Source organism: Miniopterus natalensis, chromosome X (assembly GCF_054644295.1).
Source record: "Miniopterus natalensis isolate mMinNat1 chromosome X, mMinNat1.hap1, whole genome shotgun sequence".
In the NCBI taxonomy this organism is placed as follows: Eukaryota; Metazoa; Chordata; class Mammalia; order Chiroptera; family Miniopteridae; genus Miniopterus; species Miniopterus natalensis.
Window position 1 is genome coordinate 86,004,906 of NC_142103.1, and position 144,179 is coordinate 86,149,084.

Sequence of the window (144,179 nt, forward strand, 5' to 3'; positions counted from 1 at the left end):
ATTGTCAAGTTCCATTATTAGGCAGTAATTATAAGAGTGACATTTATATAGGTCTTACTATCTCATCTAATTTAAGGCTCAAAACAGTCCTTTGACATAGAAACTAACTATCTGAGAGAACACTGAGGCACAGAGATTTTAAGTAATGGAGCTACCAAGGTCTCAAATTAGGGAGTGTGGTTCTAGACTCCGTGCTCTTAACACCAACACCCTAAAGCAGGTGCACGGAGCAATGCGCAGAGGATGATGTATGTTTTCATTTAGACAAAGTGTCAAATGTTGCCATGTCTTTCATAGGTGCAGCAGGAGGGACTGGCAGAACTTCTGTCCTAATTTACTATTTCTTTATATAAAGTAATATAGTACTTATGCTATTCAACTCTTAATGTGAATATGTGAGTTCTAGCACAGTTTCCCAATTACTTTTGAGGATTTTGTTATGTACTGTTTTGGCTTTTCTCCCCTGGGTTTTCAGGTTATCAGCAGAATCTGTTGTCTGCTATTTGCAAAGTAGACTTTAAAGTCTTCTCTATTTTACTGATTATAATCTACACTTTACTTGTCTGGCAAACTTGAAAAAACTGTTTAACTCTCTGGGCTTCAGTCTCCTAATCTATAAAATCATAATAATGAGAGTTTTCTTGTGAACCATTTATGAATATCATTAATAAAAATGAGATATCATGAACACATTTTGAAATGCAAGATATTATTTGGCGAAATGTTTATGATAACCAAGCATAGTAATTGAGTGTTAAATACAATAGTTAATAATGTTGCCTACTATACAGAACTGAGTGAATTGCATGCATTTATATGTAAATACTTTGCCAAAGGAAGATGCAGAGGAAGATAAGAGTGCATGGTAACTAGAATTAAAATGGTTGAGGAACTTAAAATTTGCAAAAGAGAATTTTAATTTGGCATCACAAGAAACTATTTTAGCTACTTTTCCTTGTAATTTGAAATTGGGAAAGGCCAGATTTGAACCCTGGTAGCCCAGCTCTTGACCAACACATTATATTGCCATTCAGGGGAACACAGTTTCAATTTTCTCTTGGAATATTATGCAAATATTTTGGGTGCTCAAAATTACTTTACACTTAACTATTTTTGGGGGCCACTCTCAGAGTTTGTAGGTACAAAAATTTGATTTCTGAACAAATGGAGTATCACTTTAATTACACCGGGGCAACCTAATGAATGTGGAAACTGTCATGCTCAATTTCATATTGCTTATTTTAGAGAAAAAATAGTGTTAAAATACAAGTATTTGGAATCTATTTATGTCAAGTATTCATATTTGCAAGAAGGAAATATAGCTTTTTATCTACCATGGCCCTAAACACAATACCTTACATATAAGTAGGTGCTCAACATTTCTTGTATTCATAGGACACACACAAAGAATCACACACATGCACACACACAAATGCACACGTATCATTTTTTTAGTGTTTCAATCTGTGATACGAACAAAAGTTTTGCAAATCCAAATACCAAAATTCATGGTTTATGAGTTAAAAGAAAATGTGTATAGCATTGAAGGAATTAAAGATGCTTGCTTTCTGCTAAAAGAACTATCATATACTGATTTACGGATAAGGTGCATAACCTAATCCAACAGACTGCCTAATGCCATGGGAGGAACAAAGTGGAATGAATTTTAAAAGTTTGATTTAATCAGAGATAATACAACTGGATGTGAATGAGTGCCACAGTTGAAAACAATCTTATATTTGTTAAAATGAACAATCTTTAGTAAAGAGAATATACTCAAATTAGATGACTGGTAGATTTTGGATTATAATCAGCACTCTTTACAGTGGAATAAACTGGAAAACAATGATTGGAAATCTATATGTGAGATAACGGTCCAGGGCCAGGTATACTTCTTTATCCTTTGTTTTAATTAAAATACAAAGATTTTATTCCTCGTGGATAAAAATACAAATGGATACTTCCTATAATATTAGCACTTACGGTTGATTCAGTCTCAACCCAATAGGAAACAAGAATGTCTGCGGATTCAGTTATCTAGCTTATATCTGAAAGCACATATAATTTTAGTCCCTGCCAAAATCTAACCGATTTTGTCTGAATGAACATCCAATAGTGACTTATTCACACATCCAGTTAATCCTTTCGGCATTTATAGCATTAAAATTGTATTAAAATGAGGATAATAATTTTTATGTTTAATTTAGTGTAGTATCTAATGAGTTTTATCTCTAATCTTTGTAAAATACAAGAATCGAGTAAAATCTTAGAATTATGACACAGCTCTCCATGACATCAGTACTCTTATTGTACCTATGCTAATGGATGTCAGATGTTAATGAGTCCTTTTTGTATTGGATATATTGAACTGAAACCTAACCAACTAAATGATGTTGATTGGTAAAAAACCTTTTATTTTTCTCCACATAATGACATCTACTTATGGACTTCTATGGGATTTAGAAGTGTAAGATATGGTTATCCTAAGTACCAAAAGAAATTGGAGTTTTATTGATCACAATTTTTTAGTCAATAGACAAAATCTAAAGAAAAGTAGCTAAATTATTTTTCTATGTAGCCAATTTAAAGCTCTTCTTTGTAAGTTTTTATTTTCTCAACCATTTCAATTCTATTTACCAGGCATGGGCACCTTCACTGAATCCTAGCGCTTGGTCTTCATTCAGTCATGCCTAAATTACCCCAACTAATTCTTCACCACTGAACAAATATAGGAGGACCCCAGAGGCACGCATTGGATCATGGAGGTCCTGAGTCAAATCCACTGAACTTCTTGTTCCCTTGACTATATAATTGGTTCACATTAAAAACATTCAATAAATTATATAAAGCAAATAATAAATAGCAAATGGCAATAGTAAGTGTGCAGAAAAGGGTTTACTCATTAAGCCTGAACTGCTCAGATACTGCCCAGTCCCAAGGTCTTCAGCACTGGCCCTTGACTTGGCTCCTAGTAGATGATTTCTAAGCCCATAGAGTCAAGAGACCCAACAAGAACCGACAAGTATTTACTGTGTGTAAGGTGTTTTATACATTCTATCTTTTTAATCTTCAAAATAGCTTTAGTAGGAAAGCATTCTAAAATCAAGAAAATTCTAAAATAAATAAGTAAATAAATAAATAATTAAAAATAAAATAAAATAAAAGCAAGAAAATTCATGGTCAGAAAGGTTACAGCAAATTGGAAATGCAGAAGAAGGTTAAACCTGTTATTTTCGTGACTTCAAAATTCATGTTCTTTTTGATGCTGCCTTTTTCTGTTTTTTTAAATTAAATTTATTGGAGTCATAGTGGTTAATAAAAGTATATAGGTTTCAAGTGTACAATTCTATTATATATCATCTGTATATTGCATTGCGTGCCTACCATCCAGTGTCAGTGCTGCCTTAACTTCCTTTCTGTGGCTGGTTGTTTGTTTTCAATTTCAAAGAAATGTGAAATACAACCTGATGTTTAATTCTGGTAGAAAATATATTCTTCCAAATCTAAACTTGGGTGTTTGTAGAGTATTCTCATAGGATTATTTTGAGAATTCTTACAGTACCAAGTGCTATTTTGTACCTGGTACACACATAGAAAATAGGTTCTGATAGAGAGACTATAAAATTCACTGACCATAGCAGCACTATTTTAGAGAGCACAATGAAGTGTTAAAATAGTCAAATTTATGAAATTTTAGAAATAGTCATAATAGTCATAGTTATACTATCAGTGCCTAAAAATAGATCTATCTAAAACAAAGCTAATTTAAAATACAAAAATAATTTTTATATCTTAAGAATAATTATTGGTCATAACTTAGCTAATTTGGTCAAAATTGGTCAAAATTAGCTAATTTAATTTAAATTAGCCAATTTTCAAAGCTAATTTAAAATACAAAAATAATTTTTATATCTTAAGAATATTGGTCATAACTGCATAATTTAATCAGTTTCTTAGCTCTATTTGTTTGTAGTATCTTCATTGTTCTCTTTAATATAATCAGAGCTAAATGTAAAAGCTAACCATACAAGTACTGAAAGAAAATGTGGTTGAGTTGCTCTTTAACCTCAGTTTAGGGAAATGCTTTCTAACTACAACTCAAAATCCAGAGACAATTAAAGAAAAGGTTGAAAATTAGACTACAGAATTTTTTTGTACAGCAAAAAGTGCTACAAAAACGTCAAAATAGAACTGTCAAGCTAGAAGAAAATACCTGTGACATATACTGCAGACAAAGAGCTAATATCCCTAATACGTAAAAAGCCCTGAAAAATTAAGGAACACAGGGCCAGAAACATGATGGAAAACTGATAAAAAGACATGAACAGATAATTCACAAGAATGATGTGAAAATGGGCTTAGATTATGGAAAAATATTTAAATGCATAATTAGAAAAATGCAATTTAAAACAATTCTGAGATACCATTCTTACCATCAAATTGGGAAAAGCTAAAAGGTATGATGCATTCTGTTGTTGACAGCATAGGGAAACAAGCACTCTAATGCCTTGCTGCTGGGCATGCAAACTAACTCTTGTTGGGGATTTTGGTAACACCTAACCCCACTACATATGCATTTACCTTTTGAACCAGCAATCCCATTTCTAGGCATTTATTTTGAAGATACACCTACAAGAATATGAAAACACATATAGAAAAGGTTATTCGATGAACAGTTTTTGTAATTGCAAAATACTGGTAAAGACCTTAATGCCTATACAGAAATGTGGTTGAATGAACCATGGGACAGACACATAAATGAGTCCTATGAAACTGTAAAAAGAATTTTGGAGATTTCTATGAACTGATGGGGGTTAATTACCAGTATATATGGGTAAGTGAAAAAAATCAAAGTGCAAAAAATACATAGGTAGGCCATCATTTGTGTAACAGTAAGGACACACACACACACACACACACATACACACACTCTCAACAAGTCAACATAATTATGGAAATAACAAAGAAGAACCTGATGAGCTTGGTTACCTATAAGAGGTGGTGGCTGCAAGAATAAAGGAGAGAACTGGGGCAGTAAGGATGGAAGGGTCATGATACAACTTTTTATAGCTCTGCTTCTTTAAGCCAGGGTAATGTTTCACATACTACCAAAATGAATAAAAATATAAAATTAGGAAACAGTTAAAAGCAACCCAAAATGTGGGAACCACAAATAGATCGCAAACAGTAATAAATGAACCTAACTCTATTATAGGTGAAACTCATAGTCACACTAAAAGGAAAGAAGAAAAAACACTAATCCAAGCAACTTTGAAAAATAGTAAATGTATCTGGTAAGTCAAAACAAAATATAATCCAGTACACAACGACTCTAATAAGTTTGCACTCACAGGAATGTGAGTTAGAAATACTGAAGTGTTTTCTGTGTATACTAGAAATAAACAAGTGAATAAATATATTGTGGATGAGACTCAGGTTTCTCAATGTCAGAGAATGTTACAAGTAAGGAAAGAGAGAAGACTATAATGGACCCTAGGTGTTCTATTGGAATTGGACTCAACAGGATGAAGTAATGGATATCTGGATCAATAGATTATAAATACAAGAGTGGACAAAAGTAGGTTTACAGTTATAATACAAATAAAGAATACAATAATTAATAATAATAAAAGAATAAATTGTGTTTTGTGTACTCAAAACTGTAAACCTACTTTTGCCTACCCCCTATAGAGGGATGTGTGTGAATATGTATTTGTGTGTGTGCATGTGTGTGTGCATGTATATAAGCAATGACAACCCAGTAGCAATAAATGGTAAAGCTTAGTGCCACTATCTTAGTTTTTAAATAGCATTCTCCAATGAAAGGAACCAAGGATTTTTGAGGGCTAGGGTTGGGAAAAGACAAGATGAAACAAGACTATCTTGTGGTGCCAGAAAGTAAGAAACTACTCACAAGTAATGGGATACAATAGACTGATTATGTCCCCTCAAAATTCTTATGTTGAAGTTCTGACCCCCAAAGTGATGGTATTAGGAGGTGGGGCCTTAGGGTAGTAATTAGATCATGAGGGTGGAGCCCTCGTGAATTGGATTAATGCCATTTTAGCAGTTTGCAACCCAGAAGAGAGTCCTCACCAGAATTAGGCCATACTGGCACCCTGAAGTGGGACTTTTAGTCTCCATAGATGTGAGAAATAAATTTCTGTTATTTATAAGCCAAACAATCTGTGGTACTTTGTTGTAACAGGCTGAACAGGGTGTATGATGAAAGGTACACAGGGACCAACTTGTTGGAACTCCTAATGGCCAAATCTAGGAATAAACATTCATGATTCCAAACTGATATAAATAAATGATAATGTAAATAATAAATAAATAAATGGGGGAGGAGGGACAGATCTTCCTTGCAGTAGAATTGCAGTTTCTAAGTACAGAAAAAAATAATGGGAACAGAAAATCATAATTAGATAAATACCACAATAATAATTGTTGCAAGCAAGAATCATTGTTACAAAAATTAGTGGGTTGAAGTATGAGAAACAGGATATTAATATAGTCTTAAAGTATCTCCATAAAGTATACTCATTAATGACAAAAGGGGAAAACAGTAACTTGGTAGAGGAAAAAAAAAATTGGCCGACACAATCTAAACTAAGAGACTGAAATTAACATAACCAATAATAATATGAATTAACATCATGGAGCCCCAGAAATGATGCACTAGCAAGTGCAAAATGTTACTTCTGTTGTATTTATGCTCCAAATGCCTAATCTCAATCTAATCATTTTACAAAATGACTGGCTGATAATCTTCAAAAGTGTCAAGGTCATGAAAGACAAAGTAAGACTGAGGTACTATCACATATTAGAGGAGACTAAGGAGAAATGACAAACATGCATATGAAGCCCTGAATTAGAATCTAGACTAGAAAAGAGAAATAGTGGAAAACGGGGGGAAAAACCTAAAGTGTCTAAATTGGTTAATAGTATTATATCAGTGTTAACTTTCAGATGCTATAGTAAGGTTATGTAAGGTGTTACCATTTGGGTTAGTTGAGTGAAGGACATTTAAGTATATTCTGTACTATTTTTTTCAAACTTCCTATAAATTTTTAAATATGTAAAATATAAAAACCTAAAAATTTATACTGTGTTATAATGGAAAATGGGGTTTAGATGATAAACCAGATGAGCCTCAAGGACAGAAGTCATTATTTTCAGGGTAAACTGGGGATATGTTCTCTCTACATTGATGAGCCTTTAAATTGTTATTTTACAAACATAAGACATATTTTAGAAAATAAAAATCGCTATAACTAAAATTACATATATGATAAAATTATATTTGTAGCAATGTATTCATATTCAGCAAAGGTAAATTAGAAAAATATAATTCTTCAATGTACTGTTTTTCATATAATAATAAAATATCAGCATAGCTGTAAGTTATTATTGTAACAGCCAATTCCATAAAAATGCAGATTTAACATATGTGAAATAAATGTGTTATATTTAGAGAGAAAATAAGAGTTTATACTTTCATTTGAAATATATTTCAAATTTCACGTCATGTACATCACCCTGTGGGTTAGGGGAGGCACTGAGAATTGTATTCTCACAACTAGCACATTTTCAATTCAAAATTGTGCAGAGTGAGTCCTTAAAAGCTTAATTTGGAGTTTTGGATTTTATTTTCTCTGAGTAGTTGATTCGTCCAAAGTTTGATGTGAAATGCTAATATGACTTCCATATCCTATTCCAAAAAATCTCTGTTGCAGTAAAGGCATTTTTTAATGTAATATTCTGCCACATAACAAGATGTAAAATAAATCACACTTATATAACACCTTTCCTCTAGAGAGCTTTACGAAGTTCCACATTTATTTCACATTTCTGAAATTATACTTACGAAAATAACATCTGTCTGAATGTTCCCGCCTCCGATGTCTTTTTAACTAACCATTGCCTTCTCACCTGGCTTTGACTAGTGCCCCCCCCTACTTCTCTAATTTCTCCGCCTTCACCATGTCAGACCTCTTTCACCCTCTAATTTCTTCTCTCAGCCACATTCGGATCCACTCACCCCCGTACACAGCTTGCTCGAAATCATCTATTTTCCAAAACAGAAATCTCCTTCCTTCTCTTCAGATGTGACCCACTTATTGTGGTACTGGTATTGAAAATTGGAAAGGGACAGTAGTAACGATAAGACCCAGACCCTTTCAGTGCCACATAGCCATTGCATTTATAATTTTGGCGTTTTTTTTTAAAATGACATATAGGATACAAATTTATGAAGCAAAGCAATTTGGAAATTGATGTTTGCATTAGATCAAACTGTTGGCTATTATTTTTATTTATCTTTATTGTTGAAAGTATTACAGATGGCCCCTTTTGTCCCCCATTGATCGTCTCCACCCCGCATCCACCCGACCCCCAGGTCTTCCCCAGACCAATGTCTGTGTCCATGGGTTATGCTTATAAACATGTAACTTCTTTGATTAATCTCTCCCCACCCACTCCTCCAACCCCGCCTTCCCTGAGATCCGTCAGTCTGTTCCGTGCTTCTGTGTCTCTGGATCCATTTTGTTCATCAGGTTTTGTTCATTAGATTCCACATATGAGTGAGATCATGTGGTATTTGTCTTTTTCTGACTGGCTTATTTCACTTAACATAATACTCTCCAGGTCCCTCCATGCTATCCCAAAGGGTAGTAGATCTTTCTTCTTTACAACTGCATAGTATTCCATGGTGTGAATGTCCCACAGCTTTTTTATCCACTCATCTACTGATGGGCACTTGGGCTGTTTCCAGATCTTAGATATTGTAAACTGCGCTGCTATAAACATAGGGGAGCATATATTCTTTCTGATTAGTGTTTCAGGATTCTTAGGATATATTCCTAGAAGTGGGATCACTGGGTGAAAAAGCAGCTCCATTTTCAATCTTTTGAGGAACCTCCATACTGCTTTCCATAGTGGCTGCCCCAGTCTGCATCCCCACCAGCAGTGCACTAGGGTCCCCTTTCTCCACACCCTCGCCACCGCTTGTAGTTCGTTGACTTGTTGATGGAGCCATTCTGATGGGTGAAGTGATGCGGTTTTAATTTGCATCTCTCTGATGATTAGTGACCTTGAACATTTTTTCACATGTCTCTTGGCCATTTGTATACCTCTTTGGAGAAGTGTCTATTCAGGTCCTGTGCCCATTTTTTAACTGGATTGTTTGTCTTCCTTTTGTTAAGTTGTATGAGCTCCTTATATATTTTGAATATTAACCGTTTATCAGATGTGTCATCAGCAAATATGTTCTCCCATACGGTGGGCTCCCTTCTCGTTTTGTTGATGGTTTCCTTTGCTGTGCAGAAGTTTTTACTTTGATGTAGTCCCATTTGTTTATTTTCTCCTTTGTTTCTCTTCCCCTAGGATATGTATCAGCAAACATATTGCTATGAGAGATGTCTGAGATGTTGTTACCTACGTTTTCTTCTAGGATTTTTATGGTTTCATGTCTTACATTTTCTCCATTTTGAGTTTATTTTTGTGTATGCTGTAAGTTGGTGGCCTAGTTTCATTTTTTTGCATGTACCTGTCCAATTTTCCCAGCACCACTTATTGAAGAGACTGTCTTTACTCCATTGTATGCTCTGGTCTCCTTTGTCAAATATTAATTGAGTGCAATGCCTTGGGTCGATTTCTGGGTTCTCTGTTCTGTTCCACTGATCTATATGTCTGTTCTTGTGCCAATATCAGGCTGGTTTGAGTACAGTGGCTTTATAGTATAACTTGATATCTGGTATTGTGATCCCTCCAACTTGGTTCTTCCTTCTCAAGATTGCCATGGCTATTGGGGATCTTTTTTGGTTCCATATAAATTTTCAAAGTGTTTGTTCTAGATCTGTGAAAAAACTGTTGGTATTTAAATAGGGATTGCATTGAATTTATAGATTGCTTTGGGTAGTATGGACATTTTAATGATGTTAATTCTTCCAATCCATGAACACAGTATATTCTTCCACTTGTTTATATCTTCCTCTATCTATTTTTGCAATGTCCTATTGTTTTCCGAGTACATGTCTTTTACCTTCTTGGTTAAGTTTATTCTTAAGTATCTAAATTTTTTTGTTGCCTTGGTAAATGGGATTGTTTTATAGTTCACTTTCTGAGAGTACATTATTGGTATATAAAAATGCCATCCATTTCTGGGTGTTAATTTTGTATCCTGCTACCTTGCCTAATTCATTTATTAAATCTAGTACTTTTTTGGTGGAGTCTTTAGAATTTTCTATGTACAATATCATGTTCTCTGCAAATAATGACAGATTTACTTCCTCCTTTTCAATTTGGATGCCTTTTATGTTTTTTTCTTGTCTGATGACTGTTGCTAGGACTTTTAGGACAAAGTCGAATAAGAGTGGTGAAGGTGGACACCCCTATCTTGCTCCTGTTCTTAGGGGAAATGGTTTTAGTTTTTGCCTATTAAGTATGATGTTGGCTGTAGGTTTGTCACATATGGCCTTTATTATGTTGAGGTATGATCCCTCTATTCCCACTTTGCTGAGAGTTTTTATCAAAAATGGGTGTTGGATTTTATTGAATGCTTTTTCTGCATCTATTAATATGATCATGTGAATTTTGTCTTTCAGTTTGTTTATGTGATGTATCACATTTATTGATTTGCAAATTTTATACCAGCCTTGCATCCCTGGAATAAATCCCACTTGGTCACGGTGTATGATCTTTTTAATGTATTGCTAGATCTGATTTGCTAATATTTTGTTGAGGATTTTAGCCTCTATGTTCATTATGGATATTGGCCTGTAATTCTCTTTCTTTGTAGTGTCTTTATCTGTTTTGGAATTAGGCTAATGCTGGCCTCTTAAAAAGAGTTTGGAAGTGTTCCTTCCTCTTGCATTTTTTGCAATAGTTTGAGGACGATAGGTGTTAGTTCTTCTTTGAATGTTTGGTAAAACTCCCCTGTGAAGCCATCCGGGCCAGAGCTTTTGTGTGCTGGGAGCCCTTTCTTTGATTACTGCTTCCACTTCATCAGCAGTTATCGACCTATTTAGGTTTTCGTGTGAGTTAAGCTGTTAATATTTATAAAGCAAATGAAAACAAATTCTTGAAATGAAAGGAAAAGAAAGTATCTGACACATAATAAATGGCATGTAAATCTTTGTTTAAAAATGAACAAGATCTATTTCCAGCAAATGTAGAGTAACTTGCATCAATTAATCTCACGGATAGCACATACGTACCCTGGACAAAATAGTAATACAGACAGACCGAACCAAACCAAAGTGGAACAAACGACACACTAATTAAAGGTACTGGAGAACCATCAAAAGCAGGAAGAAACTCAGAAAGTTGAAGGGATCACACTTGAAACAAAAGGTTTATATTGGGCAGCATTTGTGTTTAAACAGCTTTGTATAAACAGTCATGGAGAAAATTAAGTCTCTAGAACTCAAAAGTAAAGTTGTAATCTTATTGGCATGAGCAGCCAGAGAACAGAGATCACGGCTGTAAGAGCATTTAGAATGTAATGAGGAAAGTCAGGGAATGAAGGGAACCAGAGAAGAGGAAGCACCCAAAGATTCATGGGGTCATAGAGGAAAGCATGAAATACAAGGATCAAGGAACTGAGCAGACATTTTAGCTACTGTCCACCACAACAAAGGCAAGTTAACAACCTTTTAAAACAGAAGTCAAGATCCACACTTTTCAGAGGAAGACAAAATCAGAGTATCTACAATGTAACATCCACAAGTCAAGCAAAGAAATGGGAAAATGTGACCCATAGTGAAGTCAAAGAGTACAAGCTGTTGATAGACACCATCTCTGGGGCTTTAAGTCAAAGGTTTTAATAAACTTTAATACAACTACTATAAATGTGCCTAGATATTTTAAGGAAAAATATATGTTTGTATCCTTTAAAGGAGAGAAGATAGAAAATGGAGTAGAGAAATACATGACTAATTACTAGCCGAAAACATAAATTTTGTGAAAGAAATAGACTGAGAAACCCAAGAGTCTCATTAATCCCTAAGAGGGATAAATAAAAAAAACAGAACTTGGTACAGCCTATCTGAACTTTCCTCAGAGGCCAGAAATCAAAGAAATCACATATTTAATGTGCTGAAAGTAAGAAAAAAATCAACCTAAGATTCTGTACCTAATGAAAATATCCTTCCAAATGTGTATTTTCACATAAATGAAAACAATTTGTTGCTAGCAGAACTGAAACAAAAAGTTTTTAAAAGAGGTTCTTTTGGCTAAAGGGAGTTTATACCAGGTGCAACTCAAATATACAGGAAGGATGAAAAACACTACACATGGTAAATATATAAAAACACACACTAGTATTTAGTGTTTTCTGAAATTAATTTAAAAAGCATACTCATTCTAGGGGAAAACACAATATTGTAAGATTTATAATGTATATAGGTGTAATACATATTGTAATAACAGCATATATAATGGGTGCGACTAAATCGTTCTTGAATTTTATGTGATATTGACTCAGAGATCTTTATAATTTAAGGATTAATATTTTAATTCATGGAATAATATAATTAAAAATAATAATGCAAAGGATAATTGCTAAGGGCCAGTAAATAAATTCTAATGTGATTAGAAAAACTTTCAAATAATCATAAGGAAGGCAGTTAAGGGGGAACAAAAAGCCAAGAACAGATGGAATAAATAGAAATATAAATAGGAAAACAGTAGATACAAAAAGAATAATACCAGAAATAATACAAGACATTTCATAATGATCAATCAGTTCTTCAGAAAAACATAAAAATGACAGATGTGTATATGGAAATTAAGAGAGCTTCAAAATACATTGTAATGAGTTGAATTGTACCCCTCAGCGGGCTCGATCCCCGGTAGGGAGCGTGCAGGAGGTGGCCAATAGATGTTTCTCTCTTGTCAATGATTCTCTCTCTCCCTCTCCCTTCCTCTCTCTGAAATCAATAAAAACATATTTTTAAAAATCATATTTCCATATGGCAGCAGTAATAGCGCAAAAGGCCTGCTACACTGAAAACTACAAAGCATTGCTGAAAATTATTAAACATGAGCAAATTACAAAGAAAGATACATCGTCTTCAGAGATTGGAAGATATTATTTTAAAGTATCAATTCCTTCCAAGTAGATATATAGAATCCATTTCAATGACAATAGTAACCCTATGAAACAGAACTCTCATGCCTTGTTAGTGGAAAGTAAAACAGTATTACTACTTTGGTATACTGTTTCACACTTTCTTATAAAATTGAACATACCTAGGCTCTAGCAGTTTTAATTTAGGTGTTTACCCAATAGTAAAGAAAATATGTGTTTACAAAAGACTTGTACAGAAAATACATTGCAGCTTTATTCCTAATTATTAAAAAAACTTTATAAACAATTTTCCATCAACACAAGAATGAATAAACCAGTTTTAATATATTGATAAAGGAAAATAAGATTCAGCAATAGAAGGAAACAAATTACTCATTTCTTCCGCCATAGGAATGAATCTCACAGACATCATGCTGCATAAAAGAAACCAGTTATAGGATAGTACATACTATATACCATTTTCGTGAAGTTCTAGTACAGACAAATATAATCTTTGTTGAAAATTATCAAAGTTATTGTTTTGTAGGAAGGAGAATTGACTGGGAACACATGAAGGAATCTTCTAGGATGATGAAAATATTATATATTTTAATATATTTGTGGGTTATGCAGTTACATGTATCTTTCAAAACTTACTAAATTATACAACGAAGATTTTTCCATTCGACTGTATTTAACAATAAATTAAACAAATATTGAACTGTAATTTGTAGGGTTACTTCCAGCAGTGACATGGGCTTACCAACTCTAAAATTACTTTTTGTGTGTTCTAGATGTGTAAATATACCGAAGATAATGGGATGCAGGTTTGCTATTGGATAACGGAGTGTTGATATGAAAAAAGGAAGGTTAGAATGTACTTTGTGGTATTGGACTGTAATTGGGAGTATCAACATAAACCATTTGCTAAGAGGGCCAAGAAGCAGTGAAATAAATACCAGCAGCGTTGAACATACATAGTACCTTGACCTTGGTTTCTAAGTATCATTCTTCACGAAAAGGAACCAGAGATCCTGGTAGAAATTACTAATTATTCTGGGGCTGAGGTAGAGAAAAGCCAAGATGAGCCTGGAACATCCTTTTGCACCAGGGACTAGTAAATACTCAAAGACCTATGGATATATGAAAAGAACACAAGAACCTAATCTGGGGAAATGTGAACATCAAAATAAATATTACTTAGAGGTTATAATTGATTAAAGAAAATAAAAATCCATCAGTCCAGGAAAGCAATCAAACATTAGGATTTATAACTTTCAATAATTAAACATGTACTATAGGCCAGGAATCATATGCATTACTTCATTTGATCTTTTCATAATCATGTTGCAAGTTAGGCATAATTATTTTGTTGTATATATGAAAAATAGCGACTGATGTATTCTATGTAAATTGTTTAATAATCCATATCTAATACTGGGCAATCCAGTGTTGACATCTTGCCCTATGTTGCTTTGAAACTCATGTCGCTCTCTTCTATACCTTCCTTTCTCTCCAGTAAAAAGCTAACGCATTGCTTTATTGAATTCACTTGATTTGAAAGGACTTTAATTTTATGAAAATCTGAATTTAAACAAACTTTTTTAAAATAAATGAGGTGAAATATAAAACACTTAGCTTTTCCATCTAAAGAAAACAATATTAACAATATAACAGTACTCTGTAGTTTGGGAACCTTTGAATAGCAAAAAATTTTGAGCACTTTGGAAGATTTTATTTTTTTGTATGATCTCCCAGTTATTAATATAACCAGAGTAACCAAAATCAAATACTCCCCGTGCGCATACATACATACCTCACATATACTTGCTTTACATTCTTGTTTTTTAAAGAAATAATTGTAGAAATCACTCATTTTGAGACCCAGGCAGTATGGATGGAACCTTTTTCTTTCAGAGAATCTTCCCTTTGTGTTTTCACGTGGCTTCTTCATTGGGCTGTAAGTGCCGACTGACTACCCTAAGTTTGTGTGCTTAGACCTAGAACCCACAAATTTTATTTTAGTTTAAATTTATTTTTCAGTTATAATTGGTATACATTATATGAGTTTCAGGTGTACAACATAGAGATTACACGTTTATACACCTTATGATGAGATCACCCCGATAAATCTACTACCCATCTGGCACCATATATAGTTACTACAATATTATTTACTGTATTCTCTATACTATATTTCACATCCCCATGACCATTTTTATATCTGGAAATTTATGCTTTTTAATACCTTTCACTTTTTTTTCACGTATTTCAAAACCATTCCCAGCCAATCTGATTCACCAGTGACCTTAACGGATCTAATTGGAATTGCTAAAGTAATACAATTTGTAGTGAATGTAGATTCTAAGAGAGATGACAACCTAGTCTGCAGAACTCTCAATATATTTAGAGGTCCAATAAAAACATTTTCTTATACAGTACAGATGTGGGCAAAAGTAGATTAAATTACCAGTTATCATTACCTAAAAGGTAAATAGTAAGTAAGGATATGAAATAATAACAATAGTAAGAAGAAGACAAACAATACCAATAAATAACACAGTAATTAATAAGTAAATGATACAAGATTAAACTCTGTTTTGCATACTCAGAACTGTAAACCTACCTTTGCCACTAGTAAATATTTTTGGTGCTAAGACAAAACCTCAAGCTCTGAGTTACATTTAAATAAAATTAACATAAACCAATTATAAGGAAGATCATTTGGCTAGTAAGTCTCTTTTTAGGTTAAATACATATGATAAAATACTTCAAATTTCTACTTTCTTATTGGTATAACATATGCAAAATTATTTTTGCATTCTAGATTTGTCACTTACCTATTTTAAGAAACCATCATTTTTGTGATTCCCCAGATCAAATAGACTTCTGCAAAAAAGTTGTTTTTTTTTACAGCCATCTTTATTTTTAAACAATATAAACATTCACCAAGGAAAAGCAGCTCTTTTTTTTTTTAAAAAGAAACAAAACTGAACAGGCAAACACAAAAACTGTAGATAGTTACCATTAAATATTTTGTTTATGTAATTAGGAAGAATATGAGCATATAAACACTTCACCTATAAAATTGGCCCTTACCATTTTGTACATCTTATGGGAACTCAACACAGCTCTAATCTACCATCTGCAGAGTTCCTAATTTGAACAATTTAACAAAATGTATTACAAAAAAACAAAAAAACAAAAAAAAGCCTCAGTAATTTTCCGATTATACATTTCTCAGCTATGTGCAACTAACCTTTCTAGTCAGAAACCTTAAAGTTTTTCACTAATTGTAATTTAGAAAAAATATGTATTCTGAATTTCTGCTGTTTTCAATATTAGAAATATAGTTTGTGAATTCAATTTAGTAAATATGAGCGAGGTTTACCTATTTGTTGTTAAGTTTTGAGCTTAATTTCTAGGTTAAAAAAATCTTTTTTTTTTAACAGTGGGTATGTTGGTTTTCTTGTTTTCTTGATCACCCAATCTTATTAATATTGAGATCCATGACAGGGGGGACACTTTGTATAGTATGTGATTGTCTAACCACTGTGCTGTACACCTGAAATTAATATAAAATTATATTAAATGTAAACTATAAATGGGAAAAAATATTTAGAGAAAAAAACATCGAGTTCAAAGAAACAACCTTGTGTGTGTGTGTGTGAGAGGTGTTCGGTATCTGTGTGCATACCCGAGTGTTCACCAGAAAGATGAATGTAATACAAAAAAAAAAAGTTTAGCGTGAATCTTTTTCTTTTCTGGAAAATTGTTAGTTTCTAAATTTTCAATGACAGGTCTAAGATGGCTCAATGCAGGCCTGAAACCACTCTAGAATTCCAATATTCATAAGATTTAAAAGGAAACATTTTACATTCATTGTAAACCAGGCCTGAAAACACTCTAGAATTCCAATATTCATAAGATTTAAAAGGAAACATTTTACATTCATTGAGATTTCAAGCTCTTGATAGTCTTTTTAAGTGCAGATCAGGCAGTGATCTCTAAAATGAAGAAAATTATCAGGACCAAAGTACTATCAAAGAATTCTATTTGGAAAGTAGAGCCATCTGCTTGTATATGTTACTCAGGACTCTTCTTTAAATGTATTTCCTTGCCTAACTAGAAATAATATAGGAGAAAAACAGATGTGGTTTCCCCCTAAAATGTGCTTTATCACATTTCATTGGCATACAGTAATGTAATATTTATATTTCTAAATACAATTTTGATGAAAATCACAAAACAAATATGGGTAAAATACCACTGATGTCCCTCTCAATTACTAGCATGCTGAAAGCTTTCACTCAAAGCACCTGCATCTATCTTTTTTCTTTTGGGTTTGAAGGGTTTTGCCAGCATTGTGGAGCTTGCTCAGCTGCAGGATGATCATATCAGGTGTTTAAGTCCAAGCGCCTCCCCCCATACAACTCTCAGCGAGGTATGAGATCAATGAATGAATGGCCTCCTCTGTCTCCGCTGGCCCAGCCGCCCCAGATACCAGAGAGAAGTCCCAGGTCCTGTTTTGCATGGTACCTCGGCAGGACCCCTTTTGAATTAAGCCCCAGATGCTCTCAGCAGAAAAGCACTGGTTACCATGCTCTTTTTTCCCCTTTTCTCATTTAAAAAAAATTTTTTTTTTCTGTATCTTACTCACTTTGGTTCCTTAGATCACCTCCCAAAGAAATCACCTATATTCAAATTTTGTTTTCAGCCTTTGCTTCTGAAAGAACACAAACTAACCAAATGTTTACCAAGTTTATTTAGCAAGCCAAGTTAATAATACCTATGATGTTTTCATCATAAAAGAGGAGGAAGTTATATCTTATTTGACTCCTATACAAGCCCTTTTCTCTTTGACTTGCGAGAGGAATGCATTGCTTATCTGTGAAGTCTGATCTAATGCTTCCAAACCTCTATGATATACTCTCCTGTCATGATGCTGGACTCATGCTGAGAACTTGAAACGTTTCTGTCTCTTATAGGGAAGGCTTTGTAGCAAACTTCCCAAAAGATTAATGGTTTGCAGCCCTGAGAGATTTGTGCAAAACTAAAAGGGCTTGCATTGATAAATAAAGAGAACAGTGAAGACCTACCTAATAGGGGATGCACACTGGAAGGCTCTAAATGACATCTATAACCACACAACTGAGCCTGGATTTACAGAATGTCATCAGATTTCTTCATGACTTGACACTTAGCGATTTCTAAAAAGCCAATCAACTTACCAGGGAAGTATATCTCAATAAATTTATCTAAAACCTTTTCAGTCTTCTCACTACACAGAAGGTCTTCCAAAATGAATCAAATCCTTGGTCAGTGGCCACTTCCTGTGGAATACAGGTCTCGGTCTCCTACCAACCAAGTGACTGGATCATCCCATTTTATGATAACAAGTTGGAATATAACCTTCAAGGCTTGCTTGGCTTTTGACAAATGCTGATTTGATAACCCCTTCAAATGAAGCAAGAAAATCTCTTGTCACTGCTATATTTTCTGTGGTTTTTTATCTCCACTTTTTAGTAATTATGTGTGTATTTGTCTGTGAAACCTACACAAGAACTTTTTTTTGAGCATCACTAGTACTCTGCTCTTCACGGCAACATCTTTAAGATCTAAGCCATCCAATAACTGATCCCAATCTCTGTTACTCTTATCTAGTCTGCTGCATGGAAGGAAACATACCTCCGTCAGATCTTGCCTGTCAGACACTGTAACACTGAATGTTTCGTTGTTCTATCAGACACTGAAGACTGCTACCCTAAGACTGAAGTAATGTTGTATAAACACTGTTAGTGTCAAATCTGTTTTGTATTAAACGTTATCCTCTGCATTTTCTGCATCCCAATCAATTATTTCTGGCCCACCGACAGTTTAAAACTCTCTTGGATTAAGCATCTTGCTAATCAGCCACACCAAGAAACTTCTACCAAAATGTGAGGCTCTCTACCGCAGGATGCCTCTAACATGTTTGATGCTAACTTGTTTTATTCACTTCTCTGAGGGATATGCAGGCATCCACAGAATATCTTCTCCCAATAACATCTTCCTGGTAGACTACCTCATTGTTTTTAATACTCCTAATTGATAGCATGTAATTTTACATTCTATGATATTTCTAGCCAGTGTTTATATGTGATTTTCTCCCTACAACTAAATGCATTTGAAAAATGATGATACAGTCTTGAATTGCAGTCCCAATTCAGTTGGTATAACATCAGAATCATGGAAAAATATTTTGAAATGCATGCTAAGTGTCAACAAGGGCAATGGCCTCTCTGTTTTGTTCAACATCCCAAGATCACTAGTTCCTAGCTTATAGTATATGTATGAAATGTTTTAAAATTAATTAATTTAAAATTGATTGTTGGGCTAAAGATCTTTTATGTCCTATTCACTCTGAAAAAGCTTATTCTTCTAATATTGCTTATAAATTAATTTGATAATTTTCACATTTCAACTTAAATTCTTCCTTCATTCTAACATGGCGTGGTTCATATTACTGCTGCATCATAGATCTCAAACTAATCTCTGAATTAGCTTGCTGGTATGTACAAGAGCAGTATCTATTAATAGTATTATAATATTCAAAATAAAATCTAAATTGAGGGAAGCTTTCAGAAAGGGCACTGAAAGTTTTCTGAATATGGTTCTCTGAAGTCAAGCACTTTATTCAGTACCAGTACCTAGCTGCTAGAAGCCATATCTTTTTTGTTTCTGTGGCTCTCTTGGAAATTGCCCAGCAATTCTTGGGATTCCCAGTATTCTGTTTTATGACCATTGCTCTTAATCTTTGATGTACCAGAACACAGACTAAAATAATAAAGATACAGACATTTAAAATAAACACTATATAACTTAAAATATGTTCCAAATTGTATTATTTACTTCCATGTTTGATGAAGTATGTTGCAATGTGAATATGCTGTAGTTACGCACAGCATGCCCTAGAACCCAACATAAAATCAGCAATACATTCCATGGTTCATTTTGTAGAAATGTGAGACCATTTCACTTTATTCTAGCTTTACCTTTTACCGCCATTTTGCTATCTAAATATCCCCCAAATTAGTTATCATAATTTGATCGTTGCTACTTGCCTGTTGTTAGCCCCTTTGGCTGATGACTGATTCAACTTTTCTTGCTTTCATTCTCAGTACTCTCTTGCACAGTGCCTGGATCTTCCTCCTTCCAGTCACTGATCCTGACAATTGCTACACTAAGGCAAGTCCCAGTCACTAAGGGAAAGTGAAAAGTCTCTCTCTCTCTCTCTCTCTCTCACATACACACACACAGAAACACACACACACACATACATACACACTCAATTTTTTTCTTTAACTACAAAATTATTTTTTCAACAAAGTATTATGTATAATTTTGACTCCTAAAAAAATAAATAGCAAACCCCAGATGGTAATCTCTGTCAGTGTAGTCCTCCCAGAAAGAGACACATGATAGACATAGAAATACAAGAGGATTGTTGGGGGAAATGCCTGTGAAAGAAGAAACGGCAAGGAAGCAGGATTGGGGGAGACGTAGACCAGGAATCAGGTATGACACTGATGAAGGGAGAAAGGAAAGGAAGGAAGATTAGGTAAAAGCCCCAGACTGAATTTCAGATCTTCATATTGCCCACTAAAGGAGCCATGCACTGGGAAGCAGTGGGCCTTCTCTAGTGTCCTTGCTATGCTCAGTCATTGGCTAGAAGCAGTCCCAAGGAGAGCTTGCCTTCAGTTTACACGTTATGGTAAATCTCCAAAATGTGGCATCTGGAGACTCTCAGGTAGCTTCACCCCTTACAGGTGCCGCATATTTTGATATTGAACAATTTCTTTATCAAATATTTTGTAAGCATCTAAAACGTAGTTCTAGGCACCAGGGAAACAGCACAGTAATGAATAGGTAGCAAACAAATAAAGAAGGGGATTTATAATCTAACATAATGACAAGTGATATAAAAATATGAAGCAGGTTAACAGGTATGGGGATAATTTACTATTTTATATATTAAATTTGATGATAATGGGTACTGAGGAAAGCGCTTTCCGATAAAGTTACGTTTGAGCGGAGGCATAAAAGGGTGTTTGGCCAGTCCCAGAGCTGTCTGGAAGACCATTCCTGGCAGAGGGAACAGCATTTGCAAAGGCTCTGAGGCAACAATACGCAGGGTGGATCCGGATCAGTAAGGAGATTTCTGTGTCTGGAGCCCAGCAACTGACTGAAGAAACAACCATGTGAGAGGGGCCTCAGGTGGGGGAAGGTGGAGACTCAAAATGTAGAGCTGTGTGGGTCTTGGTAAAGACTGGATTTTGCCCTGAGTGAGATGGGGAGACACTGAAAAATGCTGTGCAGGACAATTGTCAGGTCAGAGAATAGTTTTGAAAGATCCGTATCTGGGAGAATAGGTTGTGAGAAGGCAAGGGTGGAAGGGAATGGCAAGTGGCTTTTAGAATAATCCAAAAGAAGGAGATGTATAAGATACCTTCGGCTAGTGTTGGGTAGGATGGGCAGGGATAAGAATTGATTGGATTACTTTATTTTTTTATTGTTTGAGAGTTAAACAACAGAATTTGCTATTTGATATGAGTTACCAGGGAAGGGGGAGAATGAACATCATTTCAGTGCTTTGACCTGAGCAACTGGTAGTGTTGAAATGAAGGCTGGTGGAAGGCTAGGCTTTAGTCAAAATCAAGTTATGCTTTTGACATGTGAAATTGAAATATTTACCTACTTTATCACTTTAATGGATAATATCAATATATAGCCAAACATGATGGCAGTGATGCTATTCTCATAAAAACATGTTTTAAATAGAGCTCCTTAAAATTGTGTATCATATCCGCAGTATCGTCAAATTCATTTTTAAAATTTTTTCTACTTATACATAATGAAGAAATTCTTGAATCTCACAAATATGTAGTTTTGTTATTTTTTTTTTTTTTACTCCTACAAGTTTGAAGATGGAGCTTTATAGATGGCTACATTAAAAAAAGGAAATATCAGACACACTGATAGTTTATTGCAAAACATGTAATATTTAAAATTTCTTGAGATATTAATATTGTAGGGCATTAAGGCAGGGAGTATCCATTAAAATCTATACTTTATGTTGTTTATTTCTACTCCTGATGGTAATAGATTGGATTAAAGAATGGATTAAAAATAAAATCAACTAATGAATTAATTAATTTAATTAATATGGGTCCATTAATGTGGTCAGTCTTTAGTAAATAATGTAGGTCTTGATTTATAAAATCTGAAGTGGAATAGGGGACTCTAAGTCATTTCTAAGCATCTGGCTATAGTGCACTGGAATTTTAGTGTTTAGGACTCTAACCTGCTCACCACTAGATTATGATCTTCTTCAAGACGGGACATGCATTTTGTTCCCTTATTCTAGTATCTACCTCAGAACCCTGTCCCCCAAAAGTTTAATGAATAAATAAATTCTGTAAAAATTACCTAATTTTCTCATCTATGAGCTTGCATTTAGTTTTTATTAGCCATCCTTTCACTCCCTGCCAGTTTGGTTGCCTCTCTTAGTTTTTTTATATGCTTTCTGTCCTCAACAGCTTTCCACACAGTTTCTCAATTTCCTTTCACTTCAAAGTCTAATAAAGTGCTGGTATTCACTTTTCCAGTTTGTTAATGAAAATATTAAGTAATATCAGGTAGAACAGCATTTAGTCAGGACCCTAAAACAGACACTCCTGAGTGAGCAGCTGTGTGTTTATTTAGGGCATTCTGTTAGTTTCCTTTTCAGGCTACCTTCAATGTATTTGGAGTAGTCTTTTCATTTTAGACTGAGGTGTTGATCTAATTATCATGTTAACATATGTCTAAGCATTTAATTCATATCATAACCTGGCAAAGTTTAAGGATTATAACTAAGGACTGAAAATTAGCGTGACAATGTCAAGTTAGTTATCATCAATATTGGTAAAGTTCAGAGTAGGCAATAGATCCTGTAAGGGCTGATTAAAGAGAAATATGGTAAAATATATAAAATAGGCAAAATGTAAGCAGTATATAAACAGGTAATTTATGAAGAATAATGAACGTTTTATTGTCAAAGTGATAATTAGCAACAGAATACCTTGAACCTACAGCTGTAGGAATTCAGGTTGTATTTGTGATTTTTCTGCACGAGCATTGCTGAGGGTGCAGTGCTTTAGTTAGGGATGTTATGGTGAGCGGGGAGGAAGCAAGGATTGTGGAGAGAAGTATATTAAGTCACAGGAGTGTGAATGCAGAGAGGGGACATAAACTCCACAGAGACAGAGAGGGAAGAGCACTTTGAAGAAAACACATGGGTAATAAGAGAAACAATATGAGAGCTGAGTTACTAGATATATCTGAATTGATGGGTTGCTTAAAATCTCTTTACAAATATGGAAGAATCTGAGGAAAAATGAGTGCAGGAAATGTTTGGGAGTTATTTACTCAATAATAATTAGTTGTGTGCTATGCGTGTGGTTTGTTGTCTGTATGTCAACAATAGATGCTTGTATATTTATGAACTGGAATATAAAATATATTTTCTTTTTTTAATCCTTGCCTAAGGATATGTTTATTGCAGAGAGAGAGAGATCATGAGACCTTTCTGTGTAGGGATGGCGCTCCAACCAAGACACGCCAGCCAGGGATTTTTTTCCTCTTTTCAATTATCATTTACTTTCAGTATTATTTTGTATCAGTTTTAGGTGTGCAGCATAGTGATTGACAATCATATTCTTTACAAAGTGTTAACCTGATATTTCCAGTACCTGCCTGGCTCCATTCATAGTTATCACAACATTATTGACTGTGTTCCCTGTGCTGTACTTTACACCCTGGTGACTGTTTTGTACCTGCCAATATGTGCCACTCAATCCCTGTACCTCTTTCACCCAGTCCCCCAGCACCCCTCCCCTCTGGCAACTAGCAGTCCACTCTGTGTGTCAATGAGTTTGTTTTAATTTTGTTTGTTTTTTTAGTTCTTTAGATGGAATAGAAAATAATTTAAGTTAGAGAACTGGTGTTATATTTTTGCCCCAAAAATGTAATGGAATGAAAGAACAATATCATGAGTCTTTAATTATTAAATTAGATCACATAAAATAAATATAATTAATGTTACAACTTAGGAAGAACTCTCACAATTAATTTGTATTTATATAATCAAGTATTATCTTTTTTAAGATGGAAAGGGAGCAGAATTCAAAACCAATTTTAACCCAGGCATGATTATCTTAGTAGTTCTTTAAAAAGATCCATAATGAAAATATAAGGAGAACAAAACAAAAACAAAGAAAAACATGGCATGAAGCATTTCAGATATAGCGTGAAAACAAATTAACTAACTAACCAATCAACTAACCGGCAAGCCAACTAAAACCCTAAAATACCAAATGAATGGAGGTTTGTGATAAAATATTATAACAACAGAATAGTTATTTCAGTTATATTTAGAAAATATAAGAATGGTACTGTTTGGAGTGGGAAAAGATTTAATGTTACCAGATAACTGAGAGAATAAAAAAAGGAATATGAAACTACACAGCTCCTATTTCCTCTTATCTTCTCTGTCATAGGAAACAGAAGATACCAGTAAGATGACATTGATTTCCAATATAATCAAGGTGACATCAAGATAGCTAAAAGCTACCTAGGTGTGTGTGGTTTTTAATATAAGAAACTATAGTCTGGCAAGATCGATATTAACTTAAAATACAGTATGGGGCAAAAGTAGGTTTGCAGTTGTTCATATGGAAAATAATACAATAATTAATAAATAATGATACAGGAATAAACTCTGTGTTTCACGTACTCACAACTGTTGTCCCACCCTGTATAAGCCTATAGTAGATTATTAAACAGATTGTCAGTATTGAAAAATATAAGAAGTCATCCCTAAGATGTAAGATATATTCAATAGGAATAATTAAAATGAGGGTAAATATATTTGCTTCTTTAAAAATATTTTCTATATCAAGGGATATTGATGAACATATACAATTGATTAGAAAAGTATTTTAATACAGTGTTTAAAATTAAGATGGATTAGTTATGGAATAGTTAACTAGGTACATTTATAATTAATTGGAATACATTGTTGATACATGAGAATAACATTGTAATATCTTAATAGTGTAGAACAGGATTTCTAACTTATAAAAATAAGGGAGAAATAAAAGCAGCATGTAATGGTTAAGATGTTCTGTGTGTAGAAGCATTCCAATTTAGCTAATAATCTTTAAACTAATTATTCAGAGGATCAGTGTATTAGTGCTCTACTGTTGTGTAACAAATTACCTAAAAATTTAGGGCCTTAAAACAACAAACATTTATTATTTCTCAGTTTCTGTTGGTCAAGAATCTTGACATGGCTTAGCTTGATGTCTCTTCCTTAAAGTCTCTCAGAAGGCTATGGTTAAGGTGTTGGTGAGGGTGTGGTCTCAGGTGAACATATGATTCAAGGCAAAACTGCTTCAAAGCTCACTCACATAACCTTTGGCAGGCCTCAGTTTGGCCAGAGACATAAGTTCTTGTCGTGTGGGCCTCTCTGTAGGGTAACTCATAGCATGGGAGCTTACTTCCCCCAGAATAAGACAGAGAAAGAACAGGCATAAAAGCTAACGTTCTTTTGTAATTTAAACTTGGAAGTGATATCTGGTCATATCTGTCACATTATTTTAGCTAGAAGCAAGTCACTCATTCCAGCTCACACTCAAAAGGTAGGGGATTCATAAGGGCACAAGAACAAAAATACCAAGAGGTAGGCATCATTTGAGACCATCTTGGAGCTTGTCTAGTGGTCTTCAATTATTCACATCTCCCTCACATGCAAAGTACACTCATCCCCTCTGAAAGACTTATCCCATTATAGCATCATCTCAAAGACCAAAATCTCATTGTATAAATTAGGTTTGGGAATGGACAAGCCTTTGGGGTGTAGTTGCTAAGTATAGCTATTCCTGCACATTTCTCAATTTGTAGACCTGGGAAATTAAAGAAACAAGCCATCTGCTCCTCGCGTAGCCAACATATGTAATGGTGAGACAGGTATTGTTATTGGTAGGGAACTCTATGTGTCCCCAGTGGTTGCCGGGGAAAGTGGGTTTCTTGCAATGTCATGAGAAAAAGAATTTTCTGAGACTCACACAGAAGAATGAGTGGCATTTATTTGCATGGAATTAAATCCCTGAGCTTCCAAGGTCCCATTTCCCTTCCTCCTGCCAAGGAAGAAGTCCAGCTGTGCCTTTAACAGGGCTAGGATTAAAGCTGTTGCCCAGAGTTTCTGTTCCATGTTTGCGTAGTCCAAACCAGCACCAGGCTAGCTTAGTTTGTGTTCCCAGCTGCAGTCCATTAGCCCATTGCTTGTGGGGTCCACAGGGCCACCTTGTTATGGGGGGAACACAGGCAGGAGCGAAGACAAAGGAACAAGAGAGCCATGAGAGAGCTCCCTTGTCTGGAGGATTATGTATTCCCAAATTTCCACAGGCTTGCAGTGGCCCCACCCCTCTAGACAGTTATCTTTGTTTCCAGGTTAGACTGATGGGCACCTTCCCTGAGTCACCCAGACTTTACTGAGCATGCATCCATCTCCCTTTTGTTCAGTCCTTTCTCCCAGTGATCTGCAAGGAATGGACCGGTGGTTCCCTGGGGACTGCGAAATTGCAGCTTCCTGGTGAAGCTGCCCAGATGGGCATGCTTATGATGTCTGTCCTCCCCTTTGCTCCTTTCCTATTATTAACAACTAGCTAATTACAATGGAACAGTATGAGATAAGTGCTACAAAACTGTTAAAAAGGGGAAATTGGAAGCCACAAAAGATTCACTGTTCCATAGAAATTCTGAAATCCACCTGGCAAAAGTATTGGAAGTTCCTTGATAATTGACCATGGCTCTCATCTCTGCCCTCTGAACTCCATCTTATGCAGTTGTGGGAGCTGGTTAAGCAGTATCCGAGAGGTTGTCTTTGCATCTGATGCTGGCAGAAATAGAAATACACAGGGCAGGCTGTCAGGTGAAGAAGATGGGTGCAAAATGCAGAGAGCAGGAATAAACTGAAACCCACAAGCCCTGGGTACAGATGATGAGGGTGGACCAAAACCTGTGTAAGTTCTTGTTTCCTCTGGGCCTGGTGGTTTGAATATCCTGCTGAAGCTGGGGTACAATGTACTTGATTTTTTTCATTTTTCTTAGCTATATCAATATTCTGCGTCCCTGACATTTCAAGGATAAAATGAAAGAGAGAGTAGGAGGCTAATAGCAATATCTTCTTCTGACTCAAAGTTCTTATCTCTTTGTCATGGAGATCTGCATACACAAACCAGGACTTGTTTTTAGTCACCAATTGTGTGGTAATTTGTTGTAATAGCCTTTGGGAACTACTACATAGGCCAATCTTCCCTAATAGCCCCTTAGCAAATTATACCAGCATCTCTGTTGGTCTTAGTCTTGTCTTGTTCAGTATACTTTTCAGTGGCTTTAATGATGGTAAGAATTAAGTTTTTGAATAATGAAAGGTGAGAAAGTTTCTCAATAATTTTAGAAAATAGAAAGGAATCTCAACCTCATTCACCAGCACCATCAATTTTTTTGTGTGGACTAGAACTTCTGGCAGATGTACCACTAAGTTTATATCCAAATAACTTGATTGGCCTTGTCTGTTCTAGAAGAACTTTAGTCACAAATTGATGGTAATGTTCTGTCCTTATGTCCAAGATTCACATCAAAACTTCAATATGAAAAAAGACATGACCTAATGAAACGGGTAAAATTCTTCAATTTTTAAATGGACTCAAGCTAAGTATGAGTCATCACTGTGACTGAATTAAGTAGCATTGGTGGTGAGGCGTAGTATGGGGATGGGGCTTACATTTAAGTGACTGGAACACTTACGTTTTCTACCCACGGTATCTCCTTTCCAGTAATAGGGCCTTTCAGAATCAAGGGAATAATCAGAGAGTCTCTGGATGACCCCATCAGAAAAGGCAAAGGGTAACCCTGAGCGACAGTTCATCTAGGCCTTCCTGCACTGTTCCTGCACCCTGGGGCCAATGTCCTCAAAATTCCATATTCACTACTCCCCTAAATTTTTACTCTTTTAGGGTACAATATAATAGATTGTTTTCCTGTTTTTCTTAACTACAATGATATTCTTGTCCTGCTACCCTGAGATTTTGTGGATAAAATGTTAAAGAGAGAGTAGGAAGCTAATAGTATCTTCTTCTGACTCAAAGTTCTTGATAATTATATAGGCGTGATCCTAATTTTACTTAATATATTTGCTCCTTCCTAATTTTATCCGACTTTAGGGACTGGGGTTTGGGAGGGAGAGGTGACCATTTTCCCACTCTTATGTTTTTAGTCCATACAGTTAGGAAAGCAGACTCCCATTTGATAAATTAACATGTGTACTTACCTTTGTTTGCTATATTTTAAGAAGGACATTTTCAAATTAGAATACTCAGAGGAGAGTAACCAGAGATTTTAGGGACTGCAAAGTGAGGTTTTATGAAGATTGATTGAAGGTTTTGTGGATATTTGGCCTGAACAAGAGGAAACCTAAGAAAGCTATTATATTTATATGTTATGTTTAAAGGCTATCACGTAAAAAGATATTCTGTGTAGCTATATAATTCAGAGCTAAATGTCCCAGTGGATAGATTTTCAAAAGAATCAGACTTCAGTTACTAAAAGGCAGAATGCTTTTAAAAAAGTATTACAGTTATCTAACAAATCAAACATGTAAAGTGACTTTCCTGACACTAGAGGTATTCAAGAAAGATCAGATAATCATTTATGTATGTTTTAAAGCAGATTAATGCATTAATATGCACTGGCTACATCTAAGGCAAGGGTGTTTTAACCTAGAATATATTATCTCTAAGAGATCTTCAGATTTTCTTTAAACTACTCATAGTTAAGCAAAAACTTAAGTGTATTTTATTGTATATGTTTCTAAAGAGAGGCCTCATGGCATTAATCAGATGCTCAAAAGAGAGTCTTGACTCTTGAGAAAGTTGGAAATCCTTGCTATAAGTTTTCTTGCAATTCTAAAGTTCCAATATCCTATGCAAAGTAACAATGTGTCTTTAAGTATATAGCTCTGTGGTAGTTTGCTTGTTTTTGAGGTTATGAAGCATATATGTTGCATCGGAAATATGTATTGAATGTGTGCACGTAATATGCTCAATATCGCTGGAGCTTTGAAATTGTTAAATAAAAATGATTAATAGTCACAATGGGAAAAGTCAGGAGAAATAGATTTCTAAACTCTTAAATATAGCTGATAGGCTATTAAAATGGCAGTTGAAATGAATTCAAATAAATGGAAAGATCTTTTTATGAATTTATATATGGGAAAAAATGTGTCTCTGAGGGCAAAATTGTTCCCTACAGTACCCAATATTGAGAACTTTAGTGCAGTTTGTCCTTTGTAACTATTGCGGGGATTTGAAGGGCTCTGTTTTCTGTTAGCCACTGGGGAAATCAGAAGAAAATGACCTTTAAATAAATAATTATAAACTAGGTTTTATTGCAATCTTCAATCGCTTCTCTCTTTTTGAATACACTTTTAATATGTTTTTCTAATTCTGAAGAGTAGATTTTGAATAAATTTGGGCTTTGAAGTACTTTAGAAAGATTTCTATCTAAATTCTTCAAGTCTGTAAAAGAGAGCAGAATATAAACCGATGCAGCAGCTTAAGTACATCTGGAATAACTAAGAAAGAAACAAATTAAAGTTAATTAGGGCAAAAAAGGAGCTTTTATCTCATCCTCATATGGATGAAAAAAAATGATTCTAAATTATAACTTTTCTTCAGCTAAATTGGCCAAATGCATATCCAGGGAGATATAGTTTTTCATCCTGCAATTTCTAGACCACTCACCTAGATATCTTACTTCCATTAAGATAAGCAGGTATACTGGGACTTAGAGCTAACTGTAGGTTGTTGCCTCTTTCCCCTTTCATCAAAAATGAGAACATCTGTAATCATCACAGCAGGAGGATGACCTGTGCCTCTTGGATCATGTCCAGCCAATTCCTCTTTTGGGCTAAGCTCGGGCAGCCCCGCATGAGAACAGACAATTGCCGAGGAATAGCTGGGAGGAAGAAAATTCCCAGTTTGCAAAACAAAAATAGCCCACGCTGTAAAATCAACTAGGATGTGCAATATGAAATATGGCCCAGAAATTAGATATACATACGGATAAACACAAGGGTGTATTCTATAAGAAATTAATCTAAGAACTTCAGAAAGAAATCATCGTAATTTTTGTTATTACATAAAAATGTGCTAAGAATAATTCGTAGCTTTGTATCTAGACCCAGGGAAATGGGTTTGGGGAGGAGAAAGACAGACGTGGGGTGGGCTCAGTTCATATTTCACAATGAAGTTAATGTGATAAACGTTAAGTGACTTCGTCTGTAATTCAGAACAGAGAATAGAATTGTGCTCTTGGGAATAGAATGAAAGGCAGGCCCAGGAAAAGGGAGACAAAGAGAAAGCAAGTCATAGAAGAGAAAGATATTTTAGGAAAAATAAACTGATGAACAGAGTAGGTTCAATGACATGGAAGCATAGATGAGACTGACGAATGTTAGAGGGCAGGAGGAGGGCGGGTGGGTGGATGGGAAAGAGAGTAAGCAAAGAATTTATATGCATCTATGCACAACCCAAGGACATGGACAATGCGGGGGAGAGGGACTGGGGAGGGGGAAGGGACGAGGTGGAACGGGTCATTGGGTGGAAGGGACATCTGTAATATTTTAAACAAAAATAAACAAAAAACAAAAAAAGGGAAAAGATATTTTAAAACATGAAAAAGGAAGAGAGAGGAGAGAAATGAGGGAGGTAGAAGAAGAGTGAACATAAATGATGAAAAAAAGTAATTATTTTTATGCCTGGTTTACATCTTTCCTGACACATGTTCTCATATTCCATCAGCAGTTCTAATTTCCTTATTAGATTATCTGCAGTAGCATTCACTATTCCTTTGGGGAGAAAATAGACAACTATGGGTGTTTGTTTTCCAAGGATAATCCCAGCTAGGCTTCCACAATGATCTCCAATTATAACCATAAGCTGTAACTCATATGACATAAAACATATATTTAAAGTTCCAACAGAGAAAATCTGCACAAATAAAATTATATCTTGTTCAACAATAGTTGTGCTCCACAATTTCTAGAGATTTGACCATAATGTTCTCTGTCGGAAAGGGGTTAAAATGCATGAATGGATGACCCCTGAATTACTCCCCAGATCCTTTAAGTGATTTTTACCTAAGTCTTCAGTATGTCTACCTGGATTCCAAAATATGTATATCGAAGACATACAAATATGTATATCCTTCATTCGTTGTCCTATACTCCAGATTCTGAGCTTTTACTAAGCTGTACTTTGTTCATCACATACCACATGGGCAGTGGCCTGCAGCCTAGGAAAAGATCTGAAATGGGTTCCAGTTCTGCCTCTCATTAGCTTTATGAACTTAGAAATTTAATCTCCCTTTATTTTTTAATTTTTAATTTTTTAAAATATATTTTCATTGATTTCAGAGAGAGGAAGGGAAAGGGAGAGAGAGAAACATCAATGATGAGAGTCATTGATCAGCTGCCTCCTGCATGTGCCCTGACTGGGAATCGAACCACGATCTCTTGGATCCTAGGTTGATGCTCAACTGCTGGGCCACGCCTGGCTGGGCAGAAATTTAATCTCCCTTTAAAATGGCAATAGAAAGAGCTACCTCGATGTATTGCTTTGAAGATTAAAGGTTAAAGAACATAAAATTAGCACAATGACTGACCAATAAGTGTGCAATATCTATGAGCCATTGCTGCTGTCTTCTTCGCCTCACCTTAATAGATTGCTCCCTAAATTCTATGCTCTTGCCAGAGTCACCACATTTTCTCAAAGATAGTGATCTCTTTTCAATTCTTGTAGACTTGGTGGCAGAAGACAGGGTTCAGTCTGCTGTGTTCAGTATCTGAAAGAAATTGATGTGATATAAGGAAGCTTTCTAGATAATACTTTAATACTTCCAACAACAACAGTTTCAGTTTACCCCTAAATTACTGCAGTAGGCAATAATATGAACTCAAATAGAACTTGACCCTTAAAATTGCCCATTCATACTATTATTATTTTTCAATAATAAATAGATAGTTTCCTGAAGATAATTGTAATTCACATGTGATTGTAAGAAAATAGATAGTTTCCTGAAGATAATTGTAATTCACATGTGATTGTAAGAAATAATGAACAAGGATTCCATGTACCTTTTACCCAGTTTCCCCCAATGGTAATATTTTATAAAACAATAATATAGTGTCACGACCAGGATATTGGCATTGATACAATCTATCCATCTTATTTAAGTTTCCTGGATTTTACTTGTACTCACATGTATGTATGTTTGTGTGTGTATATTTGCTCACATGTTTGTTTATTGAGTTTGATACAGTTTTATCATATGTGTAGGTTTTTGTATCTGGCACTATAGTCAAGTTACTAAACAGTTAAGTAACCATGAGAATTATTCGTACTGAATTTCAGTAACCACAACCCACCTTCCCTCTGAGTATACTTCCTTGCCAGAAACAACTAATCAGTTCTTTATTTAGAAAATTTCTCATTGTTTCCTCATCATATATTAGTCAGATTTTTTTACAGCAAAGGAGAGACTGCGGACATATATAGATAAAGGAAGACTCTTCCTTTTTAGAAATCTAGCCAGAAGGATAGATTATGACACTCGTGCAGTAGTAATTTTTTCCAGCTTACCACAAATAATATTTGCCTCTACTTTTTATGTAAAATAATTACATGATCCCTGACACATGGTAAGCTCTTGCTAAATGCTCTTTACTCCTATTACCATCATCATCAATTATTATTATCAATATATATTAGATACAGTTTATACTTGTACTTTCTTGAGCACATTATTACCTTTCATGCCACTATGCCTTTGCTTTCTCTGGTGTATCTGTCTGTCATTTTTCAGTGCTATAACTGTCATCCTTAAGACCTACTTTTTAGAAGCCCTTTCGGAACCGTACGTACCCTTTCTCACTGTAGTGAATGACATCGGTCAGAGTCAGGCCCATTCCTCAGAATGGACTCACTTATCTCCCAGCTGCTGAGGTTGTTAGCTGCTGATGGTATTCAGTGCTGTCCTTTTCAAGGCTTTGCCCTCTTCTACGGTGTGCTGTTTTGCTGTAGGTCATACCCACACCCTTCCAGGGGCAAAACGTATCGAGTTCATGGTCAATGCAAGGGTGAGGGTAAAAAGTCCAGGTTCCCTCCCCCTGACCACAGCTAATTCTCAAGGACTTGAGAGCTCCGCAGCGCCAGAGCTCCCCGCGGGACCACCTGAAGCCTTTCTTGAGACTGTCTCACATCTCTTCCCTATGTTCTTTCATTCTCCCAGGGGTTACTCCCCAGTAAATTTACTGTGCTCAAATATCAATTTAAGAATTTACCTCCCAAGGACCCAACCTACACAATTCCATTCTCTGTCACCCTTGAGTGTTTTACTCTGTGTTTTCTAAATATTCCTGGGAAAACATTTATAGGATTTGAATTTAATCAAAACTAATATTTTCTCCAACAGTATTAAGCAAGACACATTTGCTTTGTCTTCAAATTTTTGCTCAGATAACGTTCATTCTATCACTCAACATACATTTATTGAGAAATTACTGCACAGCAAGCACCACCAAATTCTGAGGATACATGGTGAAGGAGACCCGTGCTGTCCGTATTTTCACAGAGCTTATTGCCCATTGGGAAACACAGACATTTTAAAACGTAAAAGGTACACATAACCTTGTATCCAAAAGTAGAAATCATCATTGCCCCAAGTAAAACAGGGCAGTGAAGACTCATCTTACCAGAAACTGATAAAGAAACTATACCATTAATTTGCAGGCTGTCAGCTTAATAGTTTTCTTACTGAATATTCTTGAATTCCTAACTGCATCTCTGTGTCTGATGTCTCCAAATATAAGGATGATTCACCTTCTCTTTACATGCGGATCTTCTGCATCTCTCTTCTGTCTCTCATATCCTTTTAGCATTAAAGAGATTGCTATTAAAAACTCCCTTAACTGTGATATTGCTCTGAAAAGTAGAAAAGCTCTCACAACTAAGCATGCTGTAGCTGTGGTGGTTACAGTGGATTATTCCGATCCAAGAATGGAACCAGATGTGAAAAGAGGAAACCAACAGGGCAATTAAAAGAGGTACCCATGTAGAAGGGGTGCCAGAGAGCAATATCCCTGGCAGTGTTACAAGATGGAAAACTGTGTATTTACCACTATTCTTCTCAGGGAGAGGGGTGTATATTGTTGAAAGGAAAATACTTAGAAAAGAAAAAAAATGCTTGAAAGAGGGAGCATGACACTCAGGGGACAGGCTCATATCACAGTGCATGGTCACTGATGTGCCTTCCTAGGAGTGCATTTATTTCATTGAGCAGAATCTGCAAATATGGAGCCAGAGTTAATTTCTTTTCTAGTTGGTCTCCTTGTCAATCCTTTCCCACATACCATTGAAGTTCTCTTATAACAAAATGATCAATAAATAATGAAGGGTAGTGGCTGGAAGGAACAACCCATCTTGGCCTGAATCTGCATGAGACATCTACAAGCAGCTGGTAGCAGCTTCTTTTACATCTAAAATATTTATACTGACCGGAGGGCTGGAGGTTAACTTATATCCCCGTTTGCCCTGGTATCCTTCAGGAAAAAAAAAAACTGTGACCGAGGTGAATATCATTACTTCCTTTATAACTTCCAGTTCAGTGAGAATGATAAGAGGAGAAGATACGGCGAAAACACACAGCCTCATACGTGCTGCATGTAATAGCCCCCTAGCTTCGTCACTCATACCAGTGACACTCAGAAACCAGTACGCAGTCTAATCACACACCCATCTCAGGGGGAAAGGCAGCAGGGCTTGTGTTAGAAACTACCTACCCTCAAATATTAAACGCATTTTTAAAAATCATGAAACACTTACACAAGATGCTTGCAAGTGTTTATTATCCGCCTAAAGCTGAACACTCAGTAAAATAATCAGTCCTCAATTTCTTAGTTGGCAGCGAAAAATCTGAATAGTTTTGGTCTTATTTCTCCCCTTTTTGTGCAATGTCCATGTGGTGAAAAATCGACTTGTGCACATTGAAAAATTGTTCAATTGTAATAAAGCTTTATAATAATTTCTGAAATTATTATGTCTTCAGCTGTGTCCTCTATTGAAATGTTTATGGTTATTATGATACAAAATGTAGAATCTACTAAACTATAAACTTTTCACTTGTGGGAGAGGGACTGTATCACAATACAAAACGTAACCTTTTGTAACCATCGATAACAGATGGCAGTAGTGGTTTTCTGCAGACAGTCTCTTTGGATTTACGAAACAGAGGACTTTTGAGCAGACTTTTGGAATATACGTCTCTCTGTTCTGCCACTCACTGTGATGGATCGCCCCCCTGTGCATTTTTGGTATTGTATTGTCAAAGTGGCGGTATTCAAGAGAAGAATACTAATTCCTATAATTAAAATAAATCTAGCTGGACAATAGTGTACGAGTTAATTTTAAACTATTCTCTGTATGACTGACTCAATTTTGAAAAGCTACATGAATGTTTTCTAAATTTTCTTCGCGTCCTGCGCGAACTTGATAAGAAACTGTTATTAAGGCTGGCAATGATAAAATAGAGTGTTCAGGCTGAAAGCCAGCAGAGCCAGAGTAATCAGGCTTGATTTCAGTGCTCTCAGAGACCTGAGACTTGGGTCAGGTAGAAAGTCCTCGTAATTCTCCTATCTATGGATGAGCTGTCTCATTCATTGTTCTTGTATTTAACTCCCAATGCCAAGGACAAGCAGAAGGGCCTTTTCTAGGTCCCCTAGCCATGATCAAATAGTGCTCATTATTTGGTTTGTGCGCTCCTATATTCCATAAAGCTTGAAGATTCTACTCTCTCTGTACTTCAGGGTTTTTAGCTTCAAATAGAAATTATATTTCCAAATTTAATAACTTAGAAAAAAACACTGAACTATAGAAGCAGAAGAACCTTAGATATCATCACAAGAGGATGATTTTTAAGAAACTGCTTTCCTTTTCAAATATAATATTTTCAAACTATAATCGTATTAAAGAAGGCTCTAGGTGGAGGCAAAGTCTTCCTCAACATCAGCATCATAAGGAAACTCATTCAATACATCTCGTGGCTTTTTATACTAAAGCATTTTTCTCCCAGAGGCCTGAAAGTATACTCTATGAATGTGTTTCTTCTTACTGAATCCTTGAGTGATGCTATATGAGACAGGGAGAATAAAATATAACCAATTTCATAATGATACACCACCCCAGTAATGATTGGACTACATAGAAGAGCATCGATGTGAAATCTATAAAATGGTGATATACGGTCTATATATAAATATAAAATTTTAATTAGGAATCTTACAGAATACAGCATATGATATATCTTTTAGATAGAATGGCCACCCCATAATGCTCACCTCAGCTTTTCCTTTCATAGTCAAATATTTTCTGCTTTCTACTCTTGGTGAAGTGTTTCCTTAATAATTATCAGAAATAATATTGTGAAGTTTCTATGCCACATCCACATCTTCTCGACGTTGCATTTTCCAACCATGCTATAAATACTCTATCACTCTATTTTTAGCTAATACAAGTGTTTTTCTTTAACTTTTACCTATCTGGTATTTTCTAAATTACTCTAATAGTGCAATAGAAAGATTTCTGGAATTGGCATGAGAATATCTATGCCAAGTTCTACCTCAGCTGGGGTTTCAAAGAACATGGGCACTTCACTTATACCTAGAGTTTTAGTATCCTTATGTATAAAATGGAGATGACATTTACCTTAAAATTGTTATATTAAAATATAAACTTGTATGTGCAAGTAATTTGTACAATAAACATAGACTAAAGTGATATATACAAAAACACGTAATCTGAGCATGTCTTATAATCAATGTAAAAAAAAAAAAAGTAATTCTGGTTTCAGGTCTATGCTCTTTTGCCCAATTAAAGATGTCATTAATTCTGTGATATTGTTTCCCCTTAAGGTGTCATAGAATCAAGGAATTATACTATATTATGTAGCTGAGAAAAATGTTATTTAAAGTCAGACTTGACACTGACATATTGGCTTCCTAAAATCTCAACATAATCCATTCTCAAGTGTGTGCCCCTTTATTAAAGAAAATATCTTGATACACCGCTGTGAACACTATAGCAGAAATCTTTAGGGCACTCTCTGGGAGCCCATAAAAAGAACTAAATTATTCTGTATAATGAAGTTTCAATTTTTAGCTGCCAAAATTGTCCAGATAAAAGATATGTAGTTTGAATTTCAGTGTGGGGCAGAATGGCCTGTACAAAAGGTGAGATAGGATAGAGAGATTCAGGAGCAAGGGGGCAAGAAAGTGAAGCCTGAGGCGAGGAAGAGATGCCCAAGGACCACCAAGGATGACATGAGCATGTGGTTTCACACTGTGTGAAATATGACTGATTTTATTTCAGTCTTCAGGTTCATGGTGACTCCGGCAGGCTAGAGGACACAGGGTACCTTGGCAGTAGGCCCTTGTGTCACATTGGACTCTATGAGTCAGGACATTTATCATTTTATTCGATTTCAATAGTGCCATATTGAAATAAATACTAATAACTATATGTTTTGAAAACATAGCCCCATGTCAAGGTAAATATTTAAATTAACAACAAAGTTGTCATCCATATGTAGCATAATGCATAACGATCCAGTTAGGGGAACGTGTAATGTCTAATTTCCAAAACTGGCAAAGAAACCATTGGGCAGCTGGAAGGGTTTACCATTTTGATGAAAAAAAATCCTAACCTTTATATGTGAGATTTATTCATTATCAGTGTATCCTAGAGTGAAAAGTGAACATTTTTAGATATTTTAGATATTGGTGAAATTACTGTTTCTTAATTTGATGGATCTTTGTAATTTTTTTTTTCCATTTATAGTAGCAATATATCTTATAAAATCTTATTTAAGAAAATGCAACCGATAATTGATACTTAATTTCAATATTTAAAAATTGAGTTTAGAGAGTGAAGGCATTGAAACAAATTTTTCTCACATAAAATATATAAAATGATTTTTTTACTCATAGTATTAAAAATAACCTTTTCAAATTACCTAATACATAATAACTATCTTTTTGTTTTAGACATAAGATGTAAATATTAAATCAACTTTGGTGCCGCTGTTCTATTTTGTGCTAATATATTTAATTCTAAAATCAATGGACTTTGAGATTGACAAACTCAAAATTTATTATATTTCCCCCCAAATATTTCTTATTTAAAAAAAACTTTAAATGCTTTTCATTTTTCACATTTCAGAATCTTTTCCAATTAGTGGCTCACAACATACTTAGGAAAAAAAGTAAATGTTGGCAGTACCTTTCTCATTTTAGAGATGAAAAGTTGGATCTTGGAGAGATTAAGTGATTTTTCAAATGTGTACTTTTCAAATTTCACTGGATTTGTGCCACAAAATTTCTACTATTGTTTCTTATTAGGTTGCAATGACTAGTAATTATTACTCTAATAACCTAAGACCCCTGTTTCCACAATACTTCAACTTTATATGATTTCTACAAGCTCCTATTTCTAAATGACAGATTCTAAAAAATATTTAGAAAATGATAATGATGTAAAACTGCTACCGATGCGTATGTGACATTTAGTACTATTTCTACTCCGAATTGACGATGGTGGAAACAGAGGTCATTTCCTCCTGTCTTCCCATTTCCGATCCAGCCTGTAAGGAGCTTGGAAATAGTCCTTCCCTTTCAACAACAATAAAGCAGCTGAATAACTGGAAAACAAGCACCCCTTTTTAGATGCATCAGAGAATCAGTGCCGCAGGACAAACTGCCGCACACAAAGTTATAATGACAGACAGACAGATAGACACAGTGCAAAGAACCACAGCTTATGGGAAAAGAAACCCACAGCAGAGATTTCCAGGGGAACCAGCACCAGCATAGGCAGACTGGAACCGTAAGGATGAATTGCTTGAGGCTCAGTGTGGAGAAGTCCCAGAGTTCAAAACTGCAGGAGGGCCCGGCTTTAAGTGATGAGCCCACACTTTTGTGAGTTTTACCTCTGAAGTCTTACCATGTTCTCGCAGTGAAGATCAGAGAGCAATTCCCTTGTGCTCCTAACATGGGGAAGGGAAAGTAACTCTTGAAATATGCCAGAGGGAAAAACAAAAGATCTTACCTATAGAGGAACGAAGGAAATAATTACATCTTAACTTCTCAGAAAGCCAGCAAGCACGAACAGAGGAGAGTGAAATATTTAAAGTTTTGAGGGGAAAAAATCCACTAACTAATAATTCTGTATCCTCTGAAATTATCCTTTAAAGGTAAAGGGAAAATACTTTCTTAGATAAACAAAAATTTAGGCAATTTGTAGCTAGTAGAATTGCCTTGCAAAAAATGTTAAAAAAAAATTGTCAGAGAGAAAAAAAACGGTATAGATCAGAAACTCGGATATACACAAAGAAAGGAAGAACACTGGGGAGGGAATAAGAAATGGTAAAATAAAAACTTAATTTTCTTATAATTGATCTTTAAAACATAACAGTTTGTTCAAAATAATAATAGCAACAGTATATTCAATGATTAGAATTTATGCATAAGTGAAATAAATGACAGCAATAAAGCAAAGGATGGAAGGGAGGAATACTTTGTTATTAAGGTACATATTTGCACTACCTGGGGAGCACTACTGTGTTATTTGAAAGTGGTCTTGGATCAGTTATAAATGTATGTTGCAAACTCTAAGGCAGTTACTAAAAAAAGCAATAAAGAAGTATAATCAATATGCTAAGAAAGGAGAGAAAATGGAATTGTTTAAAAGGCCGACTTAAAAACCACACAAGACAGAAAAACAGTGAAGACAGTATAAGAACAAAGAACAAAGTAAACAAATATCAACAGACATGGTAGGTATTAATCCAACGATATCAATAATCACATCAAATATCAATGATCACAATACACCGATTAAAAGACAGAGATCAACAGTGTATCAAAAACAAGATCAACTCCATGTTGTCTACAAGAAACCCACTTTAAATATGAAGACATATATAGATGAAAAGGAAAGGTATGTTGAAAGATAAGCCATGCCAACACTAGTCAGAAGGAAGCTGGAGTAGATATATTAATTTCAGATAGAGCCAATTTCATAGCAAGGAAAAGTCTCAGGGATAAAGAGGAACATTACAAAATGATAAATTGTTCAAGACTCCAAGACCTAACAATTCTAATGTGTATACACCTAAAAAAAGAGCACCAAAATGCTTGAGGTGAAAGCCATTTATCCCTTTATTTCCCAAATTCCTCCTTTTCATTTCCCCCTTGAAACTTTCTGCTCCACCAACATTTCTAAATCACAGCTCTAATCAAGTTATTCCCAGTTTAAAACTTAAATGACTCTACTACCTAGAGAAGTTAGAATAGTGCTCCTGACTTTCAGGCCAATGCTCATTATGACAATTCATTCCAATTTCTACATTTATTTACCACTATTTACTTTATGTCATATAGACCCTGTGCTTTTCTAGCCTCCAGAGCTTTTGTTCCTATTGTTTCTTACCAGAGGTGCTACTTCTCTCTGTTTCAGGCAGCTAAAATGATAACCTTTTCTTTGAACACCATTTGAAATGCGACATTATTTTTCTGAATCTTTTATTTACTTGATAACTACCTTCTCTGAACGTTCTTATATTCTTATTGTATATTTATTTCATTTGCAACATATAATATACCTCCTTATATTACAGTTATTTGTGAACTTGTCTTATTACAAAATCTTTGAGGACATACTTCAATCATTTTTATATGTTCTGAACCACATAGCACAGAATCTCACACATAGATGGTGATATAATATGTTGGTCAGATATAAATTTATATCAGTGACAGCAAAAATGTCATCCTCTTTCATGAAAACTTCCTGATCATTCAAGTCCATTTTTTTTTACCCCCTTTGCAGTCTGAAATTCTGCAGTAAGCAGACTTTGCATCAGTTGTTTCAGCAGTTAATGACTTATTTAGCGGTGCCATGTGTTATCCCTGGTGGTTTAAAAATTCCTTGAGGGCTGGGATAGCTCTCATTATCTCTTTTGTATTCTTTAGAGTGCCTGAATACAGAAGTGGTTTCATGAATACTTGTTGAATTGGATTGAATATAATAATCTTTCGTAGTTATGCCAAATGCCACGCATTTGGCATGCAAATGAAGCATCAATAAATTAGTGGACAATTGTGAAAGTTGCACAAAAAATTCAGCTTCTTGAGAGTAATATTTCTCTGCACTGATCCAGATAGCCTGCTAACCCCAGTCCAGCTTCATTTACTCTAAAATTATTTATTACTAAGCTACAGTTGATGTACAACTATTATTCTGAATAACCATCCATTTGTTCATCATTTAAGCCTTTATTTCAAAAAGATTTCCCATTACTCATTCCTTTGTACTTTATAAAATATCGGCATCATACCTACTGTCATTCCTTTGCCTTCTTTTTCTTGCAGGATTCCAGTCAGTGAATTATCCTCATAATAATAATTACATTGTTCAGACAAGAGAGGGTTACATGTAAATATGTCTTCCTTAAAGTTTCTTTTCATTCCCAATGTGAGAAATACATTCTTATGAAATAATGTAGAGGCTGGTTACAAAGACCCCCTCTTTAAGCATTCATCTATCACTTATAGGTCCTCATAGTTTTATGTAATATATGACGTCACAGAGTTGATCCCCGCAATACTATTCCTCCTCTTGAAGTTTATAGTCATTGAAAATATTATAATTAATAGAACTCTGTATTATTTTGTTATAGAAAATTAGTATTTTTACTAAGTTAGTGAAAATTAGTATTAGTTACAGAAAATTAGAAGTTTAGTATTTTTATATAAAACTCCTTTATATAATTTAATTATATTGTCTTAGTGAAACCAGTGAATTTGTATAAGCTAATTACAGTGCTTTAATCTCATTAATGATTATTAAATCATCACATGTGATAATCAGAATTTTTGAATTACTAACTACTTCTTAATTTGTCCTGGGTATTAACATCTGGTCTGGACCATAAAAAAAATGCTGAACAATGTGACAGAAAATCACCTACCACACGAACACAAACACGTAGAAACACAAACACATAGAAAAGAATCCTTCAAGATTTTTTTCCCAAAGATTTTAAGGGGAAGCTCTACAGGGAAATTTGCCAAAAGTAGTTATAAATACCACTATTGAATCCTTAAGTTTAAAAGAGAAGAATGGAAAGAATATAAAATTAATAGTATTGTTTGCTAGTGATGACGAGGATTTTCAAGTATAAACACTTCATTTACATTATCATTTTAATGTGTTTTCAGACATATGCAATATCCTTGCTTACATTACTAACGGTGTTCTTTCAGGCCTGCCTTCCCACCCAATGTCTTTAAACTGCTATTGTAATGCTTTTTTTAAACAACAATTTCTCTTTAAATGCAAAGTCCCATGGGGCGAGGCATTACTGGCTTTTTCTTTTTATGTGAATTTTAAGAATACAATCCAACTTAGCATCTCCTGCATTTATTTATTTTTCCATGAAAATAAAATGCCTTAAATATTTTGTAAATAATATTACTTTTGTATTCATTGCAAAATATCAGACTGGAACGTTAACATAAAACTGAAAATTTTACAATTGTTGGAACTTTTTAAAGATTATTACTCACTTACTGTCTCTCCTTGTTCCAAGCAAAACCTCTATTTCATCATAATGTCTGAAATGTATCTCTTCGGTGAATATATACTTTCATATTGCTTCAAAATACTACTCTCTTTATAGCTGTGAGAATCCACAGGATTGTACTATGGTTTGCTATATGAGGCTGAGATTTCACTGTGTGAATTTCTACTTGCTGTTAATTTTTAATGAGCTGCTTAGGTAAACCAAAGTACTAATAAAATTTTCAATAAAATTTAAAGGTCTGCCCTACTCTGGTATTTTGACATATAAAATATTTTACTCTTTCCTTTCCCCTTCTGTTTGGGGTTCTGCATGCCATTGCACCATTACAGTTTGTTTCCCATTTTTTGTTATCTACATATTGAAAGTCTTCATTCTTTTCTCAATTTGCATTCTCTGTCCAGTTTCATTGTTAGCCTATCTCAGTTTCCTTTTTTCCAAATAATGGAGACATAGTCAAAGAAAATACATGAAGAAAGTAAGAAGGAAAGAAGATGGCCAGAGCAGAGGAGGATTCATAGAATGCTTGAAGTGAAAACACTCAGAACTTTCAGTTCTGGTAAGATGGACTGAACTCATTTCATTGCATTTCTATCACTGTGTACAGTTATAAAACCTGGACAGAATGCACTGGGAAGCCATTTGAGCTTTCCAAAAGTAAATACTAGCATGCAGGTTACGGAAGAAGACTGGAATTGGAAATGTCCCCAAATTATTGCTGAACTTACCATTTTTGATTCACCAGAATCTCTCAGCCAGGAGTCCATGAATCCAAGTGGCAACGGAGTACAGAAAAGAGACCTCCAGAAGAAGCCCTGTAGTTCTGGCTAGAGAAAAGGGAAAGAGAACTCCTAAAGTTCAGACAAAGTATAAAAATCCCTCATTTTTTTAGATTGTTCTTCCTCTCTCCAGTCTCCAAGTAATTCTATGGTGATTGTAGCAGCAGAAGCCAAAACTCTGATGGAGGGGAAACCTTCATCTCTGATCACTGAGTGGTTTGTGCTTCCAAGAGTATGGGGATAAAAATTGTTTTGTTACCAGAGAATTAAACTTCCTGCTAACTCATGGGAGTGAGGTTCTTGTGATATCTTCAGAAAATGAATTTTCTAAGATTTGCACAGGAGGATGGGATGTGGAAGATTTTATTGGCGTGGAGTTAGTTACATTCCTTAGTTTTCAGTGCCCCATATTCCCCAAATCAGCCCTAGAAGAGGGGCAGCTGGAAGTTCAGCAAAGCCAGAAACATGGCCAGTATCCAGAGCTTCCGTTCCATGTTGCAGCCAGGTGTGACTTGGCATCCAAGCTAATTCAAGTATATTAGTCCATGTGTGGAGTCCAACATGGCTGTGCACCACTTGGGCACAGGGGAGCGCATCCCCCTGCCACAGGAGGAGCCAGGAATGCTGCACACACAAATGTTTCTCAGTACCTGCTAGGCAAAATCACAGTATGTGTACAAAAAATCAGGACAATTAGAGAATTTTATGTAATTTTCATGCATAAAATACTGTCTAGAGTGCTTGTAGAAAAAATTCCAAGTGCCCATCAGTAGATGAATGGATAAAAAAAGCTGTGGGACATTTACACAATGGAATACTACATGGCCTTAAAAAAGAAGGAAATCTTACCTTTTGCGACAGCAAGGATGGACCTGGAGATTTTTATGCTAAGTGAAATAAGCCAGTCACAGGAAGAAAAATATCATATTATCTCACTTATATATGGAATCAAATGAACAAAATAAACAGAAGAACAAAATGGAACCAGAGGCATGGATACATGGAACAGACTGGCAGCTGTCAGTAGGAGGGGAGGCACTGGATGAAAGAAGGTGAAAGGATTTGCCAAAGAACATATATGCACAGCCTATGGACACAGACAACCGTGTGGTGATGGCCAGAGGGAAGGGGGGGCTTGGAAATAGGAAAGGGGGGGAAATGGGGACCTCTGTAATAGTGTCAACAGTAAAAATAAAGTTAAACATAAATAAATAAATAATTCTATTAAAGGGCACATTTAAAATTAGAGCAATGATAAATCTTCTAAAATTAATTGTATGTTCAGCTGTAAAGCAGATTCCAACAGACTTCATAGAGCTGAAATCATACTGAGTATATTATCTCACTCTGTGGAATAAAGAAAGAATTAAAACACTAAAATAATAAGAAAACCTCCAACAGTTTAAAAACTGAGCGCTACACCTATACATAACCCAAGATTTATAGAGGAGGGTAAAATTTAAGGCAGAACATAATATGAACTGAATGATACTGAAAATGTCTTAGTAAAACTTGAAGGATGCAGCTATAGCAGTGTGTAGAAGAAAATTAATAGCTTTAAAATGCATACACTAGAAAAGAATAAAGGGTTAAAAATTGATTATATAGTAAACTGTATAGCAGAGAAAGTAGGACAGAACTAAGCTAGGAGCAAAAATTAGTGAAATACAAAACTATAGAATTTAGAAAATAACACAGTGAAAAATTTATTGGAAATTTCTAATAAAAGTTAAAACTCCTTGGAATAACTGAGCAAGAAACAAGAAAAAAAGACACAGATTTCCAATATCAGGAATAAAAAGGGGGGCAGTGTAACATGCCATACAGATGTTATCAAGACAAAAGATATAAATAAATGTATCCCATTTATTTTGAAAATTTGATACAGTGGAACAAGGAAAATAAAAAATATCAATTGCACAATGTCTATAATTAACTTTCTCACATAGAAGCTCTAGGATCAGATGACTTGATATGAATAAAGATGAAAATTTTGAATCTGAAAATATTTATTTGAAAAACAGGAATATCTTCCAGTCTTCTTTATGATATTAGCAAAACTTTGATTCCCAACTTTGGAAAATACATTTTAATAAATGGGAAAAATCTATTTCAACTTCTTTTACACACATAGATAAAAATCCTAAATAAAACATGACCAATATCAATAATATATGAAAAGGAAAATATCACTATCAGTTTGGTATTTGTTGAAAAAACACATAGTTAAACATTTAAATATCTGACAACAGAATTTACTATATTAATATTTGGTTCTATCTCCCAACATTGAGACATAATTATTCATCCCATCTTTTAAAATAGTAACCTTAAATTTACGTGCCCATATTTATTTATGAATTTCAAAATTAAATTGTTTATAACTTTTTAGTTAATTACTGCAATAGGACTTCATTATGCCATTTTATTAAACATATTTTTCTCAAATTAATCAAAGAACTTCTTAAAGGTAAAACTTATTCATTCTCATTACTTATCTTGTTAAAAATCTCAGAAACACATGACTGTTCTGATTAATCCTTTTTTGAAAATTGTTTCAGCTGCAAGCAATGTAGAAAAAACTTTCCACTGTTCTTTCCACTTTTATCTTTTGAGCAATAGAAAGCCAATAATCCACACAAAGTTTTAGCAGGACATGAACTCCCTGCGAGAGATTACATCTCCTTAAAGACTTTTAAACTGTACGTGGCAATTTGACTTACTTTTGGCCATTTAAGCATGAGTAGAAATGATGTGTGTAACATTCTGCTCACATTACTTTAAAAATAAAATTGCTTTCCCTCAACTTTCTCTTTTTCCCTTCTTACAAGCTAGGATATTGATTGATGTGGCCATAGGGCAACACACTGGTAGTGGGGAGGGAGTAGCAAAGAAACAAGATGGAATAAACCTAGTTTCTTTTGAGGCATTGGAGAACCAAGCTGAGTACTCACCCCGGACAGCCCATGCACTGCTGGACTGTTACACACAGAGAAATAAACATCTGGTCTGAGCTACTATGTTTGTGCTTCTCTTTGTTACAGTAGAGTAATTTTACTTTAATTAATAAGAAAACAAAACTCTACAGTAAAGACATTTAATTATTATATACCATTTGGATATTTGCAGATTTGGGAAACTGTCTCAGTGGCAGCAAATAGCTGGAGGGTTTTCTATATATCCCCTAGGCCACACTTGGCATATTATTCTTAGTTTTATATGCTTATGGTCCAAAAATGACTGAAGCATCTCCAAGTATCATCTTCTCATTAAATAAATTTTAATTAAAGGGAAAAGGAGTATACATTTTCCCTAAATCAATAGTATCCTGTTTATTATGACTCTGGATATAAGTGGCTTACCATCCTACCTTTAAAAAGAATCACTCGCAGTATAGTAGTGCTTTAAGTCATTCATGGTTTCCCTAAGGCTTGGAGAATGACACATATATTGCTACTTGAACAAAATGGATTTCTATTAACAGGGAAGAAGGAAGGCTGGTGGGCTCTTTGGAAAATCACCAACAGGGATATGCCCATTTATTTCCTAGTTCAATATTTATGCAGTTGCTTTCCCCCAATATATACATACTAAATTTTTTGCTTACCTCTTTTTCAAGGCTTTTATACCCTCTCAAAATGAGAAGTGCCCACAGACTCATATAATTACCAAATCTAGCTAGAATTAAATAATATTTGGTTAATACACTTACTTATTAAGTCCCAATGTGGCTCCTCTATATGAAAAAGATACATTACCTGCCCCCAATATACTCATTATACAATTATGGGTAAGACATAGAGCAACTTTATTTAAGAAGGGGTAGGGAGATGGAATTCACAGTTGGTTTTGGTCTACAATATGTACCATAACTTACTAAAAAAGATTTGTATTGATTTTCTGCCTTTAGAGGGATACAGTCTTTGTTGATGTGATGGGTTAATTGTATTAACTGATTTTTTAATATTGAACCAGCCTTATATATCTGAAATAAAACTCACTTGGTAATTGTGTGTATTTATTTTATATATGATTAGAGTCAATTTGCTAATATAACAGTGAGGATTTTCACATCTGTGTTCATGAGAAATCTTGATCTGCAGTTCTTCCTTCTTGGGATACTTTTTATCTGTGTTTGATATTGGAGCAATGTTTGTTGGCCTCATGGAATGAGTTAGAAAGTATTTCTTCTGTTTCCATTGTCTAGAAGAGATTATATAGCATTGTGTAGTTTCTTCCTTAAATGTTTGGTAAGCTTCACTTAGTGAAACTTGCTACTTTCAGGTTTGGAAGGTTATAAATTATTAATTTAATTTCTTTAATTGATATACACTTATTCAGATTATATATTTCTCCTTATGCGAATGTTGATAGGTGCATATCTCAAGGAATTGGTCCATTTCATCTAGGTTATCAAATTTGTTGGCATTGTTCAGAATACTCTTTTATTATCCTTTTAATGACTTGGGATCAGTAGTGATGGTCTTTCTTCTGTGATAGTAGTAATTTGTAACCTTTTTTCTCTGGGTTAGCCTGGTTAGAATTTTATCAACTACACTGATCTTTTCAAAGAACCAGCTTTGGGGTTCATTGATTTTCTTTATTGATTTCCTGTTTTCAATTTCATCCATTTCTGCTCTACATTTTTTTCTTCTCTTCTCTTTGCTTTAGGTTTACATTGCTCTTCTTCCACTAGATTTCTACAGTGGAAGCTTTGATTATTGGATTTAAACATTTCTTCATTCTAATATATGTAGTCAATGCTATAATTTTTTCCTTAAGTGCTCTTTTTACTGAATCACACAAATTTTGATGAGTAGTGTTTTCATTTCATTCAGTTAAAATATTTTAAATTTTCTCTTGGGACTTCTTTGGCCCACATGCTATTTAGAACTATGTTGTTTACTCTCCATTATTTTGGAAAATGTCCTGGCTATCTTTCTGTTATTTTTTAGTTTAATTCCTTTATAGTCTGAGAGCATTCTTTGTATAATTTCTGGTTTTTAAAAATTGGTAAGGTGTGTTTTATAATCCAGAAGGTGGTCTATTTTGTTGAATGTTCCTTGTGAGCTTGAAACGAATGTGTATCCTCCTGTTGTTGGATGAAGTGTTTTATAAATGTCAATTAGATCCAGTTGATTGATGGTGCTGTTCTGTTCAACTGTAACCTCACTGTTTTCTGCCTGCTGGTTCTGCAATTACTGATAGAGGAGTGTTGAAGTCTCTAACTATAAGAGTGGATTCATGTATTTTTCCTTGCAGTTCTATCAGTTTTGCTTCATACATTTTATTTTATTTTTATGACTTTTTTTTTTACTGTTGAGAGTATTACAGATGTCCCCAATTTCTCCCCCACTTTACCTCCCTCCACCCATTTCTCACCCCTCCCCAGGCTCCCTCCTGTCCATTGTCTGTGTCCATGGGCTGTTCATTATGCTTATTTTGTTCTTTGGTTAATCTCTTTCCCACCCTCCTTCCCGCCTTCCCTCTGAGATCTGTCAGTCTGCTCCATTCTTCCATGACTGTGGTCCTGTCTTGTTCATCAAACTATTCTGTTCCTTAGATTCCACATATGAGTGAGATCATGTGGTCCTTGTCTTTCTCTGACTGGCTGATTTCACTTAAGACTGTATAAATCTTTCACCTTTTGGTTCATGCATTTAAAAAATATGTTTCTATTGATTTTAGAGGAGAAGAAGGGAGAGGAAGAGAGAGAAACATCAATCTGCTGCCTCCTGCATGCCCCCTACCCACAATCCTGGACAGAGGACCTGAACAGGCACTTCTCCCAAGGAGGCATACAAATGACCAACAAATATATGAAAGAATGCTCAACTTCACTAGCCATTAGAGAAATGCAGATAAAAACTACAATGAGATACCACCTCACTGGAATGGCTATTATCAATAAGAAAAGTATTAACACATGTTGGAGAGGTTGCAGAGAAAAAGGAACCCTCATTCACTGCTGGTGGGAATGTAAACTGGTACAGCCACTATGGAAAACAGTGATGAAGTTCCATAGATTTCAGATTCTATCATATGTCCTATTCCTTACCTTTGAAGAATATATATACACACACACACATACATATATATATATATACACACACACATATATACACGCACACGCACACACACACACGTGTGTGTGCGTGTGTGTGTGTATATATATATATATATATTATATATATATATATTTTTAAATATATCTTTACTGATTTCAGAGAGGAAGGGAGAGAGATAGAAATATCGATTATGAAAGAGTCATTGATAGGCTGCCTCCTACACACCCCCAACTGGCGATTGAGCCCGCAACCCATGCATGTACCCTGACCGGGAATCAAACAGTGATCTCCTGGGTCCTAGGTTGATGTTTAACTGCTGAGTCAAGCCCAGACAGGCTGAAGAATATATTTTTAACCTTTGTTGCAAGGCAAGTCTACTGGTGAGAAAATCCCTCAATTTTTGTTTGTCTGAGAAAGCTAGGTGAAGTTCACATAACATAAAACTAACCCTCTGAATGAGTGGTTTTTTTTCTACCCTATCTTCTAATTCATTGATCTGATCCTCAGATCTTCCCCTAATCTGCTAATTTCTTCCCCTAATCTGTTAATTTCTTCCAACGTATTCTTTCTTTCTACTATGGCATTCTTAATTTCCTTCATAGTTTCCATATATTTTCTCATGCTGTTGAGTATCCTTATGATCAGTATTCTGAACTCTATAGCTGATAGATTGCTTATCTCCATTTAATTTAGCTCTTCTTCTGGAGAATTATTTTGTTCTTTCACTTGGGGCTTGTTTTCTGTCTCCCCACTTTGGCTACCTGTTTGGATTTGTTTCTCTGTGTTAGGTAGGTCTGCTAGGATTCCCAGTCTTTTCGGTGGTCAGTAGTGCATGCCAAAATCAGACGCTGTTTGTGACTGGCTATGAGTACCCTGTTTGAAGTTTTCCACACTCCACAACTTGTGGTTCCCTCTGCTGGGGCCGGGTACATTTGGAAAGGACCAAAATATACACCAAGGTCTGCTTTTCCAAGCCCTGGATCCAGTAGCAAGTAAGACAAACACTCATAGCTGGCAAACACTCAAACACTCAGAGGCTGATTGTTATTCAGTCCCTTAATGAGCCTCAGGCTGTAGAAACTCCACAGGGTGGGCTGAGAGGTTTTCTAGAAGGGTGGGCAATTGCTTCCCCCAACCCCAGGCAAAAACTGCACGGATGGTAAATGTCTGCCTGAGAAATATGTCCTCTGCCGTATGGGGGAATGACTCAGCACAGGAAGCCAGATGACTACCCTCTGAACTCTATCCCCTGAGCCAGCATCCCTGGGTTCTCCTCACACAGCTCTAGTCCACTCTGCCCTCCCTCTACTGGAGCCCAAGGTGAGTGGCTGCGCATGAAACTTTGTGTGTTCTCCCTTTTAGGAGGTGCCTGCATTTCCAGCTGTCTTTCCCTGGCATACAGAAACTCTGCTACTTTTCACAGCCAGATGTTATGTGGGCACCCTTTTCAGTTTTGTTGCTCTTGGCTTGGAAGCCCAGCTTGGGATTTAGGCCCCAGAGTCCTCAGTGGGAACCCCCCCAGCTGAGATCTCCCTCTGGACCTTCAGCCGCTGCCTGTGGGAGCCCAGCCAGCCCTCTCACACTTCCACACTTCCTATCAGTCTCTATGAGGTTTCTGCTTTACGTCCTTGGTTATGAGGGTGCTCTCTGGCTTGTCTTCAGTTGATTATTCAGGTGGTTTTTCTATATTTTAGTCATAATTACAATTTGGTCCTGGGAGAGTGTTAGTGTAGCTTCCATTCAATCCACCACCATCTTGGAATCTCCTGCCTATGAGGTTTTGTTTGTTTGTTTTTCTTGTTTGTTCATTTGTTTCTTTCAGATTTATATGCCACATATGACTGAGATCATATGGTTCTTAGCTTTTTCTGACTGACTTATTTCACTTAGCATGATATTCTCAAGGACCATCCATGTTGTCACAAATGACTGTATTTCACTTTTTCTTATGGCTGAGTAGTATTCCATTGTATACATGTACCACATATTCTTTAATCATCTATCTAAGGACACTTCAGCTGTTTCCATGTCTTGGACACTGAATAATTCTTCAATGAATATAGGGGTGCATATATCTTTGTAAATAAATGTTTTCAAATTTTTCAAGTAAATACCCAGAAGAAAGGATGCTGGGTCATATGGTATCTTTAGTCTTAATTTTTTGAGGAACTTCTTCACTGTTTCCCATGGTGGCTGTACCAATTTACATTCCCACCAGCAGTGAATGAAGGTTCCTTTTTCTCCACAACCTCTCCAACACATGTTAATACTTTTCTTGTTGATAATAGCCATTCTGGTGAGATGGTATGTCATTGTAGTTTTTATTTGCATTTCTCTGATGGCTGGTGAAGTTGAGCACCTTTTCATATATCTGTTCACCATTTGTTTGTCTTCTTGGGAGAAGTGTCTGTTCAGGTCCTTTTCCCCCCTTTTTTGGATTGTTTGTTAGTTTGATGTTGAGTTGTATGAGTTCTTTATATATGTTGGATATTTACCCTTTGTCAGAGCTGTTGTTTGCAAATATAGTCTCCCATTTGGTTGTTTGCCTTTTTGTTTTGTTGTCAGTTTCTTTTGCTGTGCAGAAGATTTTTTGATTGATATAGTTCCATACACGTCCCTTCTCTTTGGGGTCCAATTCATAAAATCTTCTCTAAGACCAAGGTCCATAAGTTTAGTACCTCTGTTTTCTTCTATGTAATTTATTGTTCTAGATCTTATATTTAGGTCTTTGATTCATTTTGAATTAATTTTTGGGTACAAACTGTAGTCTAGTTTCATTCATTTGCATATAGCTTTCCTATTTTCTCTGCACCATTTATAGAAGAAGCTTTCTTTTCTCCATTACTTGTTTCTGACTCCTTTTTCAAACATATTTTGCCCATGTACATACGGTTTTATTTTTTGGCTCTCAATTCAGTTCTATTGGTCTGTTTGTTTCTCTGCCAGTACCATGGTCGTTTGATTATTGTTGCTCCTTAGTGTAATTTAAAGTGAGTTAGTGTGATACCTCTGTCTTCATTCTTTTTCTCAGGATTACTTTGGTTATTCGAGGTCTTTTGTGGTTCCATACACATATGATCATTTTTTTTTGTGTTCTATTTTTTAAAAAAGTTTCTTTGGACCCTAGCTCATTTTGCTTAGTGGTTAGAGCATCAGCCTGTGAACTGAAGGGTCCCAGGTTTGATTCTGGCCAAGGGCATGTACCTTGGTTACAGACTTGTTCTCAGCCCTGGTTGGGGCTCATGCAGGAGGCAAGCAATCGATGTGTCTCTCTCACATCAATGTTTTTCTCTCTCTCTCTTTCTCCCTTCCACTCTCAATGGAAAAAATTATCCTTGGATTAATAAAAAATTATTTGGGATTCTGATGGGGATTGCATTAAATCTGTATATTGCTTTGGGTAAAATAGACATTTTAACTAGGTTGATTCTTCCTATCCATGAACATGGAATATATTTCCATTTTATTGTGTCTTTTTCAATCTCCTTTAATAATGCTTTATAGTTTTCACTATATAGATCCTTCACATTCTTTGTTAATTTTATTCCTCACACTCATATATGATTTTATTTATTGGCATTTTTTTTCTCTTTTTTTGTCCGTCTAGCTAAAGGTTTGCCGTTTTTGTTGATGTTTTTGAAAAACTGACTTTTAGTTTCCTTTATTCTATCTTTAAAATTTTTAATTTCATTTATCTATGCTGTAATCTTTATTATTTCCTTCCTTCTGCTACCTTTGCATTTTATTTGTTCTTTTTTTTCTAGTTCTTTAAGTTACATAGGTGGGTTGTTGACTTGAGATATTTTTTTTTGTTTTTTAATATAAGCATTTATGGCTGTAAATGTCCCCCTTAGCATTACTTCCACTGTGGCCCATAAGTTTTGGTATGTTGTGTTTTCCTTTTTTGTTTATGCATTTTCTAATTCCCTTGTGATTTTTTTTTTTTTTTTTTAATCTACTGGTTGACAGTATTTTGTTTAATTTCCCCAAATTGGTGGATTTTTCAGTTTTCCTTCTGTTACTGATTTCTAACTCCATCCTATTATATTTGGAGAAGACACTTTGTATATTTTTTTATAGTGTCTAGACTTAATTTTTTCCCTGACATATGGTCTATACTGGACAATGTCCCATGTACACTTGATAAGAATGTGTATGCTGTTGTTAGGTAGAGTATTCTGTATATGTCTGGTAGATCTAGGTAATTTATTGCGTTAAGTACTCTATTTCCTTACATATCTTCTGTCTGGTTGTTCTAGTGATTATTGAGAATGGGTTTGAAATCTTCAACTATTATTGTAGAACTATCTATTACTTTCTTCAATTCCATCAGCTTTCATTTCATATGCTTTTGGTCTGTATTAGGTTCATAAATAATATATGATTGTTATATATTCTTGCTGTATAGAACCTTTGATTAATGGATAATGTCCTTCTTTGACTCATATCTTTTTGGTTGGTTTTAAATTATATTTTGTTGTGTATTTGTATATCTATCCCAAATAGTATCCCTTTTTTTGGTTACTATTTGAATGGAACTTCTTTGCCCATCCTTTCACTTTCAACTTGTTTGTCTTTGCATCTAAAGTAGTCTCTTATAGAAAGCATATAGTTGGATCATGTGTTTTTATCCATTCTCCAATGTCTGCATTTTCGTTAGAGAATTTAATCCATTTACATTTAAAGTAATTACTGATAAGGACAGACTTAATTTCATCATTGTGCAGTTTGTTTTCTATATGCTGTATAGATTTTTTTGTCCTTCATGTCCTGTATTACTCTACACATTTGTGTTTAGATTTTTGTAGTGAAATATTTAAATTCCTTTTTCATTTCTTTTTGTGGATACTCCATTACTATTTTCTTTGTAGTAACCATGGGACTTACATTTAACATCCTAAAGTTATAACACTCTAATTTGAATTTATACCAGCTTGACTTCAATAACATATAAAAACTAGGCTCCTTTACAGGTCTTTTCCAACCCCTTTTAGTTGTTGATGTAACAAAATTACATCTTTACAAATTGTGTGCCCCAAAACATAAACTAATAATTCTTTTAAATGAAATAGTCTGTTAATTATGAAGAAAACAAGATTTGGAGTTATAAACCAAAGTTTCAGTAATATGTATTAGCTTTTTAAACTAATAGTTTTTTTCTTTAAATCTATTAATATCTTAAATTGGTTAAAAAATTGCAGTTACAAATCATTGTTTTAATAAGACTAGCTTTTATAATTGCCCATCTATTTACCTTTATTGAGGTCTTGACATGTAACCTTAATGCCTTTGCTGAAACTTTCTCAGCCTCTCCTAGGCCTGTATAGTCACTTTCTAATTTTCCCCATAGTTACAGGTTTTTTTTTTCAGTGTCCTAGTCTTTAATATGTGGCTTCCAAAATGGGAAAAAGCAATAAATAAAGAGTTAGTGGGGAGAGTACTGGCCATTTAAAGTCCCTGGAAATCACTTCAACTAGTGGGGAAAAGCAGGAATCAGGGACCATAGCACAGATCTCCAAAATTTAAAGGACAGAGTCCTTTTTGCCCACCATGGTTCCTGCCAGTTGTGTACAAGCTGCTCCAGGAAAAATGTGCACCTGCCTACCTCATAGCTGAGGGTAGGGGATGAGTAGCTGACTGTGCTAAGAGCTGAAACTGATTGAAATTAAGTGCAATTTACTGTCCAAGTCTTCCCCTGGAGTGTGCAAGCCTTCAACAGATTCCAGAATTCTAAAATAATCAGTCAGATTCTGCAAGTACAGTTGTTGATTAGGTGGGGAGACAGATCCTGAATCCTCTCCAAGCTTCTTACAATTTGAAGCAAGCAATTTGCAACATCAGCCTTAGTTGGGGTGATACAACCCTTTGTCAGATCTTTGCTAGCACGTTGTGTGTCTTTGAGCAGGAATGATTAATGGAAGGAGTATAACAGAAAAAAGTCCATAATGTTGGTCTTTGCTCAGCCTGTTTTCTAAGCCTCTTCTTGCACCAATTTGAGTGTGGCACTTTTCCAACACCGCAAATTAAGCCATATTTGATTTCAAGATACAGAAAGCACTTCTCCTAGCCAAGCTTGTTTTTATGGTTTTTATGGCTACCCATAGTTAAACTAGGCACCCTTCTCTCTTCTCGAAGCTCTAAGAAAGAGACATCATATGTGACGATACCCGGGCATTTCCTCACAGTTCTAATTATATATCATTATTTGGCATATAATTTGAATCATGGAATATAACAGGAGAAAAATTTACCACATATTTTTCTCCATAGAAAAAGAATAACAAGTTTCCTAGACTGAGATGACTGGACTGTCACTTGCCCTCATTTGCCCTCCTTTACTCATATATGTTGCACAATTTAGGGACTGTTGCTCTTATCACCCAATTTTCAGTAATCAAATTATTTATCAAGGAAAAAATGTTTGGCTAAAAGTAATAAGGAGTGCCATTATTAGTGGCTTCGGTAATAAAGGTATCTAATTATTTCATGCATAACCAAAGAACTTGAGTCTTTTTTCAGAGCCTACCAGTAGATTTCCCCTGACTTATTGGCAGCGTTTTACCACCAACAAATCTATAAAATAATCACCAACAAAGGAGTATGAGATTAGCACACTTATTTAGATCAATTATGATTTATCCTCTGAGGCTGAAGATATTTTCTCCCATTTCTGGGCATATTGCTGACTGAACACAATTTAGATTCTATAGAATTATACTGAAGGAGGGAATAGCTATTACGTAAGCAACAAACTCCATGTGTCAAGCATATATTTTCTTTGATTTCATTATATTACATTCTCCTGAATTTTCTCATTTTTCTAATTGCTCATACTTAGTCATTTTATGAGGCTCACTTCTGTTTAACTTTTAAATAATGGTGGTGTTTAGAGCTCTGGCCTTTGTTTTCTTTTAACTCTCTACAGATTATTCTACACTATACTCAATTAGTCTCATGGCTTTAATTGCCTTACACATGCTAAAATTGCGATATATATACCTCTAGTGAATATATTTTACTACTCAGGACCACATGACCAAGTGGCTGCTGAATATCTCTCACTGAATAAGAGGCATCTCAAACTCATGATAATCAAAACTGACAATTATAATTATTTTCTTGAGAACCTGTTCCTTTTGCTGTCATTCTAATAGCAATTCATTAAACTGCCCAATCAAGAATGATCCATTTCATCTTACTTTCCTGTAATTCCTCAATCTCTACATTCAGATAATCACCAACTCAGGATCAATCTAGTTTTGTAAACATGGGAGAAGATAAATTCAACCAAGGAGTGAGTAAGAAATAGATCTAATGATAAGTGTAAGTAATATTAATATATAAAGAATAGCCATGGAGAGGGACTACAAAAGAAGTCACGGCAACTATAGTTAATATTAATTCATTGTATATTTGAAATTAGCTAAGTGAGTAGATCTTAAGTTTTCTTAGTATACGCACAAATCGTAACTATTTGAGGTGATGGATATATTAGTTAGATTGTGGTAATTATTACACAAGGTATATTTATATCAAAACCACAATGTACAGCTTAACTATGTGTTCTTTTATTTGTCAATCTAATAAAGCTGGAAAAATAAAGAATTTACAGAAGTGACATAAAATAGGTATAAAGACAAAACTATGACTTTGCGAGAAGCAAGTGAAGGACTTTCAAGTAGCTAGAAATAGCTAACATGAGAGTTTAAAAAACAAAACGAAGCAAAAAAAATTAATGCGAGCACAGAAAAAAAAAGCCAAGTGTATTTAGCAAAAAAAGTTGGAATGGAAACCTGATTTTGGTTGGCTGAAGAGTGAATGTACAAAGGGAATTTGAGGATATGGTAAACTGAATACAAGTTCTTGATCTGTCTTGCACTTGACTCCTTGGCTGAAAAGTTTTAACAACTAAAATGTGTTTCATGGTAATGTTTGTAGAGAATTTAAAATGCATTCGTGGCTCAATCCCCAGTCGGGCGCGCGCAGGAGGCAGCCGATCAATGACTCATCATTGCTGTTTCACCTCTCTCCCTCTCTCTGAAATCACTAAAGATATATTTAAAATAAATAAAATAAAATGCATTTATGGAGAGTTTTCTACAAAAAAGAGTAGGTCTTAGAGTTCATTGTTTATAATAACTCATATTCTTCCTCCAAAGCCTGGGGCCAAGAGTACAGATTCCTTGTTATTCCAGAGACCTAAAGTTGCAGTTATAGGTAGTGTAAGGTGCTACATGCAATCCTTAAAGAAACCTCCTCATCATGAAAATATAGGTAACCTCAAAAGTTATTAATCCTAATGGACTAAATTGATCCTAGTCCAGACATTTAGGAGGTTACTGCCTTTCTCTTGTCTTAGTAAAACAAAAAAATTATTAGACAGTATACCTAAAATAAAATGAAAGATATAAAACCAATTATATCACTTATCACAATAAAGAATATACTAATTTCTCCTAAGTGCCAGAAAATAAAGCGAGAAAAAATTCAAGCAAATATTTAGTCCAAAAATTCACTTTGGAAAGGTAACACAGATATGCTGAAAAGAAGGGATGAGAAATGATTCACAAAACAATATGAACAAAAATCAGTCAGAAGGGACAATATTTCTATCATAAAGGCAGCATCCAATACCAAAACTAAACATTAAGTATGACAGAAAGGGAGAATGTTACCCCACCTCAACATGCAGATGCTTCAGTCCCTGTAATTTGTGAGTATGTTACCTTATTAAACTGAAAAAAAAAAAAAAAAAAAAAAGACTTTGGAAATAAAGATTGAGTTTAAGGATCTGGAGAAGGGGATATTATCTTAGATTATCTAGGATGGCACAACCTAATCATATGAGTCCTTAAAAGCAGAGAGCCTTTCCTGGCTGTGACTACAGGGAGATGTGACATGGAAGGATCAGAGAGTCTTAACATTACTGGCTTTGAAGGTGAGGGAGAGAGCCATGAAGCAGGGGACGTGGGTGGCCTTTGGAAGCTGGAAATGTCAAAGATGCTGAGTCTCCCTTAGAGTCTCCAAGAAGGAATGTCATTGATTTAAATCCAATAAGACCGGTGTCAGATTTCTAATCTTCAGAACTATATGATAAAAAATGTACACTTCATGCCACTGAGTTTATAGTAATTTGTTACAGTAGCAATATAAAACAAATACAGATTTCTGCAATATCACAATTAATAGTCAACAGAGAATCTAAAACTGTCACAATTTTTATGTTCCAAACCAAAAAGCAATAAAATGCATAAAGCAAAAACTCCTAGAAAATACCAAACTACCAGAATCATCATAGTAAAATATGTTAATATACTACTTGTTTAGGGGAAAAAACAGCAACTGTGGTTGCTTGGGATTTAAACAACACAATAGATTTTTTTTTAATGAGTGGAGGGATGAGAAGGGGTTACTCTCTGTAAGAAGGCAAGATTTTACCCTCTATAAGGAGTATATATTAATTTATTTTATTTGTATAGAACTTATAAATACCAATTTTGAGCTTGGCTAGAAAAAAATTGAATATATTGTTCCAAACATAGATTTTTATAGGCCATATCCTCAGCCCATAAAAATCAGATGACAAAACAAAGGCAAAAAGTAAAAAATGGCAGGATTCCCTGAAAAGATTTTTTTCTCTACTGGAAAATAATGAAGAGTCATCTAAATGCCTTATGGATTAAAGAGCAAATATATAAATTTTGAAAGAATGGCATAATATAAAAAGCCATTGTGTTTAAATAGAGTTCCATTTTTAAGGCTGCATACTTCAAATGTGTAACTGCACAGTTCATGTGTGATTAATTTTGTTCTTTCTGGGTGATTGGCATTCTCATTTTATTGAAGAGTCTTTGCTTCTTTAAGATGTGTAGTAATAAATTTTTTCACATGGCACAGGAAATTTCCACCCAATCTATTTCTGATAACCTTATTTGTATGAGATAAGCATTACATAAAATACTATTTAGGAGTTACATCTTAAAAATGATCACCTCAGGAAGAAAATTTCACTTTTTGAAAAATCCAAATCTATAAAAGGTTTAAATAAGAAGCTGAAATGTTCAAATAAATTTGAAATTTCTTACAATTTATAAGTTTTTTGCAGGGCAAATACTAATTATTAATTATCAAGAAATCAACAATATTTTAAACTCTAGACTTCAAAGAGACTGAACTAGTAATAAAACAGCTCCTTCTCCCACTTCCCAAGTATCCAATAACTGTTGGAAGATATGTGATGGTTTACACGATAAAACATTTCACACAACAGTTTTAAAACTGATTTTGAAGAAGTCCCTCAATTTCACTCACAAATCACTCATCTTATGGTATAAAATGAAAGAGTTAAAGCACGATTGCTTTTCTTCTATGGGCTTTTAGAGGCCTTCACTTGCTGCATAAAATGTTCTTGTCCAAACAACAGGAAAAATCATCAGTGAGAGGTTTGAAATCATTTACCATGATACTATTTTCAGTAAAGAAACTAGGAATAATAGTCTTGACACTTCTTAGAAATATAAATGTCTTAAAACCTACTTGCTTGGCTTTTTGAGACTTTCAGATGTGCTTGTCTTATTGTAAAACAAAGAATAAAATAGCTGGCAAGCTACCTCTTCCTGCGTAGAGAAAGCTGAAAGCAATTAGATGGTATAAACCAGTAGGGATTGATTAACTTTTAAGATTTAAACATAATTTTAAATGTAAAATGTATTAAGTGTATAGCATGTAGGCAACATATCAAATTAATTTCTATTACTTCTTTATAGTTAAGAAATATTTTCCTGAAGAAAATGGCAAATCTAAATACTGCTATGTATTTGCTCAGGACATGATATTTTTCTCAGGCAATCAAGGCTGGATACCTCGAAGTCATTTTTGATGAATTTAATTTGTTCCCTAAATCCAGGCTTTTGAAAATTGAAAGATTTTTTTCTCTTAATTGTGCCTCTTTATTTTTTCCTTGCTATTGTTCTTGTTCTGAAGCATATTAGCCTATATCTGCATTATCATAACAGATTTATTCGCTGGATGTTAATAATTGGTCTTATTATTGGTCTTCTTTACCTTAAGGTCATCCCAAATAGCCCCTGACTAATTGTCCTTGCAACATAGTAACAACTTGAATACAAATGCTCCTCATGGAAGACAATCCCAGCAATGTTTAAAAATCTCAGTTACTTTACTTTATTACAAGGGCATCTTTACTTTATTACAATGTTTAAGGGGCTCAACATCATTTCTAGTGCTACTGGGACGCGCAGGCTCCTATCTTCAAAGGCTTATACTGAACAGTGTCATTGGCTTCCTGGGCTAATCTGGCCACTGCTAGTGTCTCACCAACTTCCTTTAGTCCTTCCCCTCAATGACATCTTTTCACATATATGCGTCACTTGAGCAATAATTACTTAATTTTTAGTTAAATTATATATATGTATATATATCTATATACAGACACATACATGTTTTTATATATGTGCTGCTAGAGCTATGATTACTTAATTTTTAAACTACATTTATATATAAAACACATGAACACTCACACAAGTTATAAATATGTAAGCATCTCAAGAAACGGTTGATGGCCTTTTGTGGAGTATTAGAAATGGTGGCTAGGACACTTGCAGCAACCTTTGCATCTTGCATGTGGGTGTGATATAAAAAGATCAAAGGCAGAAAAACAGAAGAAGCCTAGATAACTGATATCTCCTTGGAAAACAAAGTTAGCCCTCAGGCTTCTTATTTGTGTTTAAGACATATTTAGGTTTCTGTTAAGAGGAGCCCTAGCTATTCCTACCTACGACACAGCATAATCTAAATTGCATTCCATTGGGCCTGGCCAGGTAGCTCAGGCAGAGCGTCGCCCCGATACACCAAGGTTGCAGGTTCGATCCCTGGTCAGGGCACACACAGGAATTAACCAATGATGCATAAGTGGGTGGAACAGCTAATCGATGTCTCTCTTTCTCCCTTCCTCATTCTCTCTAAAATCAATCAATAAATAAAAATTTAAATTTCATTAACTTGGAAACAACCATTAATAGACATATGGTCCAGCAGATTATGTAACATGAACATTATAGATTTTGGTCAAAAGAGCCAGGAAACTGAATTTTCCTGGGGGTAACTATCTCCCCTTTCTTGAGTGTGACCCATACTCTCAAATCCTACTTTTGTGTAGCTTTTAATATAACAATTATGGAGTATGTAGCTATATAAAAATTTATTATATATACATGTCATACTATGACTGAAGTTATACAGAATATCTATGTACATAGAAAAACCTTAAAGCTTATATGCAAAATTAAAATTGTGTTTAGCTGGTCGGATCATAATTGATTTTCTTTTTTCAAATTATCTTTCCTATTGTTGCAGCTTCCAATTAAGCATTTAAAGAATTTTGTAAAGAAGCAATTGCTTGTGATTAACTCTGAGATTTGGGACTGAGAGGCTATAGCAGGGATGGGAGATGTTTTTTTATATGTGAATAGTTATTTTATACTAATTAATATTTAAATTTTAGCTAAGTGTATCAGGAGACAGAAGTGTGATTAGAGTTAGGAGGTTATAAAATAATTACATGAAACAAAAAAATACAACATAACTATAAACATAGTAAATTGAATGGCAATGCTTTTCTTTTTCAATTTTCACACTCTACTAATGATAATTTATTCAACATTTCATTTTAATATACCTGTTAAATATATATAATTGTCTTCAGTGATATCAGTCTAAAAATGTTGGATTACATCTGTGTGTATATTATGCTGGCTCCCAAACCAATGAAGTCAGTAGAGTTGAGGGCTGTAATAATGTAAGAGCCCATCCATGATGTTCAAGTCACAAGCATCCTCTATCTAAAAATGTTCCATCATTTCACCTTTTAAAAAAAGAATGATATAAAAGCAGAATAATTTGTTTAAGGGGAAATACAATCCTCCACTAAGTTCAAGGCTTGTGAACATTTTCATTCTCACTGAACATTAGGTTAATAGCCAGGTGACAGAAAAAAATTGTCCACAATACACTGGATTAATAGGTGCCTAATGTAGTCAGTCATATAAAAGAACATTCAGGACTGGTGTATTAGAGTTCTCCACAGGAACAGAACCGGTGTGTGTGTTGCGAGAGGCAGGCAGCAGGGGAAAGAGAGAGGGTGAGATTTCAAGAAATTGGAATACATGATTATGGGGACCAGCGAGTCTGAAATCAGTAGGGCAGGCAGGAAGCCTGGGAACTCTCAGGCAGGTGTAGATGTTATCATTTTGAGGCAGAACTTCTTCATTAGGAAAAACCCAGTTTTAAAGTCAATTGCAACTAATTGGATGATGCTCTCCCACATTATCAAGAATAATCTCCTTTGCTTAAAGTCAATTGATTATAGATGTTAACCACAACTACGAAATACCTTCACAGCAACACAGTAGATTAGTGTTTGAATAAGCAGGTATTATAGCCTAGCCACGATGATGTATAAAACTGTAATTCTATCCCTTGTCAAATCGGAACCTATATATATCTCCTTAACCGTATTTAATCTGTAAGTAAAAGAAACATAAAAATGGCATACTTCCACCTAACATAAGACAATTATCTTGTGTACAAACGAAAATGTGCTAACCCTTTCTCCAGAAGAGAATGTGAAATCCCTGGGTGATGTTCATTCTTGTTTATGATATCCTGTAACTTAAATGCTGCCATGTAAAATTAACAGCTATGAATACATCTTATGTTTGGTGATAAGTAGTTAAGCAAGGAAAAAAATAAAATATTTGTTATGCATTGTATTTATTATGTATACATACACACAAACATTTATAACAAAATAAGAAATAGTCATAACAGTCTTCAGTTCCTTGACTGGGGACATGTTCATAACTGGTATTTGTAACTACTTTCTTCTACTACCTATTTCATATTTCCTTTGCCCTCACCAAGCCCCTCAGCTGGTAATGGTTCTTTGCCTAATGGAGTGATCCAAAGCTTCATTCATGGAGTGTCTGCATTATTAGTAGTTCTTCCTGATTTGGGTTATTGGAGTTTTCCATTGACTATAATTGCAGAGCATGGTAGTACTAAGAGATGCCCTAAAAGATTTTCTGTATTCCAGACATGGGTCTTCTTTACCTCTATTGTGTGGGAGCTTCCAATTTTCCTTTGTTAATCAGGATAAATCAACCCAGTCAGTATAGCAATTATTTTCTTTGCCTGTTGATTAGGAGACATTAGGAGCCCAAATTGGCCAGGTAGCAGTCTTAACTTCCAGTTCAATGGAATTATTGTTGTGTCTCCTGGTATAAGTATTGCTTCCTTCGGAGTTAAGACATCCAGACAAACAGAGCATAAGGTCCTAGGGACAGGAAGAAACATTTTTGCTAGTGCATCACTAGAGGGTACTATAGCCTAGCCAAGATGATGCATAAAACTAAACATCATAGTCTATCCCTTGTCAACTTGGCACCTATATACAGCTCCTTAACTATACTTAATCTGGATAAAATCACTTCAGTCCTGCAAGGAATTGCTACATATCTGGTCCTGTAGCTGAGTTTTTAAAAGGACACTCCACCATTCTATCAAGCCAGCTGCTTTATGATTATGAGAGACATAATAAGACCAGTGAATTCCTTGAGCATGGTCTCCAACATTGCACTTCATTTGCTGTAAAGTGGGTTCCTCGATCAAAGTGCTGTGTGGAACATTATGATGATGTAAGGCATTCTGTAAGTCCACATATGAAAGTTAACTGATAATTAACTCCTGGTGAGGACATATGTGCAGGCTGGGAGAGAGAAGACAGTGTAGCAGGAATGGGAACCATGGTCATGTGGCTCACTTCCTCACATAACTTACCTGTGCCCTCAGGATCTGCTTAGGCATTGTCTCATATATACCACTTCCATTTGATGATGGGGTACTTCCCTGCATGCCCAGCATTGTGTTTTTTGGTGGATCAGGTAACGCCCAGTTCATGGTGGACAGTTCCAGTTGCAAGGGAACTTGGTGGCCCATGACTAAGTGTTCCGTCTCTACCAGGCCCAGTAGCAAGCCAAAAGCTGTTTCTCAGAAGAGTAGTTATTTGCAAAGGATGGCAGAGCTTTGCTTCTAATTCTCAAGGATATGCACTGTGATTCACCTATATGGGGCCTTTCAAAGGCACCAAATAGCATCTCTATCTGTCACTGAAACTTCAAGCATCATTGGTTCTGCCTGGATCATATGGCCCATATGGCAGAGCAGCTCACATGGCAGCCTGGAGCTGCTGCAGAACCTTCTTTTTTTCTGGGCCCCATTCAAAGCTAACAGCCTTTTGGGTCACTCAGTAAGTGGGGTGGAGTAGCACAACCACATAAAGAATGTGTTGTCTCCAAAGTCTGGAGACCCATTAGGCAATGGGCCCCTTATATTGTTTGTAGGAGGGGCCAGAGGCAATAACTTATCTTTCACCTTAGAAGGAATATCTCGATAGGCCCCACACCTTTCACTGAGGTGGAAGTTCCCTGAATTTGTGTTGGATTTATTTATTACCATTTGGCAGAGTTTGGCCAGAGTTGTTGCTATTACTTATTCAATAGGTCCAATCAATGGAATGTCATCAATTTAATGGACTAGTGTGATGGCGTCTTGTGTAAGGGAAAGGTGAGCAAGGTCTCTGCAGACTAAATTATGACATAGGTCTGGAGAGTTCTTATAACTCTGAGTTAGGAGACTGAAGATTTATTGTTGGCTCGCCAGCTAAAAGTATGCTGCTCTGGTGGTCTTTACAAATAGGTTTAGAGAAAAAAGCATTTGTCAGATCAACACACGAAACATATATAATTTTATTAACCAATATCACCCCAATAAATTCAAGAAAAAATTAATAAATAGCTATAGACCATATACCAGGGATATGGTAATTTGCTCAAGTAATGAAACCACATCTGCAACAGTAGCTGCAATTTTAGTTATTATCTGATTATGTTTATAATCTACTGTTCTGTTATAAGATCCATTTTTACATAGGCCAAATAGGCAAATTTAATGGGGATTAGGTGGGAATCACCACCTTTGCCTCCTTCTATCCTTGATAGTGGCACTAATATCTTCCATTTCTCTAGGAATGAGGTATTGCTTTTTGTTTGCTATTTCCCTCGGTAGAGATAATCCTAGTGGTTCCACTTGGCCTTTCCCACTATCATATCCTTCACTCCACAGGTCAGCCAACTAATGTTTGAATTCTATCAGCTGTGAGTATGTGTATTCTAATTATGAATTCCTGAAGTGTGGAAATAGCTACAGGACGGATTGGGGGACCCACTAAATCCACTGTGAGATGGATCTGAGCTAAAACTCTGTTGATCACTTGACCTCCAGATGCCCCTACTCTGACTGGTAGACCACAGTGATGTTCTGGCTCTCCTGGAATTAGTGTCAGTTCAGAACCAGTATCCAGTAATCATTAAAAAGTCTTATCTCCTTTCCCTCAAAGCACAGTTACTCTGGTGAAGGGACCTATATCTCTTTGGGAAAGGCTCGAAGAAAGATTAACAGTATACATTTTTGGCAGTGTAGCAGGGGGCTTCTAAAAGAGGACCCAGACTCCCCTTTCCTTCCTTCCTTCCTTCCTTCCTTCCTTCCTTCCTTCCTTCCTTCCTTCCTTCCTTCCTTCCTTCCTTCCTTCCTTCCTTCCTTCCTTCCTTCCTTCCTTCCTTCCTCCCTCCCTCCCTCCCTCCCTCCCTCCCTCCCTCCCTCCCTCCCTTCCTTCTTCTTTCCTTTATTTCTTTATTTCTTTATTTCTTTAATACTTTATTAAATTTATTGGGGTTACAGTGGTTAATATGAACATATAGGTTTCAGGTGTGGGTTTCTGTGTTATAAGATCTGAATATTGTTCTGTGTGCCCACCACCTAAAGTCATATCTTTTCCCATCATAATATATTAAGACCCCCTTCACCCCCCCCACCCCCTTCCTTCTGGCAACCCCACACTGCTGTTTGTGTCCACAAATTTCATATCCTACAAATGAGTGAAATCACATGGATCTCAGCTTTTTCTGACTTATTTCACTTAGCATGATATCCTCAAGGTATTTCACCCTTTCTTGTGGCTGAGCAGTATCCATTGTGTCCATGTCCCACATCTTCTCTACCCAGTCCTCTATCGCAGGACACTTTGGTTGTTTCCATGTCTTGGCCACTGTCAATAATGCTACAGTGAACACAGAGGTGCATATATCCTTGCGAATGAATTTTTTGGATATATACCCAGGAGAGGGGTTGCTGGGTCATATGGTAGCTCTATTCTTAATTTCTTGAGGAATCGCCAGACTGCTTTCCATAGTGGTTGTACCAGTCTACATTCCCAGCAGCAGTGAATGAGGGTTCCCTTTCCTCTACAACCTCTCCAACACTTGTTATTGCTTGTCTTGTTGGTCACAGCCACTCTATCGGGTGTGAGGTGGGATCTCATTGTAGTTTTGATTTGCACTTCCCTAGTTCTTGTGAGATCGAACACCTTTTCATATATCTATTGGCTGTTCATATGTCTTCTTGGGAGAGGTGTCTGTTCAGGTCCTCTGCCCATTTTTTGATTGGGTTGTTTGTTTGTTTGGTGTTGAGCATTATGAGTTCTTTATATATTTTGGAAACTAAACCTTTGTTGGAGCCACTGTTTGCAAATATCACCTCCCATCTGGCTGGCTGCCTCTGTTCTGTTGTCAGTTTCTTTTGCTGTGCAGCAGCGTTTTAGTTTGATACAGCCCCATTAATTTGTTTTTGCCTTTACTTCCCTTGCCTTTGGGGTCAACTTATGACCAACGTCCATAGGTTTGGTACTTTAAACCCTTTATTTAAAGAGCTCTAGGTCTGTAAACTGGCCCAACTCTGGGAATTGACTTAGGGCTCATGATTCTCTGTTTTGGTGATTCAAATTAGACTTTCTTTTCATTATAACCTAGAACTCTTCCATGTACAGATCAAGTAAGAATTTTGTAGATTGCTCATCTATTTCTCTTCTAGGGATTCCATGATTAACTAGCCAGTATCATATGTATTTGTGAGTTAGACTATTCTGATTATTTCTTTGATTCTTCTTTGGTACCATGCCCGCCTTATCTTTGGCAAATAGTTGCTACCACTTGGTGCCTGCCACTCTGGGATACAGTTACCACCATTGCATGTAATATCAGTTTCTGCTGTGATTTATGACTACAGAGAAGAGTTACCACAGAGATTTTCAAGGTTGCTATGGCTCAACTTATAAATGTATTTCTCATAGTTGTGCTGAAATGTTTGTCCTCTGGATATTCCCCAGGTGGAGGAGCATTTCTTACATGATAAAACCTGGCTAACATTCCAATCTCCCTAAGCCTTAAGGTGCCTTTCTTTACATTGTACTAGTGCAATTCTGGCACTTAAATTCATACTTTGTAGGCATATTTTGGACCATATTTTACCCAACCAACTAATCAGGTAGAGAGCCCTTTCTAACCCCTTGAACTACAACGCTGAATGCAAAATCTCTCTTTAGTAGTTTCATATCAATAAACTCAGCCTGATCCAACTTTAGGTTCCTTCTACTCTTAGCCCATATTCGTTATCAGCATTCTCACATATATTCCCCATATTTATGTCTATATAAATTGGGAAAATTATGCAGCTCTTTTGCAGCACACTTCCTAATGAGTCAAACTTTTTATTTCACGTTAACCTTTTCAGTCCTAATAGAAATTGAGTCTTTTTATAAATCTAGAATCGAAGGTAGTCAGTAGGGTGAGTCCAAAGGAGAATCAGTTGTATCTTGGTTGGGGGAAGGCATCAAGTTTCTCAGGCAAAGCAGAGTTAACCTCCTTATATGGGGATGGAAAGGCTGCCTTGACTGACAAATAAGACTTAGCAGGCCCATATATATCCATTCTAATAGGATCCCATTCTTTTCTAATATATGACCCCACTTTATCAGAAGACACCCTGCAAGGTAGGCAATTTAATTTGTGTTGAATTCAGCCACTCACAGGATGAGACTCTGGGTTTGGTTTTCAGCAATATTATCTCTGTGGCTATAGGAAATAAAGGTTTCTTTCAGGAACGACATAGAAACTAATATAGACTAAGCTATATCCACTGTAAAATTCATATGTTGAAGCCCTAACTCCCAGTGTTATTTAATTTGGTGGTAGGGCTTTTAGGAAGTAATTAAAATTGTTTTAACCTTTCTTTCTTTTTAAATATATTTTTTAATTTTTCAATTACAGTAGATGTGCAATATTACATTTATTTTAGGCATACAACCCAGGGATTAGACATTTATATAACTTCAAAATGACCCCCCCCAATAAATCTGGTACCCATGTGACACCATATATAGTTATTATAATATTATTGACTGCATTCCCTATGCTGTACTTTACATTCCCATGATTGTTCTGTAACAACCAATGTGTACTTCTTAATTCCTTCATCTTTTTCACCCATCTCCCTACTGCTCTCCCATCTGGCAACTCTCAAAATGTTCTCTGTATCAATGAGTCTGTTTCTTGTCTGCTTGTTCATTTATTCGTTTTTTCACATTCCACATATAAGTGAAATCATATGGCATTTGTCTTTCTCTGACTTATTTCACTCAGCACAATACCCCCTAGGTCCATTCACGCTGTTGCAGATGGCAAGATTTTGTTCCTCTTTATTTATGGCTGAGTCATATTTCATTTTACATATGCATCACTTCTTTATCCATTCATCTATAGATGGACACTTAGGTTGCTTTCATATCTTGGCTATTGTAAATAATGGTGCAATGAACATATGGATACATATGTGTTTTGGATTTAGTGTTTTGGGTTTCTTTGGATAAATACCCCAAAGTGGAATTGCTGGGTCCTTCATTGTCTCTTGGTATAGCATTTTTTTTTTTCAGTCTATTTTGTCTGGTATAAGCAGAAGGTAATTAAGATTTAACAAGATAATAAGGATGGTGTTCTGAACCAACAGGATTGGTGGCCTCATAAGAAGAGGAAGAGAGAATTCATTTAAGTTGTTGGCAGAATGAAGTTTCTCTTGATCCTAAGGCCAAGTTCCTTATTTTCTTGCTGGCCTTAAGTGGGGGTTACTTTCAACTCAATAGTCACCTGAATTCTTCATCATGTTGTCCCTCTATCTTCAAATTAGAAACTGTAGTCAAGTCCTTCTCTTGTTTCAAATCTTTCTGACTTATCCTTCTGTTACATGTATTCTTTCTCCAGCTAGAGAAGGTTATTTGCTTTTAAGGACTCAGGAAATTAGATTTGGCCTACCTGGGTAATCTCAGTTACTCTCTTTACCTTAAAGTCATTGATTAGTAATTTCAGTTACATCTTCGAAGTTCCTTTTGCCATGTTACATGACTTATTCAGAGGTTTTGGGGATTAGGCCATGAACATCATTGGAGAGTCATTTTTTTCCTACCACAATAAGGAACATAGCTTTCTATAGAGCCATGGGAGAGAAAGCAAATGAAATTATTACACATAAGCCTCAATTCCTGCCAAGATGTTTAAAGATGCTGGTTAGGCTACAGAAAAATTTACACAGAAGAATTATAGAAGAGGAGAGTAAATACAAATTCTAAGAATTAAACTATAATTTCTTGAGAAACTTCTAAGTAGACTAAAGGGCCAATGTGATAGTATCAGGAGTTGGACCTTTGGGTGGTACTTAGGTCATGAAGGTGGAGCTCTCATTAATGGGGCTAGCGCTCTTATAATAGAGGCCTCACAGAGCTCTCTAGCCCCTTCCATCATGTGAAGACACAAGAAGTCTGCAACATGGAAGAGGGCTGTCACCCAACCATGCCGACAACCTGATTTAGGACTTCCAGCCTCCAGAACTATTGGAAATAAGCTACACAGTCTGTGGTATTTTGTGAGAGCAGTACAGATAGACTGAGATACCTTGGGACAATTTTAGCATGCTCATTCAGAGATGAAATGATCCAAATCATTAATGCCACCAAGTGCTGCTGTGTGAGGTGTAATAAGAGCAACTAAAAAGCTCTGCTGGGATAGGAAGTTTACAAACACTGGTAAGGGATTTCTAGCCACCTTCAAGCATTCTTTCTCTGAAACCATGAGTGTGGCTGCTTCCAATGTTGATTCTACACAAGACTGTAAAGGTAAATTAATGACTATGTCTGTTGTTTGTTGGAGTGCCAGTCAAAATATTTTATCAAGTGTGGTTTGATGGGACTTGTGCTTCTGACTGTGATAGAGTAGCTTGTGAAAAAACCAGTGTTACTGCTACAAAACAACCAAAAGAACCAGGTTTTGTAAAAAGATATGTTCAAACTTATACCTTCAGAGGCATCTCGTTGGATTACCACTAAATCCTATAGAAACGGAGGAACCAAATCCCTGGAAAGAAGTCAACTGCAGAGAAGTGAGCAAATATCCTGTGAGCTGAATTTTCCTGGGGAAATCATCATTGGCACCATGGTGTATGAATAAACCACATCCCTGGTAAACTGTGGGCCTTACTGTTCAGTGAGTCAAATTAACAGAAGAAAGGAAAAGAAATGAGAGAATGTACTTATCTAGAGAAAGTAGGCTTTTAAGATCTTAGCTCATCCTGACCAAGAGTTCTTTGCATTTGGGTTTAGGTTCCAAGATAAGTCATCAAAGAGTGGCGCATTATTTTCCCTTGCCATTTCCTTTGCCTCTCTGGGGGATGTTGGAGGAGGAATGGCTGAGTGAGTAATGTCATGTAATGAATGACATCAGAAATTCATCATGATTTTTATTTAACAAAAAGGAAACAAGGATGTCTTTTTGAACCATTTTCGAGTCTATGTAGTTAAATTTCCCGTTCCTCTTCTTTTCCAAAATCAAATTTTCAGCACATTTAGCCTACCAAATATACTTACATGGGCATTAGTGATGAGAATATTAAGAAAGGAAATATTTTCTTTCCATCCACTCATGCGGACTTTAAAGATATTGTTGCACTAAACCTCCAGGCACTTACAAATGCATAACAGTGCATTTTCTTTTCAGAGTTATAAGAGGTTATAATGCACGTTATCAAATTTGTGTTTCATCCTATGTGAGAAATTGTAGGTCTCTTCTCATTCAGGAGGTTGAAAAAGACATCTCAAGAAATAATTTGGCATTATTTGTCTCACTTTTAGAACCTTAAATGCAAAGAAAAAGAATAATAACTCTTAACCAAGAAAATATCTAAAAACAAATGATTTATAACAGTTTTCTCTGCTAGAAGAACACTCGGATTTTGAAATTACAACTTAAAATGTGTTTTATTTTGTGAATCAAAAAATCTGGTATTGGTCAATCCAATAGATTATGGAAAGATGCTTAATAATTCTGTACTATGTTTCAGATAAAAAATTAGTTTGAATCTAGAAACCAAGAGGAAAATACAAAGCAAATAAGCATATATCCCCTAGAACAAAAATACCTCTAAATAGTTAAACCTAACATAAGATTTACAAAGAAAACTATTTAGCACAAAATAGAAAAACCATATATTCACTAGCCACAATATAGTTTATTAAGAACCTGCAAGAGTAGGTTCTAAGGTCAGACCTAGTTCTAAGCACAAGAGATACAACAGACATGTAAATGAATACATAACTTAGAGGTAAGTGCTATAATGGAAATAAAATACTTTTATTCCCATTTATAAAGCACACAAAAATATACTAGAAATGCAGAAAACATTATAGTATATAAATTATCTTCATTTGGTAGGATATAAGATTTCATAAATTAGCTTCTTGGTTCTTGTTTTCTACAAAACACTATCTAATCATGGGAAACAGGTATTTTCATACTTGTAAGAAACTGTAAAGAAAAGTTCAGACCAAAAAGCAATATTCAAAGCCTCATGGAAATGTCAGTAAAGAAATGAAATAACATCTGTCCCGTTGTTCTTTTAAAAGCTATTTCTGTCTTTTAAAAGACAGGTGAATAGTCTAAATGTTAATGTGTATAGACATTTAAAAGAATGAAACATCAAAATGAATATGTAAATGGAAGTATGAAAAATATTTGCAAATGGTCAGGTAGTAGAGTAGGAATGTCATTTCAACAGCAATTTTTAAGCACGAACAAATGAGAATTTCCACAACCTATGGCCCGATGCCATAAAGATGCTATTGATTAATATGCTTAATGTTTCTGTAATACTGAAACATTTAAAAATATTTGGATTGCTGTATAGGAGGCAAGCATTCATATCCTGCCTACTGCTATCCTCCTGTGTTTATATCAAGAACTAAAATATACAAAAATGCTGTCATATTAGGAAGAAAAGAAACTTCTTGCAAAAAAAGAATATCACTTTCAAGTTACATCAATTTCAGGGCACATCCAGAGGAAGAGTTCCTGGGTATTTGTAAGATATCTGAAATTGTTTGAGTAAAATATTAAACTTTTTAATGTCTATACAAAAAAATACTGGCGTAATCTTAAGGCAAAAAAGAAATTCCGGGGAAAATGACAAGATCTCAGTATATTAACTTATCATGTTTAGCCAACCATCGCCTATGCATCGTAGAAAGGAGTCTAGAATATTATAAATGAGTGTCTCTGAATAATGAAGATACTAATGAAACATCTACAGGTTGTAACTCCATCTGCTCTTTTGTTCAATTTTCCACGTGAGTTAAATGGCAAAATGATGTGGGAAAACTGCTTCAAGCCAGCCCAGAAGGCTCTATAAAATTCTTAACAGCTTCAATTTGTATAATTTTGTGTTATAAGATAAAGAAACTTCTAAACAGGAAATTTGATAATGTATCTTCATAAGGTTTACTTTCCAAAAGAAATCATCAGCAAGAATTTTGTTTCTAGTGAAAGCATCAATCATGTACAGATTCTAGGTTCACCCAATAGCAAAAACAAAAGAAAGGAAACAAAACATGACTTGGTAATCTCCAATTTTCAATGAATTTTACTGCACTTTTTTTCTAAGACTTTCACAGCAATCATGGCAGTGGCATACAGAAAATTGTTGCTCAGGTTTGAATTAATTGGTTGACTTCATGGAGAAATATTTCTTTAACAATAAATATGTGTCAGGAATAATTAAGATATAGGGTCTCAGCAATGAACAGAGCAAATCTATGATGAGCAGGCATTCTAGCGCAGACAGGATAGACAGTAAAAATATATAAATAAGGAGATTAAAGATGGCCATGGACTGAGTAGAAGCTACACTGATACTCTCCAGGGACCAATCTGGAATTACAACTAAAATATAGAAAAAACATCCTGAATAATTAACTGCAACTGAAGACGAGCTGGAGAGCACCCTCATAACTAAGGAGGAAAAGGGGAGCCTGCATAGAGACTGGAAGTGTGGATGCGAGAGGGCTGGCTGGGCTCCCACAGGCAGCAGCTGAAGGTCCAGAGGGAGATCTCAGCTGTGGGGGGTCCCACTGAGGACTCTGGGGCCTAAACCCCAGACATAGAAGCATGGAACAGACTGACAAAACTCACAGGGAAGGCAGGAGTGGAGGAGTGGGTGGGGAGAGATTAATCAAAGAACTTATATGCATATATGAGTAACGCATGGACACAGTCTATAGTGTGGTGAGGGACTGGGGAGGGGGGAGCAGGTGCGGGGTGGAAGGGATCAATGGGGGGAAAAAGGGATATCTGTAATACTTTCAACAATAAAGGTAAATTAAAAAAATTATATATATATATATATATATAAAATATATAATGTTATAATTAGTGCTGCAGTGAAAAGGAAAACAAGAAGAAATGTAGGAGACACTATATTTAGAATAGAGCTAGCATAGAAGCCTTCCAGAGAGGGCGTCATTTTAGCAAAACTGAAAGGAAATTAGCACACCATTATTTATTTATTTATTTTTTAATAATTAAGGGAGGAGAGTTATTGACAGAAGAAAGTAAAAGTACAAAAGCCCAGAGGTGAAGTCATGATGGTGGTTTATGATGTTCAGCAAGATCAGTGTGGTTGGAGAAAAGGAAAATAAAGGGAAGGGCCATTGGAAATGAGATCAAAGAAATATAGGATTTAAACTCTGTCTTGTGAAACACTTGGAAAGATTGAGTCTTTTAGTCTGAATGAAATGACAATCTTCAGGTAGGTTTTTACTACAGAGTAACTTGTTCTTAAGGTTTTAGCAGCATAACTAGGTATTGAGAGTAGCAGTAGATTGTAGAAGAAAAAGATAGAAGACAGCATAACTATTTTAATTCTTATTCTTGAATTTTTATGTGGCAGTGTACACTTTGAATACAGGGTGGGACAAAAGTAGATTTACAGTTGTGAGTACATGGAACACAGAGTTTATTCGTGTATAATTATTTATTAATTATTGTATTATTTTCCATGCAAACAACTGTAAACCTATTTTTGCTGCACCCTGTATTGAATGTAATGAAACCTGGAATATTTTTTATGGTTACATAAAATTTGAATATCAGATGAAATAGAACAGATTATTTTAGAACATTATGTATAATTTGAACATTGTATGAAATAGTAGACAACTGGTTGGTTGGTTAAACTGTTTTACAATATGGAAACTGTATCACTGCTATTGGTTGAGTGATATGAACACACACATATGTATATGCACTGTACATATGGAATTGGCAATTGGAATAATCCAGGAGAATTATGATTGTGTCTCAGTTTAGGAATGGTGGCAGAATTTTCTGACAGATTTGAAACGCTAGTGTAAAAGAAAGAGAAGATTCAAGGAAGGATGACTCCAAGATTTAGAGCTGAATAACTAGTATGAAGTTGCTATTAACTGACATGGGGAGGGCTGTTGGAGGAACAGTTTAGAAGGGGGAAGGTCAGTAGTTCCAATTTGGTCTTCTTGGCCGCAAGATGCCGATCACATATTCAAGTACAGATGTTGAGTTGGTTGAATAAATAAGACTGGTGTTCATGGGAGAAATCTAAAGTCCAAACTGGAGGTGCCCATCAGGATACAATTCGTTTTTAAAACCATGAAGCTAGATAACATCACAGAGATCATGGTCGAGGGGGATGGATAGCAGAAAAGTTCCAAGGAAATAGAATAGTGCCCAGTACAGAGCAGGCAAAAAAATAAATAAACATTTCAAAGAATGAATGAAAGGATGAAAGGATGAAAGGATGGATGGATGGATGAATATGAGGAAGCTGAGTTTTGATTACCTCATTAATTTGACTTGATCTGGATGGCTAAGTGTTTTTCTCCTTTACTCACAACTTTTCTGTGTCCTTCCTTGCCGGGGTCCAGCCCCAGCGGTCCAGGGGTCCCCAAAGGTATGGACATCGTCAACGAGGAATGAAGGACATAGAGACAGTGTTCAGAGCATCAGGGCAATCATGTTCTCTCTCTATTGCCTTGTTACAATTGTATTTATACTATTTGATTTTATTGCTGGTTGAACAACAGGGCATCATGCATTGTTCTGGTTTCTGTTTTGACCTTTCAGTTAATGTTTATACCTTCTTATCTGACCTCCGCTAAAGAATTTACATCTGTTTAGGTATGTTGATTTTGATCTTATCTATTGTCCTTGTTTCTATAGCCTGTTCTACAGGTTAATCTCTAGTTTGTTATTTCTATTCTAAGGTAACTACTTTATTGCTCTACCATATAGCTAAAAGGAAAATACGGTCTGGCACCTGTTCTAGTCTCTCCGCTTACATGCCCTGCAGCAGTCCTGCAGATAAGGGGACCGCCTGCACAGTTTGCAATGGTATTTTCTAAGTTGAGAAGGTAAAGCCTTTTTTGCCTTCTCACCTAACAGGCACCAAGGGGGTCCTCATCTCCCTGTCCTCTCTAGAAACTCTGGGATATTTCTCACTGGTGTAGGCTGCCTTTGTAATCGACTATGCGGTGTCCGTCCTCGTTGTGATGTCCTGTGTATGATAAGGGCTGAGGTGTAGATTGAAATAATCTCTTTCCTACACTGCTCTTTCCTTGTGGGGGTTCCCAGAGTTTTCCATTAATATAAGCATCCCCCAGTGATACATTCCTTAGTGGGAAATCCCTGGTGGGCTCCCTGTGGATGGCCCTGCGCGGCCGAGTCAGCAGGGGCCCCAACCCAGGCGTCTTCCCTGGTGGGAAGGTCCCCGGGGTAGTGGGCCTAACAAGCCCCCAAAACTTTCTGCTGACAGTCAGAGTTCCTCATAAGCGGCACATCATTTTCCCGTACTCCTTGGGGCTTTTACTTAATTATTGTCTTTTCCAGTCCTGTCCAATCCCCCTGCTAGGGAAAAGTTTCCAGCTAGGGCAATGCCCTTTTCTGGTGCAGTGACTCAGGTAAGGACACAGAGCGTTAGAAAGGGGAACAAGCTCGGGAAGAGGGATATGCCATATGCCAAGTCCCATGGAGCACTGGCTGTGCAAAGGTCTCCTCCCTGAAGCCACTGTGTCAAGCAGCAAGGACAGAACAGCTTCCGGCACTTCCTGAAGGACTTCTCTAAAAGAAAATGTATTTTCTTTCATTGATATATGGGAAAGGCCCATATCAATATTTCAATAGAGGTTGAGAATTTACACTTCTGGTATGGAAAAAAAAAACCAGTGGGGAAACTTAACCCAGTTATTGTCGTACTCTTGCACTTAACATTGATTTGGATTGGTCCCTCTCAGACTTTGAAGCTGCTGGTGTTATGTCACCAATGGCCAAGTCAAAGGAATGTAATGTCATATCTAAGCAGTGATCCCAAAAGCCAAATACATTTTCTAAAAGTTCAAGTTTTGCTTCCTTATGGGATTGATGAGATCCTAAATTGAAGTTCTGACATTTTCATTATACTTTCCCACACAACTTACCTCCCACCTCACTGATTAGCATTACCCCAACTAACTACAAATGCTATGTGTATTTTCCTAATGTCTCCAGTCTTCAAGAATCACATCTTTATAGAATTCCCAAAGAGTAGTGTAAGCCCTCATGCGAATTGATTTTGGAAGTTCAGACTTTTTTACCAGATTCTCTTTGCAATGATTTTCTAGAAATCCCAAAGTCATTATTCAAGTCCTGACTTTGGATTGTCACTTTTTGGACTCATACTTCTCTAAATTGCACATCACCTCTTGCCTTGATACTGGTTTTCTCTGGTTTGTTATTGCTCCTCTCTTATTGTTTTCACATGTTTAGATTGTTATTTCCCAGAGCAGCATTGTAAAATAGAAGTCTGTGAAACCTTACTAAAGACTTGGTATAGAAACACTGCCACCATCAACAACAATAGCAACAATAACACAGCCAACTTAAAACTGTACATAAGGCATGACTGCTTCCCAAGTACATTGGCCAAGGAACTCCACACATTTTCTAAATAAATCTTTATCCTAAGCTCTAGGTTTGACACAACATGGTAGATTGCTTCCTCCACATGAAAAAGTAGTCTTCATTTCTAATCTTAGAGGAAAAAAAGATAAAAATGTCATTATATTTTTTAAAAGAAACATGCCTTCAAGCTCTCAGAAAAATTTACTTTGCAAATAATGAAGATAAAATTGATTGGGATTTTCTTAAATTTTGGCATAAATTTGAATCAGAGAAGTTTTTTTAAAAATTCAGATGTTTATTCTCAGTTTCTACCTGTTGAATCAGAGTGGCAGGTTGTCAGTATTTTTGACAAACTCTTCATGTTATTCTCATGCACACCAAGTTACAGAGCCACTACAGATTATTGTGCAGAATACCAGACTCTTTGTTTCCTTTGTCTTCATGACTTCAGAATAATATATTTGTATAAACCAAATATTTTACCCACCAAAAGAGACTTCCCATCTTCATCTGCAAATAAATGCACATTACTGGCAGGTTTTAACTGGATGATTTCTACCCTAGAGTTGACTATTACAGGTGCAAGTGTCCCTATCCTCATAATATGATACATCTCATAGGATTTGAATGACCAGAAGAAGGGTTTGTTAACCAGACAGGAGGATTTTATGCCAGAGAAATTAAAGGGCCCTACTTCCCAGACACAAGTGGAAATGAGGATTTTATGATATCTTCAGAAAATGAATTTTCTGAGACTCACACGGGAGGGTAGAATGTGGGAGAAGGCTTTATTTGTGTAAAATTACATTTCTCATGTTCCAAAGTTCCTTGCCCCTTAAGCCTGTCCTGGAAAAGGTGCAGCTGCTATCTCATGTTGCCAGCATTATTGGAATAAATACTCATATATGATTCAACCTTGTCTCTGCTTAATTGGCTGAAGTAGTGACAGGCAGCCCAGACCCATTGTGTCTGGTTTCATAGGGTCATTGTAATTAGTACAATTTACCTGACAACTCATTTTATCACTTACAAAACAGCATCTGTGATTTACCTATGCATAATCAAAACATTTATTAAAGCATTTTTATGTCTCTTAACAGAATTAAAGACTAGTTGAACCTATTATAGAATTGTACACCTGAAACCTATATAATTTTATTAATCAATGTCACCCCAATAAATTCAATAAAAAAGAAAGCTAATGGCAGATTTGGGTTGCTGACTACACTGGAGACCTGGGAAGCTACAGAATACCTCTTCAAAATGACACCCAACTCAACATTTTGTCTAGAAAGACTTTCTCCCCTGGGAATTCACACAAGTTTGTTTGTGAACTTGGTGTTCCCAATTCTGCTATTCACTAGTTATGTCAATACTGGCACATCATTTCATCTTCTTTTCTGTTTGTCAATCCTCACCTGAGGATATTTTTTCCATTGATATTTAGAGAGAGTGGAAAGGAAGAAGGGAGGTGGGGAGGAATAGAGATAGATAGATGATAGATAGAGGGAGATAGTGAGAGGGAGAAACATTGATGTGAGAGAGACACATTGATTGCTTGCTTCCCTCATCCAGGGCCTGGGATGGAACTTGCAACCCAAGTAGTGCCCTTGACTGGGAATCGAACCCGTGACCTTTCGGTGCGTGGGCTGATGTGCTTAGAGTATATTAAATAGTAAATGACCATGGACAGGAAATGTGTTATTTGGAGGCCTGATTACTAAAAGGCATTTTATATGTAGATCATATTAGATATATAATGTGGATAGAACGATCATGGATTATAAAACATTTATGTGGATTTAGAAAGTCAAATAGTGGATTATCATTCTAGGTTTTTTTTTTCTCTTAACTGCAAAATGAGAGGCTAGATTTTGATGACCATTAAGGTCCCTTCAAGCTCCAAAATGCTGTGATTCAAAAACAAACAAACAAAGAATAAAGGAAAAGTCCAAATTAATAAGGAAGTATAAATCTCTTATATATGGTGCTTTAAACCTAGTAAGTGATCAAATACTCATCAAATTTACAGCTTTATTATAAATTATTTAAAATGACTTTGGTTTTCCAAATGCTTAATATTTATAAAGCATAGTGTCCTCAGTTGACTATTGAAGAATAAAGCATGCTATCCCCTTACTCTACACTAATTAAGTAGAACTTAATTTCCTAGACTTTCACAATTTTGTTATGCCACTTCTTTCCCTAACTCTAAATAGTATTTAAAAATATTTCCACTTTTCCTGAGGATATTACCTAATAAACTTTCCAACTTGCATTTTCCCAGCGCTGAAAACAGTTTCTACTTCATGTTCCTATTCACTGTGTTTCCTTTTATATATATTTTGTATGTAAAATTCATTCATTCATTGACTCATTCATTCATTCATTCATTCATTCATGTGTTTTTGCTACATCAAACAAACCAAGGATCAAAAATACTGAATGCTGCCCAGCTGGGAGTGGCTCAGCGGTTGAGCATCGACCTAGGATCCAGGCGATCAGGGTTCGATTCCTGGTTAGGGCATATGCCCGGGTTGCAGGCTGCAGCCAATCAATGACTCTCTCATCACTGATGTTTCTATCTCTTCTTCTCCCTCTCCTTTCCTCTCTCTGAAATCAATAAAGATATATTAAAAAAAAAAATACTGAATGCTGCCCAGCTGGGGGTGGCTCAGTGGTTGAGCATCGACATGGGATCCAGGAGATCAGGGCTCGATTCGTGGTCAGGGCACATGCCGGAGTTGCAGGCTGGATCCTCAGTCGGGGGCGTGCAGGAGGCAACCGATCAATGAGGACTCTCTCATCATTAATATTTCTGTCTCTCTCTCCCTTTCCCTTCTTCTCTCTGAAATCAATAGAGATATATTTTATATATATATATATTGAATGCCTACTAAACACCACGGGTCTTAATTTGTGTTCCTCATAAACATAGACTGAGGCAGGGCTTCAGGTGCATTTGTTTTACTGAGGATGTGCTCTTGAGGGGGAAAAAAAAACTTGTAAAAGGAATTAAAGAAGCAGGGTTATGAAGAGGAAACAGTCCATCAAGGATGTAGCTTCACCTAAAATGTAGTGTTCACCAGATCCACTAAATTGGGGTGATAGGAGAGCTCTGGAACATAAATTATACCATAGGGATTCCCTGCCTTAAGACACGGAAGCCAGCTTTATGTGCCCTTGTATCAGTTTATCACTGACTGTGTGCAAAAGGGAGGAGTTATTGAGGGGCATAACCTTCCAGCAGCTGAGATTTACTAGTCTAGAAAAGTAGCTCTGGGTAGGGCCCAAATGGCATCTACTACAGTCTAACCTTTGCACTTGCACTGCAGAGATCAATTTGTTTTGCAATTCAGATTTACTCTATTATGGTACATCTCTCCATAATTCTTTAGTCACAATTCCTGGACACATTTATAAGGGGAAGTTTAGTGGGGTAAACTACATCTATCACCACTGTAGTTGGTCCTGAGGCCATAACTAATACAGCATCTTCCCCTTCTACCATATGTCCTAGATTTTCTACACTCTCAACAAGCAGTTCTGCCCAATGAGGAGGCTTGACTGATTTGGTGACCTACATTCCTATCCTTGAGGGGAGTGAGCCACCAGTTATTACGCTCTTCTCAGGCCGTGGCTGCCATACTTGTGTATTTACTGTTAAAACTGGGCATAAAAACATCAAGAGACCTCCAGTAAATCACCTGACACCCAACTTTTTTATTCCTTGCACACAATGATATAGCAGCAGATTATCAGGGTAATTGCGCTTGCTAGTAAGGTAACTACTGTCTTTTAGCAAAAGGAGCCAGAAATGATCAGGCATGAGTCATAGGTAGTGTTCAATAAGAATCTTACTGTGTCATGTGCTGAAAATACCGAACCTCTAGGAGCCAAGACTTTCAGGCTGAGTATGGTTTTATCTTTCCTAGCTGCGGGGCCTAGGCCATCACTACTATCTGAGGGCATACACAGTATTTGATTTTCAGACATGGCATAACATATGCCTTAACCTTAGAAAAGGGTACCGGGGGAAATGATGTCTGGTATATTGGACTAAGGCAAGGATTAGCAGGATGCTAGATGGTCTAAAAGTAGGAGCCCCTTAACACATACCAGAGGCCATGATAATCTTCCAGCAAAGATGCCATGTCCAGCCAAACAGCTGCATTTGGGTATCCTATTTGCTTTCCTTCTTGTTTAATCCAGTGTTTATAGGGGCCATATTAATTAATTAATTTGTTTTCAGGTATACCACTAATTTCAGCCATTTCCTCTTGGATGAGGTATTTTTGATTCACCGTATTAGCTGATATGGTTCATCATATCAGAGCCTTCCACTTGGTCATTTTCACTATAATAGGTCTTATCTCAAATACCAAGGAACTGATGTAAAAGTTCATTTTAATTATATAATTTAGAACCAGGGAAATGACCATCAAGTAGACCCATGAACTCCTTTAATTTCCTATCTCCCATAACACACCACTCTAAAAGGGCTGTGGCAGTTTTAAAATATGTCCGCTACTTAACATCCCTCCCATCAAAGGGTTTAGTCTAATTGCACTCCCTTTAAATGTGGGCTTGACTGAGTGAATAGGTTCTAACAAAAAGAATACAGTGGAAGTGATGATATGTGACTTTTTTTAAAATTGAATTTACTGGGGTGACATTGGTAAATAAAATTATATAGGTTTTGGGTGTACAATTCTATAATGCATCATCTGTATATCGTATTGTGTGTTCACCACCCCCAGTCAAGTCTCCTTCCATCACTATCAAGCCTTTCCCCCCTTCAACCTCCTCCCACCCCCTTCCCTCTGGTAATCACCATGCTGCTGTCTGTGTCTATCAGTGTTTTTTTCATCCCTTCACCTTTTTCACTCAGCCCCGCAGCCCACCTCCCTTCTGATTGGATGTTTTCTGCTAATTTGTCTTCCACGTCACTGATTCAATCCTCTGCTTCATTTAATGTGCATAATACCCTCCAGGTCCCTCCAACGTGTGTGTACTTCATTTCAGATATTGTACTCTTCATTTCTGACTGGGTCTTTTCATGGTTTCTATGTCCTTTTAATGCCTGCCAGCTCTTAGTTGAAGTTCTCACTAAGTTACTTGAGCATCCTTGTAACCATTTATTTGAACTCTATATCTGGTAACTTGTTTGCCTACATTTCATTTAGCTCTTTTTCTGGAGATTTCTTCTGTTTTTTCTTTAGGGGCATGTTAATTTCTCTTTCCATTTAGGCTGCCTTTTTGTGTTTGTTTCTATGTATTGGGTTGATCTGTCATGAGTCCCAGTCTTGGTGGGGTGACCTTATGAAGTAGATGTCCTGTGGGAACCACTGGCGCTGTCTCCTTGATCATCTGAGCTAGGTGCTCCAGGAATGTCCCTTTTATGGGTTATGTGGTCCCTCCTGTTGTAATTAAGTCTTTTTTTTAACCTTTATTGCTGAAAGTATGACAGATGCCCCATTTTTCCCCCATTGACACCCTTCACCCAAGGATTTCCCTGCACCATGGTCTGTGCATATATGGATATAAGTTCTTTGGTTAATCTCTTCCCGCATACCCCTTCCATCTGAAATATGTGAGTGTGTTGCATGTTTCAATGTTTATTCTGTTCATTAGATGCGAGATATAAGTGAGAGAATGTGATACCTGTCTTTCTCTGCCTGGCTTATTTTGCTTAGCATAATACTCTCCAGGTCCCTCCAAGCTGTCTCAAAGGGTAAGACATCCTTTATACAGCTGCATAGTATTCCATGGTGTAAATGTACCAGTTTTTTAATCCATTCATCTGCTGATGGGCACTTGAACTGTTTCCGGATCTTAGCTATTGTAAATAGTGCTGCTATGAACATAAGGGTGCATATATTCTTTCTGACTGGTGTTTTAGGCTCCTTAGGACATATTCCTAGAAGTGGGATCATTGGGTCAAATGTCAGCTCCATTTCTATTTTTTTGAAGAAACTCCACACTGTTTTCTGTAGTGGTTGTACCAGTCTGCATTCCCACCAGCAGTGTACTGGGGTTTCCTTTTCTCCACATCCTCGCTAGCACATGTCATTTGTTGATTTGTTCATGGCAGCCATTCTGGCAGGTGTGAAGTGGTACCTGTTTGTCATTTTAATTTGTATCTCGCTGATAATTAGTGATGTCGAGCATTTTTTCATATGTCTATTGGCCATCTGTATGTCTTCTTTGGAGAAGTGTCTGTTTAGGTCCTCTGTGCATTTTTATTATTATTATTATTTTTATTTATTTATTTATTTATTTATTTATTTATTTATTTATTTATTTTTAAAAAATATATCTTTATTGATTTCAGAGAGAGGAAAGGAGAGGGAGAGAGAGAGACAGAAACATCAATGATGAGAGAGTCATTGATCGAGCCCACAACCCGGGCATGTGCCCTGACCGGGAATCGAACCCCGATCGCCTGGATCCTAGGTTGACGCTCAGCCGCTGAGCCACGCCCGGCTGGGCCCTCTGTGCATTTTTAAACTGGATTGTTTGTCTCCCTTTTGTTGAGTTATATGAGTACTTTATATATTTTGGAAATTAACCCCTTATCAGATGTATCACTGGCAAATATGTTCTCCCATGCAGTGAGTTACCTTTGCAATTTGATGCTGGTTTCATTTGCTGTGCAGAAACTTTTTAGTTTGATGTAGTCCCATTAGTTTATTTTTACCTTTGTTTCTCTTGCCCTAGGAGATATGTCTGTGAAAATCCTGCTACGTGAGATGTCTGATATTTTGCTGCCTACATTTTCGTCTATGATTTTTATGGTTTCACGACTTACATTTAAGTCTTTTATCCATTTTGAATTTATTCTTGTGTATGGTGTAAGTTGGTGGTATAGTTTTATTTTTTTGCATGTACCTGTCCAATTTTCCCAACACAATTTATTGAACAGACTTTCTTACTCTGTTGTATGCTCTTGCTTGATTTGTCAGATATTAATTGAGCATAATGGCTTGGATCGGTTTCTGTGTTCTCTGTTTTCATGCATTCATCTCTATGCCTGTTCTTGTGCCAGTACCAGGCTGTTTTGATTAAAGTGGCTTTGCAGTGTAAGTTGATATCTGGTATTATGATCCCTCCAAGTTTGTTCATCTTTTTCAAGATTGCTGTTGCTATTCAGGGTCTTTTTTGGTTCCATATGTATTTTTGGAGAATTTGTTCTACATCTGTGAAATGTGTCATTGTCATTTTAATAGGAATTGCATTGAATCTATAGATTGTTTTGGGCACTATGACCATTTCAGTTATGTTAATTCTTTTAGTCCATGAATGCAGTATATTCTTCCACTTGTTTATATCTTCTTCTATCACTTTTTTCAATGTCCTGTAGTTTTCAGAGTACAGGTCTTTTACCTCCTTGGTTAAGTTTATTCTTATCTATCTTTGGTTTTTTGTTGCAGTGGTAAATGGAATTATTTTTTAGTTTCTCTTTCTGAGAGTTCATTTTTGGTGTATAAAAGTGCCATCAATTTCTGGGTGTTAATTTTGTATCCAGTTACATTGCCAAATTCATTTATTAAATCTAGTAGGATTTTGGTAACGTCTTTAGGGTTTTCTATGTAAAACATCATGTCATGTGCAAGTAATGATAGATTTACTTCCTTCTTTCCAATTTGGATGCTTTTTGTTTTTCTTCTACTCTGATTGATGTACTATGTAATACTTGCAGTACTATGTTGAATAAAAGTGGTGAAAGCAGACAACCCTGTCTTGTTCCTATTCTTAGGGGTAAGGCTTTTAGTTTTTTGCCCATTGAGTATGATATTGGCTGTAGATTTGTCACATATGGCCTTTGTTATGTTGAGGTATGATCCCTCTATTCCCACTTTGCTGACAGTTTTTATCAAAAATGGGTGCTGGTTTATTTTGAATACTTTTTCTGCATCTATTGATGTGATCAGGTGTTTTTGTCTTTCAATTTGTTTATGTGATGTATCACATTTATTGATTTGCAAATTTTGTATCAGCTTTGCATCCCTGGAATAAATCCCACTTGGTCATGGTGTACGATCTTTTTAATATATTGCTGGATCCGATTTGTTTATATTTTGTTAAGGATTTTTGCATCTATGTTCATCAGGCATATTGGCCTGTAATTCTCTTTCTTTGTATTGTCTTTACTTGGTTCTGGAAGTAGGCTAATGCTGGCTTCATATAAAGAACTGAGAAGTGTTCCTTCCTCTTGGATTTCTTGGAATAGTTTGAGGATAGGTGTTAATTCTTCTTTGAATGTTTGGTAAAACTCCCCTTTGAAGCTGTCAGGACCAGGGCTTTCATTTGTTGGGAGTTTTTTGATTACTGTTTCTATTTTATCAGTTGTTATTGGCCTATTCAGGTTTTCTGATTTTTTCTTATTCAGTACTGGAAGATTGTATTTTTCTAGGAATTTGTCCATTTCATCCAGGCTGTCCAGCTTGTTGACATATAGTTGTTCATAATTTTTTCTTACAAGCCTTTGCATTTCTGTGGTATCAGTATTTACCTCACCTCTTTTGTTTCTAATCTTATTTACTTTGGTCATCTGTCTTTGTTTCTTGATGAGTCTGTCTAACAGTTCATCAATCTTGTTTATCTTTTCAAAGAACCAGCTGTTGGATTCATTGATCTTTGTATGGTTTTTTTAGTCTCTATGTATGGTTTTTTTATTTACTTATTCTCTGAGCTTTATTATTTCCTTCCTTCTACTTACTCTGGGCTTTCCTTGTTGTTCTCTTTCTAATTCTTTTATGTGTAGTGTTTGATAGTTTATTAGAGCTTTTTCTTGTTTCTTGAGGTAGGCTTGTAGTGCTATGAACTTCCCTCTCAGGATTGCCTTTACTGTGTGCCATAGATTATGGGTTGTTGTGTGTTTATTTTCATTTGTTTCCAGGAAGTTTTTGATTTATTTCTTCATCTCTTTGGTAACCCATTCATTGTTTAAAAACATGCTATTTAGCCTCCATGTGTTTGAATGTTTTTTAGTGTTTTTATTGTTGTTGACTTCTAATTTCATGCCCTTGTGGTCTGAGAAGATGCTTGATATGATTTCAGTCTTCTTGAACTTGTAGAGACTTGTTTTGTTTCCTAATATGTGATCTATCTTTGAGAATGTCCCATGTGCATGTGAGAAGAATGTATATTCTGCAGCTTTGGGGTGGAATGTTCTGTAAATGTCAATTAAATCCGTCTGAACTGTGTGTCATTTAGAGTCACTGTTTCCTTGTTGATTTTTTGTCTGGACGACATATCGAGTAGAGTCTGTGCCATGTTCGAGTCCCCTAGTATGACTGTATTGCTGTCAATCTCTACCTTAAAGTCCTCCAAGAGCTTTTTTATATATTTAGGTACTCCTATAACTGGGCGCATATATCCTCTTGTTGGATTGATCCCTTTAATATTATGTAGTGGTGCTTTTTGTCTCTTGTTATGGCCTTTGCTTAAAAGTCCATTTTGTCAGATATAAGTATTGCTACCCCTGTTTGTTTTTTCATTTCCATTTGCATGGAAATTTTTTTTTCCATCCCTTCACTTTCATCCTGTGTGATTCTTTTGTTCTGATGTGGGTTTCTTGTGGACAGCATATATGTGGTTCATGCTGTCTTATCCATTCAGCTACCCATGCCTTTTGATTGGAGCATATAATCCATTTACATCTAAGGTTATTACTGATAGGTACTTATTTTTTTACCATTTTTATTTATTTATTTTTATTATTATTATTTTTTTAAATATATTTTTATTGATTTCAGAGAGAGGAAGGGAGAGGGAGAGAGAGATAGATAGAAACATCAATAATGAGAGAGTCATTGATTTGCTGCCTCCTGCATGGCCCCCACTGGGTATTGAGCCCACAACCCGGGCATGTTCCCTGACCAGGAATTGAACCATGATCTCCTGGATCATAGGTCAATTCTCAAGCACTGAGCCACACTGGCCAGGCACCATTTTTATTATTTATTCCTATGTTTCCCCCTATATATGTTTCTTATTATTACAGCAATGCGTTTAATATTTCTTGCAATGCTGGTAATAAACTCCTTTTGCCTTTTTTTGTCTGGAAAGCTCTTTATTTCACCATATATTTTGAATGATAGCCTTGCTGGATAGAGTAGTCTTAGTTACAGATACTTGCTTTTACTACCTTGAATACTTCATGCCATTCCCTTCTGGCCTGTTGTGTTTCTGTTGAGAAATCAGCTGAGAGCCTTATGGGAGCTCCCTTTTAGGTCACTGACTGTCTTTTTTATGGCCCTTAAGATTCTCTCTTTGTCCTTAACATTTGTCATTTTAATTGTCTTGGAATAATTCTTGTTGACTTCCTCTTGATTGGCACACTCTATGCTTCCTGAACTTGTGTGGCTTTTTTCTTCACCAGGTTCGGGAACTTTTCTGTAATTATTTCTTCCAATTTGTTTTCTGTCCCTTGCTCACTTTCTTTTCTCTGGTATCTCTATGATGCGGATACTATTTCATTTCACATTGTCCCAAAGTTCCGTTAAGCGGTCTTGTGGTTTTTATGTATTCTTTCTTTTTGGATCTCTGATTGAGTGGTTTTTTTCTACCTTATCTTCTAATTCACTTATTTGATCCTCTGCTTCATTGAGCCTGCTTTTAATTCCTTCCAGCATATTCGCAATGTCATATATATTATTCTTCACTTCTGCCTGGTTCTTATTTATAATATCTATATCATTTTTCATGCTGATGTAGCTTTCACTTAGTTTCTTATAGCACCCACTGAGTTCGTGGAAGTTCCATTAAGCTTCTTATAATTCTCTAAGTTTCTTGAGTAACTTTATAACCATTACTCTGAATTCTGTACCTGATAACTTGCTTACCTACGTCTTATCTAGGTCTTTTTCTGGCAATTGTTCCATTTCTTTTATTTGGGGTTTGTTTCTTTGTTTCCCCATTTTAGTTGTCTTTTTGTGCTGGTATATATGTATTAGATATATTTGCTATGACTTCCACTTGTCAGTTAGTTTGCCTCCCCCTTGTGGTTGCCTGGTCTTCCTCCACAGTCTTTTGAAGAGAGTCTAGGGTGCAGGATGGCTAGTGTAGCTCAGAATGTTTCTCCCCTTACTTAGATATTTCTCTGTCAGGCACTCACTGTGGGGAAGTTAGTCTCTGCTTCAAAGCCAGCTCCTTAGTCTCTACCTTATCCCCCAATTCTAGTTCCCCCTAAAATGGCCTGTTGCAGGTTCAGGTTGGATACAGCCTGCTGCCTTTCTGTATGGGCAGTTTCAGCAGCCTGGGCTCAGTGGGACTGATCAAAAGAGACTCCAGTGAGCATGTTTCCTGCCTGGAGTTAAGCATTTCCTCCTGGCCCCAAACAATAGTCCCCGAGAGTCTTATCCTTGGAATGTCCTCCTCTGAGCTGTTCTCCCTTCCTCCTCAGGACTGTGCCCAGTGGGAGTATCTGGGGCTTCAGTGAGCTGATCCAGCCCCTTTCCTGTTGGGGGAGGTGCTCCTAGCCTGCAGGAGAGGTAGGAGTGCTCTACCCCTCCTTTTCCAGTTCTGGCTGGCTGAACTCGCAGGATGCTCAGTTTAGCCTTTCCATGGTGCAGACACAAAGCCCTGCTCTCACTGGTCGGTCTCCCCAATATAAGTCTTTCCAGTGGATGCCGTTGGTGCCATCCAAAAATAAAAAAAACATATAAAGAAACAAACAAGCAGAGAACCTGCTTTGCCAGGAGCCAGCATCCTTGCATCTCTGGTCCAAGCAGGAGGTATTACAAAGTCAGCCCCATGCAGGTCTCAAGCATAGGTGATCTCAGTAAAGCTGAGGCCAGTATTCCCAGCTCTGGTCAAGATCCCAGCTCTCTTCAGTGCAGGTCAAAAATCCTCACTCTGTCCCGCTGGCAGCTCCAGTCTCTCTCTGGCAGCAGGAGGGCCCTCTTCCCCTTCCCCAGACCACACAGTTTAGATGTATTCTGAGGCTCTGTACAATGTCTTACAGCTAAGCAGAGGGTCCCTTTAGAAAGCTGCTGGTTGAAGCCCACAAGTCCCTTCCTATTCTGAAGCCACACACTGTGGGACAACCTTTCCTGTGGGCAGCACCCAGGGTGAATCTCTCCTGCCTGTGCTGCTGCCATCAGGTGCGTTGTTTCACTGGGAAGGCGCAGTCCCCTCCTCGCAGGCAAGCTGTTCCCTTGGCTGCCTCTGCCCCCTGTGCACGGGCTCTCCTTCCCTTCTCCTCTGCTCTGGGTTTGAGATCCCAGCTTTTGGCTGCCAGTCCACACTCCCAAGGAGAGAGAGCTTTGCAGCCACTATCCCTCAGGCTTCACAGCCTAGCACTGCCTCCACGGCATACTCCTCCTTTCTGCGTCTCCCGCTCTCTTACCAGTCTCTATGATGTTTCTTCAGTGCTCCTTAGTAAAAATATGTCCAATCAGCTATACTTCTTTGGTTTTGCCAAGCTGACTGCGCAGTATTTCAGCTGTAAATCCAGTCCATATCTGGGAGCAAGGGCACTTAGCCTCTTGTTAGAGTGCAGCCATCTTTGCTTCTCCTATAATTGAGTCTTGATTGCTATTGGCCTATTTGTGTGTGGGATGCACCCTCAGGCTGGATGAGTATGAGACTCAGCCCAACCCAGCATGTGTGCTGCTGTGCAGGTGCTGACCACACGAAGCAGAATTTTCCTCAGTAGGGTATGGTACCTGCTGAGTCCTTCCTTTGGATATGCCACCTGTGAAACTAATTGGAACCTCTTCTGATGTTGACTGTATCTGGGCACTGGGTGTGTTGATTCTGGGCTTCTTCAGATGGACTCTGGTGCAGGCCAATGTCAGACGCTGCGTGTGACTGGCCCCAAGTAACCGGTTTGGAGCTACAAGTGATCCACAGCTTGTGGCTCCTTCTGCTGGGCCTGGGTGTGCGCAGGAAGGACCAAGCTGTGCACCAAGGCTGCCTTCCAGCAGTACCAGGCCCAGAAGTAGGTCAGCAATAGTCCCGAGGCACCCCAGAGTCCTCTTCCACCTGCCTCCACCTGCCAGCTGCCTATTAGGCTCAGTCACCTGAAAAGCCTCTGGTGATACTTGAGTTTCATGAGGTAGATTCTGAGTGAGTCACCAGGTAAGGATGAGTGGTGTTCATCAGATTGATACAGGTTCAAACTCTGTACCAGTGCTGGGTCTGAGCCCACTCAGTAAATGTCCCCAGGTATACCAAGTCTAGCTGCCACCTGCTGGGTGCTTGCATACCTTTGCGGTGAGGTGGGATCTCTTGGAGTCTTCTCAGTGTAGCCAGCAGAGTTTATCAGGACCAAACAGACCAAGATTTGGCTGTGTAAAGGGAGGGTTCTGCTCTGGTAGGTCCTTCGAGGGCAAAATGTCCCCTGTCCTAGAGCCACACAACTCGGTCTGTTCCAGATTCTGCCAGGAGAAGAGGGGAAGCTCAGTGGGGTGTAGCTGCCAGGAATCAAGATGATGTGGCTAGTCAATGGTGTGTGACTTCTGAGGCTGGGTCATAAAAGACATTGTCATTTCCATCTTGCTCATTTGGTCACTCACCCAAGTATTTCAGAAGGACATTTAAGCAGTCTTGATATAGATCCTCATGTGGAATAACTGAGGCCTTCACCAATGCCTAGCAACACCATGCCTGTCAGGTGAGTAACTCACCTTAGAAGTGGATCCTCCAGATCCAGTTATGCCTTGAAATGACTCATCACGAGCTAATGTCTTAACTGAAACTTCATGGGAAATTCTCAGCCAAACCACTCATTTAAACTGCTTGGGAATTCTTAACCGAGAGCAACCATGAGATAATAAATTATTATTATTATTTTAAAATATATCTTTATTGATTTCAGAGAGAGGAAAGGAGAGGGAGAGAGACAGATAGAAACATCAATGATGAGAGAGTCATTGATCAAGCCCGCAACCGGGCATGTGCCCTGACCGGGAATCGAACCCCGATCGCCTGGATCCTAGGTCAACACTCAACCCTTGAGCCACGCCTGGCCGGGCAATGATTATTATTATTTTAAGCCATTGCATTTTGGGGTGAAGTAGTAGGCAGCAATAGATAACTAATACAGAGTTGTCCAATGGTGGCCATTTGGGTCCCTGGGTATCATCCTATTTCCAACTATCCTTGAAATATTTTGGTATCTAATTTTCCCCAATGTACAATTACCTTACTACCTAGTCATAGATAGCATTATGGAAATACTAGGAAAAATTGCTCAGGAATACACTTATTAGAATGGTGCAGGATTTCACATAGAGACACAATCTCTCGCTTAGCAGTAAGAACCAAATCTGAAAATTAGTTCAGCTCCAGAAACTGCAAGGGACTGTGACAGTTTTGGAAGGACAGCTGCCCTCAGCCTCCTGATAATCCATCTTGGATTTTATTTAATTATGTATATTAACCAATAATCTTGTTGCTGTCTATATATCTTTACACTAGGAATGTCATATTCTATTAAATATTTCCTTAGCTCTCTTGGAAGCCACTTTGATACTGCAGTAACTGTACCCACTTGTGACAGGTAAGGGCCTCAATTTGGCCTCTGATATGTTGGACTTCTATCTTTATCATTGCTCTCAGACAGCCCAGTTCTATAACAGAATCTTTTACCATCACCCCTGTCCTACAGGACAGCCAATACTGAATTTTTCAGCGATGATCTTGCCTCTCCTACAGGTGCGTTCTTTATCACTTTGGTAAATGGAGTGTACTTCAGGCTTTCCCTTGAAATCTAATCATCTGGTGGGTTTTCCAGCCTTAGGGTATTTGTCTAGCATGCCCACTTCTTTGAGCCTTTTGATCCTTTGTCCCACTTTCTGTCATAGCACTCCAGGCATTTTTACTTTATTTAGTGGGGCACTTCACTTTTTCCAAAATACCAAGAGCTATGTTTGCAGCATGTTAATAGCTTCCCTGGGAGTCCTTGCTAGGGTATTGGCATCCTTTATCACAAAATAGAGTTTACATATTTACAAATTGTGCATTAACCAACCTCGTGTTCTGCTCCCTTGATCTAAAACCCTCAGCATCCAGTCCTTACACATTCGCCTTGCTCCTTCCAGTATATATTAGCCAGCTCCTGCGACATATAATTCCTCTCTTCTTTTCTCAAGTCCAGAACATTTCTAGACATATTATGTTGGAATATGACTTGTTATATTGCAGTTTCTAGGAAAGGAGGTGGCAAGGAGGTGCTTAGGGAGGCAACCATTTGAGGTCTTTGCATGATCTCACATTCAGAGAGGGGGTACACACATTTCTAACAAGGAGGAGTGGAACAATTTTCAGGCTCATTTGCTACCCCCGTCTTTCCTGTTAGGGCCTTACCTTGGCATAGAAAACCTGCTGAGGTTGAGAATTCAACCTCTGAAGCTCCACAACTCATAGAATTAGTCCAGAGACTAGTCCTCTGCTCTGTCTGTTCTTTGGCTGTAATAAATTAAAGTCTCCTTAAATGCTGTCAACTATATTCTCTGTTTTTTACAATTTTCCTTGAATTGGTGATTAGCCTCTCTAAGCCTGTTATTATCTCTTTTCCAGGACTCATTAGTGCACAGCAGCAGCTGCTCAATTTCATAATATTTATGGAAAATTTTTCTCATACCTCTTAAGCAGCAGAGATATTTCACCTGCAAGGGTACTCTTTTCTACCAATACCCCATTTATGTGTATTATTGGTAAAAATTTTAACAATTGTATCTTTATAGCATGTTAGAGGATAACCATAATAGCCAAACTCCTTACTAGTAGTGTTTGTATCTGCTTGCCTGCTGGCCAGCAAGTAACATATCCCTACAATCCCTGCTTAGAGCTTGCTTCCTAGGACCATACTTGGTGCTAAATGTCTTAGTGATAGTTCCCAGGAAACAGCCTATGGTAAAGATAATTATGGGCAAAAGATCTTTTAGGGCATGCTTTAGGTAAATACCCCTGTTAGGAAGGTGCTCCTGCAAGTAAGCGGAGAAAGGACTGGGCAGAGGAACAAAGTGACAAAGGGACAATTATAATACCATTGCAGTTGAAACGTTAGTTGATATAAGCTGCTCTGGAGCTAGATTTACCTTCAGCGTTGTCATGCATTGAGAGAGGGATGCCAGGCCATTTTTATCAGCACATAAACCAGTCATTGGCCAAGAAATGCTTCCTGAGAGGGGGTCTAATCTTGGACAAGACATTTCCCTGCTGCTAAATCCAATTCCCTGTGAGTTACATAGCTAAATGTGCTGGCAGCTCATATTCTCAGCAGCTGGGGTAAGGATGCCTTGACAATGAAGACAAGGCCATGGTGAAGCACCACATGATTCACTACATATACTCTTATTACTACTATCACATACAGGAACAGTAATAATAAAAATAATATTAACATTGCTGTTATTGATAACCATTAGTGATTGTTAATTTTACCCACCCATTTATCTAAGCCAAGGAGTGCCCAGATTAAACATTATTTCTGAGTCTGTGTGTGATGGTGTTTCCAGATGATATTAGCATTCGAATTGGTAGACTCAGTAAAGCAGATTGCTCTCCCCAGTGTGGGTGGACATCATCCAGTCCGTGGAAGATTTGAACAGAACAAAAAGACAGAGGAAAGAGGAATTCACCCCTTGTTCCTTCCTGCCTGCCTGGTTAAGCTAGGACATTGGTTTTCTCCTCTGCCTTGACTGGGATTTACATCACTGGCTCCTCTGGTACGCAGGCCTTCAGACTCAGGCTGTAAGTACACCGCCCGCAGTCCTGGGTCTCCATCCTGCAGATGGCAGATCTTGGGACTTCTCAGCTTCCATAATGAGTGTTACAGTGTGAGCCAATTCTTAAATCTCTTTACATATATATATATATTTAAAAGACATATAATTATTAAATTATAAATGATGTATGAATTAAAATTATATATATATATATATATATATATATATATATATATATATATACACACACACATATAATTTCCTATTGGTTCTGTTTCTCTGGGGAATTCTAATACATCATTTGAGAGTAAGTTACAAAAATAATAATGCTTTACTCCTGAATAGTTCAGTGTGCATCTTCTAGGTTCTAGGAAGTTCTATTATATAATCATACCACAATGATAAATGTCAGGACATTTCAAATTTATATAATATTATTAGCAAATCTACATTCTATGTGCAAATTATGCAGATTGCACAGTAACATAATTTATAGTGATTGTTTCACAATCCAGGACCAGCCATTGCATTCAGTTATCATGTCTCTATCCATTTTATGGTAGCTTGCTAATTATGCCCTTGTCTGCTTTCCTGAAATTAAATGCCAGAATTTCCTGGAATAAGGTATCGTGATTCTCCTTACAACTTTGATATGGGATCTAGAAGTGAAAAAAGTCACAGGATCTGGCACAAAAGCTCTGATTTTGAAGCCCAGTAAATTATTCAAGATTTTAATACATCTCCTGTAATATCTTAAAACTAATATAAGAACACTTATGTCTCACAATGATCAGTGAACAGTTTAGGACATGACTGGGGTGTGTATGTGTGTGTGTGCGCGTGTGCGTGTGCGTGTGCATGTGCTGTTTATGTATTAAGAGAAGCTTTATTATTACAATAAACATTACCTGCTTCTCAGTATTGAAAAACACTGTACTTACGGTCTAGTAGATATGAAAATAAATGCTAACTGCATGCTACTATAGCCATTTGAAATCACTGAAGAGTCAAAATAAATTTAGTGTGCAACTCAGGGATTGACTAGTTTAATGTGTGCACTTGCAATTAGCAGAGAATGCTGATAAGTCTCAGTAAGCTAAACTGAAAGAAGTTCTAGGAAGGTAATTTTCTTCTCATAAGACTGCCTAAGCAATTTCCCAGTTTATACTTCGCTATTCTCTTATTTATTCTTAAACTTGACCAACTTTGTTTTTATAGTTGAATAGCATAGGAATGTTTTCATAACCCAAGAAAAAGGCTGCTATATTTTTCTCTCTTTACATCTCCACTCTTTGGGAGGCCTGTGTGATGCTGTCCTCATTAAAAACCAACCTATAGATAGAACTTTAGTCCTGTTTGGCAGCCATGAGGAGACATTAGCCTGGATATTTAAAGTGAGGGCAAATGCTTTAGTTTATGTATTATTTTAGATGAGTGATCATCATATAAATTTGATCAACAGAGGATACTGCATCTTTCTTTTTAAACCTTGGTGCATCGTCATCACCAATATAAAAAACTTGGAATTTTAACAATATTTTCAAATCCTCCCATATGTACTTGGTTAAGAAATTTAGACGATTTCCCTTCTTCAGTGTATTTCCATCACTTCCCATGCCTTATTTTTTTCACCTGGTTTGTTATAATTTCATGTTTACTAACTCCCTTAGCACTATTTATAGCTATTTTGTAATGGTTCTTTATCTCTCCCTGAACATAAAAAAGACCATAAGAATAACTAGAAGCTATACAAATCTACAGCATCTTTTATCTTTTTTTATATAGCCTCCTCAGGGCTAGCTATGTTAAATAGTATGGGAAAAAAACAACTTTACAAATAAATTATAAATAAGCTCCTGCCAAATTTAGTTCAAGCCTAAATTTGAAGAAGCCTCAGAGTGGACCCTCTCAAAATTCTCTTTTTAGGTAAACATATTGTAGGGGGGGAAAATGGTTAGAGAAGGACTTTTCAACCTTGGCACTATTGGCATGTTGGGCCGGGTAATTTGTTGTTGTCAGGGGCCATCCTGTGCACTGTAGAATGTTAGCAGCCAGCCTTGCCTGTACCCACAAGATGCCAGTAGCACCCCCTTGTGACAACCCAAAATATCTCAAGGTACTGTCACATTTCTCTCAGGGGAAAAATTGCCCCTGATTGAGAACCACTGGGTTTGACACAAGAAAAAGAAATAATTGGGTTAGTCACACAGTTAGGTAACTTAGGTCCCAGAAGTTCTAAATCTCATTTAGAGACAGGAGAACATTGCTGAAACCTTATCAGAAATTAAAATGTTATCAGAAATTAATTTGATCAGAAATTAAAAGATCTCTCTAGAAGAATGCTGTGAATTCATTTTGCAAGAGCTTTCTGACCTGTTTGGGCCATCTCTTCTTTCTCAGCTTCATCAAATCTGGTGTTTAATTTGTTCTTCAAATTCCTTGGAAGGGTCTCCATATGAGGGTCTTTTTCTTATTCAATTCAACACACAAAGTAAGGTGATGCTGTTTTAAAACTAAAGAAATTGGTAGCGCCCACTGTGAGCATTTTTTTCAATGAATTTTGTCATTACATTGAAAACTCAAAAATATTTCTGTAAAAATTTTTATGCCTGCTACAGGGTACATTGATACTAAAATGGATGGCAAATTCATGATAACAGATGTATTTCATACTATCTCTTTCCTAACACATACCATGCATAGAAAATAGACAAACTTCAAAGGAAAGTGCCTGCAAAGAAACAATATGAAGTGTGGCAAGTGTAAAGACTTGAGGAAAGCTGATAAGAACCCATGATTATATACTTAGAGGTTTGCATGCAAAAGAATTGAACTGATTAGCTACTTAAAGAAAATCTACATAAATAATCTTATTGTATTCATATTTGTGATTATGAAATTATAAACAGTATCGTTATATCCTGTTTTGGGGGCATACAAGGTTTTTAATGTCTCCATCTATTGTTCATCCTAAAGTAATTGCTATCTATTCCTTCTCTAAGCCATATTTATCTACATGTAAAATGTATCATTAAATTTTAACTTCTAATTCTACTTGTGATTTCTTATTACTATAAATCAGGTTAGGAATGAAAAGGATTTGTTTCACTTTTGACATACACTCTTGAATCTGAGTAAGATAACTACAGGCTATTTAAAATACTTGTCAAAATAATTTTAGATAGAGGATAAGTCATACATTATTTTTCAACTGTGCCACATTAGTATTATGAGGCTCAAAATGAAAAGGTAGTTAGTATGTAGAGATTTGCTACCCATTTTGCAAGTTCATTGGAAATATTTGCCTACACCATATAGAAGAAACATGCTTTTTGAAAGATCAAATATAATTTAAAAATTAGTGAATGCTGTGGAACTTTAGACTACTTTAGATGCAGAATATTATAATGAAAATTATACATGTGTGCAAAATTTCCCAACTAATTGAAATGGTATTATTAATAAGTCATGGTATGCTCAAGGAAATTAGTAAAGATTTGCTAAATTTATAACCATATATGGAAAATTATTTCCAATTAAGGTATATAAATATCAACATCATCCTTACAGTCAATTCATGTTGTTAAGTTTATAGTAGGACATGAGTTGAATTTGTACAACGATTTAAATCTAAATAATATTTGTACTTTTTATAGAGTCTTACACTTCTCATATCATTTACCCTTTCCATTAGTTTATAAATTAGGTTCTCCACTTAGGTAGGCAACCTGGTTTCCAATCTTGGCCCCAGCAAGTTTTAATTTTATCCTTAGCAAGTTACATAACTCATATGTAAAATGGATATAACTTCTGTTATTGTGAGAATTAAATATTTTACCCTATAAAAAGAGCTTAACACAGTAGACACATGCATATTATTTGCTGTTATTTTTATTTCTACTTTACAGATAAGAAATCTGAAGCTCCGAGAGAAAATAAAGAGTTCGAATTAGTGTTTTTCACACTTTTTTAACATTTTGAATGGGATGCAGTGTAAAATATATTTTAATTCACAATCCAATATGTATATGAACTCATGTGCATACATACACACATATATGAAACAAATGCTTCACAAAGCAAATTTACTTTGGCTATATGCAGTACACTATGACTTAGTTTATTAATTCTATCTGTTTATGCCCTTTTATTTTATAAGTTGATTGTAATGCACTTAATTGATTTCTCTAAGTATAACTGAGTTACAACCAACAGCTAAAAAACACAACTATGGTCACATAGCTAGGATTACAAAACAATCACTATCACTATAAATTATGTTATTGAGACAATTATTATGCAATACTAATTGCATAATTTTTATATGGACTGTAGACTTGATAATAGTATTGTATCAATTTGAAATTTCCTGACATTGGTCACTGTGTACCTTGAAGGAAATAGCTATATCTTCCTCAGGCCTGATTTTTTATACCAAGTACGTGCTTTAACCAGAGAACATGATTATTATGTTTGCTAAGAAATTTATGATTTTAATTCTTTTTGACACTTTAGAGCTTTTCAATGAGTGAATACAGTCTTTTTGTGTATAATATGGTAATTTCATATTAGGCACAGAGGACAGACATGTTTATGAAAAGAGAAAAAGACTAGGTTTGGGGATGATTAATAAACTTACAGAAGTTTTGGTTGTTAAGAGAAATCTAGAAAGCAATAATTCTGCAAGAAAATGGAGAATGGTGAATCACAAACTATATATGAATTGGCAGTGTAACATGGCAAGAGATCAATATTCTTCTGTGTGTTTTAAAACATCACAAATCAAGTATGTTCTCATTTTCCACAACTGATCAGTGAATGGCTCATGATCATGACTGAAGGTAAAGATTATGGTGATAAATAGAATATAGTATAAATGCACCCCTATGTTCATAGAAGCACTATTTATAATAGTTAAGATCTGGAAACAGCCCAAGTGCCCATCAGTAGATGAGCAGATAAAAAAGCTGTGGGACATTTACACCATGGAATACTATGCAACTGTAAAAAAGAAGGATCTCGTACCCTTTGAGACAGCATGGATGGACCTGGAGAATATTATGCTAAGTGAAATAAGCCAGGCAGAGAAAAATATCACATGATCTCACTCATATGTGGAATCTAAGGAACACAATAAGTTGACAAACAAGATAGGACCATAGACATGGAAGCATGGAACAGACTGACAGATCTTGGAGGGAAGGTGGGTAGGAGGGTGGGAAGAGATCAACCGAAGAACTTAGAAGCGTATATGCACAGCCCATGGTTACAGACAATAGACAAGCGAAGGCCTAGGGTGGGGTGGGAGATGGGTGGAGGGGGGCAAAGGGGGGGAAATGGGGGACATCGGTAATACTCTCAACAATAAAATAAATTTAAAAAAAGAATATATTAGTGATAATCTGCATTCGGTTGAGTTAATTAGGAAGAGTATATGGATGGATCGATCGATAGAAGCTAATGCAGTAATCCGCAAGAGCTGCACATAGAGTAGAAATATATGAACTCTTTAACAATTGCATTCCATTTATGGCCACTTCTGAAATGCTGAATATAGAAGCTTTCCTGTAGCTGTTGATCCAGCAGCCACTAGCTCAGAGTGAATTATTCCTAGACACAGAGTTCCATGATCACATAGAAAAATTTCAGATTCTCATTAAACCAAATTGTTCCAGTGAAATTTTCCTACCAGTGACATCAGGTAGCACAGGCACAGTTGTATCTCTTTGTTTTACTTTCAAACCACTGAGAAACTGAGTCCATTTCAATGAATATATATTTCTGACCATATTTTGTAATAGCATGCATATGGAAGTCATGAATAAAGAGGGTGGAATTTTATCAATGATTTAATTAGTGAGAATAAATAAAATTCCCTCTCTCAAAGGTAAAGAAAATATTTGTCTGCATAAGTTTTATTTTCTAGTACCTTTTCTTAATCTGGCCTGTTTGCAAAATTATTTATTAAATGAGCTTTTCAATGAGTTTTATCCACTACCGTGTACTGTAATGAAGTCTAATGGGGTTGTAGTAAGCATATTTGAAAATAGGATGGAATAGAAAATGATGAAATAGAGTAGAATATAAGACAATATCAAAGTTCTTTGGCCATAGTAAGGGTATCATTGAAAAACATTTTTCAGTTTACAGAAATAAATGAATGTGTGCGTAGAAAGTATTTCTTGTTGTACGTGACACTCAAAATGTGTATAACAAATATTCTGTATAGGTATAATAAAAAATGGTGACAGTGAAACATTGAAATTTGAAACTTAAAATATTTTTATTTTAAAAGCATAAGAGGATTCTATTCTATTCTATATGTGCCTTGGAATTTCATGCTTTGGGAGGAGAATCCAGTGTACAAACCAACTCTATAGGTTATATACTTTCTTTGCAAGCTTTTTTTTTTTTTTTTTTTTTTTTACTGAATTCTAAATGTATGTCCTTGTTTAAACCAATGTTGTATTAATGAGAATAAAAAGAAGCTGGAAGCTTTAAGTTAGAGTTCATGCTGGCTTACATTTAAAACTCTGAGCTATGAAAGAGGCAAAAGAGGGAAAATTTGGTATCACCTGAATTGATATGTGATCACATACAAGTGGAATGTAATGAATGATCAATAATACTCAACAGATAAACTCTAATGAAGGATGCAGTTGGTGCATAAAAATATAGAATTGTGAAGAAATTTCAACTGTCCAATATTTTTCACTAAAATATATGCTTCAACATCTTTCAATATAATTGAAGTAACTTCCACTATCAATAAATTACTGTAGTTGAGATAGCAATGTCTTAATTTAGCTAAGAAAACCTTAGTTGATCTCATAGCAGTCTTATTTTCATTTAACCTCTATCTCAGGTGCCAATTCCTACACCATCTAAGATTGGAATTATGTATTTAATTTCTTAGCAGAAATTAAAGTTTTTAAGTCTCATCCTGCCTATAATTGTCATTTAAAAGCAGTTAAAATCATTTTGTAATGTTCTGCATTTCACAAATAATCATGGTGACTGTAGTACAACTAGTATATAAGCTATCCCCGGAATGAAAACCCTGACTGAAACTCTAAATAGCTATTTACTGTAGATATACTTCTCTATTATTAGCAGAAAACAAATGCTCAAACACATAGACGATAAATGAAGGATTTCTGGAAACCAATTAGTTTTCCCATTCTTAAAGCTGTCAAGGTTGAGTTAGAAAACAGAATCAATAAATAGTATTAATCTTTCCAGAATAACAATGAACTATAGACATTTAAGCATATTTATAGTGCCCGTGTTTTGTTAATTTTTAAACTTAACTGAAGTCTAATAGAGGAGGTAAGGCCAAACAAGCCAACAAAAAAGCACAGAAATAAATTAGTGGGCACTGCAGACAGCGGGGCTCTGCTGCGGTCCCTACCACTGGTTTCAAAAGTGATGCAGCGACTTGGGCAGCTTTTGGCCGTTATTTCTTCAAGAATTCTGGCTACCCTTTTCCTTCCCCCCCTCCTTCTGGGACTGCCACTTTTCTGCTCCTCAGAGGGGATATTTTTAATTGACCTGTATTTACATTCCCTGCGTCTTCTGTCTGCTCAGTTCTGTTGCTGAAAACCTCTAGTGAAGATTTTATATCAATTATTGTACTTGCAGCTTCGGAATTTCCATTTGGTTCCTTTTTTATAATTTCTGTCACTTTATTGATATTCTCTGTTTGTTGAGACATTTTTGCTCTCATTTCCTCTATTTCTTTTCTCATAGTTTCCTTTGCCCCTTTAAGCATTTTAAGATAATTGGTTCAGTGTCTTTGTGTAGCAAGTCAAATGTGCTGGCTTCCTCAGAGACGATTCCTTTTAATTTATTTTTTTCTTTGTGTTTAGTCCACACTTACTTGTTTTTTTTCCATGCCTCATTTTTTGTTAAAAACTGGAAAGTTTGAATATTATAAAACGGTAACTCTATAGATTAGATCTTCTCCCTCCCAGTGTTTGTGGGTTTTAGCTGTTACATTTTGTTTACTGACTTATCTAAACTATTTTTGTTAGGACTATATTCTCTGTTGTGTGTGATCTCTGAAATACTTTTTTTTTTTTTTTTAAGCTTAATGATCATCTAGTGGTTTGATAGATTTCCATGAATAACTGGAACAAAACAAATTATAAACCTTCATAGATTTGCTGACTGGGTCTGAGTTGGAGCACTCCTTCTGTGCTTAACCAAGCCTTGTCCAACACCGTTGTCATCCTCACTTTCTGCTTTCCGGGAGCCTAGTGATGGTCTGCCAGTGGGGAAAGCTTAAGGTTTTTCTAACATTTTCTGAGCATGCATCCTGCCCTAGGCATGTGTGTGGCTTTCTAGAGTCCATGATACATGTGGGAGCTTTTCAAATTCTTATATTCCAAAGCATCTTACTCTCCAGCTTTTCCTCCAGCTCTTTCAGTGTACCTATTGTTTCACACAAATATAATCTTTTGCCCCAGATGGGAGTGGCTTGTTGATTTGCTATTTAACATTTTTGAGGGGTACCCTGTGTAGCCACTTTTCCACCATGAGAAATTTCCAAGTTAGGTGAAACGAAGGCAAGACAGTCGCATCAATATTTCAGGGATCCCCCAGACAGATCAAAACAGAGAAATACACTTCCTTGAAAATGAGGTCCACTCTCCTCCCTCCAGAACTAGAGTCATACACCAGGAATGGGGACTGTCATCAAGACTGCCACCAAGCCAGCGAGGGGCACAAAGCAAGAGTAAGCTGAAACACCACAAAGCTCTTTTATCATATTTCAATCGACTATTTCTTGACTAAAAATTTGCTTGGCTGCTATAAACCTTTGCCTATTTCCTAGATTTCCAACTAAGTTGATTCTGACAGTCTTTGCTCCATTTTTGTTGTTTCTGTGAACAGCCTTAACCGTCAAGTATCCTAGTCCACTATTTTCACCGATATCACTCAATAATGAATTGGTTTTTATTGATTTATTGATCTCTTTATTTTGAGTTGTGTTTTCCTACTGGTTTGCATGCCTGCTGATTTTTTATCGAATGCCAGAGGTTGTGAATTTTATCTTATTGGATCCTGGATTTTTTTGTATCTCTAGGGATATACTTAAGCTTTGTTTTGAGGTTCAGTTAAGTTTCTTGGGAATAGTTTGCTCTATTGAGTGGTTGATTTTAAGGTGTCTCCTCAGGTCCACAACATTGCTCAGCTTGTGCCTAAGTGTTCTTCAATGTTATGCATTGCATTGTGCCTTCATGCATATTGATATGTTGAAGCCCTAATCCCCACTGTGATTGTATTTTGAGATGAGGCCTTTAGGGAGATAATTAACGTTATCTTCCTAAAGAAATAATTAAGGTAATCTCCCTAAAGCAGATAAAGTTATTTCCAATCCAGTAGGATGGGTGTCCTTATAAGAGGAGGAAAGTCACCAGATCTCTCTCCCTCTCTCTCTCGCTCTCTCTCGCTCTCTCCCCCTCTCTCCCTCTCTCCCTCCCTCTCTCTCTCCCTCTCTCTCTCCCTCTCCCCCTCTCTCCCCCTCTCTCCCCCTCTCTCCCTCTCCCTCTCTCTCTCTCTCTTCCTTCCTTCCTATAAGAACAGAGGAAAAGCCATGTTGGGGCACAGCAAGAAGGTGGCAATCTCCAAGCCAGTAAGAGAGCTCTCGCCAGGAACTGAATTTGCTATCACCTGGATCATGGACTTCTAGCCTCCAGAACTGTGATAAAACAAGTGTCTGTTGTTTAAGCCACCAGCCTGCGGTATTTTTTAATGAGAATCTAGCAGACTACTAAACCCACTCTGAGACGGGACCCCTCTGTGTACTGTAGCCGATAGCACATGAATCATGAGGATTTCCTGTGTGTTGTGGGAAGAAGCACCATTCCCAGCCCTGTGCCAGCACCAATACTGTTCCCTCCAATACTTTGGGGTGGTGCTTTCCCTAACATCTAATAGCTTCCTCGCATACATGCACTACTCTCCTTAAGGGAATACTTGAGGACTCACTCGAGAGTACAGCACCTAATGAGTACTGTTAATCTCTGGAATTCGTCTTTGTGAAGCTCTTACTCTGTCCTCTGAGCTGTAGCTGCCTTTCCCCCGCAGACTCTCATCTCCTGCTCACCCTGGAGAGTGTGCTGAGTTCCGCCTGCCTCCTGCCTCCCTGCGCTGTGCCCAGGAAGGTCTCTCGAGGCACTAATTTGGGGCAGTCATAGGGGTCACTGTGTTCGATTCCCATCTCAGTGGGATCCGTGTCCTTCCTTGCCTGATGGACAGTGTCTTGAAAATTGTCGATTCACTTATTTTACTCATTTTTTTATGTTTCAAGCAAGAAGGTAAAGCTGGTATTTGTTAATCTCTTTTCGTCAGAAATGTCCCTGACATTTATTGTCAACTTGATCTTAAGTGGTCATTCTCTTTCTGTTTCCACAAACAGAAAATAGGAGTAATGGCATCACAGGGTTATTGTGAACAGGAAGTAATAGATCATGTTTATCAGTAGAGGACCAGAGTATGAAAACAGTAAAATTAAATTCAAGAAAACAGGTCAAAGCACTAGGGATTCTAGGAACTTAGATACCCAGGGAACTAGAGATTAGTTTCATCATGGAAAATAATTTCAGATATCATAGAGCATTCTCAAAATGCTAGTGACTGCCTATGGTTTTGTAGAGAAAAAGATATTGGAAATATGCACTTTTCCCCAATATGAATATATATTTTTATTTCATTACAGTTTTCAAGAGAAATCCCATTTTATTTGTGGTGTGAGTGTTTTTTGTCAAGACTCTTAGTGATGTTATGAACAGATTTGCTGCTACTTCTCTTCAGACAGGAAGAATTTGAGTGCTGGACTGATTATCTAAGTGACATTGGTCTTTGCGAGCTGATTTCTCACAGTTATTTTTCAGGTCCATCTACACCTGTGATTTGGAAGTGACAGTTTATATAGTGTTTATGTCAGGCAGTGGTGGTTCCTTCTTGCTCATGTCCCAACGTGAAGTCCTTTGTGACAAATGAGGACCTGGAACATGAATCTGACAACTTCTAGCGTTCAATCTTACTTCAAACTTTACTTCCCTGCTAGAATTCGTTTTCTGTATGAGGGAGAAAGTACTGTTCAACCAGACTAACAGAGTAATCTTCACATAGGGGAAAATTCCCTGCTGGCTTCACTGCCACTGTTTCTGTATTGCTTTAAGCTTCACTTCTCTACATGGCCTTGGATATCTTGCTGCTGATAAATAATGTAAAAGTAGTGTTAATCTCTGGGGCAAATTATCTAATTTTTGCCACCTGTGTGACACTTGTATTTCTAGCCATGTCACACAATTCTATCTCTCTTCCCACATTCCCTATATTTTAAACTCAGTCTAGGACTAACTGGATGAAACTCTCACTATAAAGCAGCATTGTTTAGGAACTCATATTCCTATCTCCAGATATTACTCGTGGGTCTCCAAAACCCATGCCTTGTCTTGTAGGCTTCATGATTGTATGAGACTATAGAAGCTGCCCTTTGCCATTGTTTCCTCTGTGTAAGCATCCCTCTACAAATTTGTTCATTCATTGTTAGTCACTCATTTAGTTAGCCACCTATTCATGGATCAAAAATATTTTTGGGCCTCTTACTAAGTGATAGGTAATATGCAAGGTAATGGAGATAAAATATATAGTGAGTGAAAATGGGGTGTAATTCAACTTCTGTTTGAAAATGCCCAGTGATGAATATTTACCATGACCAACATCACTACATTTCATTTTTAAATTTAAATTGCTAAACAAGATGTACATAGGTATAGATATAGTATCTCTCCCTATAATTTCCACCACCATCCCTAGTGCTAACCTCTGGAGGATAATTCTCCATGTTTTCCCAAGAGGCAATTTTCTTTAACTGCGGTTATACCTTTATATGAGTATGGTAACTGGACTCTCTAAAAGTGACTCTACAGGCAAAGCTAGAATTGTGCAGCCATAGTCAGACCTGGTATAAGATAGAAGTGAATCTGTTCTAGCAGAATTTCCTGATATAGGGAGACTTTGTCAGTACAAATTAAAGTACATAAGAATGAAAAGAAAAATGTGAATCTGGCCGCTGACTACTTCGTGTAATCCAGAGTGACTTTTCAAAAATCCCATTGGTGTCCATAAAACTACCCTACTGATACTTGTAATTTTTACTCCTAGAAATGAAATGGCTATTTTACATTTAATTCTGCCATGTCAGTGTTTGTGACCAGGTCACCTTAAAAGGATGTAACATTGAGACGACTTTAGGAAGTGGCTTTAGAAAACATTTTTATAGTGATTCATGAGCTCAGGAAAGATTTCATCGTAGTCAGTGGCAGACCAAGATTATTCTTTAAAAATTGAAATGCCGATATATGTCCATTTTTGTAGGCAGTAAGCACTCTAATAGTTGATTGACAGAATGTACAAGCCAGACACTCCAGAGAATTGATGAAGTTACAAAATATCCAAAGGACACTCTTTCATCATTCATTGGTGTTTTCTGAGCATGTGGGAATTGGGATACATGTAGAGCAATTAGCATATCAGGACATTCCTCCCACCAGAAATGTGGTATTGTTTTCTATATGCATGATGGAAATTTACCTCCTTACACCCAGTGATAATTTTTTTTCATATATTTATTGTTTTCACATCTATTTTTTAAAACTTCTATTACATGCAGTCTCATTTTTGTAGACTTCTTAATTTATTTTTTCAAAAAATAAAGATGAAAGCTTTAGCATATTTTAGGAATCAATTAACTTAATGTTTGCAGGGCTGATCAAGCACTTAGAGTTATAATGTTTCATTCAGTATGTTTAAAAATAAGAAACGTTGGTGAAAAATAACTCGAAATTTAATATAGAGATGTTACATACCCTGCATTCAGGTTCAGAAACCAAGAGTTGACATGCATAAATAATTTAAGAATTAGCTTATCAGCAATTTATTGGAAAGAGACCCAGTAGTTTTATTTATCTGAAATTAAACTGTGTGATATGTTTGCAAAAAGATGCAAAATAAACTGCATAAACTCTTACAGTATCCAAAAGAAAGTATGTAAGCATTACATAGTCCGCCAAACTGGACCTTCTATATAATAATCATGGTTTTCTGAACTCTAGATAATTATTTCCCTTTTTCTGTAACTAATGTCCATGTAGAGGTTTATTGAGATTTATAGAAGTTTATAGCTGGATCATAATAGAATATGCCACCTACTTTCTCTCTTATTCTCTTGCATTGACATCATATTGATGTATTCATATTACCTCCAAAATTACTATTATTAATACTCTTTCTGTCTAAGCAGGCCCTAACTTCCTCCAAATAACCTTTCAGTGATCAAAAATTTTGATTTCACTCCTATAGTGTCTATGATATTTAACCCACCAATTTCCATTCACACATCTCATGGTGTGCTGGAAAGAGCACTGAGTTAAGAGTCAGAAAACTTGAATTTATTATGATTCCTTGTTTAAATATATCTCCGAAGCTACCTACAACTTTTAGAATATTTTGAAAACATGCATCATATCTCAAAGTACTTAGCGCAGTATTTTGACACAGATGCTTAAAAAGTGTTTATGGCATGACATTGAACTTCAACTTGAAAGGGTCATTAGAAAATTGGAGCCTGGGCTATTGTGATACCTTGTTACCTCGTCTTCCTACCCCCACCTTCTCCACTTTTCAGAAGAGTCTATTAGCTTCAAAGTAAAAAAGCTCAAAATCTACCACATTTTCTTCTCTGAAAAACATTATTTTTCCTACTTATTTTTTTTGACTTGGCAAACTGCATCACTACTCAATTTTTCAAGCTCGGGATCATTTTATATCCACAAGGTAAGGACTTACATAAAACTTAATCTGTTATCCCACCACCAATTGGCTCTATTTTTAAGACATTGGGGGGAAAAAACAAAAGGAAAAAAAAGTCTGTATTAACTGCTCTAATTCACACTTATTTTTTGTGCAGTAACTTACTCACTGGTATCCTGGCTCCAATTTATCTCCAGTGCAATCCATTTTTCACATAGTCATCAGTATGATCCTTTTAAACCCCATATTTGATCAGTTTTGTCTACTGACTGCAAACGCCATAGCCTTTAGCTGTGGTAGGATTGTATGATATAGTCACACTAGGGTCATGTTGCCAAGTTAAAAAGAAAGCTGGATTATTTTGTCAAAAATTTATCTGAGGGCAATGGTAGAATAAATCATTTCATATTAACCACCAAGCCAAGAACTACTAGAAAGGTTAAACTTTTAAAAAAATTTTGAAGGTATCAGTGAGGTAGTAAGGTATAAACATTTTCAGGGCTATGTTCAGGTGACAAGGGAAACCAAGACAAGTGATTACAATATTTGGAGTCATTTTTCTTCTCAAAAGAATTGTTGATTCCTAAATCAGCAGCTAAAGAGTTGCAATGCTCAACAGGACTTCTTGTTTGGCTCATGGGACTGGAAAGATAGAAATTAAAATATATAACCCACTGAGATGAACATATCTTAGTAAACATATTTTAATTTGGTATCTCAGAGGACTAAATTATATAAATAAGGGTAAAATAGAAATAAACCAGCTCACACAGTGATTGAAATTCATCTCTGAATTAAATAAATATATGACTAGATTAAAGTGATTTGGCATGGACAGTCCCTCTAGAGTCTGTGCACCCTGAGAAAGAAAATACTTAACAAGAAGGACTCCTTGTGGCTAACTGGCTTAAATTTAAAAACAGAGCCCAGCAGCCAATTCTAAATAGTGGCTCTCAGGCAAACTGCACTTCAGGGGGAAGCCTCCACTAAGCTGCCTGCCTCCCCCAATGAACTGCCTGCCTGCCTGCCCTGTGTTCCTGCCACCGTAGCCAGCGCTTTTAAAGGAGCTCCTGGAATAGTATTTCAACCAGGAGGACTGAGGCTTTCCCCAACCAATGGAAGCTGCACAGCTGAATCTCCATCAGCATTTTCACTATCCAATCAGAGAGGCTTCATTCTAACCAATCAGAAGAGTGGTTTTTGGACCAATCAAACTGCTATGATTTGGAGTACTCATTTGCATAAGGGCAGGCCAATCAGGAATGGGGTGGGGACTTGCATCTATAAAAGTCAGCTCCCCTCTGGCTCAGAGAATGAGTTTCCTTGGCTGGAGCTGAGACCCTGAAGATGAAACAACAAAGATGTCTTGTCTGGGTAGGTGGGGTAGACCAATGTGAAGCAGAGCTGCCTGGCCCCAGGACCTTGGCCCCAGGGCTGCATCCCAGCAGTGCTCTTCCACAGCTGTGCTGCTTCATAACTGAGCTGTAACACTGCTGAGCTGTTTCACAGCCATGCTGTATCATAGTTGAGCTGTTTGCACTGAAAATTGTGGGCTTGAACCACAGCAGGGGGCATGCAGGAGGCAGATCAATGACTCTCTCATCATTGATGTTTCTATCTCTCCTTCCTTCCTCTCTCTGAAATCAATAAAAAGATATTTTAAAAAATCTTCAGAGAATGCTAAAATAATAGATAACCTGCCTTTTAAAAGACCAGATTTTTGCTCCTGGATGTAGATACATTCTCTAGTAGATGTGTTAATAATATAGTAAGGTTTTAAATATCAGTCAGCTGACATTTTTGTCTCTCAGTGCATTCCAAACCCAAGTAGTTAAAATGATTGTTGTTTTCTGGTCCACCTCAGACTCCAAAGTGTCATCAAATCTAATAAGCAGTGTCTGATATTTTACTAGTGTCTTGGTATATAAATGCAAATGGTCAGCAATATACAGTTATGACTTATTTCCAGGAGAGCAGGAATAGTTTATTCAATGCAAGTGTCATAATGAGAGTCAGAGCATGGGCTATGAATGAATATTCATCACAGTTTTATTCCAACTACTCAAAGTGCCCAGCCAGTTTGTCTCAGTGGTAAGAGCCCTGCCCACAGACTGAGGGTCCTGAGTTCGATTGTGGCCAAGGGCATGTGCCTGGGTTGCAGGCTCGATCCCTGGTCCTGGTTGGGGTGTGTGGGGAAGGCAATCAATTGATGTGTCTCTCTCACATCAATTTCTCTTTCCCTTTCTCTCTCTCCCCCCCGCCCCTTCTACTCTGAAAAGCAATGGAAAAAATACCCTCGGGTGAGGATTGAAAAACAACTAAAAGTAAAAAATAAAAAATATATAATTCTATTTGAACACGAAATGCTATTTACAAAAAAACCTGTAAAAGTATACCTTCTAAAGAATTAGTCTTTATTGATAAGTAAGGGCATAAAATTATACTAACTTGAAGGAATTTGAAACTTTTATTAGTTTGCCTACATTTCCTGGTTTTTTTTGTTGTTGTTTGTGTGTTTTTTTGTTTTTTTTAATTTTTACTCCTGGGTGTCTCCTTACAAAATTTATTTGTTACTGATAGTGAACTTAGGCATCAATATAACAGCAACTTTCCAGGGAGATCTTTATCAAGTAACAAGACAGAAATCAATGTAGGTTACTCATACACAAATCCTTTTATTTCTTTATGTAATTAGCGTGACAAAACCTTGATTTCATTGGACATACTATTGGGAGAAAAAGAGATAATTATAATACCCTGGGCAATAAATAATAAAGATGTAAACTTTGATTCTTCTTCGTGTTAAACTGACAAGCAGTGTTTTTTTTGAGAAAGTAATCATGTCAGAGTTTAAAAGATAATATAGCTCTTGGAAATAAAATAGCTCTGATTTTTTAAAAAATATATCTTTACTGATTTCAGAGAGAGGAAAAGAGAGGGAGAGAGAGAGAGAAACATCGATGATGAGAGTCATTGATCAGCAGCCTCCTGCACGCCCCCTGCTGGGGGTCGATTCCACAACCCAGGGCCTGTGCCCTGACTGGGAATCCAACCACGATCTCCCGGATCCTAGGTGGATGCTCAACCACTGAGCCACGCCGGCTGGGTGGTAGCTCTTATTTTTCAACATGTCTTTTTGTGGACCTATGTTTTCTTTCTCTAGGGTAAATATCTAGGAGTGTAATTGCTTGATTATATAGTGTAGGTGTATGTTTAACCTTATGACAAACTGCTAGGGTGAGTTTTTAATTGGTTTACCATTTTTTACTCCCACCAACAATATATGAGAGTCAGGCTTATCTAAACCCTTGTCAATTTATGAAGGTGACAGTCAACTTTAGCAATTCCAGTGTGTGTGTAGTAGGAAATTCTACTGGACATTCCTGGACTAGATGATGGTTTTTTTTATGTCAGGCTCTATAGATTGAAAATTAACTGTATATTTGGCACTTTAAAGAAATAAAGCCATATTTGTTTTTATAGTTAAAATTTAAGGACACAAAAATTTATTTTAACAACAAAATTAAACAGGATGCAAATTTAAAATAATCTGTTATATATTCATTTGTAATTTCCTAGACACCAAAGGGAATATGTTAATAATATGTAATAAATATGTGTGGTGCCACATGGGTGCTAATTTTATCAACGTGATCACTGCATAAGTTATATAAATGTCTAATCACTGAATTTTACACCTGAAACTAATGTAATATTATACAACTATAATTGCTTTCCTTTAATTTTCAGAGTGCTTGATAGCACTGCTCTTGTGATGGAGTTACTGTATTTTTATTAAATTATAATTCATTAATATATAAATATACAACATATTTTTATTGCATAAGTTTTTATGTAAAATGCCTGGGGACAGTAAAATAACATAAAATTCCATATAGGTTCCAATATTCTCTTGGCCAGATCATCTAAGATTCAGCTAATCAATTGGGCACCAATCAATGGTGACAGTCAATGCTGTTAATCAATGGAATCAATGCTACTGGCCTAGCCACTAACTTGACCCAGAACTCCCACCCCTGTGATCCCACCACTCACACTTGCCTGTGACATTAAGCTCTGAATAACATGCTCATCTCACACCCCTTTCATATAATTTTCAATATCTGATTGCAGTTTAGTGGGGTTTTATTGACTATCATGAATAGCTATGTAAATAAATAAACAACAGTTTCTAATACAGAAGCATACATTGTTAGAATGGAATTCAAAATGTACATATCTCTTTATTTGGGTGTGCTTGCATGTAATATATATATCTGAAAGATCAGAACATACAACTGAAATGATGGACAAGCACATTCTGGATGATCAATGTTACTCTTACAGAAAAGAGACTTTAAGGTAAATATCATTAATAGAGACAAAGAAGGACAGTAGAACATACACAGAGATATAAATTATATTCACCAGGAAAATACTACAAATTTTCTAAACTTGTATGCAACTAACAATATTGCTCAAAACAACAAAATAAAAAATACAAGGAGGTACTGACAGATTTACATTATTAGTCTCTATTTGTAACTGATAGAACCGGGAGTCAAAAATGTTTTCAAACCATGGAGTGAAAGGAGGGGGAAAGCAAAAGATATAGATGATTTAAACACCACAATTAACATGTTGATGTAATATATATGTAATTAAACTTTGACCCAGTGAATGAAGAGCTTATATTATATGCAAATATGAAATGTGCCCAAAACATGTCTACATGCTAACACATTAAAACAGTAAGGAAATATGCAGACAGCATTCTCTGAACATAAAATCAAATAAAAATAGAACTGGAATCCCATATTTTTCACAATTATAAGGTAATTCTATATAGTAATGGGTAAAAGGGTTATAGCAATGAGATATAGTATGAAAATAATTAAGACTAAACAAATATGTCAAAATATGTCAAAATCAGTGAAATGCCCCTATGAAAATTAGAGGGAAATTTATAGACCAAAGTCTTATACTAGGGGAGAGAAAGGCTAAAACATAATAAAATAATCATCCAATTTAAGAATATAGAAAATGAAAAACCAGATAACAAAGATAAGAGCGCAAAGTAAGGATATACAAAAACAACAATACACTCACACACAAAAGGGCAGTGGCATTTGAATCTCTCATGTGTATTCCATAGGAGTGTGCTTTCTGTTTGTCATTGTAGTAAATTATGGGAACGAAGGAGGTGGCCCTAGAACGTAACACATACTTGTGTCTTTAACCTGCTCACTATCAACCATCATGGCCCAGTCCAAAACAGATTAAATTAGAAACCAGAAAGGTGAGGAGGCTTCTGTTTTTCCTCTAATTGTCAAATTCTCCCTATTTCTCACCCCCGACTCTAGGTTCCTAAAAGCTTATTCCAGGCAGCAGGGCTCTTGCTGGGTTGCTCTGTGTGTAGGTTGCAAAGAGCTGAGGATGCGCAGGTGAGCTGGACTTGAATCAGGTTTTTGGCAAAGCTAGGGGAACAAGTCATGTGACCTTTGCATGCAGTATCTTGGGACAGTGTGAGAAAGTTCTCATTGTGGGGACACATGGCGCATGAGATGGAGCTGGCAACTACCTGTTGCTGCACTGTGCACCCTGGCAGGGTCATGCTGAGTGGCCAATGGCTTGAGGACACGGAGGGACCCTTCTCACCGACATGAGTCTGTGACGATGTCTTTCCATTTAGATCAGCTCTGAGCGGAGAATGCCATGGCCTGGAGCGACCATGGGAAGTGCATCCTGACGATGACCCTACCCACTGCTGTGGCTCCTAGTCACCATCACATGGCATGTTGGAAAGTCCCACAGCAAGAAGGGAAGCAATTGTCACCAATAGCCACAGTTCAAGTGGATGCAAACGAGGACATGTCCACGGACATTCACTGTGGTGTGGTTTGTCCTGGACACAGAGATATGCAGATAGACATGCAGCGTGGGTCATAAGGAAAAAAATTAAATGCTTGAAAATAGGAAAGTTGAGTGAAAGTGGGAAATTTATACACTAGAAAAAAACAGAGGGGCTTTGCAAGGAGAAAGACTGTCAGAGAAGTCCCAGGTGAATAACTTTTCTGGAGCCAATAGGAACACAAGCATGAATATATATTTTTATATGTGTACATAATAGGTATCATTTCAAGGAGCTGTAGGATGCGTCCAAGGGGGCTCTATGCCACAGACATAAGTTACGAGCTGACAATACTATTTCTAGCTTATCTTCCAAAGCAGTTGTATTTATCATATTTATCCAAATAAAATACGTGGAAAAACATTATTGAAAAATAAAAAAAATATTTTAAAGTACTGAGAACACAAAGGGTGATTTCTTTTTCTCATCAGCTCCAGTCATTCCCAGAGCTGAAATTGTCTGCCACATTTTTAGAGGGAAATGTACAACCTGGGCACATGTCAAGTTAAGCCAATAATGCAAGGTCTTAAAACAAACCAATATATCTATAAAAGGTGGAATCAAAAACACCGAGCAGAAAAGGTTAGTAGAATAATTTTGGTTTAATATAAGAATGAACTTTACATTAGCTGTATCTAAAACCTGAATTGAGTGATCCATCAGGGAGTGAGCTTTTCATATCGATCCTTACCATTGTTCATTCACAGTTTATGACTGAGATTGTTAGAGGACTTTGGTAAAAGAAAATTAAAAATTCAAGTGTTCTTGTATTTCATGGGTTCTCCTTCCTTTACAGATAATTTCCTCGGCTTACAATGAAAGTTCTAAAATTTTCCACTCTTTTACCCTTTCTGTACACTATTTTTAAATTGAATGAATATTGTTATGATATATATATTTTAAAAGCCTTTATTATTTTAGAGCAGATTTAGTCTTATAAAAAAAAATTGAAGGGAAGGTTCAGATATTTCCCATATACCCCCTGCTCCCAAACATAAGTAGCCTTTCCCACTATCAACATTAGCTGCCAGAGTGGTCCATTTGTTACAACCGATGAACCTACGTCGATATGTCATTATCGCCCGAAGTCCACAGTTTCCCTTATGTTCACTCTTGGTATTGTACATTGTATGGGTTTGGATAGAGGTATTATGACATATATCTATCATTATATCATACAAAGTATTTTCACTGCCCTTAAAATGCTCTGCGCTCTCTGCCTACTCATTTCTCTCCCCCAACCACTGGTAACCACTGATCTTTTGGTTGTTTCCATGATTTTGCCTTTTCCAGATGTCATAAAGTTAGAATCACGCAGTACGCAGCCTTTCATATTGACTTCTTTCATTTGGTAATATTAATGTAGGTTTCCTCCACGCCTTTGACACCTTTATAGCATATTTCTCTTTAGCACTAATATTGCATTCTCTGGTTGTACCGCAGTTTGTATATCCATTCACCTACCAAAGGAGATCTGATCGCTTTCAGGTTTTGACAGTTATGAATAAAGCTGCTATAAATATCCATGTGCAGGGTTCTGTGTGGACATAACTTTTCAACTCCTTTGGGGAAATGCCAAAAAGTGCAATTGCTGGATCATATGGCGAGAGTTCTTAGTTTCGTAAGACACCTCCAAACTGTCTTCCAAAAGGCTGTACCATTTGACATTCCCACTAGAAACGCATGAGAGTTCCTCTTGCTTACATTCTTGCCAGAAGCTACATTTTTCATACATTTGCAATGGTTATCAAATCCAATTTTTGCTGTTCTCAAAGGCCGCTACTATCTTTATAGATCTACACTACTTGTTACCAAGGTGATGAATAGGCATCAGATTATTTTTCATTAATGTTTAATTTTGCAACAATCTTCCTCTAAAAAAGAGAGAAAAAAGAAATGAGAGTGTTTTTCTCAGTAAGAAAAAATTTTAAATTATACTTTTTTCCATAACAAAATATTCTTGCACACAAGATGTGAGAAAACTTGGACTTGGCTTTATCATCAGAAATGTTGGAGAAAATTTTATAACTATTTTCACATGTCAATCTTTCACAGTATCATTTAGCATTTCTATAAGTACATATATATGTTAAGCCTTAAGTAAATATAAAAATATTTAAAAGGAAAATTAAAACACAATGAAAAGAATATTAATTATAAGCTTACATACTGACTCACCAATCATTACCTCAAAGACATGCAAGTTAATTCATAAATATATTGAATATGATCTATATATGTTATATATGCATATAAAATTATGTATAATATATATATTTACGCATAATTATGTCTAATTATGTGTGTAGGAGTGCACATGATTTTAAATAAAATATCACAGATTCAGACTTACAAAATGTGATTTTATATATTACACATTCATATTGTAAGCGTAACAAACAGCCTTTTTAAATGCTGAATTTTAAAGTGGCTCTTTTGTTTTGTCACTGATAGAACACATTAGTTTTGTTGCTAAAAAATGAGACGCTCTCAAACAAATCGTGATTAAAATTCCTGAGTTTGCTTGAGAAAGCTCTAACATATGGGGATCCACGTTAAATAAACCAAACTACTCCTATAATTCCAACGCAGGCTCACTTCTAAGGCCAAGTGTCCCTTTATAGAAACTGATGCATTCTGGCTTGTTTGGTGAACTACCATAAATGAAAATCAGTTTACCAAGTGATTCCTGCTTGTTAATAGTTTTTTGTTTCTTTTCATAGCTATGTACTCTGGAATTTTGACCTTAGGAAATAAACATTCTTAATGTAAATTTACAGAAATATGAAAAGTCCTTTGGGTCAGCGTTTATGTCCTGCAAGCACATTTGAGTTAAGCTGTGGGCTGGTGTCATAAAAATGTTTAAAAGGACTGTACTATAAAGGACTGTACTATAAAGGACTCCTAACTGAAGCCCTCATGGACCTACTTCCCCATTTCCCTACAACTATTCGGCAAAGAATAACTCTACTATTCTTCTTCATTCAAGTGACACTTTATGATAATTTCAAGCAAAAACTAACAAATTTCTTAGGTAATTTATGAATCCATAATATTGGGAAATCTTATTTGCCAAGCTTTTACAATTTTTTAATTGACAATATGTTGCTACTTTCTGTTAGTGCCAATTGACTTACAATAAGCAAAATGTTTAACTAATAAACTCTAGCTTCAGAATCGATACTGTTTTCATTGCAATGAATTTAAAGAATGAAAATAACTTGAATGTTTAGTAGGATCTTCATAATGTAATTTTAGCCGGAATTTTCATATAATCCTTCAAGAACTTACAATGAAATAGCAGATAGAGCATGAATGCACTGTTACAGCTATTGTAAAGTTCAAAGTTATTGCAACTCTATTGTAAATGTTAAGGTTTTCTCTGCTGAATCCTTGGCATAGTTTTCTAAACATTATTTCCCTATGGTTTACAAGGTAGAGAATTTCCTCCTGTTACTCTGATAGCAACTTTCCGGTTGGGTAACTTTTTGATAGTCCCACTCTGACTATGAGAGAAAATCGCAAGCCTTGTGAAGTGGGGAATTAATGAAAGCCAAGAGCTGGGGAGAGTAAAATGCCAATTCTTTGTTTGCTGACCATTCTGTCTTGCTTTCATTCTGTGGTTCGATTTAATACCGTTGAATGGAATCCACTCCAAATATAACGGAATAAAAAAGGACATCCCTATTTTCTTCTTCAAAAACTTCCAAGGGTATGAAGAGCTTCATTATTTTTTTTTTTTTTACCAGTACAAGTCAGATGCATCCAGACATCTGTATTTAAAAAAATTATAGCGAGTAGAATCATTATACTGCCAAAAACTACAGAGAATTAATTTCTCAATAGCCAAAACCGCTTAATTTTTTCACAAATGTTATACCAGGTCCTCATTAGGCTTTTATAAAAAATAATAATTTTCTTTTTTTGAAGAGTCATTCTATTAAATATTCTCTCTTAATCGGTTTTGATATTTTAGACAAGAGAGAAAAAAAGACAAAGTGTGATTAATTCTGTCCTTGCACATCTAACTGCTAAATGTTTATGGTTTTTATGATTTTACCAGTAAGAAGAGTTGGCTACATTTTCACCCAATTATTTTGAGTCCTTGTTTAATCTATGGTTATTTTGAAGTAAGTATCAACTCCATAGGGAAGAGCACCAAGAGATAGTGGACTTTGATTTTACTTTCCTTAAAGATGCAGGCACCACAAGCTACTGCTAATTCATCATAAGCGAATATTGTGGAAAATGTTAAAAATTAAGGAGCAGTTTCCAACAGGTCATAGTTTTGAAATGGAATTTGTTCTCAGTTTGCTGTTACAACTTTAAAATTCTATACGAATTTTTCATGGTCACAGAAATAGCACATTTTTCTACTGTACATGGAAAATTACTAGAAAAATGGACACTGTGGAATCAATGTGTCTTTTATTGTAATTAAAACACTTCACTCAAAACTACGGCTGCTGTTTTAGTTTGTCTTCACATCTTAAGAGACATAAAGGTCAGCTGCAATTTAAAAAATTCAGATACAAATGATTTGTCTGCTACCTTTTAGGATGTTCATAAGATTTGATAGAGAATAATACAGATAATGTCCTATAAGTTTATAGAAAGTGGGCATAGAGAGAGGGAAGCTAAATTCGGAGGGTAGAAACATGAGGCAACAGAAAAGGAGCCGTATGCAAAGTCGACCACAATGCACTTTAGAATTAGATTACGTCCCCCCAAAATAAACACCAAAAAAGTATTATGTGAGAAAATCATTAAAAAATTATATCATTTCCAGTGCTATAAAATCAACCTGAGTGGATTAAGCAAAAGGCAAACTTATTGAATGATGGACACACCAGCAGCTGTCACTGCTGGGCACCTGTGGAACTGAGTGTCGGGAAGGGTTGTATACGTGGTGGGTGATTTGGGAAGTGGAATGGAGTAGAGATGGAGATAAAGCAATGACAAATATAGAAGCAAGTAGTACAGCCTCAAATTATGCAGAGCAACAGCTGAGAAAACTCAAGGAGAAATGGATATGTCAACAGTTATTGTTGAAATTTTACATTATTTTCTTGTAAATTAACACAGATAAGAAAAGATAAAGGATAACATAAGATCATTGTGTTCAAACCAGTAGATAAATGTTTATTACTTTAAATGAAAACAAATACCTCAGTGTTTCCTTCCTTAAATGACAACTGTGATCAAAAAGAAATTTGCTCACCACGATAAAAGCTGTCATCAATCAAAAACTCAACTACATATTGAAAAATCATATTGAAACAAGTAAAGGATGGAACAACAACAATATCTTTAAATCTAATCCCTTTAAGATTTCAAACAGAAATAACTCCAGCTCTTACTTCTGTTTGATATAAAATTGGAGGTCTTGACCAATGCATGAAACAGTGAACAGAATTATAAGAATTAAAAGAGAAAGACAAGCCCTGTCATATTCTCAGATAATGCGATTACCTATATAGAAAATCAAATAAACCAATAGGCAAGCTATTGGCACTAACAAGAGAGTTGAACAAAGTTGCCCGATACAAGATCATCTAACATTCACATCTGTTTTAAGTGATGGAGTTTTGTTGCCTTTATAAAATTTATATGTAAAACTGGGTATACATAAGTACTTGTATGAAAAAAATTAAGAGTTCCAAAAGCAGAGGCTCTCCACAACATATATCACAGCAATTTGCGAAACCTCAGCAAAATACGAAACAAAACAATGTGACATTGGTGCATGAATGCACAGAGAGAGCATGGAATGGAACAGGAAGCTCAATTACAGTGCCATATACATATGGAAAATTAATATATTACGAAGGGGCCACCACAAATTGGTGTGGAAATGGTACAGTGTTTGTTGTTGGTTTTGGAAACCTGGATCAATATATAGAGAAAAAATTAAGCTCATCTTCTACTATCATTGTTTAAAAGTGAATTCTAGATGGATTACATACCTGAATATGAAATATAGAAATATTAAACCAATAAACTAAATTGTAGTAAATGAGTTTGTGAACTTAGGATGGGAGTGAATTCTTAAATAATATCCCAAAATGAAGAAAATAATAAAAATTTTGATAAACTTGCTTGAGCACACAAAAAATTACAGATTCTTATTTAAAAAGGACATCATATGCAATGTTTACAGATATATAACAGACTGAGAAAAAGTATAATATCTAAAACTGAAAAGTGATTAATATGTAGGATATAAAAATGACAGACCATTCAATATAAAATGGGCATAAACATTAACTAATTAACTCACAAATGGAAAATCCTAAGCGACTTAAAAGTAAATAAAGTGCAATCAAATCTCAGTGGCAATTAGAAAAAAGTGCAAATTAAAATAGCAAAGAGGGATCACTTATAGCCATTAGAGTTGCAGAAGTCTGAAAGTAACTAATGCTAAATCTTGATAGAATGCGTTGAAATAACAACCCACATGCTCTACAGGAAGGAGTACAAAATGTTAGAGATAGTCTGGAGAGCACTTTTAAAAGTACTTGGTTAAGTATGCACACATTCCATGTCTAGAATGTTTTTACAAATTTTCATACAAACATTCCATAGCTATCCTGGGATAACTGGCATAAGCTGGGATGATTCTGGATAAAGTGAGAGACATAATCATCCAAAGCATTACATCCCTCCCATCCTAAATATATTGAAGTGATATTAAAGCTAGGTCAGTACAGGGACATATATGCATATGTTCATTACTGTGTTGATGGTGATGGTAATAATAGAACATTATGAGAAGTAAGTGTTCCTCTAAAGGGAAAGGGAAAGTAAAGTGAGAATGCACACTATGTACTGGTTACATGCAGTGAAATAAATATACATTTAGTAACATTAAAATAATTGTTGAGTGAAGCAATACAATCTATATTCATCTAGGATACATGACTATTCAAATACATGTATATATACTATCTGGGTGGGGTGTGAAATAAAAAGAAGAAATGATAGTATAGATTGAAAGACAGGAGAAAACAATAATTAGAGTATTAATAAAGGGAAAAGACTGAAGTTGAACTAATGACTACTGTTAATTCAAACAAAAATAATATGTAGGTAGAAATTGTTTATCCTCATAATAATAATATAATTAAAACAGCCTGGCTGGGCCTGGCTCAGCGGTTGAGCATCAACCTAGGATCCGGGAGATCGCAGTTCAATTCCTGGTCAGGGCACAGGCCCGGGTTGCGGGCTCCATCCCCAGCAGGGGGCGTGCGGGAGGCAGCCAATCAATGACTCTCATCATTGATGTTTCCCCCTCTCTCCCTCTCCCTCTCCCTTCCTCTCTCTGAAATCAATAAAGATATTTAAAAAAACAAAAACTGAACACGTCTATCCACCCCTTATGCCTAACTTTGCTAATCTATACATATCAACATATACCGTTGAAATGAATAATCTACCTTTACAATGCTCTGTTAAGAATCATAACGGATGCCTCAGTGTTTCAGGATTCCTACTTGAAACATTTTTGTGGTCAGCTTTTGGCCCCAAAGTCACCTCTGTGTTTTTATTGATAAATTGATTGAAGAGCACTTTTATTTTCTCAGCTGCTTCAGGGGAAAAACACAATCATGGCAAAAAGTTATCCTAGAAGCATAAAAGGTTTTGACTGTTTGGGATTTATAATCTTCTACCATCAACAGAGATAAACAAGTGAGCAAGCTCTTTTCAAATTGATGCCTTTGATGCAAACTTGGAAAAAAACGTTAACAATTAACAAACTAGAAAAATTAATTTAACATTATATTTACAAAAGTTACAAATTATTATATAGCCCTAGCTGGCCAGGGCAAGAAACAAAACTATTTCATTACCACAAGTATTTCCCTTTCTATCCCTTTATAGTCACACCCACCACTCTCCACTCCACCATTCCTAACTCCTGACAACCACTGCTCTGTTTTCCATCTCTATAATTTTGTTACTTCTAGAATGTTATATATGAATCATACACCCTTCAGATTGAGCCATGTTGTGTATCAGTAGTTTATTTATTATAGTTGAGTCATATCCCATGATATGGATATACCATGGTTTGTGAACCACTCACCTATTATAGAACATTTTTAGTGTTTCCAGTTTGGGACCATTACAAATAAGCTGATATGAACAATCATGTGCAGGGTTTGTGTGAATTTAAATTTACATTTCTGTGGGATAAATTCTCATGAGTGAAATTGCTGGGTCATATGGTAAATGTATATTACAGCTTTAATGTTTATTTTCCTTAGGTTCATCCTATTTTTATTTATGTGAGTGTCTGTTTAAATCTCTTCTTACTCAAGGATTAGCTTCATGAGATAATCTAATGTGGGCACATGAAAAATAATAAAATAAAAAATGAAAAAGAGCTTGGCCAATAATATTTGCAAACATAAAGTCCACAATATTTTCCTTGGAATTTAAGATCATCCATAATTATTTTTTCTAATTTGGAATGCTGAATTCCAGTCTCAGCTCCCCCCTAGTTCTTTGGTTGAGTATCTTGATAGTTTATCTTTCAGCTATCTAACATACATATTAATATATATCTGTAGATATAAATATAACATACACACATATGTACATACACACACATATATTTATGAGCTTGGAGAATACCCATGAGTTTGGAGTGTCACCCTCCTCTCTGGATTATACCCTATTTCTACTCCAGTCTAGTTTCGAAATCTTCTTTAAAAATTTAATGTTGAAAGTATTGTAGAAGTCCTCTTTTTCTCCCCCATTGACCCCCTCCCCAGGCCTTCATCAAACTATTGTTTATGTTGATTTAGTCTTTTATGAATTATTCCCCCCTTTCTTCCAGATTCGGCGTTGTGTCTGTTACTTTGATTTCTAAAATTAAGCTCACACTCAAAATTTTGGTTTGACTGGCTCCCAAGTTCTATTCTCAATTCAAGCTAACTTAAGCAGCCTAGTAAATAGTCTCTCAAAGACAGTTGCAGGGATATGAGTCATGCCCCAGAAAGTTAAGGCAGGATCAGATTCTGCATCACCTCAAGCAATTTAGTTAATATTTCTGGACCTCAATTTCCTCATCTGTATGTGGTATCCTCAGTTAAGGTTAATCTGTTATTTTGCATTAAAAGTTATCAAAAGACTCAGAGATTTTGTGATTATTTCTATTTCCAATTCTCACCAAAGTCTTAGGCCAGAACTGTTTCTATTATTTATTGTGTGAACAAAACCTATCTCTGCCTCGGTACCCAGTAGAATTGATTCAGCCAATTTTCTGAATTTTTTTTCATACACTTTGCTGATACAACCTTTCTCTTCTACAAGGATCCTGGTTAGCCCTTAGAGTTTTTCACCTTTCTCTAAAATCATCTTATCAAGTCTCTTCATGCAATGCCATAACGAAAATTAATCATTATGATTTCTCAAGCTCTATGCAGCTATAGTGCTATTCTAAACTCTGAATTTTCCATTTTTCCCCCTACCAGCATTACATGTCCACCTAGTGACACAAGGCTGCATGTGCATTCCAAAGTTGCATTGAGTTCTTTAGGAAGCTGATATAGGAAAAATGCTTTCTGGGTGATGAAAAGCCACGTAGTGATGAAATGATCCGTGGAGTATTCGTGAAGATGGTTATTACAGTTACATAATACTCTATAACAAATGTCACTCAAACTTGGTGATTTAGGACAATATCCATCAAGAATTCAGGAGCAGCCAAACTGGGTGGTTCTTGTTCAGGGTTCCTCATAAAGTTAAAGTCGGAGAGTGGCTATGGCTAGAGTCATCTTTCAGGCTTCTTCACTCTTGTGTTTAGTGAGTGGCGCAGCTGGGGTGGGAAAAGTTGGGGCTCCTCAGCTGTCTCTGCCTTTATGTTATTTCTCTGGATTATCTGTGTAGCGTGGTGGTTTCAGGGTAGCTGACACATATTAGTTCAGGGTCCTTAAAGCAGAGAGAGAGACAGACAGACAGAGGAGGAGCAGGAGGAGGGATGGGGAGGGGACCAGGCGGAAGCCACATATCCCTTTATGACCTAGCCTTGCAATTCATGCATCATCACTTTTGCCAAATTCTATTGAACTGGGCAGTCATAAGTCAACTTAGGTTCATAGGGAGAAACACACACTCTACCTCTTGATGAAGGAATGTCAACTTCAAATTATAAGAAGAACGTATAGATGAGATACTTAATAGCCATATTTGAAAAGCATAATTTGCCAGTAAAGTGGGATTTGAGTTAGGTATTGTAGGATGCAGTGGAGGTGATTTTTAAAAGTTTTTTTCTGGACTTTGGTTACCTTTTACTCAGAGGAAAAGGGGGCAGTATCTGGGAGAATTTTGCACATGAAATTGATGATATGTAGAATGTTTTTTTTTAAAAAAAATTAGGCTTCCTTTGAAATAAGTCTCATACTTGAATTTCATGGGTCCTGAGGCTAGTTTACAGGGGTAAAAATCTCAGCTGAATCTCTCATGCCTACATTATGTAAACTCTTCATACTGGTTTCTTCATTAGCATATAGGACTGCTTTGAAAATAAAATACTAGAGCAAAATGTTTAGTGCCACAACTAGCCCATATAAACAAATATATAAATATTAGCTGTTATTCAGTTATTGAAAATTTGTCTGAGGGAAATTAAATGAACTATCTCTGACCCAGGAGCTTTCTGTTTATAAATTTATAACAACAAAGCTGTAAACCAATGAATCCACAAACTGAAATCATCACAAATATGACTAAAAGTTAAGTAATGGGTTCACATATTAGGGTAAATCCTCTAAAAACAGTCGGTTGGGATTTCAAAATGCCTTTGTATCATATCTCAGATTTTTTTGAGTAGAAATTCAATGTGATGAATGTAACATATATTTTAATTTTTATTTCCCAACTTTAGAGTACTGTGTTTATCAGATTCATTTTTTCTGGAAAATGAGTTCATGGAATATAGAGAGTTAAGGCACAATAAACAGCTGGTCGGGTTTTGTTTAGAGGTCAGTTAATATGTTTGAGGCTATAAGCACTAAAAGGCTATCATTTGCCATCCACTTTCACTCCCTACTGCCAGCATGCCACTATGAGGTGTTAAAAAGTTTAGCCATAAAATAAATTTACAAGTACCTAAAAATGTCTAACCTTCAAATGGATGACTAAATTGTAATGTTAAAATATATCACATACCATATAATTTTCTAATATTTTATTATTTTGAGGGTGCCTCTGCTTTGTAGATATCCTCAAGTACATACTTAGCCCAGTGGTTGTCGAGCAACATTTTATTTTGTTGAGCATAGATAACATATTCAATTTGGCTTATAAGTCATATATAGTATTAGTTTTTCAAGCATGGAGCTTAAGTTGTACCATAAGCAAAGTTTTCCAATTTCATGGAGAACATTGTAAATAGATTCTGCTTTCTTATATTAGAGATATAAAACAAGTCTATGTGTATGTTTATGTATATAAGTATGGTAAGTATATTTATTACTTATTAGTTCTATTACTTATTTCTTTGATTTATGATAGTATGAATGTATGCAGATGACAGTAAAATAGTAAGTACATAAGGTTATTTTTTTTACTTTATTTTACAAAAGAGTAAAATAAATGAATGGTAGGAAGGCAAGGAATGCTGAGCTCTAATGTCAAGCAGGCTCAAGGGAAGCAACCTGTAATACAGTGGTACCTTGGTTTTCGACTGTCTCCATTGACGAACATTTCAAACGTCTATGTTGGCAAACATTTTGGTTCACCAACGCTGTAAACCCAGAAGGAAACGCTTCGGTTTTCGAACCCGCCTCGGAAGTCAAACATGCCCCGCTGCTTGGGCTGAGGGCAAGATCCTGAGGCCCAGCTGTCGGCTGCGGATCCCTCTGTTTTCCAATGTTTCAGAGCTCGAACTGTCTCCAGAATGGATCACACTCGAAAACTTAGGCACCACTGTAATGGGTAGTAAACAGACTTCTCTTTTCAATGTCCTCTTTTTCTACTCTAAGAAACTAGAAAAGTGAAACCTGTAAAATCACAAGTCTGATGCCTATTCTCATTGCTAAAATTTAACTTGAGTGTCCACAACATTAACAGCGCTCAGAACCAAAACAAATTTAGCTGCATAAGTCACTCGGGGGGCAGAGTAGTAGAAACAGATATCAAAAATCAGGCTGGTATACTAAAATGTCTCAGTGATGATGAAAAGAGGAAGATTCAGAGAGGTTGAGGTGAAATGATTATTGGAGATCTGCCAAACATCAGCTTCCAGGTAATTCTGGAGAACCTTCTCTATGCAGAAATTTATTCTTTGTAACGAGGAACCAATAATTTCTAAAGTATCTTTCATGAGGAGAAAAAAAAAAACTAGGGGTAAGAACGAATCACACGAAAGAAGGTAAACAGGTGGTCAAAGATGGGTGCATGCTAACAAGAGGCTCGGTGCCCTTTCTCCCAGCCACAGACAGGTTTTACAGTTAAAACACTGCGTAGCCAGCTTGGAAAAAATAAGAGAAATATAGCTGATTGGACATATTTTGACTAAGGAGCACTGAAGAAACAACATATAGACAGGTAAGAGAGAGGGAGTCACAGAAAGGGGGAGTCCCCCTGAAGCCCATGCTTGGCTGCAAGGCCTGTTAGAGGCTGCAAAGCTTCCTCCCCTGGGGAGCCAGGACTGGCATCCAAAAGCTGGGATCTCAAACCCCGAGGAGAAGGGAAAGGAAGGAGCGCCCCTGCACAAGGGGGCAGAGGGAGCCAGGGGGAAAGTCTGCCTGCGAGGTGGGGTCCGCACCTCCCCAGGGAAACAACGCACCTAGTGGTGGCAGCGCAGGCAGGAGAGATTCACCCTGGGTGCTGCCCACAGGAAAGGCTGGCCCACAGTGTGTGGCTTCAGAATAGAAAGGGACTTGTGGGCTGCAACCAGCAGCTTTCTAAAGGGACCCTCTGCTTAGCTGTAAGACATTGTACAGAGAGCATTTAAACTGTGTGGTGTGGGGAAGGGGAACAGAGCCCTCCCACCAGCAGAGAAGGATCTCAGCTGCTGGTGGAGCAGACTGGGGACTCAGGCCACCAGAGAGGGACTGGAGCTGCTGTCTGGACAGAGGAGGGAATTTTGACCTGTTCTGAAGAGAGCCAGGATAGCAACTGCAGCTGGGAGTCACAGCCCCAAGTGCAACTGTTGCAGAGACCTGCTTGGGGCTCACTTTGTAACCCCTCCTGCTTGGCCCCAAGGCACAAGGGCACCAGATCCTCACAAAGCAGGTTTTCTGCCTCTTGGTTACTTTATATGCTTTGATTATTGGAGGGCACCCAGGGCACCCACCTTCCTGGCTTACATTGGAGAGACAGACTGGCGAAAGCTGGGTTTTGTGCCTGCATTAGGGAGAGTTTGAACAGAGCGCCCTGTGAGATCAGCCAACCAGAGCTGGGAAAGGAGCGGTGGAGCCTGCCTAGCTCTCAAGGAGGCTGGGAGCCCCCTCCCCTCCCCAACAGGAAAGGGGCTGGTTCAGCTCACTGAAGCCCCAGATAGCCCTCCCCACTGGCACAGTTTGGTGGGGAAAGGGAGAACAGCTTATAGGAGAACATTACAAGAGTAAGACACTCGGGGACTATTGTTTGGGAACCTAAGCAATGCTTAAAATCCCTTCTGGGGCTGGGCAGGCAGTGTGCATACAGGAGTCTTTTGATCAGTCCCACTGAGCCCTGGCTGCTGAAACTGCCCATATAGAAAAGGCAACAGACTGAATTCAACACGAGCCCGCAGCAGGCTATTTTAGGGGGAACTGGGGTTGGAGGATATGGTAGAAACTGAGGAGTTGGCTTTGAAGCAGAGATTAACTTCCCCACAGTGAGTACCTGAAGGTGAAACCTCCAAATAAGGGGCCCAATAGTGCGAGCTACGCTAGCCGGCCTGCACCCTAAGACTCTCTGCAGAAGACTCTGGAGTAAGACCAGGCAACCAGAAGAGGGAGGTGATGTAGCTGACAGTGGAGGTGGGCCACAGAGAGCCTCAGAGAAAGAGAAGCACCACATGATCTCACTCATATGTGGAACCTAAGGAACAGAATAGTTTGATGAACAAGACAGGACCACAGACACGGAAGAATGGAGCAGACTGACAGATCTCAGAGGGAAGGCGGGAAGGAGGGTGGGAAAGAGATTAACCAAAGAACCAAATAAGCATAATGAACAGCCCGTGGACACAGACAATGGACAGGAGGGAGCCTGGGGAAGGGTGGGAGATGGGTGCAAGGGGACAGAGTGGGGAGAAATGGAGGACATCTTTAATACTCTCAACAATAAAATAAAATTTTTAAAAAGGAATGAATCACACTCTTTCTACAGTTACATGCCAATATAATTACAGATTTTTCTCTGATTTTTGCTGTGTGTGAAGCTCTCTGTGAGTTATCCTTTTCTCCCACTCACACTTGCAATGAGCTGCCAAATTAATTTTTGAAAGATGATTATGGTGGATTGATTAAAAGGTTGAAAGAGATGTATGAACACTTCTGGAAAAAAAACGGATGCCTTCAGCTTGTCACTACTTTTATCTGTTCAGATATAATAGCCAAGATTAGCTAACTCAAACAGTATTTGAATATGCCACTGACATGTTTAGGGGCTTCTAGTAGGTCTCCTTTGTTTATCTTGTCTTTCCTAACATAATATTTTTTTCCTTCACAGGTCAAAATAACCAGTAAAACACTGCTGAGTAAAGATGTGACCTAGATCAGTGTTCATCTGAATCAAATAAAGATCAGTGTTCATCTGAATCAAAACTCTTGCAAAAGGAATGCGGAGCATGAGTGAAAAAAGCACGGGAACACTCGGGTTGTGGTTCACGTTACCAAGAGCGAAACCTGCAAGAAATAAGAATGAATAACTTTTTAGGTAAATTATTTTGATTTTTTTGCTGGTGAGAATAAGCCACAATCCTGATGAAAACAGTAGAGAGAACTTCCCAAAATAGAGACAATGATAGTGACTATGGTTTGCCTCTTTAACACTACAATGAAGATTAGTACCTATTTTAAAGCTCAGGATTTACATTTAAATCCAAGAAAGTTAGTCCTGTTAATAATCTGCATTATTATATAATGATATAGTCATATAATGGGAAATGATATAATTGAATATGCAATAGTGGATCCCTGGTAGACAACCATCCAGGTTCTGCTTGAATACAAGTGTCAAGGTGATCACTCCTTTACTATCTCCTGCAAAAAAAAACCTATGTCATTGTTGAATAGATTTAACTGACTGTTCATCATAGAAAATTTATTTTATGTTTCTGAAAACTAACCAATTTAATTATCTACAATAAAGAGTCTGCAGAGGTTTTCTGCAAGTTTATATTGGTTAAAAAGCATGTCCTAATGGTCAAATACACTTTCATAGAAGTATATAAAATTCATGTAGGGATGTTTGGTACTGGTGCCAGGTTCAGAGACAGTGGTGATTGGGAGGACTTTGGGAGAAGGTCTTTTGATTTCCTAAAGGAAAGCCCCTTAGGTGCCTTTAAAATGCAATTCTGAGAAGCCAAGGAAACATTTTTGGCTTTCTGTTGGATGAAGTAATTAGTTTTGCATCTTAAACCATGCATCAGCATTTACCTACTCCTGAGAGTGCTCCACAGAACAAATTTGCTCAAAGAGGTGTCCATTTCACAAATTGAATTCTAACTGTTATGTGCAGCCTAAATTGCCCTGGCACAGTCACAAAATAAATATGAAAGGAATATGATGAAATATTTGGTAATTTTATACGTAGTTATTGTTATTTTCATACAATTGAACATATTAAGACATTTATTTAGGCAATATGTCTTATGAGTAAAATCTTATTTAGCTTGTTATATACATACATTCAGAATATTTTATATATACATATTATATGCATATATACACATATACATTATATATAAGTATATATAATTCAGAATATTTTAAAATATAGTATATCAGACCATTGGCTATAGTTTCATGTTTATTTTTGAATAATTTTTGTGCTGTTCAAGCAGCATATAAATTTACATGTAAATTCATGTAAATGGGCATTAATTTTTTATTGGTACAACTAAATAAAAATGATACTAGACAACAATTATGAAGACACATGGATAAGCTACATTCATAACTTCATTTAAGATAATTTTTTAAAATATTGACTTTCCATCCCTTCTGACCTCTCCAAATAAATCAATAAATTTAATTAAAAAGAAAAAAACAAGCAGCAATATACTTTGTAAATCACCACAAATGTCTACTTTATCCTTCCATACTGTTTATATACATGACAGATAAATTGTATTTTACATGAGTTATTTGAGTATTTCCCAGCTGCACCCATTCAAGAATCATTTATTTCTAAGGCTCCTCTTACCATATAAACCAATAGCAGTGAAATATGGTTTTATTGACACTTTTCATAAAAAGGGATTTATTTCCATTTTTAAATGAGATTATTTACATAAATATAAATTTGCTTTTGATATAATATATTAGCTGATTTAAGTAACACTAATAAATACTTATTAATTAACATCATCTTCAAAAGTTAAGAGTAAATAAAATGTTTTGACTTGGCCTGAAGGGGTTAGACTTATCCATTATATTGTTAATGCTTCATCAACTTAATATCTTTTATATGTATGTCAAATACTCTGTTTATGTAAAATATTTAAAATATTTGCACCCCCACTTACAGAATAAAATTTTATCACTATAGGGTCTTTGGTCAACTTGATGAATTGCTTAGTATAAGACTTGCTTGTTTGCCAACAGAAAACACAATGAGTTTCTCTCAACTTACCAAGAGAAATGAATCTCTGGAGAATTCACATTAAGTCCTGTGGCTTGGCTTGTCTCAGTTTTGATGGATGTCCAATTGCCTACATTCCCGTAAGTAAAAGAATTAAAATTAAAATGGCTGTATTGGATGTTTAAGGTTATCATGGCATTAAATACTCACTACTGGCATTTAAAACAGGATTAAATTACAATTTAAAATACAATGATGCAAACTGACAATGAATGAAATAATTAAACTAAGGAAATCTATTATAACACATCACTTTTAATATGCCTCAAGATATTTAGATATTTTTATAGTCAAGCAAAGAGGGAATATTCTACAAAACTAGCCTATTGACCAATTAGTGTCTTATTTCCTATGTTTGATGAAGGCGTCGTAGATAACAGTGCTTTAGGGAAGAAAAAAAATTCCTGAGTACTTAGGAGATAAAAAACCTCTGGGGAAATTGTGATTCGAAATGTTCACTAATCTCTGTGGGGTTCACAAATCCAACATTTTTCAAATATCTGTAAAGGAAACACACGCCCACCCATGTTAGAATTGTGGTAAAGCTGTTTGTCTGCAGCAAATATTAGTATTGTCATTTGGATGAATAATTAGCAAACATTAGTATTGTCATTTAGACCAGCGATTTTCAACATTTTTCATCTCATGGTACACATAAGCTAATTACTAAAATTTTGCCACACGCCAAAATATGTATTTTTTTTGCTGATCTGACAAAAAATAGGTATTATTTTGATTCAGTCATGCTGGACAGCTATTGCTGTGTTGGCTGTTGTCATTTTTTTTATTTGACAGTCTAAGGGAAAAGAAGTCAGTGCCCCTGACTAAATAGCCAGGTATTGCATGTTTTACAAATTCTTGTGGCACCCCGGTTGAAGATTGCTGATTTAGATGAATATACTGAAATGAGAAAACACAAGTTTTGTTGAAGATTTTGCTTTCTTTAGCATCCATCCCTGGTGTTTGTGTGTATGTGTGTATGTGTGTGAGTGTGACTTATGAACTTGAAGGGCTTGAAGGGGTGGGAGATAAGTTTATTTTTTGTTTTTATGATTTGTACTAGACTAAAGCAATATTTAAATAATTATTGTTACTCTGATATTTTTCAATATTCTTATTTAAAGATACATATTTCTATTTCAGAATTATTTAAAATTTATTAAAGAATAAAATGAATAGAGATTATTCAACTAGGAACAAAATATCAAATATAATACTTTTCATATTTCTAAAATAATCTGAATTAATATAAAGTGAAATATTTCCCATGTAGAAAGTAAAATATTCCATGGAATCAAATATTTCCCCTTTAGAAAACAAACTATCCTATATTTTACAGTACATTGTATTTAGTAGTTACTAAATAAATATTTGTCATAAATGCATAAAAGCATTACCATTCTATTTGGGTAGGTTTGATAGAAACCAAAGAGTTTATTTTTCTTAAGCTGTAAGTATAGGTGTAAGAAACTATACATTAATCATTCCCACCCAAGCAGCAGAAAAAGTTCATTAGCTAAAACTGCAGCATCTGTGTGTCACTAAAGAAATTGAGCAGAATCACAAGAGAAAATAAATTACTCAGGTAGTGGGCTCATCCTAATTGAAGGGAGAAAAATTGTAAGAAAAACATATCAACATTATGGTTTTTACTAGCGGATATGAGGCCTAGTTCAAGTGCTCGGTTTTAAACTGATTTACATGGAACACGAAGAGTGTGTAGACCACTCAAGGGCTGTGGAAGCTGTCAGGGCTCAGCTGGATGCCCTCACTCCCTATACTTTCATCAAGACATGTTTTCAGCATATTGGAATTAAAGGTTAATGAGACTAAGGGAAACATGGCTAAAAGGAACTTGAAAAACATGGAGCTAAATGGCAAGCGGAGACACAAGTATACATGAGTATAATTTTGCTCTACACTTTGCTAGGACAATAGATGTTATATATTTTTCTGAATCAGGCAAATCTAGAACCCCCTAGTGCCCCATAGAACTCCTGGATGGCTTGAGCTGCATTAAAAAATAACACTAGTGCCCGGCAGGGCGAGGCTCAGCGGGTGAGCATCGACCTAGGATCCAGGTGATCGGGGTTCGATTCCCGGTCAGGGCACAGGCCCGGGTTGCGGGCTCCATCCCCAGTTGGGAGCATGCAGGAGGCAGCAGATCAGTGACTCTCTCATCATTGATGTTTCTCTCTCTCTCCCTCTCCTTTCCTCTCTCTGAAATCAATAAAAATATATTTAAAAAAATAAATAACGCTAGTTAAAAATTTGCAGGGAGAGCTCTGTCTCGTGTTCAGGCGATTGCAGTCCTCCCAAGATGATCTGTGCACGCCTTCATTAGCCGCCTGCTCAGCGGCAAAAAGCTCCACTGTGCCCTGACCACACTCGACCACGGGACCCTTCTCCTTTAAGTGCAACCGTGTTTGGTATTCAGGCCTCAGGCATCCACCCCTATCACATTAGAGACCTGGTCATGTCCTGGCTTGAGCATAAGCTGGGCACAAACGCCTTCCCACCATGGTCCTCCTCATGGGAGCCACACCCAAGCTCGAGCCCTGCAGCCTCTCAAACTCAAAAATGTAGTCTTCTCTTCCACCCCAGGGCTGAAAGACCTGATTTTCTCTAATGATTCTAAAACATAAACTCTGTTTGCTGGTTGTCAGGAGGAGTGGGAGTCGGAAGCTATAAGGAAAGCTCGGATTTCTAAAGATTTCCATTCCCTTGATGTGTAGGTAGAAAACAGATTTGCTCTGTTTTCCCCTGATAAATGCACAGCAACTGATATGAACCACATGAGCCAAGACAGAGGTGCTTGTCTCATCCCCCCCGCATACACAGTCATTTTCATTTACGGTAGTTATGCTCTATAAGGCCTCTGCAATCACTGAATCGGTGAATATTGAACCATTGCTCCTAGGCAAAATAGAGAGTTAGGTTCCTGCAAGCCTCTGATCAGAGCATTTTTGTCAACCAATCGATAAAAAACCTTTCTTGAGCAAATATTATTTACCATACTTAATTTCTCCATAAGGCACATCACAGCTTTCTTGCTCTTACAAACACAAGGCAACGCTTCTGAACTATGCTTGAGGGTCATTTTAAGCAATGAAATAACAAAAAAAACCACCCAAATTAGGAAAAGGTGGCACTAGCCAGACTGTAAAAAGGACACATGTTTATAGTATGAGAGCTAAAATAAGAAGGCAGGGTGTGGTCTTGTTTAATTTCAGCTGGGGAGGTGCCCATGGGGTAATTCAAAGCTTTCACTGCTCTGCACATGTCCACAAATAACCATGGAAACTCTGAAGGTATTGGTTTTGGGGTTACACATAAATTTTAGTGAGGAGGCAAATTCACAAATACAAATCTACAAATAATGGAGATTGACTATATATGCACACATCAATAATAATATAATATGCAATATATAATTATTATATATGTATAGATAATCACATATATGTAAATTACTTTGACCTCATAAACAGACTAAGGAATAATTAAGCCAAGAGGAAGAACTGAATTATATATATTAAAGTAATATTTGGCAACTACACTTATTTCCTTTTGCCCTCCAAAGAGTATTACTAAGTCTCAAAAAAAAAGATATACAGAGCTAGGTGAGACAGAGAAATAAAATAAGATTTGAGTGTACACGGGAAATATATTTTTATATTTCCATAGTAAGAAACTATCTTAAATAAACTCCAAATGAATTGAAATATCATTTATTCAAAGCCATAATGACTGTGGAGAAGTCAAGGTATGTGACCACTGACAATCAGAATTATGGAAAAGTAGGCTGTTATTGATGGCAAAGTGCTAAGCTGAACTTGCGGAAAGCAGAAAAATTAACCTCGAAGCCCACCAAATATAAATTCGAAATTAGTAGATAGTTTATGTTACATTATGACATAAGCCCAAACTATTTATTTATTCATTCTTTTATATATTTATTTATTTTCTTGATACAAAATGCCACAGTTTCTAAGAGCTGTTGAATATAATTGAGATAAAGTTCTGTGGAAGACAGTTTTCAAATGTAATGAGGAAATGCAAATAAAGGAGAAAATATTTTCTAGAGTATTTGTTCTTTATAGTTTTTAGGAATGTCATGAGTTAGACAGTTTCATAATTTAATGTCACCCTGATTGCATTCTGCCAAAATTCATCATTCTGTCCCACAGCAGAATGAGACACGCAGATCCTCAGTTAGATCTACAGCGGCGCCTCGGTTTTCCAACGTCTCTGTGCACGAGCATTTCGGTTTCCAAATGCCATAAACCCAGAAGGCAATGCTTCGGTTTTCGAACCCGCCTCGGAAGTCGAACATGCCCCGCGGCTCCCGCTGAGGGCAAGATCCTGAGGCCCAGCTGTTGGCTGTGGAGCCCTCGGTTTTCCAGCGTTTCAGAACTCGAACGGGCTCCCAGAACGGATCACGTTCGAAAACCGAGGCACCCCTGTATTCTTTAGAATAGGACAGGTACTGGGTCATGTAGCCCAGTGCAAATCTTGGCAGTGAAAATTCCGTCTGCCTGAAAAGGATGAGGGCTTTATAAGATGACCAGTGACATCTCTCCTGACAAATGCATAGAGTAGAGTGACCGTGAATTCTGGTTTGTCAACACAGAACTTTGACAGACAGGCCACTGACTTTGCATGGTCTGTTGGGACCCGAAAAGAGTATGGCACTTTTTCTGTACTCTAAGGCAACCAAGAAAATAGGTAATTTCAAAACGAACATTTGGAGCAGGTACTGAAGCAGACCGAGGGCAGAATGTCATCATATATAAGTATCAGGATCAATCCAAAGCAAAATTACCTGATATTAAAGTGAAGCAAAATTATCTCCTAATTCAGACTCAATTGGATCAGGAAACTTGATGATATTTGAACATAAAAGTGCGATGCATACAATTTCTCTGATGGGAATGGAGAGGGCTTTGATAAAAAAGTTCCAGTAGGTAATTTCCTGCGCCAACACCATCTCTAAATGTGATGCAGGAGCGGGAGTAGTGATAAGCAGGCCTTATGTATTAGTAGAACATCTGGATGTCAGATCTTTCCCACTCACAGGGACACTGAATTGTGCTTGATTGAATTCATTGGGGTGACAGTGGTTAATAAAATTACATAGGTTTCAGGTGTACAATTCTATAACACATCATCTGTGTATTTGTACTGTGTGTTCACCACCCCAAGTCTCCTTCCACCACCATTTATCCCCCCTTTACCCTTTTCTGCCTCCCCCACCCCCCTTCCCTTTGGCAATCACCACACTGTTGTCTGGGCCTTTGAGGGTTTTTTTCCTTAATCTCTTCACCTTTTTCACCCAGCCCACCAACCCCCTCCCCTCTGACAGCTGTCAGCCTGCTCTCTATGAGTCTGTCTCTGTTTTGCTTGTTAATGAATTTTGTTCATTAGATTCCACGTATAAGTGAGATCATGTGATACTTGTCTTTCTCTGACTGGCTGATTTCACTTAGCATAACACTCTCCGGGCAGGGCCTCCTATTTTAAACCATAACACATATATTCCTCAAACTTCAGAGTTCTTTTGGCTTTGATTTCAAATCATCCTTATGTAAAACTTTCTTGCCAGCCTGCTGTACCTTTTATACGCTTGGGATAGCTGTCCTTCAGCAGGCACTAAAGTATTTCATTTGAAATTTGTAAACTCCTTGATGGACTGTGAAGATGAATGCAAGCACTTGCTCATGCTATAAATGTGAGTCTGGGATTGCAAACGGAGCATATATACAAAGCTACTTAATCACAAGCTACTCTATTTATTTTTTCCTCATATGATTAATCGTGATAATGCAAATGAAAGTGTGAGAGTGAATTTCAATCTTATTTCAAAAAAGATTTTTGTGTTAAATATATGCTAATTAAATTTAATTAATTTAAATTCCCATTAAAGAGTATCAACACTTTTATAGTTTTGTTGTATTTGGTCTAATTGTTTAAAATTTTTAAAAGACACCTTGATTACTTAAGTTTATAGAGAATGTAAATTAAGCTATTTATTGTTATTAGCTTAAATTCAACTGTTAAATAATGTTTGTCTCAAATATTTTAAGAGAGGTTCAAATCTATGAAAATACTTCGTAAGATGTAGAGGGTAAAAGCATTTTTAATTGAAAACAATGAACTTGACAAAAATCAAAATCAAAGAAGTTTATAAAAATATAGTTTGAGCTTGGGTTTAGCGGTAACTTTTTAGATACACCACCATAAGCAAGATCCATAAAAGAAAACAATTTAAAAATTGGACTTCATTAAAATTAAAAGCTTATGGTCTGCAAAAGACACCGTTAAGGGAGTGGAAAGGCGTCTACCAACTGGGAGAAAATGTTTGCAAATCAGATAACTGACAAAATAATTTCTTCAGAACATGCAACAAGCACTTTAAACTGAACAACAAGAAAATAAACTACCCTATTAAAAAATGGGCAACAGATCTGAAAAGACGCCTCGCAGAGGAAGATATGTAGATGGAGCATAAACATATGAAAAGATGCTCAACATCCTATGTCTTTAAGGAACCGCTAATTGAAACAACAGTGAGCTCTCACAGCACACTTATTAGAGTGGCTAAAGCCCAAAACAGTGACAGTGCCAAGGCTGGCTAAAGTGTGGAGCAGCAGAAACTTCCATTCCCTGTTGGTGGAGATGCAGAATGTTACAGCCACTTTGAAAAACATGTTTGAGAGTTTCTTACAAAGCTAAACATACTCTTACCATATGACCCAACAATCACTCCCCTTGGTCTTTACCCAAATGTGTTTAAAATTTATGGCCACACAGAAACTTCCACATGAATATTTATAGCAGCTTGGTTTACATTTGCCAACATTTGGAAGGAACCAAAATATCATTTAATAGGTGAATGGATTAAAACAAACAACCCTGTGATGCATCTATACAATGGAATATTTTTTAGTAATTAAAAAAAATAAGCTATCAAGCCGTGAAAAAACAAGGAGGAAGCTTAAATGCATATGACTAAGTGAAAGAAGCCACTCTGAAAAGGCTACATACTGTATTATTTCAACTATATGACATTCTGGAAAAGGCAAAATTACGGAGATAGTAAAAATATCAGTGGTTGCCAGGGTTTAAGGGGAGGGAGGGAGGGATAAATAGATTAAGCACAGTGAATTTTTAAGGCACTGAATATATTCTATATAACACAGTAATGGTGGACACATGCCATTACACAAGGAGTGAACCTTAATGTAAATTATGGAATTTAATTAATAATAATATATCAATAATGATTTATAAATTTTAACCAATGTGCTACAGTATTACAAGGTGTAAATAATAGGGGAAACTTTGTCTGTGGGAGGCATGAGAACTCTATACTTTATGCCCAATTTTTCTGTAAACCTAAAACTACTAAAAATAATCTATATACATATGAATTAGATAGATATATATTTTATTTTATATTATAAATTGTTTTCAGATTATTTAATTGCTATAATTCCAACCCTCTGTATAAATGGACACAGAAGCAAATATTATGGACATTGTGTTACCTTTCATTCAGATATGTTTGATTTTAATAACTTCTAACTTGTTTCTATATTTTTCTCACTCCTTTTTGACATTTCTGTCTTAACCTTCAGCATAAGACATGTCACTTGGTTCCCTCTCTATAATCACTTTTCTTTCATATTTTTCCCTAACAATACTCCACTTTTAAGAAGCAACTCCTTGGCCAAATTCTTATCATTAATTAATTCATTATATATATGATAATGTCAGGAAAAAGTGCTATGAAGATCATAGGACTAAGTGATAAGACTTCAAATTGGCCATGATTGGGCAATTGTTACTGGGCAATACTTTTGACTATAAACAATTACAAAACTAGTCAAAATAAATGAGGCAATTATATTCCCAAGTTTGGAACAAAAGTAATATTTAATAGTCTTTATGGCTATCTGCCGCAGGGCAATTTTCAGACTGTGGTGAGGGAAGGTACACTGTTACATTTAAGTTTGATGAGAGAGTTCATTACTGTTTCGACAGCTGATATGTGTGTGTTAGGATACTAGAAAGAAAAGAGAAGCACAGAGGAGGAGCTCCAGAAATCTGCACATAGAGCCATTCTAGTCATTGGGAAAAATTTGCAGTAGATTTGCGAAGTGTAAGATTCCGTGAGGCCTAGCAGAGAACAATTATTAGAAAATTGTGAAAATGCTGGACATACCATGCTACTCACTAAATCACACAGTGCTATAAGGTCTAGAAGCTTTGTCATGCTGGATTTTAGAGACCTCAATGACACTGGCAGCATTTGGTGATCACCCTAGAGAAATCGTACCTTAGGCGTTGGGTTATTATGGCCCTAGAAAAACAGTTGCACTGGACCTCTTCTAATGAAGCTTCAATGCAAACCATAAAAGCTTCAAATGGATCCACTAGCAAATTAACTAATTTATAGAACATATCTCAGTAATCTCATAAAGAAGAACCCAAAATCCAGGCTCTTAACATACAAAATATACAGAATACTATAAAAAATCAACAGGTGTGCAAAGAAGTGATCCATTTCCAAAATAATAAAATTTGAGATGAGGCCGGAGTTTAAATTATTGCACTGCACCTCAAAATAGTTATTATAAATATGTATACATATTTTTAAAAATGAAATAATTTTGGATGAACAGATAAAGAAATATAGATGTGGAAACTACAAAAATGGCCTAAATGGAAAGTGTAGATCTAAATACTCCAATATCTATAATGAAAATTATGCTGTATGGGCTGGATGGAAACAGGAAAGGGTATCTGTGCACTTAAATACACAGCAGTAGAAATAATTCAATTAATTTTCTTAGTGCTGAGGAAAAATGAACTTTAGTAAGATGTGGGACAATTTTAAGTGGTTGAATGTATGTATATCTAAGTCTCTTATAGAAAAGAGAGAGAAGTTGAACAGAATAAAACATCTGATGATGTAATGGTTACAATTTTTCCATATTTAGTAAAAAACTTGAGCTTATAGTTCCATGAAGCTCAGCGAAATCAAAGCAGGATAAGAAAAATAAATAAATAAATTAATTAATTAATTAATAAAAAAATAATAAGCACATTATTGCCAAAACACAGAAAACAGAAGATAAAGAAAAAATTTTGAGAGCAGTCAGAGTAAAATCAAAACATTATATACAAGGGGATGGTTTGTGATTCTCATCAGAAACAATGGAATCCAGAAAACCAGAAGTTGATATATGTAAAGTGCTAAAAGAAAAAAAGTCTAAGGACATACATTAAAGAAAGAAATGTTTATTCAAGAAAATTTACTAAATCTCAGTAAGAGCAGAGAGAGTCTGTGGCACTTGAGCCGCAATCTGTTCCTAACCCTCCCCCAGCTCAGCGTAATGGAAGCTCCACTCTGCCTGGTGCAGCCAAGAAAAGTCCCTTTTCCACAGCTGCCTGTCAGGTGCTGTGGTATGTCTCTGGCATGACAGGACATTAGTATTTCTCCCTCACCGTGGCTCATGATTTAAATATGAACTCCAATGTTAGTTGGCCAAGAGCTTCCTTACTCCCCCTAGCTTCACTTGTAGGGCAAAGGCTATACCCCACGTGTAGCAAGTAAAGAATACTGGGGCCCAGAATGCCCGGGCCCCTGCTCACTTGTAGGGTAGAAGTTTCACACCAGGAGAGGCCACCTGAGAATATCAATATCTACTGTTCCCTTCTAGCATCCTGTTCATAAAACAGGGGTGCCACTCAAAGAGAAACATGCAAGTGTCCCTGCCCTACCTTCAGACATGTGGCTCATAGATTTCTCCAGGGAGAGAGCTCTGAAGCTGTCCCCAAAGAAACTGAGTTTATTTGGAAGAGAGTATGGGAATGCTCAAGACTAAGAATTATCTCAAAAACAATGAATATTTGAGTGGTAAGCAATGAAGAAAAGGCTGGTAGCTCCATAAGGGCAACAAGTTTAACTGTAGGCCAATAAATTTACCAGCAAGAGTCAGGAAAAAAAAAACAGCTAAGGAAAGTCCTCACTGCAAATAAAATTCAGAAAATGACCACAAAAACTACCCCTGCAAAGGGACACGCATTTAATTTAATCAGATTATTGAAAAATTTATGCCCAAGGGCATTCTAGAAAACAGTAGATCGTTCATTATACCTCTCCAGAGAAACAGAACCAATAGGAGGTATACATATACAAAGAGATTTATTCTGACAAATGGGCTGGCGTGATTATGGAGGCTGACAAATCCCAAGATCTACAAGGTGAATCTGCAGGCTGGAGACCCAGAGGAGCTGATGGTGTAGTTCCAGTCTGAAGACTGGCGGGCTTGAGACCCAGGAAGTGCTGATATTTCAGCTCGAGTCTGAAGTCAGGAAAAAGCTGCTATTTCAGTTCAACTGCACTCAGGCAGAAAGAATTATCTCTAACTTGTGGGAGGATCAACTTTTTTGTTCTATTCGGGCCTTCGGCACATTGGATGAGGTCCATGTACATTAGGGGAGGCAATCTACTTTACTCAGTCTATGAATCTTAATGTTAATCTCATCAAACAATCTTACAGAAACACCCAGAATACCGCTTGACCAAATATCTGGGCACACCATGGTGCAGTCAAGTTGACACAAGATTAATCATCATAGAGCAACCAACTGACAATGTGTAGAGTCTAACAGCTGAATGTGGTAAGAGCAGAATACAGTGTTCAGAAAGGATTCAAAGAAAGCTCTGCCAAAAAACACTGTCATGCCAAGGCGGTTGTGGGCGTGCCCAAGACTGAACACTCTAAAGAACATCAGAAAATTTACAATATAGGGAAATAGATGTCACTAACAAATCCTGCCAAGTCAGTAAACAAAGGAACTTAACAAAACCTGGGGGGGAGATGTGTCCAGAGTTGCTACGTTATTTTATTTAACATGTCCTGTTTCCAAAAAAAATTACAAGGCATGTCAAGTAACAGGAAAGTATAACCTATACATAGGGGGAAAGCAGCAAAAGAAATTGCCTGTGATAGGGCCCAGATATTGAATTTAATAGACAGTGACTTCAAAGCAGCCATTATAAGTATATTCAAAGGTCTAAATGAAATCAAACACAAAGAACTATAGGAAGTTTTGATGACAATATCTCATTGAATGGACAATATCAATATGATAGAATTGACAAAAAAATAACCAAATGGAATTCATGTGTTGCAAATAAAATAAAATAAATAAAATAAAAGCTAAAATGAAAAATTCACTAGGATCTCAACAATAGAGTTGAACTGGGAAGAGAGGAAATCAGTGACCCTGACCCGAGATTGATGGAGATTATGAAATCCAAAGGACAAAAATAAGTAAATAAACACAACTTCAGCAAAATATGGGACACCATTAATCACACCAGCATATGCGTAATAGAAGTACCAGAATTAGAAGAAGGAAAGAAACAAGCAGAAAAAATTAGAAGAAAGAATGGCTGAAAACTTAATAAATTTGATGAAAACCTGAGCTACACATTCCAGACAGATATATAATATACAAACATTTTCTCCTCTTTTGTGGGTTATCTTTTCACTTTGTTGATGGGGTACATGAAATGGCAAAGCTTTTAATACTGATGATGTATAATTTTTCTATCTTTCCTTTGCTTGTGCTCTTTGGTCTTATCTAGGAAGGCTTTACCTTACTGAGATCACACAGAATTTACTCATATGTATGACTTTAGCTATGGGTTCTTCATACATGCCTTTTAACAGATTGAGAAAACTTCTTTCTATTCCTATTTTGCTGATTTTTTAAGATGGGGTGTTCAGTTTTTTCAGATAAATATTATTGTGTTTATTGAGATGATTATGTGGCTTTTGTCCTTTATTCTAAGTTGTATTATATCAATTTACAGGGTGTGGCAAAAGTCGTTTACAGTTGTTCGTATGAAAAATAATACAATAATTAATAAATAATAATACAAGAATAAACTCTGTTTTGTGTACTCAGACCTATAAACCTACTTTCCCTCTACCTAAATATATTTGAATATTAAACTACCCTTGCATTCCTAGAAAAAAATATACTGTCCTTGACATATATTGCTGGATTTGCCTAGCATTTTGTTGAAGATTTTTGTATGTGTATTTATAAAATATATTAGTCTGTAGGTTGCTACTTGTGTGTATGATGCCTTTGTCGAGATCTGATATCAGGATAATGCCATTCTAATGGCATGAGTTGAGAAGTCTTTTCACTGATATTATTTAGAAGATTTTTGAAGAATTGGTATTAATTTATGTTTAAATGTTCCGTAGGACTAACCAGAAAAGGAATTTAGGCCATGGCATATCTTTGTGGGAAGTTTTTAAATTAGTAATTCAATCATTTTCTTTTGTCTCCAATTATTTTATAATTTTCCTCATGATTTTCTCCTGTTCCCACTGGTTATTTAGGAGTGTGCTAATTTGCACATATTTGTGAATTTCCAAAATTCCTTTCTATCACTGACTTATAATTTCATTCCATTTTGGTCTGTGTTACAATATAAAAATATATTTTTGTCTTGGTCCTTGGTCCCTAGCACAGAAATTCTAAAACACTTGGAGTTTCATGAATAATAATGTTTCTTTTGTTATTTATAATGAGCAACTTTTTATTGTACCTGAGTTTATACTAATGAAATGATATAAGATGGGGTCCTAAGATAGCCTCAGGATGAGGCTGGTCAATAGAAAGACCAATGAGTTAGAGGGTTAGAACTTTCAGCTCCATTCACTGACCTCTGGGAAAGGGGGTGTTGGGGCTGGAGATTGAGTTCTCTAAAAACTCTTGAACAATGAGATTCAGAGAACTTCTGAGTTGGTGGACTCACTGATGTGCTGGGAAGGTGGCATGCCCAGAAATGGCATGGAAACTCCATGTCCTCGACTCCGTACCTTGCCCTATACATCTCTCCCATTTGGCT

The 144,179-nt window shown here is 36.3% G+C and overlaps 1 pseudogene; it reads right to left on the bottom strand.

Annotated features, from left to right (window-relative positions):
• Window positions 1-63,629: 63,629 nt before the first annotated feature.
• Window positions 63,630-66,195, bottom strand: LOC148090605 (uncharacterized; annotated as a pseudogene).
• Between the last annotated feature and the right edge of the window lie 77,984 nt (window positions 66,196-144,179).